This window comes from Acanthaster planci, linkage group LG01, assembly GCF_054643075.1.
Source record: "Acanthaster planci isolate LZ-2023a linkage group LG01, COTS_SCS, whole genome shotgun sequence".
NCBI lineage: Eukaryota > Metazoa > Echinodermata > Asteroidea > Valvatida > Acanthasteridae > Acanthaster > Acanthaster planci.
This window is the reverse complement of record NC_141777.1, coordinates 21,976,620-22,119,627: the sequence shown is the minus strand read 5'-3', so window position 1 is coordinate 22,119,627 and position 143,008 is coordinate 21,976,620. Positions and strand designations below refer to the sequence as shown.

At 42.5% G+C, this 143,008-nt stretch overlaps 9 protein-coding genes and 2 pseudogenes across 19 annotated transcripts in view; 6 read left to right on the top strand and 5 right to left on the bottom strand.

The window, feature by feature from the left end:
• Nucleotides 1–4,289, bottom strand: part of foxg1 (forkhead box G1) — a 4,918-nt gene extending 629 nt beyond the window's left edge. Inside the window, exon 1 of the mRNA XM_022252097.2 lies at nt 1–4,289. This exon is cut by the window's left edge and continues 629 nt beyond it. Coding sequence (XP_022107789.2) covers nt 2,389–3,723 — 1,335 coding nt within the window. The 5' untranslated portion in view covers nt 3,724–4,289 and the 3' untranslated portion in view covers nt 1–2,388.
• A 29,567-nt stretch (nt 4,290–33,856) lies between these two features.
• c19orf54 (chromosome 19 open reading frame 54) lies at nt 33,857–39,896 on the top strand. Its single transcript, XM_022252084.2, has 7 exons — nt 33,857–34,023; nt 34,942–35,354; nt 36,376–36,456; nt 37,117–37,238; nt 37,708–37,834; nt 38,210–38,280; nt 38,574–39,896. The coding sequence occupies exons 2-7, from the start codon at nt 35,074–35,076 to the stop codon at nt 38,933–38,935; spliced, it is 1,044 nt and encodes a 347-aa protein (XP_022107776.2). The 5' UTR covers nt 33,857–34,023; nt 34,942–35,073; the 3' UTR covers nt 38,936–39,896.
• pnn (pinin, desmosome associated protein) lies at nt 39,389–52,698 on the bottom strand. Its single transcript, XM_022252078.2, has 9 exons — nt 52,548–52,698; nt 50,448–50,555; nt 49,648–49,716; nt 49,101–49,179; nt 48,558–48,655; nt 47,842–47,917; nt 46,827–46,982; nt 45,473–45,611; nt 39,389–44,521 (listed from the first exon to the last, which is right to left on the bottom strand). The coding sequence occupies exons 1-9, from the start codon at nt 52,658–52,660 to the stop codon at nt 43,896–43,898; spliced, it is 1,464 nt and encodes a 487-aa protein (XP_022107770.2). The 5' UTR covers nt 52,661–52,698; the 3' UTR covers nt 39,389–43,895.
• Nucleotides 52,699–54,212: 1,514 nt separating this feature from the next.
• On the top strand, nt 54,213–59,654 carry trappc6b (trafficking protein particle complex 6B). The gene is made up of 5 exons (XM_022252086.2): nt 54,213–54,401; nt 54,990–55,169; nt 56,046–56,129; nt 56,836–56,929; nt 57,698–59,654. Exons 1-5 carry the CDS (start codon nt 54,315–54,317, stop codon nt 57,727–57,729), a joined length of 477 nt encoding a protein of 158 aa, XP_022107778.1. The 5' UTR covers nt 54,213–54,314; the 3' UTR covers nt 57,730–59,654.
• On the bottom strand, nt 58,517–74,444 carry LOC110988506 (uncharacterized; annotated as a pseudogene). The gene is made up of 9 exons (XR_015423355.1): nt 74,288–74,444; nt 69,148–69,267; nt 68,262–68,588; nt 67,777–67,968; nt 64,432–64,560; nt 62,750–62,874; nt 61,431–61,617; nt 60,409–60,951; nt 58,517–59,922 (listed from the first exon to the last, which is right to left on the bottom strand). The product of XR_015423355.1 is annotated as an uncharacterized LOC110988506 (transcript).
• On the top strand, nt 72,936–95,722 carry LOC110988504 (uncharacterized). 4 transcript variants are annotated; one of them, XM_022252077.2, is made up of 13 exons: nt 72,936–73,032; nt 76,894–77,368; nt 78,577–78,681; nt 82,864–82,929; nt 83,955–84,028; nt 84,972–85,167; nt 85,605–85,705; nt 86,672–86,850; nt 88,731–88,915; nt 89,512–89,596; nt 90,212–90,625; nt 91,778–91,836; nt 92,830–95,722. In XM_022252077.2, exons 2-13 carry the CDS (start codon nt 77,207–77,209, stop codon nt 92,965–92,967), a joined length of 1,764 nt encoding a protein of 587 aa, XP_022107769.2. In that variant the 5' UTR covers nt 72,936–73,032; nt 76,894–77,206; the 3' UTR covers nt 92,968–95,722. The 4 variants fall into 4 exon arrangements, with proteins under 4 accessions (XP_022107769.2, XP_022107767.2, XP_086985801.1 ...); XM_022252075.2 differs by having other exon boundaries at nt 82,654–82,929; XM_022252076.2 differs by lacking the exon at nt 72,936–73,032 and adding an exon at nt 76,448–76,612 and having other exon boundaries at nt 82,654–82,929.
• Nucleotides 95,723–99,683: 3,961 nt separating this feature from the next.
• On the bottom strand, nt 99,684–106,212 carry LOC110988501 (uncharacterized). Of its 2 annotated transcripts, XM_087146795.1 has the most exons (4): nt 106,067–106,207; nt 104,086–104,225; nt 102,042–103,636; nt 99,684–100,922 (listed from the first exon to the last, which is right to left on the bottom strand). In XM_087146795.1, the coding sequence occupies exons 3-4, from the start codon at nt 103,412–103,414 to the stop codon at nt 100,481–100,483; spliced, it is 1,815 nt and encodes a 604-aa protein (XP_087002921.1). In that variant the 5' UTR covers nt 103,415–103,636; nt 104,086–104,225; nt 106,067–106,207; the 3' UTR covers nt 99,684–100,480. The 2 variants fall into 2 exon arrangements, with proteins under 2 accessions (XP_087002921.1, XP_087002919.1); XM_087146793.1 differs by lacking the exon at nt 104,086–104,225 and having other exon boundaries at nt 106,067–106,212.
• A 2,125-nt stretch (nt 106,213–108,337) lies between these two features.
• Nucleotides 108,338–124,334, top strand: fsip1 (fibrous sheath interacting protein 1). 5 transcript variants are annotated; one of them, XM_087144414.1, is made up of 14 exons: nt 108,338–108,471; nt 110,598–110,663; nt 111,176–111,363; nt 112,245–112,329; nt 113,248–113,453; nt 113,951–114,104; nt 114,874–114,981; nt 115,587–115,741; nt 117,047–117,151; nt 118,069–118,227; nt 119,668–119,802; nt 119,928–120,092; nt 121,339–121,501; nt 121,826–124,334. In XM_087144414.1, exons 3-14 carry the CDS (start codon nt 111,178–111,180, stop codon nt 122,821–122,823), a joined length of 2,619 nt encoding a protein of 872 aa, XP_087000540.1. In that variant the 5' UTR covers nt 108,338–108,471; nt 110,598–110,663; nt 111,176–111,177; the 3' UTR covers nt 122,824–124,334. The 5 variants fall into 5 exon arrangements, with proteins under 5 accessions (XP_087000540.1, XP_022107762.2, XP_022107761.2 ...); XM_022252070.2 differs by having other exon boundaries at nt 110,595–110,663; nt 111,174–111,363; XM_022252069.2 differs by lacking the exon at nt 110,598–110,663 and having other exon boundaries at nt 111,174–111,363.
• Nucleotides 124,335–128,335: 4,001 nt separating this feature from the next.
• LOC147800534 (uncharacterized) lies at nt 128,336–137,066 on the top strand (annotated as a pseudogene). The gene is made up of 2 exons (XR_015427985.1): nt 128,336–129,015; nt 133,405–137,066. The product of XR_015427985.1 is annotated as an uncharacterized LOC147800534 (transcript).
• A 1,880-nt stretch (nt 137,067–138,946) lies between these two features.
• Nucleotides 138,947–141,127, bottom strand: LOC147800533 (ileal sodium/bile acid cotransporter-like). The gene is made up of 2 exons (XM_087139781.1): nt 140,994–141,127; nt 138,947–140,543 (listed from the first exon to the last, which is right to left on the bottom strand). The coding sequence occupies exon 2, from the start codon at nt 140,321–140,323 to the stop codon at nt 138,947–138,949; it is 1,377 nt and encodes a 458-aa protein (XP_086995907.1). The 5' UTR covers nt 140,324–140,543; nt 140,994–141,127.
• LOC147800532 (uncharacterized) overlaps nt 140,557–143,008 on the top strand; it is a 3,776-nt gene continuing 1,324 nt past the window's right edge. Inside the window, exons 1-3 of the mRNA XM_087147036.1 lie at nt 140,557–140,643; nt 141,360–141,524; nt 142,772–142,934. Coding sequence (XP_087003162.1) covers nt 140,557–140,643; nt 141,360–141,524; nt 142,772–142,934 — 415 coding nt within the window. The remainder of the gene's footprint in view (nt 140,644–141,359; nt 141,525–142,771; nt 142,935–143,008) is intronic.

Sequence of the window (143,008 nt, the reverse complement as noted above, 5' to 3'; positions counted from 1 at the left end):
AGTATTAATTTGTATGTAAATCCCAAATTCTGTGTGAATGTTTAAACTTCATCCGTTGGCTATTACTTGAAAATGCTTTCATTCACCTCAGAATGAGATAATTAAGCGAAACTTTTACCGCTCGACGGTACAAATGCTTCTCATTTTTGGAGGGTTGTTTAAGAAGTTCAATAGTGAAGAAACTGATCGTCAAAACGCTTCCTGAGATCCGAACCATTCGTCTAAAAGTCCTTACGGTTTCCTTTCCTCGCACCACTGTTTTCAGTTAAAATATGTAGATAACATATGAAACAAAAGTGCATCCGTGAAAAATGTTCAACCACAGCAATGACATCACTATTTAGCAATTAAAGGCTTGTGAATTAAAGGGGATTGAGGGTTGAGAGTTGTTCTCGGTGAAAAACGTCTTTAGTTTGAACTCTCGTGGAATTCTTTCCAATGTTACTTGCTAACTGCCATAGTGGTTTGACAGAGTTGAACCCCTATATCTTGTAGAGAAAGGAAGTTTACTTTTTGACTCGACTTGGTTACGGTTGTGATCATCCCTAAAGATTCTGTTTTGAAAATCGAACTTTGAGCGATGTTCTTGTTCAGAATGAAAATTCGGTTCAGTTCAGTTACCGGCGTATGCCTGACTATCCTCAAACTCTCTTTTCACGTACGTTAGGCTCTGCATAGCCTGCGATTACATGGTCTAGCGCGGACTTTCAATTGCCAAAGCGCAGGGGCAAATTCATATACATGAACATGTACCGTAATCTCCCCACGGGCATCCGTGTCGGGCAGAAAAGAAGTGGTTTACCAACTCCAGAATCACAAGTCATCTCTAAACAAAAGATCCTACCCGAACTCCGTCCGATAGAAAAGATGCGTGTCTTGGTTTAAAACAAGGCCAAATATTAGTCACAACTGGCGGAAATACAGTGTCTACAGAGAACACTCTACTGTGTGGGTTTCCCCTGGTTCACTGTTTCCAACTTTTTACGCACAGCACCGACTCCTTTTTGAGACAAAATTCAACAACGCCGAGAGCTTTAAATTCATAGAGTTTTTTTAAGTCCAAGGTACATGTACGTTCCCTAAATTGTTTTGACAAGCTTGTAAATTCTAGCCTTAAAGACAATCATGATGTCTTAGTAAAGTGGGTTTGTCGTCAGAATTGCTGACTACAGATCAAATGCCACCAGACGTTTCATTTAGTTGCGATTTTTTCTGTCAACGTGATCATAAATGGCCGTGTTAATAGGCGACTGTGATCTTTCGCATTACCGCAGAAGTACCCGCGTGCATGAGACCCTGTTAATAACACACACCGAGAGGGGTTGACCCCGAGAGCGTTGCGCCGTGCAAGACGGCCCAACATACGGCACTCCGGCAGCCAATGCCTCACCATACTCACCGCGTAATTCTCAGGGAAATCTGTCACTCTCGACAAGAGATATTATCCGCAGTTCAAGGAGCACTAAAATTTAAGTTTCGGCGGTCACTGCCGAGGGAAAAGTTGAACCAGCAAGAGTGAGACGAGGGAATCTTTACAATTTTAATGACTGTTTACATCCAGCCGAATTTGTTTGTGTTATAAATGGACCCGCATTTACCCCTTGGTCCGGGCAAGCGGGCCTAGGGAATGGTTCGTTGCACACCCAAACACGAGGCGACGATTGACAAAAAGCAATGAGCAAGCTCGAAAAAATGTCGGCGAAACCTGGCAACGAGGCAGACTTTTCATACGTTGATACAACAGAGTAACACGGTGCGCGCGTTATCATTTTAATACGTCTGTTTTTGGACAGCCAGGATATTATGTCATCCATAAAAAAACACCTCCTTAATTAAAAAACGTGGCATTTTATACGAACACATTAAGAAAGTTTTACCGTCTTACCATTATATATTACCTTATCACACAATTACAGTTTGTGATCTTTCAACCACCATCACGTCACTATTTGGTAAATCCTTCAATATCTATAGCTATTTACACAAGTAACTATTCTAAGAGGTTATAAGCTTAGCATGCTCTCTAAACAAAACAAAATCATAAATTACAACTCCATTTGAATGATTGTCATAGCTAAAACTTATTTTAAACGTGGATTCAGTAAACAATATTGCACATACTTGCCAACTTCACTTAGCTTATAACGGTTGGCGTCATGGTTTCAAATCTGAAAATAACATCAGTGTGTTATTACAAGGAACGCGATCAAACATTCTTCAGTGTTTCGACCGTTCATGCCATGGCGACCGTGTTGGACAGCGCAATCCCCAGCTTTTCACACAAGCATGCACACGGGCAGTGTCTGTGGATAATGTCTCAGCAATGAAGTCCAAAAAGCTGACATTCACTTGTCTTGTTTCAGCTGCAAATTCATCACTCTCACTCACTCATTTTCCCGATATTGGCCTAGGATGGGCGAGTGCTAGGGGAAACAGGGCGGTTGGAAAGACCGGCAAGCTCTGAAGACCATGGTACATGTCGTACGGGGAGGTAGGCATAGCCTGCGGGGAGTGGGGTACATGCGGCATGCAACAGGCAGGCCCCGCCTCGCTGTTCACGCTGGTGACACATGAGCTCAGTCCACTGCACACCAGGCCGTGTCCCGAGGGCGGCGGCGGCGAGGGCAACCCGAGATGAGCGCCCGGCCGCACGGACATGGAGTACGACGAAGAGTCGTGGCGCAGGAGGCGATCCATGGAGAAACTGTGTCCAGCAGGGACTGGCTTAGGAAGGGTTGTTCCGGCTCCGGCGCTGATCAGAGTATCGCAGTGGTGGGACGACACCGGGACGGCTAGACTCTCCGGGTGATGCATTGGTAGTCTCGCCTCGTACCGCAGCGGTGTGCCGGCGTGATGAGCGTAGGGGAGCATGTGGTTGTGTGGCCAGTACATTGAGTACGGCTTATCAGTCCGGATAGGAAGGGAGAACCCATTGGTCAAAGGTCCTACCCCCCGTTTCAGCTGGGCGATACGGTTCCTGGACGCGGCCGTGGACCTCCGCCGTAGCTTCCCCGTAGTTCCCCCGATGAAGACATCGTCGCTGGACGGGTCCAGCATCCAATAGTTCCCCTTGCCCGGGTCGTCATAATGCCTAGGCACCTTGACGAAACACTTGTTGAGGCTCAGGTTGTGCCGGATTGAGTTCTGCCAGCCTTGCTTATTCTCCCTGTAGTAAGGAAAATTGGTCATGATGTATTCGTAAATACCGTTCAGCGTCAGGCGTTTCTCCGGGCTGGACCTAATGGCCATCATTATCAGAGCGTTGTAACTGAAAGGCGGCTTTTCCCCAAATTTGTTCTTCGGCGGGGAGTTTTTCTCGCCCTCTTTCGTTTCTGTTTTTCCCTTGTTGTCGTCGTCCTTTCCATCCTTTTCCCGTGCCTCCTCCTCGTCGTCCTCTGCATTGTCTTTCATTTTCTCGGGGCTGTTTTCTCTGTCAACGCTGGGGTTCAGCTCTGCTTCACGGTCAATTTTCTCTTCCTTGACCTCTTCACTGACCGCGGGTGGCGGAGGCGTAACGGCCTGGAGTTCAGTGGGCTCTCGCTTGCCCAGCATGATGTGGTCTATGGAGAAGGGTTTCTTGGCCGATCGTATCTCCTCTGCCGTCTCAGCTCGCATCTGCATGCATTCCAACTTGACCATCATTAGAGGGTGGTTGGCGGTCCGTGTACACTCTTTGCCACTCGAATATGAACGGGAAACCTTAATCCGGGAGGAGGATGTCATGCAAGTCCTCTGACAAATTGGCCAACAACCAGTATCACCTTCGGTAAGCCATCCGTCGAGTAATGGGCTTGGCGTTCACGACCAGCGGACGAGTGGCAGTCCCGGTGTGGTATTGTTTTCTCGTTTTTCAGTATAGCAATCGGGAGAAACACCAAGCTCCACCAGAGTGCTAAGATTTAGTGTGAATTCCCCCTTCTGCCCACACTGAAAGTTGAAATTACAGTGCACGGCACAGGCTGTGTGCGCGCAAGATTACATCGCTCTCCGCATGTGTATGTGATTGTGTCACCTGCCAGTGCAACAAGAAGTTAAGTTTTCACCAACCAATGGCAGCGAGCAGAGGGGGCCCAGCGTCGGCAACGTACTGTAGACCAATCAACGCCGTAGGCTTATTTGGGTCTTTGTTGCTGCACTCCAAGCTAATCGTTCAATAAACGCAATGGTCCCGGTGAATGGGGTTTGTATATACAAGTGTTCGGGCCTGGATTAAAGCGATTGTGCCGTGGAGAGGGTTTAGCGGTTGTCAGCAGCACAGTTATATCAGAAACAAAACCAGCCCTAATGACTAAACTTCCAAGAGGTTTATGCCCTCAGCTATCAGCCAAGGCAAGGTGATGACTGTGGTTCGCACAGGGGGACACTGTTGTTGCAGTACTTAGCCAACCTTCCCATCATGGCTGACAAAACAAGGATTATCAGATGCCTTCCTTATCATTTGGTTGATCATCGGCTGCCTATTATTTACCATGATTGAAGGGAGACACAAATAAACATGATCTTGTTGTACTGTGTAGGGCAGAGGGCGTACTTTGTGCTTGCGGTAACTCCGAATTCTGTGGCGTTACCCAAGTGCTACAGTGGGTTTCTTCTAAAAATCATTCAAGGGGGGTAGGGTTATTCTAAATTTTAGATGAATATGCTCCGTGCAAGAGTGCATGAGGGCTCAAAAGCCATAATCGAACACACTGGGCTTAGTGGGATGCTTGAAGGTGCGTTGCTGGGGAATATGATCGGTTCGTCTACCAATCTTGAAACCACGACGACCCCTCGGGATTTAAGCTTGTGAGGGACGGCCCCAAAACCCCTTGTCCGATACAAGGTAAGAGGGGTTCCATCACAAACTGACGCCCCACAAGTGCGCGGTTCTTACGGGGAAATCCTCACAGCGAGTTTCTCGAGTTGACGTATATACCGCTAATCCTTCACGGTGGACCAGGCAACGGGAATAATGTGACAGAAAACAGATAAACTCTGGTCAAAGAAATCATTCTTCCCCCTTTTTCACTTTGCGCGGGCGAGTCCAGCAGGTCTTCATTATGATTAACTTGAGGTACATTTTTACATCGCAACATCGTGCATGTTGCAAGTTGCTGTCAATTTACGTAGTTGGGTGTTTTGCGGTCTTTTTTGGCGCAAATCATGGATAGCTGAATTGCATTCTTATCTGCTAGCATGATTGGAGCCTATAATCTATAAATATAGATTATTTATATAGACTATAAATGCACATGCTTTTGCTGACAAACGAGGGCGCTGTTACTGTGATGTCATTACAAGAAGAAACAGTTCATTTGGGGGATTTCTGTTCAAACTTGGAACCCGAAATTTGTTCATTGAAATATTTGTAAGAAAACTTGCAAACTGGCCCACTGCAGTGCCATGAACTGGAAAAACAACAAATCAGTAACACAAACAAAATTTACTACACCAATATATAAAAATTTAAATCCATACAAAGCTGTAGATATGAGGTTTCTCCCTTGGAATACATTATACCTTTGCTCATAAATATGCAAATTTTCATTAGTTTAAAATAGAAATTGCACCAAAACGCCCTTAAAGTGGCATAACCAGAATTGAAAACCAGGTTAAACGGGTCACAGAGGAGCATGTCCAAGATCTGCATTACAATGGTTACTTTGCATGAGCCCTTTCCATTTCACTTTGACAGTAAGCTCTATGAGGGATTCCATTTCCATGGGTTTTAACACTGGCAAAAGAAAATGCTCAGTGACGCTTACAACTTCGTTTGAGCGTATATCTTTAAAAGGTCCTGCTCCACCACTTAAAGCTGTTTTTGGCGGTGTTCTTTATTGTTGAAAGGCGCGGCAAAGGTCATTTTAAGCTATGGCTTCATGCATTCAAAAGGAAACAAGCACTTGAAGTCTTTTGTACAAGCAGTGCATTGAAACAGTAATGTACATGTATACATGTATGTAAGGGACTATTATGAGGCATATTATAAGAGCTTTAAAACATTGTGACGATGGCAATGTTAAAAGTTAGAGCATTGGAAATTTGTAGATGCAAACCTGAACAAGGGGGGTTTATAATTTTACCCGCTGGAACCCGGGGGTACCCCAATAATTCAACCCATTAATGGATTGTGTGTGAAAACGTGGGAGGACCAACAAAGAAATTCCACACTTCCAAATTTACAGAAACCAGACTGCCGTGTCTTTTTGACAAGGGGAGTCTTGGCTAAAAAGCCGGCGGTTTATTTGGCTTGAAGAAGTGAAATCCTATCGTGAAGCTTGGCCCACAATTTGCCAACTTTCACATCAACAACATGGGGCCAGTACGTGCCACCCCTCACGGTCTCTGCAATCGGTGGTTGTGTGTTTTTAGCGTTCTCTCCTCCGGTCCGTGTGATACGAGCGCTCGGCAGGAAACTGGCCCACGGAACTTGGCGTTCTCTCGCCAGTCCCTTGGTGATTTCTCGAGATGTTTCAAGAGTATTTTGTCTCCTGATCTCGAAGTCAGTCAGTCTGTCTGTCACCTCGGTGATGGGGCATTACCCCCCAAAGGGGAAGGGGACGCTGTGTTGATGGTCAGTGAACCCCGGCCATGAATAGGGTAGCTCTTTAGGTCCGAAAACAAAAGTCTTTCTGATCAACGTCACGATTTTAAAGAGAAAAGTATCGTTTGATTTGGCGGGGGAAAAGGAAGAAGAGAAGCGATGTGCATTTCATTCTTGCATTCTGGGTAGCCTAAGACCTACATACAGTGGCAAACATTCCTAATAGGGTAGAACTTGCAGTTGCGATAAACTAAATAAATGTATTCCTGTGAATTCCCCAGTTCCCGCAAAAGAAATCCTGTAAAAAAATGAAAGAATGTGGAAGGGTGCCAACAGATAAGTACCTGTAGCTTAGCAGTGTCATTTTATGTACATTTATTTCTTTCTTGAAAATAAAAAACGAATTTCAAGCATGTCCGCGTCAAATACATGTAAACGTTTACTAATCCCCAGGCTGCTTGTAAATGTATCAATGATGCCTATATCATCATTTCCACAAATGAAATGATATATACATGTGCCGTGGCCGTGGCGGCAAAAAGCGTGAGTGCCCAATGAAAAATCAACATGGCTCCCTTCTGCCTAAACTCAAAAAACAAACAGTGCGATTTGGGGTACCATGCAACATTGTTGCGCGTGCTAAACTGCAGACCAATGGGGTTCTCCAAATCTCGGTTTCGACTCCGTGGTGGTCTGCCTGCTTTTAACTCTCTGGCTCTTAAGTTTTAAGCTCAATGAAAAGTTATTTTGCCAAGCCAAATTTCACTTTGTGGTATCACCCCGCTTGGGAAAGTGTTTAAACTTCGAACACCCTATTGTCTACAAGCAGTTAATAGGTCAACCATCAAGCATGCTACAACGGTGTTGCCGTGATCTAGAAATGAGGCTGGTCATTCGCTCATACTGACGCACGTATTGACGCATAGTGCCTTGAATCAAATAGCTATTTATTTCACAAACGCAGAAAGGAACCTTGTTTATTTCCTTGACCCCTTGCGTTCAGGGCACAGGCAAAATATCTGATTCTTTATTACATGCATCATAAAACCCACTGAGACTAGAAAGTAACGAAAAGCTCAGAAAAACTGAGAGCTAATGGCCATGAAATCCGTATCCCTCTATGTTTTCAATGGGCCGCGCACGCTTCTTGCAAGCTGCCAGGGCCACTTATATGCATAGGTGCATGGTTATTAATTTATTAGTGCAAAGATCCATAGAATAGCCAACATCGACTCGTCTGCCTCATTTTTCCAGCCATCACACCGAAAATGACAATTTTATTATCTGTGCATATGTTGATATTTCCAGTAATAAACGCCTAGAGTTGGTTTGTTTTTTATACAGTGGAACCCACACTGGTTTTGTAAAAACTCGGAATATGGTCTATTATCCCCACAATGTTCATTACCAAGAAACTTTGTCACGGATTGCGTTTCACTTGTTATCGTTTTCATCTGTGTCATCGTCCCGATTAACAAGCTTGGCCATGACTTCCTTGAAAGGCAATGACGAAAATCAAGTGAAACTTTTTTAAAAATTGTACACTGAACTGATGGCATATGCAGGTAGTGATGAGCTCAGCTCGGGGGAAAAGGGGAGAACACGGAAACTCTATAACGATCTTGTTTCTGGAAATGTCAGTGCATCCGCTGCACATCATGTGACCAATAGATTGGAGTGGGCGCTCGAACGCGTTATTAAAACCCTCTCCGCCTGCCGGCCCAGGTCCTTGTGGGGCAATCGCGGAAGAGGGCCAAGGAGTTAGGTGTAAATTAGGCAGTGACTCTTGACAGATGACAGTGGGCCATTAAAGTATCTACTTACCGCCTTGACAGCTATCAGGGTTATTCGCGCGATCACGTGACGCCCTGTCGGGTCGCTGCAGGTGAGCTCGGGAAGCAGGAATAGGTGGGTTTTTTCTTTATGAGATCTATCAAAATGATTGCGAGAACGTACGGAATTGATCAACTCCGGCTCATAATTATCCTTCTCCTCAAAATGTAACATTTTCAAGATACGGAGAAATGCATAAGAATCAAACCAACCAATCCCAAGAAGACTTTGGATAGTACATGTGTAAACTAATCCGATTTGACGCCATAACTGTGGTGGCACCGCGCTCACACGCACATTCTTCAGCTTGACGCACGAAGAGGCATGTAACGCGCGCGTATCACCTGTCCACGAGCATTGTGCCACCGCAGTAATGGCTGCTTATTCTGGTGGTCGAATTACAATATAAGTATACATTTCCAAAATGTTAGTGCATGTATTGGACAATTTATGTGATGATATCACTGGTCTCTATAGACTTATTTTGGTAATAGTTGTATTTAATCCCGAAATATTCCTTGAAATATACCTGCATATCAGTGGTTTGCCAAACTAGTTACCAAAACAAGGCAGTTCATCAGCTTTTAAAAACAAGCATTCCTTGAAATTAGACATTTACACTAACTGTTATCAAAGTTCTTCTTCATTCTCTTTACATCAAATCGAGTGTGTGAGGAGTTGGTGAAATACACCATAGTGGGCCTAGCCTAACGTTTTAAGACGTGAGTGATGTTGAAAAGGGAATTGGAAAAATACGTAAACGTGGTGGATTGATTTGAGAAATCTCCTTCCTTGCCGAGGGTCCATGTCTCTACTGACAGTGATAACTTACAGAAAAGTCTCGATGAACTTGCAAGGGAAGAGCGGCAAATTTCTTTTTGGAAAGCCTAACTTTTCTGCAGTCAGCAAACAAGGAGAAGAAATTCAATCGTGCTTGAGGGGAAACTGAACTGCTGGCTAGTTGGGCGGTTTTGGGTTTCCAGACGAGAGACAGGCAAGATTTCCTATGTTTAGGGACAATCCCACCGTGTAAATGGGGGGTCAGTACGGGTGCCGGTCTCCCAGGGCTCCGTGAGTGGGCACGGCGTCCGGTTTTGGAGTTCCGAGAGGGAACGTCAAGTGCGAAACCGGAGTCCGGCAAACAAGGGGCTATCATGTCAGCAACACAGGGCATGAGGGGTCGTTGAGCGGGGCTCTCCCCTCGGCAGTCAACCGTGGCTTCATGATGCTGAGAGTGGGCAGGCGGTCGAGCAAGATTCGGGCGCCATTTGCATCTCATTTCACAATCTCCCACTCCATACTGCGGACTGCGGAGGTGTCGCATTAGAAGCATAACGCTGATGCAACCCATGCACCCTGGATAACGTGGCGCCATCTATCGATAATGACTGAAAAGGTAAGTTTGTTACAATGTTAACAGCACAGTGTAACAAATTAAAGAAGACTGGAGTCCCTGGATGATAACATTTATTCGACATCACAGCAGTCAATAGCAATTAGAACACAGTGATGAATATAGCATACTGTATTGTACGGTAAACGTGTGGGAAAATGCATTCAGTCATTCATCCACAGTCTCTCAACCACGGGACCAAAAAAGGAAAACAAACCATCGCAAGCTATGAGTTGGGGCATTCGGTATTCCTCTTTCCGCCTGCATTTGCCTCGTTTGCAAATTCGCGAGGACTTCTTTTCCAGAAGACAAAAGAAAGTGGTTTGTAATTTTCCTACCACAAACTGCTGAAGGATAAATTATAATTGCTTGACAGTTGTACCAACGTGGAATTAGAAGAGAACTTTGTTCCTCAAATTGTGTTTAAGTGTGCAAATGACGACGCTGCCGTCGTAATCCTAATAGATGAGGCACAAATACATACATATTCTTTGTTGTCTTGTGTGCAAATGTACCCAAACTTGCTTAAGTTGGCTGTTGTTTGCTGTCACAAGAGCTGCCATCGCGTCCCAGGAAAAAGAAAGAAAGCCTTGTACCGAACTATTTCTTTGATTACAGTGTCAAGTGTATCCATTTTGGTACACCTGCGGCTATTTTCACAAAATATGCGTGTTTGGGTCAGGTTTAACTCCCAAGTGTTCCAAGCACAAAGCCCAGCAAACAGTCGTTTGTAAGTGTCAACAGACACAGAAGTGAGTCCCGGCCGAACTTAGCTCCGAAAAAAACAGAGAGGCGGCGCATAGTTGTCATGTCGTGTTGGCTTAGTTTGATTTTACCCGACCACCCGTGATTTTCATTAAGACTACCGCGGGGAATTGTCTCCATACTTCTGGAGTCGAGCGTTTGCATTTTTTTCCACGGGAAGAACTCCAATTTTTTGACGGGAGGAAATGTATCACTTCCCACACGTCTATGAGATAAGGATTCGTCCATGATGCGACATAAATTTAAAAACTGGCGTGCAGTCTTAATTTTCAAAACTAAAATAATATAGATGATCAAGGCAATGATCACCGGTAGTCTGAATTCGGTGGAACAAAAGCAAACCTACAGAACGGCACAGTTTGAGTTTTTCTTGGACACAATTGAATTTGTATTGCCCATACTTTAAATTTGATAAAAACTGTGAAACTCTTTTGGTTGTGCTCATTCTTGTTTTCCTTTCAATTTCTTCAAAGACTTCCAGTTACATACGATGCAGTGACGATGCCTTTGTAGGCTGTTTCCCGACATGGCCGGAATCCCACTCAACTTCTGAAAACACCCTCTCTTAGATTTAGGCCTAAGCAGCGCTTGTTTCCCGTCACGGTTTTTGTGGGGAGTCAGGGCATGGTTTACGGCCCACAAAGGCAAGCACTGCTCGGTTTTCTTCAAACCCCAAACACTCGAGGGCGAGACGACTGTAGGATGGGTCCCGGCTCAGCTCAAGGCACGGCTGCTCTCTTGTACTGTGGTCATTTCGATACTTTGCATTGAGGGCCGAGTTGTAATCCCTTGTCAAGGCTTACGCCCCTGCAGCCGGCTGCATGGTGCATCTCTGGCTGGTCGCCCTAGGGCACTCAGTATATACCTACCTGCAGAAGGCCGTTTCGAATCCGATTGGAAGCTCTGAAGACTGGCTGAGGAGGACAATCGAAGAAAGGGCAAAGCTTTCCAAATTGGGACGTATCACGCATTGACGTACACTCATCCGGCAACACCCTCACAAAAAAATCAAAGCCCCCAACCGTAAGAATATAATCACCCGCTCGTCCAATCTCTAAATCCTCTTCTCTGTCCAACAAATTTTAATTCATGGACTTTGAAGAAACAGAAATCCTACCCTGCAGACAGGGAGCTGTAAGCCCGTCTTTCTTCGTCATTTTTTTGTCCGAGTCTGTAATCTCCCTCTGCCGATGTAAAATCTGGAAACAAGGAAGTTTAAAGAAACACCATTTCGAAGATGATTCTGCCATTGTATCTTTTGTGCTCCCGATGGGCCACAAAGACAGATTTTGTTTCTTTGGGGGACAAGAGATTACCCACCAGTTGTCATTAGTGCGGGTAACATTCTGTAAATCTGTGTTGTACCAGTCAAAAATCCCCTTTTTAAAATCCCGATGATTTGAGCTGATCTATGCGGGATGATGGCAACACAATAGCCTTTTCACGTTCTTCGGCGTCTTGGCTGTTAAATCTGATCCACGAAGGAGTTGAATTTAAACCTAAAGCGAAAATTTAAATGCGTTGGCTTATATTCTGGATTCTAGGAGGTTCGCTTTTATCCCCACCTTTGTAAATTGTTACTGCAAATGTATGCCTTTATTTTTACCGCATGACAGGTGGTTCCATTGTTGTCCTTTACTTCTCAATCTCGATTCCACCGCCGTCCCAATCAAAGAATGCGAGTTATTAGGCCTAAGGGAGAAATCCACGAAGGCTTCGATTTCAGATTCAGATAGTTCTGTGTCCTGTAATCACAAATGATTGTATTTGCAACTTTTAAAAGGGAAAAAGTCGTGTGGAAAAGCTTTAAACGATGCAACATCAAAGATCTCAATTTACAATTAAAGAAATTAGTAAATTATATTTCAATAATCGTCAGAGGACTTTGAACTGTTCGTAAATAAACTTTCATTTGTTATTTAGTATTTTGAAAGCTGCGTGAAATCTTCAACGTTCACTTTGTACTGACGGCTAGCAAAAGTTTCACCATCCATTGGTGGGGCAAAATAAGACTGTTGAGTACAGAAAGAGCGGGGACCTGTTTGTTTCACACGGATCCGTGGCGAAGCAGACGTTGATTCTGAGATCAGAATCCAACTGATGGAGAGAGCGAAATAGCCTTGGGATCACTGATCGAGATCCAGATCTTTGTGAAATAGGCCCATGATTGAATATGGTACATTACGTGCTTATCCAAGCTTGGTAGCGCAGTTCAACAGAAAAATCCAACTTCCCCGACTATATGTACCAAAAGTAAGCACGTGCCTTCATTTGGATATCGCATTAGGGTATTTCGAACCCCATGATATGATAGATCATATCTTTGGGGCAACTTAATAGCTTTAAAAGAATCCAACCAAGCTTATACATATGATCATGGCTTGAAACTAGAATTCGGAAACTAGGCAATGATCCTTGACACCATTCTCACAACGATGTTTGATTTAATTCTCTAAAATGTAAGTTTTGTAAGGGTATCAAGCTCACTTGAAATTACTCCATATTCTTATCTAGATGATAATACAAGAGATTGTTATTCAACGGCAGTTTCATCTTGGTATAGGCCTACCTCGGACTTTATCAGAGATTATGCTGCCTGTGTGTACAAAGAGGAGGAATAAAACACAGTGTGGCAGTATCGAAAACTGGTTTCTCCTGAGGCTAGTTTTGGTTAATTTCTTAACTAACTGGTTCGACATCTTCGGAGATGTTCAGTGCTCAAAATGTATGCTCAAGTTGGGAGAATAACACCCCTAAACCTGTCACACAACCCTTATCCCATAAATCATTGGCCGACTACCACTTCAAGAACACCTCCGTATATATGACGTATGGTCCCATGAAATTCTGAATCACGGCATAGACAGTGACCACAAGAAGTACCTCTTAATCAAACAGGCCATGAAAGGGCATAAGGTCAATCCAAATTTATCAGGCCAGGGCAGATAACAATTAAACTCACTTTGCCAGGCAGTAGCCATTGACTGGAAAATAAATTGTCATTATTCATTGATTCACAAAAACAAAAGAAAAACTACCCCATTCTTCTGATCTACTCCCAAAAGTACATGTACAAAAATACCAAAATTTATTTGACCACTCCACACCACCAGTGAAAACTCCACATAGGATGCTCATCCAGGATCATGTATAATCACAACAAACAAAAGTATGTACCTTCGTCAGGACAACTCCTGGGGCTTCTTTAACGTTGTGTAACTTAGACTACGCGCTACATCCAACGGAACTTGTACATTTCCCACGCTTTATCGTGCCCATTTTCTCTGGAATTTGAGCTGAGTGATACATCAAAGCAGAACTCAGTTCGCACTTTCTATTACAAACATAATACAAAATTGCTAGGGGATGAAACGTAGCAAATGGATAAGAAACCGACCAAAAATCGTACATGCGGAAAGGCGGCCTTAGAGCAGATTTTCCTTCTGTTTCTGTACTAACGGCCAGCCGTAGGTTACCTGCCGCTTGTAGGCAAAACTACGACAGTGACACAGAAAGAGTAGGCCCTATAAGGCAAGTAAGTTTTACACTTCCCCATTGAGTCGGAAATATATTCCTGGCCTTATTTGTTTAGTGGGCTGAAAAGAAGCGTGGAAAGTTCAGTTACATTATCCCAATGTATATACAGCTCCTTGATGACATCGATCATCACAACTTGCAGCAGAAGTGACAGTCGGCTACATCACGTATTATTGTTGGAAGGGAAGAGGTTAAAAAAAATCGACGTGTTGCGATCAGTATTCAACACCGTTTATTATTCGGCCGAAGAACAAACCTCTTATGCGCTTCGGCTGAGAAGTGGCGCGGCGAATCCAAGATGACAGAATGATGCCGTTTCTGGCAAAACGGTCGGGACAGGCCCGCGGGGGTGTACTCGCGGCGAAGGGTGTAATAGTGACGAATTAGCATCATTCCACTTTACCGGCGGGTCCACTCCACCGACCCCGCTGTCACTTCATCTAAATGGCCCGCCAGCCCTCTCGTCAAATTGTTTTTCACCGGCAGGTCTACTCTTTCTATCCCGCGTAAGACACCCACACTCTGCCTAGGACGGGCCACGGTGGCCTCATCGAAACCCGGGCTCTTCTCTCGCGCTTTCTCTTCATCCCCGAGGGTTTACAGAACCTAAAGTATACAACCCTCACTTCTCCCTGCGAGGAAGAGTATATTATATTAACGGTTGAGTGTTTAGTGTAACCGCTTTTATTGCTGCTGGGACGGTTTTGACACCCCGTCAGCGCTAAAATGAAATTACTGATAATTGTAGATAACGACGTTCTTGATCGCGAGAGACTTTTCGGAGGAGGGCCGGGATCAGGAGTGAGTGTTATTACAACAGCCCGTCTGTCCACTTCAATCTGCCGCCAACCGTGTCAAGTGAGAACCAAAGAGACAAGACAAATAAATGAAATGGATCGTATTTAGATGGGGCCTCTCCTTTTTTGGGTCATGCTGTCAAATGTTTTCGGAAACGCGTGCGGAACAAACCCTACAGCATCAAGCAAGGAAGACTTCTGAGTTCAGTTTCTGCAGAGAGTGAGTGGGTTTTTTACATAACGCGCCCCGTGCTTGGTTTTTATCCGTCAAGCAAACAAGTCTTATACGGAATGAACCACTACCCGCTTACATAAAAAACAAATAGTAGGTTCCGTTGCTACAACTTAAAATTTCTTGCAAGAAATGACCAGGTAAATACATGTGAAGGTAATGGAAACTTTAGACAAAACAAGCTGGTTCAGTTCATAGTTTGGTTTAATTGAAAATCGAACAAAGTCGACTGACGAGTGGGAACATCATCGGGAATAATGGAAGTCGAAGCACTGACTAGGCCTATAGCAAGGCTGCAAGACTAGCTCTATGTACATGTGAGGGGTTGCCCTTGCAGACGGATAATAAGGACGGAGAAGAACAGTGGCAGAAATACTCCAGGAGAACTTTCCTCTTGGTTGATTAAGGAGACAGTTTTAAGAACGGTCATGTCAAAGATTGAAGGCAGCACGCCAACTGCTGCCTAATCTATTTGACTGCATACGGCTGTTTGTACCGCGGGCCGCCATCTTGGCTCAATGCTGTTACAACAACCCTGGTTACGGCTGGAAATTCCTGGGGCAAGACTGACCTTGTACCCACACCGGTGATCGTCAAAGGGCACACCTGGATGTCCAAACAATCCTACCGAGGGGTTCGCCTCCACCAGGGCATCACCTCGGGTCGTTTGTATGAAACACTTGGCCACTGTTTCTTCCAGATCGCATGGCAAGGTTGTAGAAACACAGACGGCCAATAAGAAAACACGGTTGCTGCAATCTAAATACAATACCCTGAGTCCGTTCCTGAAACCAAGCCACACTGAGCTATTCGAACGGACAGTCCTTCTCCTGTCTAACTACGAAGACGCTGGGCTCTGAAGCACTCGAGAGCCTGGTTGCCTGACCTTTGATATCAGTCTTGTCAGATCTGTGAGTTTCTTTGGTTAAAAGAGGAATGTTTCGGTAATATGTGTGAAAATATCAGACGGCAATACCTACCGCAGAACTGGCTAGCAGATGGCCAGAGATTAAAAGCAGGAGGGGGTATTGGCCACTGAGATGACAACGGATAGAAGAAGTGAAATGTGTGGTCCTAATTTCTGGTGAAAAAAATCTATAATAAAAAAAAATCATTAGTAGGAAGGTCTACATTTCAATGGGATTTTGGGCGTTGTCGAATAAATTGCTTTAATCAGCCGCAATTCTGAACACGTGAGATACTTCACAGTTGCGTATCGATTACCAAGTGATTGGCCACTTTGGTACGTGTAAGGATATCAATCATAAGGAATTTGTCTGGTTTTATAACATGTATAAGTGACAGTATTTTCGACGCCATCGTCTTCAAAATTATGGCTGCTGCTGATAACGAAATTGACGTCAGCCGTGCATGACGCCCTATGGCACTACATGCAGAGAGACTCTTGTAACGAGTTTTCTTATCAACTATGTATCCATGGAAGAGATGTTGATACCATCTCCCCCGTGCTTTCTCTATGCTAATGCTGGCCTAAAGAGACTGACTTTTTCATAGACAGTCCGGATATGTTGACATGTGTGGGACAATGATAAATGCAATCGAAAACCCTTTAAGCACTGTGAAAACTGAGGGTACAGTTTTCGTACCCCAAGTTTAAGCACGCAGCTTTAGTCAATGAAATATTTTATAGACGACCAGATGGTCAGGCCACCTTCTCGTCAGATCTACGGTCGTGGGTTCGAATCCCAGTTTAGGATTATTTATTTTCCTGTTTTTTTCTCTCTTTTTTGGGGGGGAGGGGGCGATTAAATTTACTTTCTATAAGAGATTTGCTAAGTGAAACTTGATAGCAACGGGTGCTGCTGGGACTGTCTGTCAAATCCAGGTGAGCACAAAGGATTGGACACTGGCCAACCTTGAGTCCAGGGCTTAATGGCTGTCTCCTTAACTTTTCTCCCTTGTGTGGTGCCCGACCCTTTTTACATCGATGGGCAGGGGGGACTCGTACGGTGGTCGGGAACCCAGGGATCCGACCTAAGTGGATCCCTCGCGCATTGCAGGAAGTGCACCTGAAGGCTTGGTCAACAACGCAAACATATTGGTTTTTTGTGTGGTTTAATAGTTTGTTTGTACTTGAGGGCGGGTGTAATTTTGCTGCAGGTGTCTGCCCTCTCCAATAATTTATTAAAACCAAATAATCAGCATAAAACGTATGAAATGAAGGAAAAAACAAATACACTATGAAATACTTATTAAATGGATTTACCCAGGACAGATAATTCTTAATTTATACGCGAGGAATGTCCACTTAAAATGCATTTTCTTGGAAGGGAATGGCTATGCGCCCAACTGTTTGCAGTGTTCACACAATTGATTTTGTCACTTTCACCTTCGTATCAAAATACGAATGTCTTTCTGTGTAGGTGGCCATTTAAGTGTCTTGTCAAAAAGATAGAAAATTCAACCAATAACAGAGGGAAAATCAGATTCGTGAGCGAACCATGAGTCGGTTCAGATTTTTCCAACTGTGCATCGTGTACATTTGGTGATGTCAGTCATTGCTGCCTTGCGTGGGTACCATTTTGTCCGCCCACATCCAAACAAATTAATGCCATATTGCCGTTCGCCAATTCAGCCAGCCAAATGTTTAAAGTATAATTTATGACACTACTCACTTTAATTGGCATGGACATTAGCACTGCTTTAGCATGTCTTTAGGAATTATTTTCATAAAACAAAGACGGACAAGCACCAGGGCACTCTCGTTTCCATTTCACAATCGCGTAAATATTATACAAAATTAAACTCACTCCGGGTAAGTAGTTGGGCCCTTGCGCTCGGATCGTCAGCGCGCCGCTGCCGCCGTGCGGAGCGGCTGCCCACCTACCCGCTGTTCCCGCTCATCTGACAGTTCTATCACTCGCTTCTGCGGGTCCTTTGTTTATAAAACGTAGCCATAATGCGCTTAATCATGTATGCGTGCCTGTGTAATGTTTACACGAAGATTATTAACGGGTTTTCTGATGAATGAGCAGCAGAGGCTGTTTGTGAAATTTATGTGCCTTGGTAAAATTGCATGCGCGGCGAGGTAGGAATTCTATTCCATCGGGCTGAGGATGAAATCAGAAAGATGACGCACTTTTTATCTCCAAAGACATCTCTTTGGTATTATTTTGTGCGAAATCGCCATGAAAAAGAGGCTAAAAGCCACTATGGGTACGGGACAACGAGATATATACTTAAAGAATCTGCTTGGGGCATGAATCAATATTCTGTAACACTGAATTAACATGGAATTTCAAAACAAAGATTAATATCTAGAACGAGAAATGTACCCTACTTCTTCATTTGACTTAATATGAAAAATACGATGAAGAAAATGTAACGCACGTAAAATTAATTGATATGATGAGTCTACTTGTCAAGCTTCTGTAGATTTTACCTAGGGGTGTGGTATCTTTTGTTTTGTTTGTTTCTTTCTGTCTCTCTTCCTTTCTTTCTTTTCTTTTCTTTTAACTCGACACAAGTTTTATCACCTCAAAGATGTTATATTTTAGGTTCTAATCACCGAAGGTCGGACAGCTAGCGTTGGCAGGAATTTCTGTGAGTTTCTAGTTCGCATGCATTCGGACGGACAGAGCACAAGACAGCGTTCCTTTGTTCTTTATCTGGCCATGCGCCAGGTGCAACTAACTGGCCCAACTTTTTCCTTTGTTGAATATTGTCCCAACATTATTTCCATCGTTCAATAACGATTTCTATACCCAATGGGATGTGTCGGTCCCCGTGTAATGTTGGACACAGAGTCGGCACGAGGGGTTTGGGTATAGCGGGCGCAAACATCTTTGTCCAAAACCTGCAAACCGTTAATTCTCCCGGATTAATGGATTTTGCACCGTGTTTTACCCCTGGTTATAGACCGTTGCCCGAGGGGGCAGGGCCCCAAGAATACCCCCGATTGAAACGGGCAAGATCTGTTGCAGTTTCTCCCTGGTTGTGTTTTCGTTCGCTCTCAGTGTTGTTGTGGGGCCGCAGCATCGATCAGGCAGTGTGTGCTGAATGCACGGAATGCTTGACGCATTGATTTACTCCCCGAGCAATCTAGAAATTTACCCATTTTTTGACGGCAAAAGAATTTCATAATCCGCGGGCCAGGCAGGGCAGGCCCGCGGGGCACGAGCCGCTGATCCCCTGGCATCCAGGGAGAAGAACATGTAACGAGCGGGATTGTCCTACTACCATCGGCAGAAAAACAAGCAACTTGAGCCCCGAGGAATGTTTCGCCTGGAACAGTGGCAATCAGCCCCTGGAGTTGGAAGACACCCATGGCATTCTATCGACCGTCTCGCTGTGTTGTGATAGCGACAGGCAGTTTCCTGATTACTGTCTCGGAGTACCACGAGGATTGCTTCAGAGAGTTTATCACCTCAAATACTAATCCTAACTTGGACAAGTGGGCGAACGAATGTAACATTGCTCTTGTTCAAGCCGGGCAAAACATAAGAACGCCATTGCTTTGTAGTAATGAAATTTCGGCATAAAAGATCCCTTGCGGAAGCCCCTGAATCCGGCACTTCAAGTAGTAATTAAACAGAGTCAAATTAAGTGATAGTTTCAAGGTAAAAATCTAAACTTGAACTGAAATGTCACGACTGGACTAGGAGTACATTATTAAAGGAATCGTCTGGTTTGACGGCTAAGTTTCGAGCAGAAATACTTCCCTCTGCTTGGGAACATGTGATGTTCATTTTTGGCCGTTGACAACTCGTGTCAGCACGCACTAACCGGTCGGACTGTCCGTCACATGAATGTTATGCGATCAGCCAGTGATACGCACATTTCGGGCATTAATCCTCTCCAAATTGAAACCATTCAAATAAACAGACTTCGACCATCGCAGGAAAGCCAGAAAGAAGCCCTGACAGGGCCGAATTCTTGCCGTCGACACGCGTGTCCTATTTATTTGTCTTCTGGGCGTTTGATTTATTTACTTCGCTTTTGTGTACCATCTGACTTCGACGATGCATGGAGTGTGTGTTGAGTGAATAGCCACGTGTCAACCCCTTCGGAAGGTGTCACTTTCGCGCAAAATTAGACCCAAGTCATAAAAGTTATGTAGAATTTGACCATTTAGAATAGAGTGTTTTTAACTATCAATGTTTGCTTCCTTATGCGGGAACCCAGTTTCTCGGAAGTTTTTACTGTGAAGTCAATGCCACAATGCAAGAAAAAAATCTAAATTCGCCGCAGCAAAGACAGATGCTACGGCATTGAATCTGTGCATTGAACAGAAAATAGAAATGGACGGCATCAAACACTGAGCGTGGATTTCCAGCCACATATGTAAACTTATAGGCCATGCATGTAGCCTGTTGTATAATCTACCAAAATACCAGTTAATTGGGCACAGAGGGGATTCGCAATGCAAACGTGGAAAATTAACGCAGACAAGACTGCAGTCTCCGAGTTGGTGATACCTGGTTCTAGCAGAAGGCAACAAGAGGATTAGGCTAGTTTCCTCACAGGACATTGCCAAAATGATAAAATGCCATCTAAAATATGCAGTGTGCTATCAGTGCGCTACCTGTAAGTACCGAGGTGAAGATTTTCTTCAAATATACACATTGTTTCGGCTTCCATGTGTATAGTTTGCAGACATCTTTGACTCATTTTTATCCTCGCTCGGTACGCTTGAGAAGAAATCCCAGATCGCGTTGTGTTTTCCAACTGTTTTGTTCTCCATGCGTCGCTCATCGCCGTCAAGTGACACAACGTGGTGCCGAGAACGTCACGTCGTGGCAATATGTACGACTCGCCATCAAGCAAGTTTCTCCTCGTTGGAATAATTGGCATTCCTTGCTTGTTCGTGTTTACAGCTGTACTCAGGGGACGCGAAAGAAGAATTTGGACTTGCATGCAAGATACAAATGATAGACTTGATAGACACATAGTGCAGGCCCCTGCCAAAAGACAACTCATTCCAATCATGTCGTGAAGTTGTTTAATCTCAAAAGGACCTGTGACGGGCAATGAAAAAAATACCCTGCAATCCCATGTCATGGCAAACTGCAACAAAAAATGATTTTTAAATTGCATTTTACTTTAAGTATCATTTAACGATATGCTCTGATCATAAAAACGGTGTAGGCTGTCTTCACGTTGGAACCAAGCCGCTTTTTCCAACCATGAAGGCCATCTCTCCCAAGAGAGGTATGAGAAAAGATCTTTTGCAAGCTCTTCCAACTGCTCGACCTTCCTTGAAGATTGTTCAGGTTTTTACTTCTTGTCACATCATGCAAAGAATGTTGTGAAAACAGCAGGGCCACCAACTGTCCGATGTTTCCAACCTACCGCATGACTGACTGGGTGACAGATGTTGGGTCAGTGGGAGGGTGTAATGGTGGCGATAACTCGATGAATGACTGGTACTCACGGGACATTAAAAACATTGCCGGTACCGCGACGGGCTTTGCGAAATTGACTCTCACGGTCCTTGGAAAACTGTCACTCACGGACAATATAAGAATGGCACTCAAACACTTTTTTCCCGGCTGGTGCTCACAGACTTTGCAAAACTGGTACTCTCTGACTTTGCAACGTTGGAACGGACACTGGTGCCCGATCAGAACTCACGAAAGATCTTTTTATAATCTTGTCCAATGTGTGTAAAATCTCGGATTTTTCATGGTTACTGCGAAGCCTTGTTTTTGCCATTGTGGCGCCACTCTAGACAAATTAACGGCTCCACAATTAAATGATTTTTTGTTTTCGATGCCTTTCGGATACCGGGTAATCTTGGCTCGTGAAGCAGGGAGTACCCGATTGTTTTTATTATTTATTTATTATTATTATTTTTTGTTCCTGCGTTGCTTCAGTATCAAAACAGTGCGGATCCCAGAGTTTCTGAACACAGTTTTGGTTTATGGCATCCCAGAAGCACGTCTGCTGGAGCTTAGACCACTTCTGTGGTCTAAAAGGGTGTTCATTGCACATTCTTAGGACAGCGACAAGTAATATCTGAGGGGTAATGGGACTTGAGGGGTTATGGGACTCGTGCTCTGAGATCATCGGCCATGCACACAGTACAAGAAACCAGGATCATTTCTTAGATTTCGTGTGCTGATCTATATCACATTCTCTGGTGACCACTCTCCCCCTAATTACTGGTGGTGGCATGTCCACTAAGTCGCCAATATACTGTATGGCCAAAACCACATCAGAGTTACCTGGCGTAGGTTGGTCTGTTTGATATCACCAGCATCATCACCCCAACCTAAATGTAGTGCCCTTTTTGTCGGCAAATTTTTCCCCACGTCTGGATTAACAATCCTGCCGCAGTCGAGATTCCGTCCCGTGAACAGGCCCCAACTTGGACACGCGGCTCTGCTCATCTTTGCTTGTTTATTTACAATATTCCGAACCCCGTAAATCTCCTCCTGTAAATATTTCATCGGGGCTGCCAAAGATAGGCTAATTGGGACGGGAGCAAGACAGCGTGGACATAAATTACCCTGGCCGTACGGTGGATCATCTCGTCTGGCCAGCTGTACCGGCCCAAAACCCGCTAATATGTTTACAGTTACGGTGCGGGGGCCTGATTTATAGTGTTGTCATACAATGACTAAACACCTCTTTTGGGGTGTGTGTGGATATCATGTATACAACTTGGGTAATAGTGATTAAATTTCGGGGATGCAGACAGGCTTGGGTGCCGTCCGTCCAGCGCCACCCCGCCAACTTGTGACTGTATAAGGAAAGTGATGTTCAAATGTTCGCTCGCTTGCGCACACGCACGCGACGATGATGTATCGGGCGTACACAAACACATACTTCACCTTACGGGTAGGATAAATAAACCCAAATCTAGTTAGAACTTCGTCAATTTGTGAATGTAAATAGAGAAAGCTGCGTGTTTATTTGTCACGGGCAGATGATCATGTCAAATCATACCGGAAACTCGAAAGTGCAGCTGATCGGAAATTCTGAAAAGGACTCACAAAAGAGACCCTTGGAGGAAGAACCGGGGAAATTTACGACATGGACGCGCCCCCGTGCATGTACGGCTCTCTTGAGCGACATGCAAGATTTGGCTCAAATCAAGCACGTTCCATTTGGGTGCGGTGTCAAACATCTGAGTGTGTCTGGCCGATGTTTGAAATTAACGAAATAAACATGTCAAAACCGACAAATATTATTTGCAACTTTATGTAATTCAATAAACAGACACGGGCAAATAAATACCCAGAACCGGCGTGCGGAAATAAACAAACACCACCATATTAGGAAAAACACGAGTGTAAAGATCAGCGTAGAAAACACTTGGACGGAACTTAACGAAGTAAATGTAAAAGAGTGAAAAACTCACTCTCAACATGAGTGAGTCGTAATAAAACCACTCCAAAAAGTAAAAAGAAACTTTTTCAACTGAGTGAAAACCACTCTAAAAGAGTGAGATTTCCCCACTTTCCAGAAGCCATTTTGGTGAAAGCTCGAGAAACAATTTTCACTGTTAATGGCTCCTCGTTTGAAGTGATTTCTACCTTTTTGGAGTGGTTTAATAAGGGACCCACTCTTTGGATAGTGAGCCTGTTTTCCCGTTTTCACTCTTTCACATTTAGAGGGAACTGTGTCCAACAGCATGATTATACATGTGGATATATCAATGTATTGCTCTCCAATATCAGCTAACATGAAATGACATATGATTAAAATATCGCCTAAGATTCATTCAAAAGTGCAAAATATTTTTCCCATTATGATCAAAACTTCAGAATAGCGCCATTGCCAACACCCATGTATAATGTCTGTTGACATCCTTTTTGAAAACTTCTCCTGAAGGACGTTTACTGTACATTTTCATTTCTAGATATGAAATCCAGATGTAATACAAAACTCATTTTCTGTTAAAAGCTGAATCCTAGTCTTGTTCTTAATCCAATCGACTGAATTCCGTGAAGAAATGCCATAATACCACACATAAAAATGTATGTGTACTGTACGTACTTTCGATAGCAAAGAGTTTACCGAAACCTCCCATTTGACCAAAAATCTTTGTAAGAAGCACTTCATTTGTACAAAAAAATTGAACTTTTCTCTTGTGTTTCTCTTTGTCCTATCCCAACTGACCACATACTTGCCATATTTCAACAGATAATCACTGGCGCACCTACTTCTGATTTGACTCTGTCCTTTTTGTTGCAAAGGAAGATTAATAATTGAACATGTGTGGATAAAAAAGACAAAAAAACTAGTACAAGGGTCTACAAGGCTCAACGATCTGGGGGCTAACAAGTAGTAATACACAGAAGAATGTGCGGATCGATTGGCGTTGGTGCTCGGTCCATTGTTACGTTTAATCTCGACAAGCACGAAGTGTGGAGGTAGACAAAGCTGACAGATATACAATGGTTATCTACTTTCGCCAGGTATCAATTCAGATTCTTTATCCACAGCAATTGAGCCTCTGCACAAAATTAGGTGGGGTTTTCGTTGTGAATATGCAACCGTTAATTTAGTGGGCCTCCTCACCAATGTACATGTACGTACGTTGGGGAGACTTACGGTGTACACATGTTTATTCCAGGTATCCACGTAACAATTATTGTTAAAGGGCGAATTCGGCGCTTGTGGCTGTGGCTCCAAATTACGCATACGCTGGTGGAAGCCAGTCTTAAGGCTGCAGCCATTTCCCATAGAAATGTGCGTTACAACCATCCACAGCCATTAAGATTCATTCGCAGCCCAAAGGCTGCATTCGAAAGGTCGTGGCGGAGGCTAGTAATAACGCATAATAGCTGTGAAAGCCGCTGATTAACGGCTGCAGTTATTTCTTGTAGGCTTGTGCATCATTGCGGCCGTAGCCATAATTTTTGAATGCAGCATGAGGGAACAAGTGCGACGACAAACCCCATCTCTTTAATTAAATCATATAGATAAAGGCTGTCGCCAAGGTCTAACAACACTTTTAGATATAGTGCGTAAGTTAAAAAGCTGAAGCTGTGTCATTATTCATATTGACTGGCTACATGTATGGACTTTTATCATTGTGTCTGGCTCTTGTATACCAAATTACAAACGTAAAACAACTTTGGATTTTTGGTCCGGCTTTGTAAAACATACTTGCCCAATTAATGATTATGAGGTGTTTTTACTCTTTATCTGTCTTCTCAAATATAATGTTAACCTTTTTTTCTGTGTGATATTTTTAATCTTTCTATCTTTTTACCTAGCATTTTTACCTGGCTTCCAGAGATACATGCCCAATTAATGATTATTTTGTGGTCTTACTTTTTATTTACCTTTTTAAATGTTGCGTTATGTTTTTGTGGGTTTTTTTAGTGATGAATGTCTTTTGTCTTTTACTTATTGTTTGGGGCTGTTTGCCTTATAGTGATTAGGTTCACTTTTTTAGCTCCTGTCACCTTGTCTAGATTTGTGTATTTTTATATGATCCGATCTGATGATTACGAATAAAATGATAATAACTTTACATTCTGATAAAAAGAAACACACTATTTTTTGTTCCAGCCTCAGTTTGGTTACGTCGCTTTTAATGGTAGAAAAACAAGATGGCTGCCCGAATTGATTTTTACCAGTGCCAGCTTAAGTTTACTTGATTATCAAAAACAAGCACTGAAGCAAAACCTTTCTGTTCTTACTTTTTTACCGTTTAGAAATTCCAAATTGCTTGAAAGCAGCTTGGAATATTTTGTCGATTACTGTTTATTAATTTATGTGCTTGACGAGATGAGAGGACCTATGTCACCATGGTCTATTTGATCCGTTCCTGTTGAACTCTGGCGGGCTCATCGTGGCTCGTTACATGCATCTCAGAAAACGGTTAATTACTGGAAGAACTTACTCTATAGTCATATTTAATTACCAAGAAGAGACCTTCATGATGACACGACCTCCTCCTTCCAGTCACCCACTTGACTGGGTCTTTAACACAAGGACTACATCGCTACCAACAAAAGAGCGGAGGTAATTGGGCAACTATATAAAGAGATCAGTGAAATACGGTGCGGGGATAACCATTGCAACGAGGTCGACGGTTTACCTTAGTGGAAAATTGCCGCTTAAGGCGATTTCTGGGCCCACAATTGGCATTGACCGTGTGTTTGGGTTTTAGGCCTCCAAGCTTCCGCAAATCATCTTCCGTTTGAGAGGCTGGCTGGTCACTGGCACTTAATCAGGCAATTAGGATTAGTTTCTGGAGTAAATTGAGTCTTTTGTACTACAACTACTTCGTACAGAAAAATGACAGAAGTTCAAAACAGTCGAGTGGATGCGAAAAACGAAAGCATTCTTTGCAGAAGCTCTCTTTTTCTTTGAAATTTCCAGTTTGCTTTTATCTTCCGCTTTTTTTTTTCTTAATTTGGGGGTTGGGAAGTGTGAAGTGTTACTTTTTGTCTAGTGTTGCATCTTTTATAATGGCAAAATGACATTTGAAAATGGTGGTCAAGTGGCCAATAATATAAAAGGACGGTAAACACCGCGGCATGAAAGAAGCGGTGACGGAAATAGGCCCTGTGAACGAAGACACGATTTGTAGAACAGAAGAAACCGTTCAACTAAAAGTTACAGCGACAAGTGCTCGTTTGTAGATTCTCCTTCTAATTTAACTCGATTGTGGAGATTGGACCTTCGTCTATTTCGACAGTTAGCGATTGGACGGAGACTTTTTCAATCATCGCTTTTCAACAATTTGCTGTAGTTTTATTCTGCGCTTTCTCAATGAAAGCAAGGGTAGATCCATTTACCATTTGGTTCTCCGGAGCCATTTTTTAGGGGACCAACAAGAGGGGAATATCTGTCATGGCCTTTTCTGAGGTTTTTGGTACGTTTCAGGAGGAAGGGAAGGAAAACGTTGTCTTTGAAAATACCTGTCTCTCATTTTATTTTACAAAAATATTCATTTCGAGAGGTCATAGCCCCTGCTCCCCCAACCCCTACTTGGACCCGTCAAGGGATAAAAAGAATGAATACAAGATAGCTGAAGTGAAGTTGTGATCTGTGTTTTCCGAAAAATAAGCTCATGAAGTATTTATGTAATATGTAAGAATTAGTCTAGTAGGACAGAAACGAGACATTATGGGGGTGCATCTATTTTGGACTCTGCAAAACAGTCTAGTTGTTGAAATGACACTTCGGTGACACAGACAATCTTTGGAATCAGTGGGATAAAAGTAGGAGCGGAGGGGAACCCATCCTTCGTCTGTGCCACATGAACGGGTGTGCGTTAGGGGAGGGGGATCTCTGCCACAGGGCAGATCGAGCAGCTTTGTTGGACCTATTGATGACATGGCTCATTCCCGCTGTGGAAAAGACACACACTGGTAATCCCCCAAAGTGTGGGCATACACAAGGAAGGGTTAAGAAAGAGACTGTTGTGGGATGTGAACAATTACAGGGCCCGAAGAAGAAGCAAAAAGTTAGCAGGAGGGTGGAGGATGAGAGCCCTTATGATCAGCCCTTGGGCCCGGGTAGAGGATAACGGAATGTTGGTGGGGTCCCTGCTCGTTAAGCGCCGATTACTTTGTTACCACAACAAGCCCAGTTCCTTTTAAGGGCTCAGAGTTTTTATGAGGTGAAGCCTCAAAATTGCAAAATTAGTATTATAGAGACCTGAGTTGTAGACCAACGAAGAAACCATATATCAAAGAATGGAGACTCGCTACAGGGCCACCGATAGAAAAAGGCTTTTACCAAGAACTTCTTGGGTCCTTCGCTATGCCCTGCCCTGGAGCAAGTGCTTGCTAAGGGGTAGGCCCAAACAAAGGGGGTCAGCGTAGCTAAGCCGGATCACCGCCTTGTAATCCCACTTGATGCCCAGTGTGCCGGGTTCTTGTTGCGCGTCATTTGGGAGCAAATCGCCCCGTGTTTTCCAAACATGATCATTGTAGCAGGGCACTCCAGTGGGAACGGACAATCGATTCAGGCACCCGTGAAGGAGCAAACCTCCCTGTGTAAAACGTGTTCTCCCCGGCGGACAATGGTCGTATACCGTTATCCATTGAATGAGTGTGACAGCCTGAAATGTCTGCACATGGAGTGAGAAAAATTGCCAAGACTTGAGAGCTTTTTTGCTTCTCATTCTTTTGTATAAAGTTCTTTTATTTTTTTTCTCATATGACTTTCTAAATCTATAGCAAGGTCCTCATTCTAACTCGTTTGCACAGTGGCAAGAGGGAGTAAATTCACCAGGGAATTCGGTCCCGAATCCAATCTCCTTAACCAGGGGTTCAGAGCCCCACAAGAGGATTTCTTCCCTGTCTTTAGAAAACTTCAAAGCCCGTGACAAAGTCCTGGAAGATTATCACGGTGCAAAGGCTCTTATGGGCTTGTAGTACCAGCTTGCAGAAAATGACTAATTTCAGCTAATCCGTTTGTCCCTTCTTCTCCCATCTCCTTTTCTGTTCGCGTAAGAACTGGAGATAATTAAGCACCATCCTAGCCACGTAAAGCACCTTGTAATCCGGGGATTTGCCAGGCGAGAAATTAAGTCATTTTTCCCTCTTCTTGCGAGGCAGCTCTCTCGGTAGGAATAGGACGGCCATGGACCAGTCTTAAAGAGAAGGGTTGCTAACGAGAGACCATGGGGATGGGAGGCGAGAGTCGGGGACGCGAGACAGACAGACAAACAAAGGAAATGTGCTGGCGGCTCGCTTGAGGACAACTCGGCGGTGTCATCAGCAATCATTAAAATCAAATTGCCTCTCGGATTTTGGTCGAGGGATGTAATTATTTGAAGGCTTAGACGGCGTAAAAGAGATTAGGACTTGTGCTTTGAACAGATTCGTGCTGCGAAAATAATTACAAAATACTGACAAATACACAAATCCTCATCCTAACTTTAGCGAACCATCAGTAGGAATGAAGATTTCTTGAGGGGTCACATTGACAAGTTTGCAGAAAGGATTATAGTAACAGTTACAGCTATCAATGGTTCAGTTGTATTCTTACGGTCCATTTGTTTGGATTTATCTTTTAAATCTTTAGGCAGGAACGTTGATTGTAAAATAATGAAGAACTGAAAGGTATGAAAAATGATGAGGACTGACTTTACATGGAACCTTTCTCCGTGCATTATATTTGCTCCATGTTAACTAGTGTTCGTCAGTTTTTACTCTATACGTTTAGCTCACCTTCCCTTCAATGCTGATAACGATGTCGTCAAATTGTCCAGCACCATGCATAGAATATTCCTTTAAAACAGGCCCGACCGATCCCCAAACCCTACTTTCCAAACATTCACAACTTCACTCGCTGGAATTTTCTCCTTGTAATCCTGGTTGGAAAATTCCATCAACGGCTCTGGGTATTTATTTATTGTAAACAAAGCGCGGCGGCCACGTGCCCAGTATTGGCACAATAAACTTTAGTTTTGTTTGTGTAATAAAGGCGATGAAAATCAAGCCACGCTTCTGGGGGCAAAGTTTGTGGGTACTATGTTCCGAACTTGTACTGTAAGCTAACCCTCTCCACAGATTTATGAACAGAAACCCTGGAGTTATCAAGCATATAAATATAAAGGTTAACGTTCTGCGAATGTGACATTAGTTTTGTTCAAACCCATATTCAGTCATACTTGGGGAAATGTCGAGAATCAAAATTACTTGTTTTCGCCACAAATGAGGAATGTTCTGAGCATATCTGGCTATTTTGTTGGAGATCAAGGTGTTCTTTAAAAAATATTAGCAAGAAATTTTGCAATGCGCTCCCTTTTTCCCGTGAAAACCTGTCCATGTTTTTTTAATTGTCATTTTTGCCTGTTTTTATTTTTTGTAGTTCTTGAACAGTTAATACGCACATGTTAAAATGTAGCTGCAATGTATGAAAACTCTTTTACATTCCTATTTGGTTAAATGCACCGAAAAGCGCACTTTTAAAAAATTTTGAGTTGTCCATGCTTTCCCGAACAAGAGAGGGCGGGGTTGCTGTGATGTCATTCAGGGAAGACATAGTTCGTTGCATTGGTTTTTCTGTTAATTAAAAATGTGACCCAGAGTTTACTTATTGAAAACAATTTATAGGAAGGGATTGAGTGCTCTTTATGCATATAAATAACAACGAATCAGAAGAGAAATTTTGTCCAGAAATCTTCGAAAATTCAGGCCTTTCTTCTGTCAATTAAGCCAGTGTAACATGTAGGTTCTTCATTGGATGACATTACAGTTTTGCTGATGAATACAGAAATCTCATTAGCACAAAAAAACTCAGTAAAACTCCCTTTCATAGTTACACAAACCTTGAAAATAAAGTTAACTGAAAGGTTAAGGTGCATTTTGAAGGTTTGTATTAGAACAAATTGAGTGCATCTACCCTTTAAATGCCAACAAAGTACATGTATAGGTGCACTAAAGATATTAATTTGTTTTTTTCATTGATGAAGCTAAGGTTTACTTGGTCGCGAAAATGTTCAGAAAACCAGCTGAAATTTTGGGTTAATTTTCTTATTTCCTTTTGTTTATTCATCTCGTAGTAAATGAACAAGTTTCCTCTTGGTCATTTACCTCTAAAAGAAAAAAGATAAATCCAGGGGCGCAAAATTGATGGGGACTAATTGATCATGATTGCACTCACTTTGACGTCACTCATCGTTGTTTGCCTTGATCCATTGCGTATTGTGATTGGTTGAATACAAACTCCACTAAGAGATCAAATATACCAATGAAACAAAGGCTCAAAAAGCCTTCCTCTAAAAGAGACCAGAAGCCTTGGAATAAAAATTCCTGACTTGTGATATCACATCAAAATTATAGGATCATTTTAACTGTAGGAACACTTAAGTTCCCTCAGCAGGTTTCTAGGTCAAACCTTATAATTAACAAAGATTTCCTTACTACTCAAATGGGTCATTCCATGAGGTTGGGACACAATTTGTGACGGTGTCCTTGTTACATCCCAAACTTGTACCACCTGTCATGACCTGTAGAGTACACACACCTCTGTGTTCAGCCTTGCAATATGTATAACAACAATATCAATTTCATTTTTACGAAACCCCTGTAACAATTGACACCGTCACAAATTGTGACCCAACCTCATGGAATGACCCAAATAAGAACTTCTAGGATCCATTGCAAATGACATCATTCTCGTACTTACAAAAGCCGAAAAATTGTTGAATTTCTTCAAATCACAGTCTGTAATATATGTGTATGAACAAAAGCCAAACTTTCCTGTGCTTTTGTCTTAGTTAAAACCATCAGACAGGCATCATTTGCCTGTGGTCTCCTCCTAATTATACACATTTGTAGCAGGTGTAGCTCCACCACCCAACCCATCTTTCCAGTGAGGCTGTTTTCAGCTCTGAGATACCGTGTGTAAATAGATAATTTTTTATTTTTGAAATCAAACAATTAGCTGAGCTCTCCATGGTGCAGTACATGATAGTCAATCTTCTGGTGCAAACATTATTTGCAGCATGCAGGAATGTATGTCATTATTCTACGGACGGGTTAATAATTTTCGGCGAGTGGCAAGAAATATTAGTGTATAAATTAGTTGTTACACCGCCATGTTTGTTTACTCGCGAAAACCCATTCCCTTGTAATCCCCATCTCGGTAAAAAAAGAGGTCGAGGGGGAACAATTTGAGCATAATTGAAGGATTACAAGGGGATTAGGCCGGCGAAGAATGGGGAATTTATATCCAGCTCATGTGATGGGTGACTGGGGCTTATCAGCCATTGTCCAGTTAATGACGGCCAGCGTAGGTCGGACGGGAGCTGCCCTGGGGGCACCGCGACACCCAGCAGGGCCATCGCATCGCAACCGACTCGGCAACAGATGGTCGGCCCACCGTATGCCATCGCCCGCAGTGGATTGGTCCGGGAGCAAATTGAATCATAGGAGCATTTTTGTCCAGTTTTTCTTTCAACATTTATTACAAACTTTCATTTTTACTTCCCAAACGAAGAGTTTATGTAATTGTCTCGGAAGCTGAGTTCGATTGGCTCGATCGCCAGATTTCTTAAGAAAAAGTTTCCGAAGATCCCAATAGTGATTATTTCGCATTTTTAAATGTTACATGGCGACATCAGACTGTCAGATTTTGTGACACCTAGACTGCACTGCAAGTCCTCTCGATACCGAAAGGACTTGCATGACTTCGTCTCAGTGGCGTAACTAGGGCTGTTATGTCCAGGGGGCAACCGGGGGTTCACACATTGTTTTTAAAGGGGGCACCAAAAGACAGTGAGTTGCAGCAGAGGTTGTTCATGTATTTCAAATTGGGGGGGGCGGCATTTGGGGGTACGTGCCCCCGTAGTTTAGGCCACTGCTCCGTTTGTGTAATTTTGTTACCAAATCGAACTATTAAAACCTTCAATCGAAATAGGCCTACTTGTATCTCTCAAAAAGTCTCAGTCGTGAATGTGAGTGATGTTTGAAGTTTTTGCTGTCCTTTTTGAGGCCAAAATAAAACGACCAAAATACAGCTATCCCTTGAATTAGGAAATACAGTTGCAACTTTGACATGGGAAGATGGATCGTCCAAATTTTGTCTCGAACACTGTTTTGCGTTCTAAATGTGCATCGACAACAGACAAGACAATTTTCTCATTTCACATCGTGATGTTTTGGAGGGGCTTGTAGATATATGGCGGATTTATTCCTTGAACGTCAGAGTGAAGACCTTCCGATTAAGCTTTTTCTTTCAGAACGGGCATGTCAACGATTTCACGCGCCGCAGCTGCAAGGCGAGGCACTTGAGAATGACACCCATGTCGCGGCCATTGTGGTCCTGAATACCCGCCAAAATGAACCACTTACCAACTCCTGCAATAAGTACCATGTCCAGGTACAACAACCCATCCAAACCTGTGACACAGATCGATGTCCAAGTGTGCTGCTTATAATTGGTAGGTTGATCGATAAATTTACTACAAACGCTGTGAGAGCCTTATAAAGCAGCATGTGAGCAGGGGCTTGTGTAAATTGATGGCCTATGGTGGCTTATAAAGCCCTGGACAACCTGCTGCACTTTTGGAGGGACGATTTCTGGCTGTTCTTGGAAGAGAGGTGACTTGCGAGTGGGATGGCATTGAAACGCTTAATCGATACTTCGGTTGGGGTTCAGGCTGAGAATAGAAAATCTCTAAGCATAGAAAGAAAGCACACTGTAGCAGGTAATTAATGAAGGAAGAGTGTTAAGCGTGTAATTAGACAGCACTTTGAAACATCAGTCGTGCTCGTGGTGTGGAGGGTCTGACAAGAAAGGGAAAACCCTGCTGGAAGCAAGCTCCCCAGCCACCCAACCGCAGTGAACCACAGGTCACTCATAACTGAGCTACTTGGCACCTCTTCAAAACCACTTGAGAGGCACTTCACGGGATCAGGAAGCTTTGAAGGGACCGCTGGGGAACAGTTGCTCAGTTAATTCTCCGACGGTACTAGTGAACGGCATGACTCATGACCCCCCCTCCCCCAAAGAAATTATAGTAATAATAATATTCTCCTGATGATTTTTTCAAAAAATGAACAACTCTCCTTTTTTCGGCATTTGCTGCCATACATTGTTTGGCACGCACAACGAACACAAGGCGAGAGTTCCCGTCGTGACGCAATCTACGTTCAGAATTCGCATCTTGCCATGAACAGAAAAAAATCTTTTTAGCTTGTTATAGTTGAGCTCTAGAAACAAACGACACTGCGTTTGATTGGATTCTTCCATATTTATTTAAAGAGATAAAATCAGAGAAAACATGTTTTCCTTAAAAGGCGCTCCGTAATACAAAATCGGCTCCAGCGCGATAAGCATATTGAGCGCCATCAAGTGTCCCGGGGTTGTCTATAGTTGTTCATCTTTGCGAGTTTACTTTTGCTCTTCTCTTGAGGGCGCTCGTCAATATGTCAGCCTACTTGCGACTCCTTTAGTAGTAATGACATGTAAAACTAAGGGTAAACGTAATTCCTATTCGTACACTTCTAGTGATGCACTGGCTCTCACCAATCCGATCACGCCAAAGTTGCCCAGGGTAAATAAACCCTTTCTAAATTCCATATTTAGGCCTAAACGTTAATTAGGCTAGGCCTATACCTACAATTTACAAATTACAATCATCAGTGATCAGATCGATCAACTGATGTCTGATCATACTGATCATGACCATGATCTGATGATGACAATCATGGCAATGCATAGCCATGGCAATGCATAGTCAAGGCAAAAAGTGTTAGTAACATGGAGGAATAGGCCAAAAAATATGGCTACAGTATATTCCTCCACGGTCAGATGGTGATAGGAACAGTTACTGAGTTAGCACTAACAATAACTCACATTACTTAGCCTATTAGTCTACTAGTACTTAACTCAAGTAGTACCATGGAGGAATGAGAATATTCCTCCATGGTAGTAATATAAGCCTACTGAGACTGAGTAGTCATTAGTCATGGCACTAGGCCTAGTCTGCTACTAGTGTAATGTCACGCACTTGGAACAGGGAATAGCACTGCGTTCTCAAGGTGGGATATCGGGGAACTTTTGTTCACTATTGAATAGATTTTGGGTCTGCTCGTACCGAGTTAACTCGTGCCCTGGTCAAGTCGTACCCCAGTCAACTGGTACCCTTGAACACATGCGAATTGTGACCCAAACGGATTACGATTGTTTTCTTCCTTTTTACCCCAAACAGATTACGATAGTTTGCTTCCCTTCAATACCCGAATGGCCTACATGTAGTTTGTCTCCCCTTGTAAAGCGTTTACATTCAGTTCCTTAGTATGGAATGTGTGGAACACAGTTCATGTATCTACAGTGACCTCGCTTTGGGAAAAAAACAGGAAATAGAGAATGTGTGTAAAAGGTGATCACGCAAACTAGAGCGTGTATGGGGTTTCGAACCCGAACCTTGTTGTCGAAACTCTGTCTCCTTTTGTGTCTTTTTAATCTTTAGGTGACTCTCCTTAACGTAGCAGAAGTCAGACAGACATGATTGGTGTGCCACCTTGAATTGGAGAAAAGGCAGAGCGGTTTTTACCATAGCAGTGCAGTGCTGTGGAGACTTTCATCCCACTTGTTCTAAGTCATGGAAAAAAGTGGAAGGCTGCACAGCCCTGTCTCCACTGCTCGGACGTGTGATTCCACGGGCGCTTTCCAACCTCCCACCCTTGATACTCCTCCTCCTCCTCCCCCACCTCCGCAGATCCCCCCACCCCCGTGCCAGCCTCTTCCTCCCTTGGGTGGGGTTGGCTCCTCAGAGCTCGTTGGTGGTCCAGAGGAGAGCGTTGTGTGGGACGACGCAGGGAAGTCCTTGTCCCAAGCTGGGAAGGAGGAGATTGCAAAAGGGATTCAGAAGCTGCTCTCGTGGTTTGTTTCAGTTTTTGAGAATTTAGCACTTGCCATGATCAGAATTCTTACATGTAAACATGTAATGTATTAAAATCTGCAGCGAAGGGGCTGAATTATCGCTATTTTGTATGACTTGACCTTCGATTGGGAATAGGGCTGTGCCGAATAACCGAATATTCGATCGTCGAACATTCTAATAGTATTTTTCAAATTTGAATATTCAAATGCAAAATTCATGAAAAGTAAGGGAAAATCTTTTTTGTTTTAAATGAAACATTACACTATGGAGGCCTGTTTCAAGCAGATTCAAATTAAAAGCTTCACTTCTTACGATTTAAAAAGGCAATTACTCATTGAACAACTTAAAAGGAATAGAAATTTCTGACAGGGCTGTAAGTCTTGTTCATCTCTTAAATCTTGCTAATCATGGCTGGAGATACTCCTAGATGTGAGAAGCTATTATACTGATCACAATGCACAAATGTGTGGTTTGTTCATCAACAATTTGCCAGTTGGTAAGATTGAATATTGGGATATTCAAACAAATTGAAGGTCGAATATTTGAATAGTGAATTATTCAAACTGACTCTGCCCTCATTGGGAACCATTTAGGACATTTGAGAAAACCTTCCATTTTACATTCCCCTACAATATTTCAGGTTGGGAATAATGTCTAATTGCTTTTGAAGATTTTCAAAGGTATAGATAAACTTGAAGGATAATTTCTCCTCTTTGATTTTTTTCCCCACTAAAATCAAAGTAAAGTGGTAGCAGTACAATTGAATAAGCTTCCACTAATATGTTAGTGCTTGTACAGTAATGGAAAGCTGTGTCCAAATGACTTGGCTGTGGCTGGCACTAATGCATTCAGCTATGTAAAACACAAGCAAGAGGCAGCATGCATTGCCCATAGATTTATGTATTGTTTACAGTCACAGCCAAGTCCTTAAAGACTCTACCTTATTCTAACACTGCAGTTTGAGCTACTCGGCCATTTGAAGCCGTGAAAGGCCATGACTGTGCATTGATTGCTCTGCAGGGGAATGTGTAGTGAAGAGGATGACACTGTGTGGATAGCAAGCAATCGCCACACAGCGCCCATCCTCCAGCATGGCCCAGAGTAAGTAATCTGATGTAGGCCTATAACAAGGGCAGGAAAAGTGTGAGTGGCAGTGGTTTTTTAGAGTGATACAGGGGCGAGGCTCACGATAACTACCAGCCTTGACTCCAAGGGCTGGGTTCGTGTTCCTTCGCCAACCCCTGGCCGTGTAAAGTGTGAAAATGACACTGGCTGGCTATTCAGACTGAATATGCCTAAGTTTAAAGTGAATTGCTTGCATATTTCAAAAGCTACACACTTGCATTTATGTACTCTCCTGCACATCACCAATGTGTAAGTCTGTCACGTGTAAACACATCGACTGCAATCCTAATTTCAATCTCCTAAATAGTGGAATGTTTACTCTCACAAAACAGAGGTTCAGATTAAGTAAGGCATGGTGGGAACCAATCTGGCACGGCAAGGTCATAAACAATGAGTTAACATCACACATAAATTACAAGGGAGGGACTACAGAAACAAAAAATGAAGACGATTTTAATGTCACCATTCCCTGAAACAACTAAAAAAAAGAAATAGATTTAAAATAATCCCATCTTCAAAGACTCTGTGAATGGTTTCTTTGTAAGCTGTGGCATATCAGTGCACGTTTCCCATCTTGAGCCACACGTTGCTGGCATCAAGTCTGAAACCCTGACTCTGTAAATGTTCCTTTGGCAGATGTGGGATTGTAGCCCTTTGCATGGCTGTCAACATGGTGGAGCCAGTCTCAGCAGACAGGAGGCACATTGTGCAAACGGCCAAGAAGAAGGGGTACACTATTCAAGGAGAGATGTTCTCAGGTGATGAGATAGGACAGACAACATTAAGTAACTAGGCAAACAAACCCTCCAGAATTTCCTAGCAGCTGTGGAAAAATCGTGATCTGTTCATCATGACTTGTTAAGTATGTGATTAGCTTCATCAGTTTAGGGAGTTATCTGGATGTGTATGTTTTCTTTTGATACAAAAGAGAGTGCTGGGCACACCAAGAATGGCACAATGTGTTGAATGTGTTTGTCATAAAAGTAAGAAGTTTTTTCATTTAAAAAAAAATTACGTATTCTAGTGGGTCTGCAACCCTAGCTAGACGGAAGAAAAACTCTACTAGAAGAAGTAGCCTCAAACAAATTCAGAGAGTGGCTTCAAAACAGAAATGAATTAGTGAGCTGTATAAAATTACTAGCACCTCTATGATGTGAAGTCAGTTGTGCCCCATTGTTGCCGATACGTTCCCCTGCTTAATGAAAATTCACACTTCATCACTCACAGCCACAAATTTGTTGGAGCTGGGTTCCCAAGCCTGTGGTGTGTGCGGCAGAGTGCTGGCAGGAAACATGATGGACAACCGGGATGACATCATCGCGCACCTTGCCAGCGGTTGGCCTGTGCTGGTGCCGTATCCTCAATAAAAGTTTTAACCCTTAAATAGCCTGACTTTTTTACATCATCTCATAGCTGTTGGGCACTAGTTTCTATCAAAGCTAATTTACCAGTCTGAATCATGTTCTGTGGCACAATTTTACCGATATGGGTTGGAACAGTCAGTGGATTGCGATTGATTCTTGTGTCCCTGAGCAAGATCATTTGTTGTAACTGCCTTCCACTGAGACGAGTAGCTGGCCAAATTGGCCATATAGCATGGAGCCTATCTGAGCATTGGCATTGTAAGTCAGTGTTTAGTAATCATTATGATTAGTGGAGGAAAGTGTAGTCTCAATGTCACACTTTGGGCGGTCTTTTACTGTGGCTGAGATTTCCTTCAATGGCAAAGATATGACAAGGATGGCAACTGCGAGCCTTGCTGTCTGAGGGGTCACAAGGCACACTGGGCTGTCATTACAGGTAAAGTAAAGCTTGAATCCAATAGGCAGGTTTAATTTATCATGAAACTGGTCGAAGCTCTTGCCATATGATTGAAAGGCCAACAGTCACCTTTATAAAAAAGGGGGACACAAGTTGATATGCCCCTGAGTGGACATGGATTGATGGGGAGATTGAGATGGGTGTTTTGATAGATTGTCAAACAGATGGATTTAAGAGATATTTTTACATGAGGTTCTACTTTATTTCTGTAAGCATTAAGGTTGAAAGTAGGCTGCACTGCAGTTCAGTGATTATTTTGGACATTTTGGCAGGGTTTTTGCTCCAGTGCAAAAGACATGACTTGCAAGGTCTCCACACGACACAGATGTATCAGGATCTTGACATGTTAAACCTGTACCACATCAGCAGTGGTAACTCTGCTAAGGTCAACGAGCATGACATCCAAACGGTCCACGCAATCCTGCACCACGTTCCTACCTCGGATGTCTACGTTCTGGCCAGGCAGGGCAAGAGCAGACACACCCACCCCTGGAGGTACTGCACCCTGGCAGACAGCAACCGCAACCTGACAGAACTCGGCGGCAACATTGAAGCAGACATTGAGAGATACGTGATCCCAGAGGGCGGTATACAGGCAGGGCTGTGCGGCCAAGTTGTCTTGTTAAAACCATGATTAAAAACAATCTTGCCAAGATGGTGTACCATCGCAGAACGGGAAGTATGGAGAAACACAGGTTATGAGATTATTTTAAAATGTTAAACATCTAAAACTAGTTTTACATCATCAATCGTCAGTAAACAATGCAGATCCTCAACTTTAGCAATTTTAGCAAAATTCTGTTCAAAAATTCTTGTGTGTGTGTAATGAATGTGCAGTATTAATAGTCATTCTGTACATGTGAGACAGTCTGACTTGTGTGTTGGCAAAAGGCCATTTTAAGTATTCAGTAACTTTTCAGGGAATTTGTTGGATCAAAGAGGTAAATTTAAGTATGCAAATGCATGACAAAACGGGATATACATGTTTTGCCATGGAATATTTCCTGTCTTTTTAGGGGGGGGTTGGCTAAAGTGATATTTCAAGCACTTTCCATGCCACACAAATACAACACGAGACAACATCTGATGACTTTCTTTGTTAATACATCCATTTATTCGCTGGTCATTAGCTAATTTTGACCTGACAATATCTTATAAAAAATTAGACCACATGTACTCGAGAATCTGTTCAGTTTCACAGTACATGTACACACAACTTAAAAAAAAACCAAATTTGTCAACTGGTACAAAGTGATGAATACAAGTGTCACAAACTGATGGATTGTGTGCAAAAAAGACCAACTGTCTCATCTAACCAACCACTGACTGTAATTACCAGTTTCAAAAGGGAGAAATTGTCTTTGTCAGCTTAATAGATCATAAATTGTAACTATACACTAACTCGAATTTGAGATTAATTTGAAAAAAACATGTAATAAAGGGTTACATGCAACACCATACATCTCTTGGTTGGAAGTCTGAAGTCACTCATAGGTGGACAGTGGTATGCATAGTTCTGTCTAAACTTGTCTTTCCATAGGAGCATGGTTACCCCAGACCTTTTGGCCTTTATATTGTACAAGGCCTGATACACAGCGAACATGGAACAGGCCTAACACCACGTGTATGAATGGCAATTTCGGTCTCTCCGAGATCGGGATGTCCCAGTGGATTGACTGTGACTGGAAACAACATGTGCCTATGGAGGCCACTGTCTTACGGCTGTGGCTACTTCCCATAGATGTGTTCACTATTTCTGGCTGCAACTGTTAACTGTCGTTAACAGTGACTTGAAATTTATTTTGAAAGTTAAAAGGGCCTGCTATTTGGACTCTTGTACAATCTGTCTCCAAAAAGACAGTTAAAAAAAACCCATGTTGAGTTATTTTTCCAGTTGCAACATTGAAACTTAATGACATGTGGCTTCCATATCCCCATATATAGTTGCAGTATATGTACAACATTTGCATGTACATGTATTTAATACCAATTGCACCGCGCATAGTGGCAGAGGCAATCGGGCACAAGTCCATGGCAACATAGCTCTTGCATGGGTTTAATTAATCCCTTCTGCAAAACCTCAGCATAAGCTGACACCATCGTGGAATGAAACAGAGACTTTGACCAGAGTGTGATGTGAGCCTGCAATGTCCGGAATGCTAGCACGTCTACTGGTGTTGGAACCAACGCTGTTATGGTGAGCACCGGTAAAATGGCTGTATAGAGCTGTGTATCTGATACCCAAACGGATACTGCACAGGGGCTACCCACCTCTAGTTTTGTTTTCTGGTTTTAACTCCCAGAACCCTGGTAAATTCCACAACCACCTCTCTGAGAAACAAAAGCAGGACATTTCAATACTCAACAGCCGAAAATTAGAGAGAGAAAAAGTGTTTGCACGTGAAAAATAACTTCCCAGTAACATCTGGTCTACTCTACAGGCTAAAGCCAGAGGCATGCACTGCATTTAAATGCAAAGGAATGCTGCCCTGCTTAAAGCTAGGTCAGTGGAAGTTAATTTGATTGAATTTTCAGATGTGAATATGAAAATACCAAAAAACTTTCCATATTCCCTGATGACATGGGAAAATAGCAGGACTAAAAACAGTGACTGTAGATAAAACAAATACAACCAGCGTTTAATGTTGAGAATTATTTTTTTTGTGAAGACAGAAGTCAACTTCTGCTTCTGGAAGCTGCCAAAACATTGGAGTGTGGCTGTAAAAATAAGGTTGATGGGTGAGCGGAGAAGTAATTGTTTGGCCATACTAATGAGTCTTTCAATCAGCTGCCCTTAAAGTTGTTTTCATTACACCTTCAAGTCGTATAGTCCCAGTTCTGTAGGTTCCTACCTATGTGCACAAAATTCAGTTTCCACTTCAATGATTCCGGATAAAGCTCATCCCAAGCCTTGGTGCAATTTCTTTGGCAGTTGCAAATTCAAATCCCATTCTGGTCAAAATCTTTGTCCTGCCCAAGAGTGAGTGAACGTTTGTGGTTCCTTACTTGATTATTTTTAGTACAATTAAAAGGTATACAAGGGTGGCATTGCCCCCAAAATCATTCACTGAAAATAACCAAAACTTTTCAAATTTTGCTATGATCAATACAGAGCATATAGTTTTAAACATTAAGTTCGCTACAAGAAAAGTCACCAATCAACCATTTTTCAGAAAAGAAATCATAACAAGGAGTGTACATTTTTAAAAAGGTGCAATAAAACACTTGTTGAGAAAGTACATCGATAAAACTGGGCCACAATACACTTTTGCCATGACGTTTCTTGTCTCGGTGCTGTAATCCTCGATGGGGAAACAAAATTAAACATTTGACCAGGCTGAACAGTTACAGGCCAATACAAGCGTTTGGTTTTGAAAAACCAGACTATATATTCATTGGTGGAAAGCCGAGGTGTTAACCCTTAGCAATACTGTAGGCCCACTATTGGAACGTGCAGCCTTAATATCAATAATCGGTCGATCCTGATGTCACTGACATTTACAAAATCAGATGTCGTGGACATTTACAGATTTTATTTTGCGCTCACTACACTGCACAGGATTGAAGACATGCTACCTGAAAACCTGTTCCCCCCCCTGAAAATCGGACAGATCATCAATTGACACTGATCGACAAATAGACAGTTGATAGTAACACTTTACAGAAAAACTAAAGAAAGTGCAAGTTTAAAACCTTGGTTTATGAGAGAATTATAAAGTCATACTTACCATGTCACTACACTGGAGAGAGAAAAAAAATTCAGCATGGGTACAAGTTCTGTCTTTGTCACCAATGGCCCAGTGCACAATTGTCTCCTATTTCCAGTTTTCAAATATCAGCATGTGATTTTTGTTCAAGTCAGTGTCTGTAACTTTTAATTTTCATAGTCGTCCAGTGTGTATTGTGTGTATGTGTGTGTGAGAATTCGGGACATGCGACCTTTTCTCCCAGATGAGGGCATGCCAAAAACATAACTGAAATCCCAAAGTATGTTTCCGACAACTTAGCTGTATTTTCCCCAAGCTGAAAAAGGACCGTTAAAAACTGGATATAATGCAGAAAAAAACCTTGTGGTTGGACATGCTTGGAATTTGATTTTTCTTTTTTAACTTTACAGATTTGCGTCAGTAGGACTTGGTTCACAGTTGGTTTTTTTTTACTTCAGACTTGTTCTTGAAAAAAATGACTTGGAATTTGATTTTACTAGAACAACTCTGGCTTGTTAATATTAAGAAGTTTTTAGTGACGGGGAAAGTGTAACAATTACTTTCTATTTGAAAAACCAAGCCTATATGAAAAAAAAGTAATCCTACCTGTTTTCAATATGTATCAACATCTAATGATGACAAAACAGGCAGACAGATCTGTGGTGAAACCTGTATTACAAAACAGGTAACATTGTCAAACAAACTGCACTATTCACCATCAAGATACAGGCTTGAAAACAAGAATGACAGGGGACAAATTACGAAAAAAAAACAAGACTTTGGGAGTGACTTCTGACTTGACTTGTAGAGAAATGATTTGGTTTCAATTCATCTTGACTGTATGGTCTTCATTTCTTCAAGTTGTGGTTTGTGGCTGGAATCTTGAGTTGCCTCTTTGTTTCGCCCTGTTTTTTGTTTCACAACGTATGTTAGTTTGCAATCACGTCAACGAGTTGAATGAGAAAGGAAACCCTTTGGAAAATACAGGACAATTGGATGAATTGAGTCCAGGAAAACAATGGTTCAATTTATAAGCAAAAAAGACAGGAAACTTGTACACCAACTGAATCTTCCTCTGGTTTCATTCCACACAATATCATTTATGCAGCACAGTTTTTAACACAAAATGATGGCACAACACAAATCAACAAACTGGTAGCAGGACCGAAGCAACTTGACACTGAAAAAATGTCTGTTACATCCACTGAGAGTACAGGGCCTGCGGTAGTATCACATGAATTTCTTTCCCCAACAGTCCATAGCATAATGATTTAAGTGCATGATGTTGCTAGATCTAGATCACACGAGACCCAAGAAGAAAAAAAAGAAAACTGCGCAAGGGGGGGGGGGAGAAATACGATTAAGCTTTCAACAAAGAAACCATATCTTGAACTGGACTTGAGCAAGCTTTCGTAAAGCAAAATTTACCCTTGCAATACCAGATGTACAGCCATGGAGCTGTGGCAGCAACCAATCAAAATAAACTGCAAGAATAATAAAACTCCAGCATCAGTGGGCAGAAAGAGTTTGGAAACGGGTCTTGCGATTGGCCCTCCTGCTTTGAAGAGCGCGCTGAACGCTCCCAAACAGACCCTTGCTTTCATCACTGACATTCTATTCACAAACAGTTTTAAAAGTAAGATGTTTTGCAGACGTTAATTTTTTGGCACAAACGGGGGCCCAGTACAGCAAAGATCAAAAAAGCCTACAAACAGCAACACTGTCGTTTACAGAAATGCCTAACAACCCTGTGACAAGGCTTCATGTGTATGTCCGCGAGGTATGCATGTACTGATGTGCATGTAACAGACATCTAGTATTAGAATGTTGCCGGTGGAGGCAAAAATGAACAATTTGGTGAAATCGCTGAAAGCAGCATTGAAGGCATCACTGCTCCATGGGTTCATCCTCCCAGGACAACTCAGGCCTCTGGTCATCCTCTCGGTACAAAGCGCTCCGGAAGTCGTCCTCCTCCTTCCCAGCCTCCCCTTCAACCTTTTCCTTCCCTTCATCTCGGTCTGCGCCATCGTCAATATCATCCGGTGGGCAGCCGGCTCTTTCCACCGGATGGGCTTCTCCATCTGGCTCGGCCTCCCGGCCGTTTCTCTCCTGCAACTCTCCCTCCTCCTCCTCTTCCTCCATGGATGAAGCTTCTGATTCCGATCCCCGTTTCCCGACCCCATCCTTACCTGGCTCACCCTCCCCTGCTTCCCCCTCCATGCCTCTATCCTCGACCAAGTCCTTGGCTTTCCCGAGGGCTGAATCCTCCCCTTCGCTATCCCTGGCATCCGGCGGCGTCGTGGGTGCTCCCTCGCCACTGCCCCTCCGTTCTCTCTGTTTGCCGTTCTTGCGCTCCTCATGCTTACCCTTACCATGCTTCTTCTTTTTATCTTTGGTCTTACCCTTTACCTCGGCTGTCTCCTTTCCCATGGGCTCTGTCTCCTTCCCGGCAGGCTCTGACTGCAACTCTCGTATCTCCGCTTCGATCTTAGCTCGGCGCTTCTTCATCATCTCTGCAACACAATCATCATTTTTTAATAATAGAGCTAAGGATTTCTGCCAAAGCTGGACTCCAAGTATACAAAGGGATACAATTCAACTTCAGATGCCAGCCATACTACGTTCACGGACTACATCTTAAGTGAAAGAGAAATCCCATTTGCCTGTTTTCAAGGCTAAGTTACACAAAGTTATTTCTATCCAATGTTATGTGCGATTAACCCTAACCCCCTTCGGTGCACGTAAAACCATAATGAAATCGGAGGATTTGGGACTGTTTGGAATCTACATGTACATGTATGTTACAAATAACAATGAAGTAGAAAACTACATGAAAAATTGCTTCAGAAGACTAAACCACGTTGTACATGTTGAAAAGAAACACAGCAGAATTTTACCATCAGAAATGCTTGACTTTCTATGCGTGAAGTACCACAATTCCTTCTGCATAATCTGAGCATCTGATTGTTAAAGTTCAATGCAGCCTGAATGTGTGCACAATGGCTGCATTCAAGCCATACACTGCTGGAGCCTTCCATACAAGGCGAGAGATCTGTCTGGATGTCGAAGCAGATTCTCGCTTTAAATTAACGCAGCTAATGCAAACGTATGACACACATGGCTGCTGTGAGCCATGTCAATGCCCAGCCACGAGTCGCACTGATCACAATAGGATCACAAGATTAAAAGATGAGGGTGATCCTCACAGCAAGTGCCAACCACTTAAAACTCTCATGCTGGAAGACCACAACCGATGCTTGTTTCTTGCCGTGGGGGGGGGTCACAGTTGCAATCTAGCATAATTTTTTAGCCTCGCCTTGCAGCTCATGGAACGAGGTACAACGTCATGGACCTCTTCATTAAAAACATTTGGTGAGGACCAACTTGGAAATTAAGCTGTGACTCTACTGCTAACAAATAGGCCTCTGCTATTGTTTTTTCAAGTGCAGGGAAACGCCCCTTACCATTCAGCAGCTCCTTGGAGTCCAGCAGTTTTTTCTCAGTCACCAGCGAGGGCTTGGCTGGCTTGTAGAATATCGGGGGCTTGGCCTTGGTGCGGATGAAGTTGTTCAGCTTCTTGGTGTGGGCGTCCCAGGTATCTTGCTGCGTATGATGAAAGAAGACACGAATAACATGAATCACAATTGGGAACACTGGGTTGGTACATATGACGCTGTGTGAGGATTGCAGTGAGTAATTTCTTTCCTGCTCACTGCTGCTAACTTGTCCGTTTGAGTTACAGGTCCGGTGTGTGGCATACAACTTGTATCACAGACTCGTAACTCACATGTACAAGTTAAAACTCATCTTGGCAAATATAACAATTATAATGACCTATTACACACATGTACATGCATAAGCTCTATATGAATGATACATCATACCTGTAAGTAGACATACAATGTACTTACGAATTATCAATGTCATTTCAAGATGTACTTTGCATTGAGGAGATATTAATTATAATGTTGCCGGTAGTTTGAACCAAAGTACATCTTGAAATACTTGGAGGTACCCGCTGCTATATCTGACTCGGACCAGCCAGCCGACCCCGGCAAGCTCGGTGGTCGAGTGGTTAAGACATCTGCACTAGTACGCAGGAGGTCATGGGTTCGAGTCCCAAACAAGTAAGCTTGAAAAATTTTTTCACAAGCTCTCGGAATATATGAATACATGTATGAGGTAAGGGCAAAATAAATAATTGAAATTTATCGATTTTTACCTCTGAGCTGTGAAAGGACACTTTTTCTCAATGTTTCTTCATCTGCTTCACAGAGGTTGTGCATGGCAGCCATTTTGCTGGAAAGAACTTTTGTTCCACAGGGACACATATGAGTAGACCTTTTGTGCTATCCCTCCGTAACAAAGGAAGTTACCCTAAAGATGGCTGCCATGCACAACCACTATTGGTACAGTGGCTTTCCAAATTATTTGTACATCTCATATCAGACGGCAATCATTTCATTCTAGTAGTTACGTAGGAGGACTCTTGTGCAGTGCAGGGGTCCTTCAAATGTGGATTTGAACCCAACCTACATGAGGGCATAGTTTCTTTTCCCAGTCACAAATTGAGAATGTAGGTCTATAACATGCCTGACAAATGTTTCAAACTTCTCACATTTAGCTCATGACAAAAACAAGCTTTGCCAAAATAAAACCTTGCCTGACTCACTGAGTGTCCACAAACAGCCAACAGTATTAATCCTTGCCGAGCTGTGCCAAGGATCAGGAACAAACTGTTGACATGACTCAAATGCTATGAGAGAAACCGTCTATGTAATATCCATTCTCCTTCCCTTTGAGGGTTGTTTTTTTTACCTCTTTTGCGATATCAACCAGCCTCTCCAGTTTCTGCAGCTCGGCTTGCTGGTTGCGTCGCTCCGTGAAGAGGTGCACCTTCTGGGCTGCCACCGCCTTCTTCTCCTCCAACGCTTGTTCCTCCAGCTTCTTTTCAATCTCCGATCGCTTCCGCTCCTAACCACCCCAGGAAATAGACCCCCAAAAAACTTCTGCCATCAGCAATCAATTATACTAGAGAACGAATCGGTATTGTGTAAAGTGCACGTACTTGCCAATAATTAACGAGCTACTCTCCACACTTTAATTATTCATAAAAATGGAAGAGTGCTTAAGCCAAACGTTTAATATAGTCATTCAGCACAGAAGTTTATTCATTAGTTTTTGAACATGGGTTCCTTCCCTGACACCGACGTACAGTATGTTCATAACACTGTATATACAGTATTGTCCAAGAGCTCGCTATAAGAATTTCACAGGCGTGATCGAGTGGGGCTCGAACCCACAACCTCCTGCTTAATAGTGCAGAAATCTTAACCACTCTGCCATCGAGCTTGCTTGGGTCGGCTGGCCGGTCCATGTCAAATGTAGCAGCGGGTACCGCAAACTGCTTTCACAGATGTACTTTGTGTCGGGGCGTCTTCCCGACAACGAGGAGTATACAGAGTAATGAATACACGTCGGTGTCAGGGCGGAAGACAAAATTACATTTTGTTTACTTGGTTTACTTAATTAAAAAAGACACACGCAAATACTGTGACTAAAATACAAACTTCAGTTCAGTTTAAAATTACCATTAGCCATAAAAAAACAGACTGCAGTTGGCACAAAAGATTTTTACCATCTTAAAGGGTTTGAATTTTAGTGGGAGGTCATAGGTTCACATTACGCAACGGATGCCACATGTACCTCAGCGTATACGAGCTGTGCAAACGTAGACGAATGCATGCAACTACATCAGAGTCAACCCCCTAAGAGGGCACTGGTATAGCAGGATGGAACAAACAATTCAAAGGCAAAGTAGCCTGGTTGATACCTTGCTCTCCATGTCGCTGGATTCCTGCTTGAATTTCTGCAGGGTTCCCAGCAGGTGGCCAAACATACGCCGATTCCTGCACAGATGGGGAAATGTGGGCAAGCATGTAGCTCTTCAAATGACAACACAAACATGTAAGCACCGCATACTGCCGTATTACTAGCCTAACAGCATTAGCCCATGACCCGATATCTATCACCATTGTCCGTGTCCATCCATTCAAACCAGTTGGAAAGCACCAGCCTGTGGCAAAATAATTGGGGGGGGGGGGCAAATCTTGCTTTTGACTTTTCATCGTGCTTGTCTCAGGCCCTGGAACTGCTTAGGTCAATGATGTTTCGAAAATGCATCTATCTTTGGATGGATAGCTAGTCACAGTTGATCATAGTGTGATGAATGTGGTAATCTTTACTGGTAGATCATAATAAAATTCATAATTGCCTCCATGCCCTCATGTTTTTTTGTGATTGCCTTGATGACCCTAATTTGGAAAGAATTTCCAGGCAAAATTTTCCAAATTATTTCCCCAGATTTTTCCATGGGGAGAAAGTGAACCCCTCCCCCGAAAAAAGCCAATGCCCCCGAAAAGTTAAAGTTGGTTGGATTTTTTTTCCAGTCGATTTCTGTAAACCTTGATTATTACTGCGTTTGCTTGATAACTGCTGATGAAGGGTGGGTCTCTTATTTACTGAGCATCACCAACGCTTGCATCATACCTTTTTTGATCTTGGGCATCCTTGTTCTGCTCCTGGATGGACTCTTGGCGTGTTTTGACAACCTTAGGGGTAGCTACAACAGAGGACTGGATGGTGTGCTGAAACGAACACAAAACAATTGCGGGGAATGCCGTCAAATCTTGGCTGGGTTTGTCAAGTTTCTCTCTGAGCTCTTTCTTGATTTCAATGGGCTCAGCAGACAGAACTCTTTGCTCTTATCAGATTTGGTACACTTTGCAGGCTCGACGTCATGCTCTTGTTAGAGTCTGTTTGATTCAGCAGGTTGTCCAGGGCTGTTGGATTCTCTTGGATTGAACCGGCTGCAAACTTTGCTGTTGTTAAATTCAACTCGATCCAACTTTTCTGTTGTAGGATTGAAACTTTGCTAGAACCATGTCCCCGCTATTGCCAGTCAGACACTGGGCATTTAAGTGCCCATGATAGCCTTAGAGGTTCAATTGTTACACTCGGCAAAAACCGTAGAAAAGAAAGGGTTTGGTGAGGGAGAGAAAAAAAATCAGATGATGGAAGTAACCCCCCTACCTTGGGCAGATCATCATCGTCATCGTTACTCTTCCTACGTGGGCGCTTGGGCAGTGGTCCGTCCACACGGCCTCCCAGCCTGTCGGTCATGACAAACACAAAGCAGATTAGTCCAACACAGCCCTTTCAAATCTTGGCAAATGAAAACCTGGCACATTTTTAAGGGCGAGGAACGTGTAGGAAGACTGAGCCAGTGGTTTTGTGCTCAGTGGAGAACTCAAGAACCTTCAGAAAGGTTCCAATTTCAATCTTCTCAGTTGGACATGTGCAAGTCTAGTCTTTGGCTTCAAATTGAAACCACTTGGCTTCACTCTCAGGTGCAAATTATTGAAAAAAAACACCAATGAAGCTAGAACCAAGACATCAAACTCAACTAATGGAATGTTAGGGATCCTGTCCTTGCCTAATGAAATGTTTTGGAGAATCTTTCCAGCTAATGGCAGGTAAAGTTGGCATGATTTTGTTCAAGAGGGGCTCAAGGTTCCAGTGGTGGAAATTTCCAAGCAAAAAAAGGCCCCGGGGGAGTGCACATTTGTGACAAACTGACCTGCTGAATGCACTACCGGTGCTTTGCCTCCTGGTGATGGGTAAGCCCAAACGCTGAAAAGCATCTGCCCTGTGTTCCACATAGAAACATTGATCAGTGAGACCGTACCACATACAAATGACATTCAGGTTTGTTTGCGGATTCTCTTTGGGGGAGGGGTAGGTTGCAACCCCCTGCTCCGTGAAAATGAGTCAAAAGTAGCCAGAGCTACTGTCTAAGTTTCAGTCTGCATTGGAAAGAGTAAACTGCGCTCTTTATTTTGATTTATCGTTCAGCTGGGCCTCCAAATGAAAATGTTGAGAGTTACTACCGGTTAGCATGCAGCAACATTCTTCTGCATTGCATTACCTCCAAACTGACCCTATTGACTTCTGACTCCTTTTCACAAAGCAGGTTACAATTATCATCAATGGGTCCTTGAAACAGATGTTTGACTGGAATTCTTCAAGTGTACCTCCCATTTAGGTTTAATTTGAAATCTTCCTCTTATATGCAAAAGGTATGCCATGGCCTTGTACTAGTGGCGATTTCTACGTTCATGAGCAGGCCAGTGACATCAGCCAAACTTCCTAAAGGATCCAGCTTGTAAATACCCCAGGATACACAAACACATTTTTAGGCAGCACTGGTGCCATTTTCTCTTGCATTAAATTAAAGCCAAATTTGTAAGTAATTGCCATTTTGTGACAATGGCAGACCGCTACGTGCACATGTAAAACCTTGTCTCCTAATCATGCAGGTCCAGCAAATTATGTTTAGCACTGGCATGCTCCCCCTAGAAACTCCCTGCCCTAATTTACCTCTGCACTCCTCCTCCTCTGCCTCTACCCCTTCCTCTTGGCCCCTGGATCCCCAAAGACACTCTGCGTTGGTCCCTATCTCTCTCCCGTTCTCCAACAAATGGAAACCTGGGCAAAGGACAATATTGTTAAAAAAAAGAAAAAAGCTGTGAGGAAACTACGAAGCCTATAGCTCAGCCATTTATTCATTTATTGCTGAAGTCTGGAAAGAATGCAGTGCCATGTGCTTGGAATCTGTAGGAAATGTGAGATAACTCTGACCAAGTTTGCTTGCAATGACATGTCAGTTGTACATAATTATGTAGTGAAAAATATACCCAGTCTCGCCACAAGTCTCGCCGTTCAGCTTGAGCAGTGGAGTTGAGCTCTTTCTCAATTGGCCTGCACCACTCATTGACCTATATCATGATGCCTCAAACTTTGCTTCCCATCTTCAAAACTATCTCCACTCCAAAGGTGTGAATTAGTAAGAGATGGCAGGGGTCAACATTAAGCAGGCGCACTAGCGCTTTTGCGTCTGACAATCCATGATTAGAGCCTGTTAACCCGTAATAAAGCAAGAGGTCGGGTGCTGAAATTAGCACCAGGCCATTCCTGATCCTCTATGACGAGATGACACACTTTATTCCATAGAAATCATCAAAATATTTACCACGGTGAGGGTAGGTCCGACAACCTTTCCTCACGTTAAAATGCCCGTTTTTATATATTTTCCTACTTCTTATTTTCCTACATTTGCAATCTCTGAAAAGAAACTTCTGTTATTTTAACAAGATCCCTTCACGTTTCCCTATCACTGCGGTGAAAACACATGTGCAAAGCTCAATCCATTAAAGCAAAGCTGCACTGGTTCCATCTGCGCCTCACCCATGCCAAAGAACGTGTGATGGAATTGTGCCAACCAGTCTATATGTCCTGGTCGATTCGCCAACATAAGCCGTACATATACGCAACCCTACAGCTGCAGGTCAAAAAAACATCGATGTTACAAGAGGATTTCTGCACAGAACTTGGTCTCCTGTCTATGTATGTTTTCTCTGTGTTCAAAAGTTTAATTTGAGGTGATTTTGCTTGTACTGTAAGCGAGCATGTTTCCACAAAATATCCTGCTATCCCGCGATACACAGACATCATTGGCCAGTTTGCCGTCGTGATTACCTGACTAGCATTGTGTGAATTGTCCATAATTGTTGTGAATTATTTACTGCAGAAATTTTTACAAGGATTAAGACGGGTTTTTATCACTTTTTGAGACAATGTTTTGAAGCTCTCATCTCCATTTATGCCATTCAATCAGCACTGACAAATTGACCCCCAAAAATTTCCGACCTACTGACCATATACTTGAGAGGCATGTAATCGAGCAGAATTTTTTTGCCTATGACTTTACCTAAAATAGCTCCCACATTCAGTGAAACAGCTCCCAAAAACCCCTGAAATTTGAAAGGCCAGGACTGTTTTTAGCTTCTGGGCAAAAAAGCTTAAAATCGACCCCTGAGATGGTGATCCTTGCTGGCAGCTGGATCAACAGATTTTGTACAGCAGGCACCAACCAACGTGACCAATACTAGTATAGCACAAGTGCTTCATCTTGCAGATCCACCAATCACACCCAATCGACATCATTGAAGTTTTTTCAGGATGGTGGATGGATTTCAGACTCAACTGCTGAACTGTTTCTCAGCATGGAAGAAGGAGGCCCCTCTCAGTAAGGAAGCTTTAAAAATAAAAGGGTTCATACGATGAATGGACACTCTCTCTTCAATAACTTTACACTCTTTTTCAACGTATGAAAACTATTTGAAATGTTGTTAGTGTATTACAAAAGTGCCTTTTTCCCCACTGAATCCTAAGGTGGGCACATTGGACAGTTTAGCCCACGTGATGTGCGTGCAATTACGTGAGGCGCGGTCTTCAGGTCTTGTAATGTAATGAAGACTGGCGTCCAACATAGGCTAGTCAGCCTCGTCATGCAAGTAGTACAGGCCTACGACCGTGGCGACCAACAACTGAATCACCTGGGTTGCCAAATATTTTCACACATGTAAGTCAAGTACAAAATACACAATTGATTTTGTTTCTAAATGTAACAGCTTATACCTCCTTTCCCCCGGCTCTCTTCCTGTAAGTTTACGTATGTTTTCATCGACGCTTTGTAGATTTTCTTTCGCTTTGTCAAGCTTCTCCTGTAGCAACGCAGCCACGTTCGCCATGATTTTCTTTCTTTAGCAGGTTTAAAGTCGGTGCACTCAATTCATTGACGCCCTATAGACAGATATTAAACACGCTACGTGTCGTAAATGCATGACGTTGGGAATATGACCTCAGCGAAATATGGAGAGCCTAACGTAACGCAAAGTTATTCTGTGTTATTCGCATAATGATAATAACATCTAATTGTCGTAACTGAACAATAGACCTTTCAAAATTCTCTAACAGAACGGACATCAATGCCGAAGTGATATGAGGCTTCATGTTATGACACAGACCACTGACAAACGAATGTATTTTGTCTTGAGACGTCATTTCTTGTATAAATCGCTTTCACTGCGGAAAGCGACATCTCAATTGTTGTTTAGAAAATGACAAAAAGGGGCCAACATTTTAACACCCATGCAAATTGAAAAAACGAAGAATAAAAAAACGCTAGGTGAACCTGCAGGACATAACGTCAATGAAAATCGTTGGAACACCATCCAGCTTTCAGGGCTAATGGTTCTGACTTCGGCAATGGCGTAGCCACGGGGGGGGGCTGGAGGGCACATCCCCCCTCCCGCCAAATTCCCGGTCCCCCAGGTGCCCCCACTGAAAAAAAGGATGAATGGCTACTGAACCAGGCTAACAAAAAACTTGCCCCCAAAAACCACACCACTGAAAGCTGGTGCCCCCACAAGATGCTGGTGTCCCCTTTGTGCCCCTCTCAAGTGAAATCCTACTGGACTTCGGCGCATTAAGTTTGAATTTTCCGATGCTACGAACCGTAACTTCAAGGATCTGGAGTTATTCAACATACTGATGAGGCCTACGAGACTCCAATGCATAGAATTCATGGGGGTAGGGACACCTTCCCGCCTCCGGAATAAGGTGGAAAAGAAGAAAAGGGAACTTGAAAGGGGGTGAAAATCACTCAATTGTGTGAAAATACCCTGGCAATGAGGATATTGGTCAGCAATGACCCCTTCCACTAATCATGGGTTGAATGGGCGTAAATCCCGGGGGTGGGGTATATATATTTCCCCACCCCCACCCCCATTTCCAACACAGATTTACACCATTGATGAGTTGTCATGCAGTTTGCTGCTGATGAGTTCTTTAAACCCCACCCCTACCCTCCATCGGAAACGGTGCAAGCTTTGCCCTCGTACTTTCTAGCGACACTCGCGCATAAGAAAACTCCTCTTTATGTTAATAGCCTTCGTGAAAATAATTAAAGATTAACATACCGGGTTTAAGTTCAAAATTTGTATCAAAGGTTTTAAATTTGTTGGAGGGTGGCAACTGTGCTAGTGGTGCAGATAGTTTTTGTTTCGTCCCCCCCCCCCCGAAAAAAATCCGATGACGCCCATGCTCCTTTGTATCGAATATTTCGAAATGGGAAAGCTATTTTCAAACGTTCAAAGGTGACATATCCTACGTTTTACAACAAAAAATCTGATGATTGCAGCAGTATAGACCAAAGAGAAAAATGGAACTCGTTTTCCCATTTGTCCCACTTATGGCTCTACGTAAAATTTTTAAATAGCAATGCGTAATTTTAGGCGTTCCATACTCATATATTGCATTTTGCCAATCGTCAAGCCATCGGCCCTATACGAAATCAGTTCAGGAGGGCCAAATACTTTTCATTTCAAGCATTTCTTACGCCAAATGAAAATGGCAGATGACGTCTTATTTGAATTTCTACATATGGAAATCGTCTCCTACGTGGAGCAGTCGGCAAGGAAAGACGAAAAAGTAAGTTCGTTCTCTGCAGTGCTCAACTCACTCTTTAGTCATGTTAGTCATTGGTTTGCATCCATTTCGTGAAAAAAAATTGGGTCTTGAATTTTTTCAGCCAACGTGGAAAGAATTCCAGGTTGACCTATAGAGTTGAAGTGATGTCCAGATGCGGAACTCTGCCCCGTGGAGACTTCGACTGAAATATTAATTTCACAGACTACTGTCATGAGTGTACGTTTTAATTGCCCCAGATTTAAGATTAAAAAATACCGATTCTATTATGATTTATTCATTGTCTAAGCCTCTTTTCCTTCCTCCATCATGGACCGAGTAACAATGGGATCAGGTCAACTCGGACCCATTCCAACTCGGACCCATGCCAACTTAGACCCAATACTGACTCGGACCCAAGACATCTATCATCATCTCACGACCAATTTTGTATTAATTAGTATTTTCTGTGCCTTTTCTGTAGTCTGTACAAAGTCAGTGCATGTGTCCAAACTGCCATATCTGGAAGTGTCACTCAAAAATTGGTCAGACAAGAATGTGACATATTTATCCCATTTACTGCCATTTATCTACCTCCTGCTCCCCCATCAGGATCGTCTGGTAGCCAAGCTGGAGCAGATGGGCTACAGAGTTGGCCAGAGTGTGGCTGAACGCTTCACCAAGGACACCCCTAGATTCTCCAGTGAATTGGACATTATCAAATTCATCTGCAAAGACTTCTGGTCCAGTGTCTACAAGAAACAGATTGACAATCTAAGGACAAATCACCAGGTACAATTGGAAGAGAAATATGGATAATTCCATCATTAAAGATGCTACGTTTGTATGCAACTTCCAAGTTTCAATTGATAGACAAATTAACTTGTGGTGGAAAAAAAAAAATTTATTTGCTTTTATACTCGTTGTAGCCCATATTCAAGTGTTAAACACATTAAAGAAACTTTGTTTTAGCTTCACTGATTAATTAGCCACAAGCATGAGAAATGAATGTTACACATTATGACATGGCTTTTTGACCTTCGGCACATTTAAGTAGAACTCGGTGAAGGTGCTTCCTTCAGCTTTTTATACAACTGTGTTGCAGTTGGTCTGATTCCATTCTATCTAGGCATGTAATGAAAGTTAGAAAAACACTGACCCTGTATAGTCCAGCTTTGTTAATTAAAGCTGTTACAGACGTTACATTTTGTGTTACGGATGTTACATGTACATGTATGGAATATACATGTAAAGAAAACAAATTTTGAGAGTTCTTTTGCCATGATATCCCCTCGGATTCATTAAAATGAGGTGTACCCCTAAGAAGCAAAAGTGGAGAAAAAATTGTAAACCCACTATCAAAGTTTGGCAGTCATGTCACAATTAGTGTGGAATTGTCCATAGGGCCAATGTCTTTTTTCTCAAGAGTCAAAACTCTCAGAAAAGTAATGAAGAATGTTCAACATATCTAACATTCATGCGAAATTCTCAAGTCATTTCCTTTTGTTCCTGAAGCAACCAACTTGACATCAGTTCTGAAGATATCTGGCATATGTTCACACCGTGCAAATGTTGCCAGTGAAGCAATTGAGGTCACCAGTGATATTTTGGATTCATTTTTCATTGAACAAGTTGCATTCCCACTTTTGTTTGCGTCAAAATCCTCAGGGTGTCTATGTTCTTCAAGACAACAAATTTAGATTTCTTGTCCAACTGTCAGCCAGCAAGCAGTATTTGGAAGTGGCACCAAAGGTGAAGAGCACCCTTCGTTATTCAGTTTTGTTAAACAGTAAGGTAACACCTCGAGCTTCTGAAGCCTTCATATTCGTCAGTCTTTGGCATTCATTAAAGTCACCCACTTTGGGTTGTAGAATTGTCTATAAAAGCAGGATTGTAGGCTGTTGAAAAGTTCAGTGGTACCTAGAAAGTTTCAGTATAAGTTTGAACACCAAGTTGGAAGTAGGCCTGCAAGTACATATACATGTCTTGTTCAGTTACTTGATCAATTGATCAGGGTATCTATTATTTGATCACAGTTTCTTTTCTATTAATCAAAAATTACCTTGTGAATTTAGACTCCCTTTTCGAAGGCACAAGAGAATGACCTGAAATTCCCAGTACTAACATGGCTAACATCTGAACCATTCTAAATCCCCACCCTTGAAACTTTAAGGAAGAACACAAAGAAGTGCTGTTGTTGAATGGTGCAAGTGAATATTATAAATTAGAAAGATGCTTTTTAATTAGGTAAAAAAAAAAACATACTCACTGATAATTTGTTCCGGCAGATTAGGCCATTCATTCAATGGAACTAATAATCTAAAAGTGAATGATTAATTGATCAGATAAAATAATCGACCAGTTGCTGGCTGTGTTGGAAATCGAGAAGTTTAAAGATGACCAGTAGTTTCGGTAAAAGACATTGATTCGGATTTTGTCAATTTGCAATCATTCACAGTATCTAGCATTCACATGTGGCCTAGTCCGTGGAGCTCTTGCCAGTTTGGGGATGAAGTGCATCGTGACTGCCGAAGTCAGTAATATGCCAGCATGTGAGTACCTCCTTCCACGTCTCAATGGTTTTACAGTGACATATCCGGGATCCTTCCAAATTGGCATGCAGGAGTTTGGAGGATTGAGGAATGATAGTACCTTACTTGTATCGCTCTCCTTGAGACTTGATGAGAGTTACGGTTCAGGAGAATGTGCCACCGATTTGCCTGCACAGTGGAGGACTTCTTATCGGGGGGCTCAGGGTCTTTGCATGGGAGTTTGGGTCAGTATCAGTTATGCGTGGTGCTTTTCTTTTAATGTATTGAATTTTTCCATTTATACCTCCCATTGAAAACTGACTGACAAGCACAGAAGGAAGCCTTGTGCTCATTAGAATTTTCTATTGCTGTTTTGTATGTATTGTTGCATATCTCGGCTAGCTTTCTGGCCCGGCTGATTTTGTGTATCTTGTGTCTCATTTTTGTGTGTAGCCTTGGGAATCAGCTTACTGCCAACAAATTGTAGGACATGTGCAATTATTTCGTATTCACAATGCACATATTTCACAGTATAAAAACACTTGAATAAATATATTCCATTCACTTGACTGGCACAGTCTCCAAGGTACCTGGAGCAGTGTACAGGTACCACGTTTTCCGACGGAATATTTCTCTCACGCTCATTGAAAAGATACCCACCCTACCCTGCATGTATCTGTGCCAAACTAGGAGTTTGCTTTTAAAAAGGTCTCTTGAAAGTATCATTTGTTTCCATATATGTCAAGCTCTCTACCGCTGTTGGTTACTCATTTTCATTTCTCGTTGCAGGTAAATTTCAAATTATGATCCAGAGATCGTAGCTGTTCCGAAAGAGCAACAGCTCGCTGGCCTGGCTGTCATGAATATGAAAGAGTGCAGGCACACAGTGTGTACTTCATATGGTCTCAGGGGTAGTCCACACTGCGTCAGGTACTGTTCCTGAATGGAGTAAGGTGGCCTTCCATCATTTGGAGCCCAAGCTATTAGACGGCTGGAAAAATTACAAGCAACTCCCAAAATTAACTACACAGCATCAAAGTGTGTTGTTGGTGTTGTGTTTCCAAGACTTGCCACTTTGATGCACTCCTGAGGAGACTGAGGCTGTGTCCAAAATGGGCTTCCAGAGCTACGGCTAGGTCTATTGTCTGCGCGTCTCCATTTAATTCCAATGGAGCGAAGACCTAGACCTAGCTCTAGACAAGAGATTCGGATGCAGCCTGATTTGCAGCAGATGAAATCTTTCATTGGAAGCTCATATAGGTACCCCGGCTTTACCTCTTTGGGGGAGGGGATTTTTCTCCCACTTTGTGAACACTGTCATACAGAGTCAAAATTGAAAACTTTCAGTGCTAAAAAAGTGTCGTGTATTTGTCACTTTAATGTGGAAGCAGGGCCCCTGAGTTTGAACCCCAAATCCCATCCCGATCTAGCTTTACTTTTTTTTATAATGCACTGTTGTGCTTTACTTTGCTCAATGAGCAAACAAATGACCAGCATAAACAAGGCTTGTCAGATACGTTTAGGTTTAGGGATATATGTTTAACCACACGGGTTGCTTGTAGGTATTTGCAGGCAGTTCAAGAAGAGCTAGGACTTGGAGTAACAAACTAATTTGCTTACGTGGGCAGGTTACAGTTTATTGGTTTCATTGTTAGATGCCATTGAACAGTTTCCTAAGCAAAGTATGCAACATGTAAAACTAACTGTGCAGTTCTTAAGTATGCATATACATGTACATGTCTCTTGTTTCAGCCAGCATGGAGATTTTCTCAATACTGTAGTTTGCAAGAAGCACCATTGCTCAGTGAGCATTGTTTTTGCTGTCAGCAGTGATCATGCGAGAAAAATCTACTTTGATGTCCATATCTACTTTTTAAGAAATAGGTCTTCAAAGAGAGTAACACATAATAAGCCATATGAGCATTTATGTACAATGTACACACGAGCGATAAATTAAGAATACATGTAGGACAGTACATAGCCGTTGTACATAAATTCATTGTAAATATGTATAAATATAAACTCATTGTCATTGTTGATTTATAAAGAAACCATCGCTGGCTCTTAACTCTTAACTTTTCCATAACATAATTTACAACCCAACCAAAGCATACAAAGGCTTCTGGCAGTCAGTTCTGATCCATGTTTTGAACGGGCGTTGAGAAATTGTTTGGACTTCTTGGAACAAGACCAAGATGGCGTCACAAGCTGCAACATTCCGTTTATTAGTGTAGCCATGTGAAATCATGTACTGGTGACATTATTTACCGAATTCCAAATTGTGAATGAATAACCGTTCTTCGAAGTGTTGTCCTTTTTGTGTCATGAAGCAGTTGAGATTTAAGAAAGGTGAATACTGAATTGCCAGTACATTGAGAAGGGAGTGAAAATATCTGAAAGTTAGGGTGTCAGCAATTTGGAACTCCCCAAAAGGAAAAAAAATCCCATACCGGAAAAGAACTGACAGTTCATTATTAGATATTTCCCACAGATTGGCATTCCATTAATTTTCCATCCAAAGAATTACTTTTCGCTTTATTAAACGCTTAAAGAATATTGTGGACTCTCGATATAAGAACACCGTGTTTACAAAATACTGTTGGAAAGAGCATTTTCTGAGAACCCAAATTTTTGGAATGTTGGTGTTTTCTTTCTGTGTCCTTTCCTTTTGTAACATTGTAATGGTTATAATAGTTTGTCTGGTCCCGATAACCTCGTTATAAAGAGAGTTGACTGTATTAAGAAACTACTCGGGCTACTATAGTTATTTTGGTGTACAGGTATTTCAAAAAAGTGGTAATCTGGTCTATAAGATCTTTTGCCAGAGGTTTAAGGAGTCTGATATCGATGGAAATCGCCTTGAAACCAGAAAATATCAGCAACAAAGTTGTAATCCCAATTTATCCTCCATCAAAGCATATTTCTTGTAACGGACTTCTGTCATTATCGGACACGTTGACACCACACATTCAAAAGCTCCTCCTTAATGGATGTACATAGCAGATGTGGCCTGTCTGAAACGAAAATGTTTAAAAGCCCTTATTTACTTAATACATGTATACTGTGAGTTAACCTCATGTTAGAATTGCGCGGTATGAAAAGCTCATGCCACTCGTCTTGCTGTGCCCCAGTTTCAGATGTTATGCGTGGCGATAACATGATGGCCTTTTTCGTATTCTACTGGCAAGAATCCAACAACAAAGTACATGTACAAAATAATGTTTACGCCTTGTAAAAAAGTAATGGAACTCTGGACAATTTCTTTCTTAAGATGTTTAAAATGTAGGCAGGTACATTTCGGTATCTGTTAACTGTTGAAATTACTACTATGTGTCAATGAAACTTTCGGATTTCCTTTGTGTACATGTGCATGGAAGATATGAACTGCTTCAAAACAGATACATATGCATGTAAGTGGTAGTTTGGTGTGAGATGGCAAGCCAAAAATGCAGTACAAAAATGTGAAACGCAAAGATGTGGATGTCAGTGAAAACGTTTACCGTGATCACCGAGAGCGGTCCGAAGAAGCCCGCAAACTCCAGGGAGGCTGTCCGCCGTCCATTCGCGAGTTGGCTGGTGAAGACTCCTAGGCCTGTGTTGCGACCTCAGTAGGTGACTATGACAGTGGTGTTAAGATGCACAGTTCTTCATCAAGGTGCCTACCTGCATTCGGTAGATCTGAAAGAGAACAGAAGGGGCGCGCTCGCAATATGCACTGGGTATGGCAGCGCGCGCTTACATTTTCCTAGGCGCCGCGTGTGACTACATGCGAAACAAGACTATCAACAGGACAGCAACAATATGGTCAACAACAAGCAATTAACTTGCACAAGACCTGTTGTTCCTTCCGTGTATGGGTTGCGAACTCCCCAGCACTCCAAGGCGCCGATGTTGAAGCGCGCCCGCCCCGACGTCTCTCCGATGTCGCCGATGTGTATAGCCGTCACGGGCAACTGGGCCTCGTCTGGCAGGGACCCCCTCGTCGAAGCGTAGCATGTTCTCCACTTTCCGGTCACAGTTGCATCTTCCTCCTCCGACACAAGCTGTTGGGGAAAAGAAAGGGAAACTCCAACTCTAACATAAACTGGCAAGGCGGCTCAAAAACACTTTGCTGTTAAGCGAGTATTCGTTGTTTTTTCTCGACAGCAGGATACATTTGTACGCCACTTGCAACGGGGCTCTGTCTTACAGTGTTCACAACAGACAATGAGCATTTATAATGACTTTATAAAAACTTTGTAAGTCGTTTTAGTTGTCGAACAACTTGACTACATCAGCTTACAATGTTAACACAATCGTAACATCATCAAATTGTGATATTTGTTGTGATAGCATCATAGAAGACGACGTAAAAAAAGGAAGTCTTGTTTGTTACACTGAAATGGTCGACCTGAGTCTCTTTGCAAGGGGGAACGGTAAAAGACAATGGGAATCACATGTATTTCACAATGACGCAAAATAAAGTAGACTGTCCTTTCCCAAAGGGAAGGTTGAGTACTAAACCTTTACGTAACATGAGTACCATTGTTAATGCTGCACTTGCACCCTTTCCAGTCACTTGGCGCCCCGCCCCAGTTGGGCATTTTTTCATTGTCACGCGACGTCAACCACGTGACCTGTTGGTCCCCTCTCCAAATGGCCGCCAGCCGGCATTTATACCAGATGTGCTGACGGCAAATCGTGGATGTATTGATCAAGGCAACCACATGCTGACAGAAGAATAAATCATGTGTTTTAGGATAAACCGTCATTAAAAGTCGGGACATGTATGATGTAATATAAATTCAAAAGGTTTAACTTTTCCATAATAACCAAAATAAAACAGTACATGCCCGAAATATTAATTTTTCTTGATTTGCAATACAATTTTCGTCCATGAAGTGATGCAGCCCGGCCGTCGTCTTCAACACTGTAAAACGCTGAGCAAATTGTTTGCCTATCGCGGGATTTACCCGTGTGAATCGCTTAACTGAATGTTGGGCAAATAGATTACCCAACCGCGATGATTCGTGTCATTTGACCTCATTTTCCCAGTGGTTCATCGCACAACCACTTTTTACCCAGTATGTTTATTTTCTTACTCAACAGTAAAGCGATTCACCCCATACCAGTAAAAAGAGCGCCTTGGAATTAACTGTCTAAACGGTTCCCTATGCGGATGTGTTTAGTGCAGATCTGATGAGACGGTTCCCTGTACGAACGTGTTTAGTGCAGATCTGATAAGGTGGTTCCCTATGCGAACGCGTTTAGTGCAGATCTGATAAGGTAGTTCCCTATATACGGACGTGTTTAATGCAGATCTGATGAGACAGTTCCCTATATACGGACATGTTTAGTGCAGATCTGATGAGGTAGTTCCCTATATACGGACATGTTTAGTGCAGATCTGATGAGGTAGTTCCCTATATACGGACATGTTTAGTGCAGATCTGATGAGGTAGTTCCCTATATACGGACATGTTTAGTGCAGATCTGATGAGGCGGTTCCCTATATACGGACATGTTTAGTGCAGATCTGAATAGACAGTTCCCTATATACGGACGTGTTTAGTGCAAATGGGATGAGACGGTTCCCTATATACGGACGTGTTTAGTGCAGATCTGATGAGGTAGTTCCCTATATACGGACATGTTTAGTGCAGATCTGATGAGGTAGTTCCCTATATACGGACATGCTTAGTGCAGATCTGATGAGGCGGTTCCCTATATACTGACATGTTTAGTGCAGATCTGAATAGACGGTTCGCTATATACGGACGTGTTTAGTGCAAATGGGATGAGACAGTTCCCTATATACGGACGTGTTTAGTGCAAATCTGACGAGAATCCATAAGGCCTTACTGATATTGACGGAGCGTCATATGACATTTTCCTGCTGTATGCCCCGGGAGCCTCGTAATCTCTTCCGTCAGATCCAGAGACAAAGATGTTATCATGATCATCTTCGTGATGTATAATAGTAACAGCTTTGGAATTCACAAATGAAACAATGGAACTGTTATTTTTCATTTATACGTGGATATGTACTTCATTTATTATTGCAACGAAGCTACATCCTTGAACTGACATCCCTCCCGATGTTCTGTTCATTTGGTGATTCCTTCGGTTGCTTTCCTATTTTAGAAAAATTCCCAAAATGGTTACTTAAAAAGGTATTTTCTGTTCATTTTCCTTCTGTTTCAAGAAGTATACGGTTGGCCAGCGGTCCAGGAGGAGCTGATGAAAACTAGGCCTACATGAGTTTCAGGCAGTCACATGATATGAACCCTCCCCCCCATCATAATGCTTTGCGCCTGTCACCACCTCTATACAGGTGTTTTTGCTTGTTGGTGTTATTAAAGGGGGCCTTCGTTGATTATTTGTTGGGTTGGTTGTTGCTTTGTTTTGTTTTGTTCATTTTAGGTGTTTTTTTTTCTTGTTAGTTTTTCCCATGGCGCACGGTATGGAGGACGAAAAGTGGCCATCTGCTTTTCTGCTATCAGAAAAGCAGATTTTACGTCTTTGTAACATGTAATATCTAACATGTTTTCTACTTGTCTGCTACCTCAAAAGCGGATTGATCATTTTATTGTAATGCATTTTTCCACTTTTCTACTTTTCTGCTACTACAAACGTAGTTTTACTTTTCCTCTTTTTGATGGCGGCCGAAATGTCTGCTTTTTACCTGTCAAACAAGCAGGAAAGAGGATTGAACGTTTTGACGACAACCGTGAATTCAACTTTTCCGCTGTTTTGATACCGGAAAAGCAAATTTTACATAGGGGGCCGAAAAGTGGCCATCTGCTCAGTGAATGGGGTCATGAACCGGTAGGTTACGACCATTTCCGTTCTGGGGGAGTGAATACGTATACAAACCAATACTTAACTATGCTTTCTGGGGACCAATCCCATACGGCAGTGTCAGTGTCCCTGTGAGGCCACGAAAACAGCGTCTCAAAGGAAATACAGTTTTACAACTACCATCCAATAGACACACAAGCTTGCTTGGGCCAGGGAAAACATGTGAATCTTTCATCATAAAAGATAGGGTGGACTGTAATTATTGGTTTATACGTCTTCAATATCCAAGAAAAGAAATGGTCATAATCTGAGGTTCACGACCCCGTTCACGGCCCTTGGAAGGCAGAAAAGCAGAAGGCAATCTAAAATTGCTCCTCTGGTATGAAAAATTCACGATTGTTATCAAAACGTTCGATCCTCATTTCTGCCTGTTCGAAAGGAGAAAAGCAAATGGCTGCTTTTTGGCCACCAGTAGATGAAGAAACAGTAAAATCTGCTTTTCTTGAAGCAGAAAAGTAGAAAAATAGAAAAATGTATAACCAAACAATGTTTGTTCTGCTTTTTGGGTAGTAGAAAAGTCGAAATTGCATGTTACCAGAACATAAAATCTGCTTTTCTGCCATTCTGATAGCAGAAAAGCAGATGGCCACTTTTCGTCCTCCGTACAGACGGTCCGTTTTTCAGGGGCTGTCATGTGCCAACATATTTGCATACCACACCGTCGAAGGCCTGGACCTACTTACCCTTGTCGTCACTGAATGTACACCACACCATGAAGTGTGAAAGCGGGCCATCCCCATCGGGGTCGATTCGGTAGTAGTCGTTCGTTCGTCGTCCGTCCAGACGTAGCTCCTCGCAGTTTCTGAATAAACCTGTGAAATCAGCGTCGAACAAGACTCATGGGAATTGGTAAATACTGAACAACAAAGCATGCATGCCTGCTAAAAATAGCTCTTTTTTACATGTGACAGTAAAGTTTGACGAAATTAAACAAACTTGTCACTAGACTGTCCTTCAGACGACCAGTTTGTTTCTGAATGACAAGGTTCAATTTAAGCGAGACGAAATCGAACGCTCGTCGCCGTGAATGCGTAGTCATGGCTGAAATTCGATTGAGTAAGAGTTGGGATTGTGTGAAAGACCAAATTAAACATTGGAAATGGGTCGTTCTTTAAATTTGGGGCCCAGTTTTCTCGCCCCTGTTAAGTTTGGTGTATGATTATTTAATGTTATTTAAGAACTAATTTCCAAGATCGAATAAGCACTGCAAATGACCTGCTGAACAAAAAGAAATGTGTGAAATTGATTTCAGTGAAAAATCCCTTGTCAGAGTATACATGTTACAAGGACGGAAAATGTCGCACATTGGATAGAATGGTCTAAGTGGATTTTGCCAGCTGAATTCAGATATGCAAATCTGTGAATTTGAATGGCAAATGTTTTAAGATAGCGAGAAAAACAAAACAGTATTTTTCCGAGTGTGGATACTTCGTTTTCATTCCATTTAAAATACCATTGGCAGTTATTAGGTCCTGTGCCATCCAAAAACCAAAATGTCCTGTCGCGTGCCGTCGTCAGTTTGAAACTAAGAACTAAATTAATTGGTTCATGGCCCCGTAAGCGGAAGCAAGATCATGACAGGATCATAATACTTGGTATAATGGCAACTTGTTTGCAGAACATGCTTGGTTTCCCCTTTAAGGAATTAATGTCTACGAAATTGGACAAATATATACTAGAGTGCCGTGTGCGGATGATATTTTTTGTTGAGCTATCCTATGAAGTGATATTTCTGTAGGCCCTATATCCCGTCAGCCGAAGACAAATTCAATACAAAATATGTAAATTTGGGACCCTATTTGCTCGTTTCGTCTCGTTGTTGTTGACGGATCGGAATTTTCCCACGCATGCCCGCTGACTCTTCGGTCTATATCTGCATCAAGACGGATTTACTAACGTGCCAAGCCTGATTAATGGCGGACTTACCGTACACTGGCGATATGGTCAGAAGATGCAAGAAAAGGAAAACCTTGAAAGTGAATTCTGCGTCGGTACCCATTTCCAAATCAAACACCGTCATGAGCTATCGACTGTACATTTTATGTTTTGTTGATTCGCAGTTCGACACGAGGAACAAGATTAATGTACACAGGCCCAACTGACACGCTGTCGCTCAGCTCGGCTCACTTATCTCCTTTCTTCCGTAGCGGCTAGTCCGTTCCTTCTTAGAAGATTGTAATAAGCCACTCGGACATTTTATTACAAAATCGTTTCATTCATCATCCTCAAACTCCACTGACAGACATCAAACACCTTTCTAAGTAAATCGTTCAATTATCTCATCAACATTATCTTTTCGACACAGCCGTTTAATTAGATTTTTGAAAGACGAGAGGAGCGAGACACTTGAGAGCAGAATGACACACACGATGATGGAAAACCGGAATGTTGACCTCGTGCATATTGCATTCACGCTCGACCCGAATCAAAAGCCATTCATTGTTCATGCGCTCATTGCACTGTTACGGCGAGTACCACTTTACTTACTGGTCGATTCCAGCACGGTATAATGGAATTGGAAGGGCTTCATGGACAGTGCGTTCGATAAAGTACTTCAGCCGGAGTGATGTTTTTATCATTTTATCAACCAAGACTAAAACCCTCTGGAAAGTTACTAAGTAGGTAACATGACTTTAAAATGTTATAAAAAGTACAGAGAATTGACTATTGAGGAGAGATGCACGAGAAACCCACGTAAGTGTTAACAAGGACTTTGAGTGATTTTAGGGCTCGTGCACTCGGCTTTGGCGTTGACCTAGTGTCTTTTCAGATCACGTTAATGATCAGCGTGTATTGGGGAAGTGTCACGATACCTTAATTGTCACTTAGTTAAAGTACAACCACGACCACTAACAAAATAATTATGCTACATTTTCACATCGCCTTGAAGTTCTGTTACCACATACGCCATCTTCGTGACATTGATGAGCTGGAAAACAACCTGGAAATTCTAACGGTCTTTGCTCAGTTCTTTAATGTTGTGGAATTGTCCAACTGCTGACTTTTAAATTAAGCTCATTTATTGTGGCAGTTTGTTTCTGATGACAAATTTGTCGAAACAACTGTTGTTGTTTTTTTTTTACGGACGACGACTCTGATGGTTCTGCAAGAGTTTACCGGTGGCCTTCATTGGCACAAGATTGGCACGTTCCTGCTAATAGCTTCTGTGTGATGATGCGTTCGATTAGCTTCCCTGAATACACCAGTGTTACACCTACGGTTACACGAATCTGAGGAAAAAGGTCAAGTCCCCGCCACGGTGCCATCATGTCCATGCACAAACAGTCCACCCGTGACGTCATTACACTCGGGCAGCCTCCAGAGACCTGCTCGCCAACCGGGGTAGTGGTGGCTGACACCAGGGCAGGCACGAAGATCACGTGATGGCTAAACGAACGCACCCATAAAAACTAACTAAAGGCCTGTTCCTACTTTGTGAACATTAACGAGAATTTGTGAGGGCAGGGTCCGAAAGCTGAGCACATTTTAACTTCAGCGAATTTCGCTGCAAATCTTTCTTGACGTCAAATTCGCTTCGTTTTCACGTTTGCCCAGCGCAGTACGAACCAGCCGTTAAGGGAGTAATAATATGGGCGATTCACATGTGCGCCTCGAAGAGTTTGCAACGCGTTGGCCAATCGCGACATCGGATGTAGACTCGATGTAGACTCGATGCAGTTCTGAAAGGGTCGACAAATTTCGCGCATTGTGATTGGCCAACTCGTTGCAAACTCTTTGAGGCACACTATTGCGAATCGCCCGTATTGCTTCGTCCAATATCTGGCACAGCGAAGGTTGGCAGAGATAGTTGTCATCGAAAAGGGGTCAAAATGCCATTTAAATACCTCCTGTTTTATAACATTTCTACTCCAGCATAAAGGCTGGTTGATTACCACTGGCAATGTTGAAGCGAAGCGAGTTTGACATCAAGAAAGATTTGCAGCAAACTTTCGCTTGAGTTGAAATAATCATGTGCAAGTTTTGCAAATTCGCAAATATTTGAACTGGCCTATACTCGTCGGACCTACCCGGTACGCCTCGGCAGCGAAGAGGCCCGACCCAGACCTGCGCACGTTCATCTGGGCTGCCAACGTCTCCTACCCGGACCTCCGTCACGGGTAACTTGGACATGTCAGTCAGCGGTCCCTCGTCCCACCTCCACGTTGGTCCGTACCCCGGATTGTCGTTGTCGCAATTGCACTTCAACCCATTCTCACAACCTGTAGGGCGACACAAATTTTGTTTGCCAAATCTTGCCATGTATTATACGGAATCTGGTTAGTTCTAAACGGACATGAAATTCCGAATTGGACAAAATGAAAAAAATAATTATTGCCAAGCGACTTTGCTGGTTGACTGTGGGTCCTTTTGGTTTGCATAATATGCTGACTTGCCTGATAATGTCTCGGCAAGCATGTCACCGTTTCGCTTCTCCAAAGTTAAATTACAATAGAAACAATCTGCCATTATGACCCGTGCCCAACGTGCATGCCAGTCGAAATGAAACACTCACCGTTGTTCACATAACATCCGCATCCTTCAAATCTACTCGGCGCCCCACCCCAGTTGGACATTTTCTCCCTGTCACGTGACACCCACCACGTCATCTGAGTCCCAAGTTCGTTCCAGAGTTCGGTTCTCCTGCACTTGAACGACAGCATTTGAGAGCACTGATCGGACGCGTTCGTCAGTGCCACAATTTGGGGAAGGGAGGCTGAAGTGTAGTTGATGATTTTCCGGTAGGCGCCCGGGTCCTCGTAGTTGGGAGTGTCGCCTCCGCCACCTGTCAGGCTCACTTCAAAGCCCATGACGTCTTCGTCGTGGCGCACAACAGTAGAACCTATCACCAGCACGCAAATGATAAACTACTCAAAAACAAATAGCCCGCTTTTGTTAAGAGGTTTGTGATTCGTACTTTTCGATGTTTATTATTATTGACAAGCTGTAAACTTTCAAGAGACCGCAAACTGCGGGTAATTCAAATTTGATTTCTCGCCTGATGAAATTGAGGTGTGTTTTTCACCTGCAGACAATAATGTAGCCGGGTTTTGGACAAAATAACACAGGTGTTGGTAAAAAATGGAACTTAGATACATTTTAGTTCATGCTGAAATATGATAATTTTGGCACTTTTTATACATCAAGGCAAACTATGGTATTTTGCAGTTTTATATAAAAACTACGAAATGCGCGTGGGTTTAGAATCATGTAAAAAATCACTTGTGTGTTTTAAGCTTTAATAATTAGACTATAGTCTAAGCTCTATTCTTTGACAGTGTGGTACATATAACTTGACAGATTTTAATTCAAATTATTGCCTCGTTTATTCGAAATCTCAACATCCGTTTAAGTTGTCGATATTCTCCTTCTACTTTAGTCTGGAGTCACAACTCACTCACCCGTTTCCATTTCGCACTCCACGTCAAAACTGTCGAGTCCTCCAGGCCCGTCTGGATCAACCTGGTACACACCGTCATCTTCGTAGCCTGCTAGTCTCCACTCGTGGCAACTTCTGTACGCTGTGTAAGCAGAGATTATAGAAGAAATTGTGACGAAGGTATACAAATTAATCCTTTATTTAAAAAAAGAACAGGAGAGATCATAACAGCTCATCGATGTCTTCGCAAAAAAATGGTGGTTGAAATGAAAAAACACAGGCTCCTGATAAGGAGTCGCACAGGCTAGCGAGGTATCCATAAAGATCGCATTAATTGCCTTAAAACTCAAGCAAAACTCTCTCCTCAGGAGCCAAATTTGGGGGAAATTTGAGTTTTAATCACCATACCGAAAGTTTGAAAAATCGCCGAATCAATACCGTAAACTCGAGTCCACAGTCCGATGAAAAGAAACAACCAGACACACATTTTGTCCGTCATTCCGTGAGCATGTTTTGAATCATGTTCGATGTATGATGTTAGTTCTTATATCCCGTTGCAGAAGAGTATGCGTCGATACTCCCAACAAATTGCTCCCCCAAACTGAGAGCTTCCCTTTCAGGGTAGTAATATTTATTTGGCAGACAGCTCACCAAGACTCGTTTTCCCATGCTGTCGTGCTTTGATAGCTATTCAAATTTGCACGGCACATGGCGGCAAGTGTTGACGCCCAAACTGTTGCATTCTTCTTTCACGTTTCTACTCCGGGCACGAGGGTCCCCCTACTCTGTATACGCCCGCCACCTTAAACATGATCCAACATGGCAGTGGAAAGAAAATGACACTTCTGTTTGTCCAACTCGTGGCGAAACGTGTCGGCAACCAATTGACCGTGCGCCATTTCTTGTCAGCGTACAAACAAAACAAAATATACGCAATTAATCTGTATTTGGGGAGTAAATAAAAAACTTCGGGCAACGCGAAAGGCGCACGCTTAATTACGTGCATATTCCATTTTAATTTCAACTATGTTTTTCCTTCGGCCGTTTGTTTGCTTGTTTCTCCCCTACTCCCATGTGTTATTAAAATTGCTTTCAATGTAGTTCATGTATAGAAACGGCGTTGCCATGCAACCCCAGAATAGACGGTCTTAACACTTCCACGCTCTGAGCTGCGACTTTAAAGTGTGGCTGCAACGAAAACACAGTATACTGTGTTCTGCAACTATATACTGCTTTTTAATGTATGTAACCTATTTTCACCGTTAATGAGGTAAATGCATTGAAAAATCCATTTTCAAATATAAAATTATCCATGCTTTCCTGGACAACTGAGGGCGCTGCTCTTATGACGTCAGCCAGGAAAGATATAGCTCATTGCACAGCTTTTCCAGTTCAAATCGTAAACCAAAATGTACTCAATTAAAACCTTTTTTGGAAGGTTTGATTGCTCTCTTACTGCTTTGTACTTGTGCAACGAGGGATCACCAGGGAGAGAAAGTTTAGCCCGGTAAAGTCTTCGAAATAGTAGGCCTTTTGTCTACAAACCAATATCAAATCACGGCTTGCTTCCAATAGGATGAAATCAGTTTTGTTCGCGAATATGGAAATGCTCATTAGCACATGAACCAAAAAGGAAGTAAACAACTGTTTAAAACAGTAAAAAAAAAATTGTAAAATGAATTTAACATAGACACATGTATCTCTATTGCATTCACAATTCCATTTCAGTCATCTTATCCAAAGCCGAAACGATCTAAAGCAGTGCATCGCTTTCAGGGGACGAAAGGGGATGACCCATGCAAATTCCACTTATTATGGGGGCACTGGTCGGCGCATGCACCAGACAGTAAACGATGTCCAGCAAAATACACCGGGGTAATTTATATTCTTTACTAAAGAAATCGTGACAGAATCCACGCCGAATAAATTGGACCTTGTTGTGGTCAACAATTTTCTAGTTACACTATGGGCTTTCACTTGTAACTGGACGTCCTGATTGCTTAAAAAGTGATTCCACGCGAGCTTGGCCCACTCCATGGCATCCAAGTGCATGTAAGTGGTCCAAGTGCCCCCTGAACCCTGCTTGACACCTTTCCTTTTTAGAAATCTTGAGCGGTGTCACATAACTTCGTTTTGTCTTAAAATGCACCCAAGCAAGGCATCGTACCTCACTCGATAGAGTCCGAAGACACAGACGAAAACAAGAGTTCTTGAACTGAAGTTCTTACCACTTCAGTCACTGTACCCAACAAAGTTAGGCCTGTTACGCAGTGGTGTATCCAAGTCTTGGATCGGGGGAGGCAAAAAGGATAATTTGTAATAGCATATATACGATTCTTTTCGTCCGTAGAAGAATTCCCCACCTCAAAGAAAAGTGTTAGTACCGTATCTAACATGCTGGTGCTTTCACTTGTCTCCAAGGGAACTTTTTCTTCCCGTAATCTTGGATATGCCACCGCTGTTAAGTCGGATGGCTCCGGTGCCCGTCTTAGAAACCCCTCTGACCTGACGACGCCCATCTTTGAGCGTACCTTCGCTCCGAATTCTCCGCGATTCTTTATCGTCTGAAAAAAAGTAGAAAATATCACAACTACACTGACTGGTGAATGCTGGTTCACCCTGTAGCTACAGTGTGTCAGTACCTGATGACTTGAAGAAGGGCTGCACGCTAGCGCTGGGTGGATCTGCATGCAGGATCGTCGCTATTGCCCCGCCGCGCTTCCATCCTGCAGCAAACCTCGGCGTCATTTTCAAAACGATCTTCCACAGCCGCGAATCATGGCAGCCCGAGTCCCCTGTTATTAATAAACGTCACGTAGATATATGTCGGAACAAGAAGTTCTTGCCATGCAGGCACACTCGCAGTTGCACTGAGAAATGTCGATGCTCTTCCGCCTTTTCCAGCACTTAAGTTCTCAGAGACACCGGTAAAGCTCATTGCTCCCCCCCCCCTTTACAGTCTTTTCTTCATCCATTATGAGAGCTAATTCAAGCCTGTTTGATCTGTATGGCCCAAACTGTCACAGTCATGATCAGGATTGTTTTGGTCCAGCACGGTCAATTTCAGCCAGAGTCGCATGCTATGACTTCATAAATAATCTTTTTTCTCTCAGAACTGGTTGCTAGTCGGAACGGAACCTCAGAGCAAACTTTTTTCTCATTGCTTTACTTCTATCCCCTTAAAACTATCGTTAAATTGCATATGAAAACAGATGCCCCCATTTTGTTGATTACTGAGTGGCATATTGCCCGCCCCTTTGTATCATAGGCTTACAACACAGCTTTCTTCTCCACTTGTAGATTTTATTAGACAACGCCAAGATCGTATACACCTGTTGAAAACGAACTCGCGCTAAGTATTGCTGAGGGAATATTCTGTAAGCCCATTATATGAGGCCTGTACGTGAACTGCTTAGTGTAAGCTATTTCCTACTCTGTGGTGAAATTGTCTATCTTCGAAATATCAAGCTTTGAGGGGAGGGAAACCTGACTTGACGCATGTGCCACATAATGTGCCTGGTGCATGGTAACTAGCGTCTACATAAAAAAAGTTATGCAGTTTCCTTGGACGACACTGCTCAGGTCTACTTTTTCGTTTCAACCAACCAACATTCTTTGTCATCGTTGGCCTACAAATTCGTGGCGGAACAAAACTGCAAGCCCAACAGCAGGCCTACTGGGAAAAGGTCAACTTTCACGGCGAGCAGACGACAAAAGTAATTCTTTGCCAAACTATCACATGATACGGTTTCTCCAATCAGCACAAGTGTTATGAAGTAGTTTGGTCGTTCTTGTTGCTATGACGTCACATATCGCTAGTCGCCATGTAGATTGCTCTCGTGTTCACTTGAGATGCACGTTCAGTCTAGTCACCAAAGTTGGAGTTTGATCGCAGAGAGAAGTTTTAGTAAGTATTAAATAAACCAGTTCCGCGAAGTCAGAGCTACTGCTGTAGTTTTTATGTTCGCTTTTATTATGAGACAAACAGGAATTTCGATTTTTCTAGGGTTTTAGATATTGTTAGGTCAGTTTGGCGTCAGTGGCCTGTGCCTGCGAGGGTGCATTAAACTATGTAAACGTGCATAGGCCCTAGTTGATGATACGTTGAGCCACTATCAATCAGAATGATCAGGCCTAGGCCTATATCATATGTAGTTATTGTTGAATCTGGATACATGGGATAGGGCCGCGCAGTTAACATTTTTTAACTGCTGCGCAAAGAAAAGTCTATCATTTATCATGGAGGAATTTTTTATTCCTCCATGCATTTACTACTAGTACTAGGCTAGATAAAGTCAGTCTAAGATGACGAAGGCTACAACAACTTCAAGTAACGCCTAGGCCTAGCACTTAGCAGTACATTTTATAACCTCATGTATGCCTAACATGAGGCCTACATAGCCTAGCTCAGGTTGGACGCCAGTCTTTGCATTACATGATGTACATGTAGGCCTAGTTGAAGTTTTAAACTTCTGTAGCCTACACTCACTAATGACAGTCAGACAGTTATGACAATGTACAGTTCCATACGTCATGTGTACATGTACGCCTATGTACGATATATCAAGTCATTATAGAAGACATAAGTACTAGGCCGAAAATTTAAATATGGACCAAATTCAGTGTGACAGTAAGCCTACTGTTTTATCATTCCTTCATGGTTGATATGCGTCAGTGTCATCATGGATTCATGATGCCACACTGGTTGGTTGGCCTGTCCTGCTGCCATTGCTGTACCTAAGCCTACATGTACATCAATCTGTATTTTGTTACAAATCGCAGACATGACTTCCCTAACACAGTCACCCACAGCTGTAATTGGAAGGCAAGGTGATTAGCCATGTTGGCTGATGGCAGAGATGCCAACAGATCATGCTGCAAGATCGACCAATTATGAAGCAGTTGATCAATATGCCAATTTCCCGTTCCATCGCCATGTTGATTTTAGCTCCCCTGCACGATGAAAAAAGCTAGAGGGGAAATTGTCTACAACAGTGACAGTTGCGAGTATCCATTCGCCAAATGTTACACAATGTTGTTGTCGTGAATTTGTTCCTCTCTGTTAAATTATCTGAGCATACGCACATCAAATGTGGAAAACGCTCATTGTGCCTACCATCGTAACAATGCCCAGCATTTGTACATGTACATAGGTCACATACCATTTTGACTATAGCCATTGCTGCCGTAGGTCAAAGTCATGCCCCTGCTCAAGTAGGTCTACTTTGTTGAACTCGGCAAACATTGGCAAAGGAGTTTGGATGTAATGCTGCGGTCTGCCGTTCATGTCAACAAACTCTAGAACAAGTGAAAAGGCAAAATTTTTTGGTACCTGTAGGCCTACTTTGTGCTTCGGCAGTGCTTCACTCCTTCAGGTCAAAGTGTATGTTTGCTGGAAATCCTATCCAGACTGATGATGTATGGGACAAAATTGACAAAACACTGTAACTACAATGTATACTTCTATGTATGACCATAACATTGCCCAGTTCACAAAATTACAAATTCCAAGTTCTGTTTGGAGAGACCAAATTTCCGCTGGCTACATTGTTGGTCAATATCTGACCATCAGTTTGATGATTTCAATAACCTTTGTTGCGTAAGCATGCTTAATTGTCCATTCATGCCATTTTAATAAGACCCCTCCCCCCAAAAATGATAATGATGTATTTAATTCCCCAAGTTGTGTGGAATTGGAAGGATGTCACATTTTTAAACTCAGTAAAGATAGGGGCCTATCATCATTGACATTTCTTTCGAATTCTGTAACATTCAAGTTGGGGCCAGTAGGCCTACAATATACATACAGTGTGAGATGTACGTGTACATCTCAGTCAATAATGCCCTCTTAATAACTAATGAATCATTTAAAGAATATGTCCATTTTATTTATATGCCTGCCATTTGTTTTGTTACAAACACAGGTGCTGTCTACAGACCATTGCATTCTGTTTTTGAAAGAAGATAAATTTGCAGACTAGGGCCTTGTTTCCCCATTGAAACTGAGCATTGCTTTTCTGTACATAATAAATGTACCTGTAGCTTCAACAACAGGGCCATCTACATAGTTTTGACAGATTTTCAGGTTCATTAACAAATATTCCATCTTGTTAGAAACTGAGTTTCGGTTTCATTATTTGAGACAATTTCTGGCTCATCATAGACATACATGTACTCAGTTTACAGACCTTGAGTCATTTAAAATAAGCATGTCATTGTAAAATACACGTACTTCCTATGTGTACTTCATTGTCATTGCTTAAAAAATAAAAGACTTAGAGGGAGTCAGGTTGGCAAGGTACATGTAGTTGTTTCCTCGCCTTCCACCTCTGTGGTCCTGGGTTCGATTCCCGGCCCAGTCCACATGTGGATTGGGTTTTCAATCCCTACCTGACTCCATGTGTTTTACCCAGAATATTCCTCAGGGGTTTTCCTCCCACCTCTAAAACTGCTTCTTACTGTCTCCCTTTACTGATGTTGGTGAATGTGAGTCATTCGGCGGCTGCCCCAGGCACCCTTGTATGCCATCAGCTCAACCATGTTTAAATGTATTCATTGTTCCCCGCTTAATGTCTTCATTGTACAGCGCATTTGAACGTATTTATTTGAAATTTGCGCTTTATAAATGAATAAATTAATATTAATTATTATTATAAAGTAAAATATAAAGTCTCTCCGCTTTTATAAAATGAAGTTCCTTCTCCATCCCCTTTCCAATCCAATTCTTAAACACACACAAACATGTACATAGTTTAATTTAAGAAATCTCAATCTATTCTGTAGTTTAAAATGCTGTCCGTGTATTGTTACATCTGGGGGTCCATAAAAGTAGGGGTCAAGTGATGTATTAGCATAATTGAAAACTTGAACAAAGGGACTGATGGCATGCATTCAGAGCAAAACAAAGCCAACAATCTGTTTGTATTTTCCTATTCGCACCATAAATGTAAACAGCCTTATTGAACTTTGGCCCACGCTTAGATAGTGCCTGAAAAACCTCTGACGATTGAACACTTAAACTCTACACGTTCATATCACACATGTATAGTGCATGCCTGTACACCAGAAGAATTGGTCCAGAGTTTCAAATATCAACGGAAGCTAAGTTATAGCGGGGGGGGGTGATTTCTGCTGTTCATTTTCAGAGTTGGTCTCTTTACAAATTTTGGTACAAGTTGTTGTGTAATGTCACAAAAGGCAGTGCATAGTTTAGATTGAAATAGATTGTGAGTGCTTGTAGAGTACATGTACATGTATAGAATTTCGAATGGACTTTGAAACTCACTGTGCATGAGTTACTGGTGTCAGTATTACAGTGTTATTCACTATGGAGCTGTCCTACAGTGTACATCATGTATATTGTTGGTGTTGATTTCAAGTCCTTGAGTCTTACACATGGAAGTGGCTGGCATCAAGAGTTCATTTTAGGACAACTTTTGTGAGAGTGTTGGGAAAATGGGCCTCTATAGATGCATTTATCCATTTAGGTATTCCCGTCCTGCACTTCGTTTGCTTGGCCTCACCCGTTGCCCAGCAACGATGAATTTAGAAACGGAGTAAAACAAAGTGTTGAGTCAAAACGGATCTCAGGGGGGAAAAAAAGACACTTGATAAATTGCATGTTTCCTGTGGACACTGGCAGTACTCATTGAAATTCTCTGAGGAGTACCTGTTTCCTGTTTGCCCTTTAGAAGTCCCGCTGTATTTCAACCGGCGTAATTGGTTTTGCTGCGCTTCTCACCCTTTTTTTTTCTCTGTTTTCTCTCAGAAACGGGAAGAGACGATGCTCTGACAGGATGCGCCAGCCAGCACTCTCCTCCTGAAGGAAGCAATCCTTGTTGGCAATCCATTTAAGTGTCGGGTGACGTCGTGTACAAAGGGGGTAAATTACATCATTAACCAGGGACAGTGAGGGAGCTGACCATGGATGTGAAATAGCAGAGTTCCAGGAGCGTGACCCCAGTAGTTATGGCTATGTTCCATTAGGAGATCATCAATGCCTCGTTTAGGCCTGCACACTAAGGTTTGAAAGCACACTCAGTCTTGAGAGATGCCTGACACTGCATACTGATCAGAGGCCTATGAACAACACTTCTGGCCGGACAGCGCCCAAGATGAAGAGTGTTCAGCTGAGTGCCGACTTGCCACCAGCCGACTCCCACATCATGCTAACCTATAACAGTCTGCCAGCCAGGCCACACCGGGCCATGCCCAGGAACAAGACAGGGATTTATTTGGGCAGCGTAAGTCATTTTTTTATTTTGCCCTTTTCATTTATTTAGTCAGTAGTAGTAAAAATGTTCATACATTCATAGTCGAATATGAAGACACGTTCAAGTACCTTTTTTTTTACTGGTGCCAAGTTAAGAGTGTTGCATTGGGGATTTGGACATATCTGGACATCGGTGAAATTTTGTGCATTTTCAGAACACTAAGGCCTGTTCACTGAAGGTAATCCACCAAAACATTTTGTGTGGGAGTTCACTGACCCTATAATTTGTAACACATGCACATGTCCATGTGTCACACTGCACTACATCCATTTGTTTGGAAAAACAGTTTGAAATATATGAAATTGGTCATTTTCTAATAGAGTTCATTTAGCAACAATTTCATTTGTATTAATAAATACAAATTCAGTAAAAACAAACAGTACACTCTGCCTGCATGTACATGTAAGTGTCTTTTAAGAAAATTTGAACTCTGGCAAGATGCCTTCAGTTACGCAGTGGAGGATTAAAAAATGTCCTCAATGGTCTCATGTACCCTACATAGGTAATATAATACACATGTACCAGTTATCACATAAAACTTTGTACAATAAGTACCATGTGTACATGTAAGCACAAGCTACAGCATTTGGCATGTGAGTAAACATCATCAGGGCAACTGTACTGAAATCCCTGTGGTACTTGACTTACGTGTACATGTACCACAGTGTAAAGCTAATGTCAATATGTTGGGGCAAAATGTGAACACACATGGTGAGGGAATGCTTCAGTTAACTTTACACCTTATTGTGAGTAAGGCATATGGAACACTCTTTTCTTCACAAGTCACTGTGGGATCTTATTTGCAATTTACACCCAGCCAGAGCAGACATGTGCAACAGTATGCACATAAGATTGCTTATTCTATTGCATGGTTAAAAATTATTGAACGTACACTGTACGGGTAAGTAAAATTTATAATTTTGCTAACTATGCTTGTTCTATTGCAACGTTAAATTATTGAATGTACATGTAAGTAAAGGACTTGAAAAACTTCCTGATGGTGAAACACGAGGACTATTTTCCTTCAGAGTTGTTACTGTATACATGTAGTTGGTACATGTACATGTACTTCATTTAAATTAGTTATTGAATTTATAGTTCACTTCATTTGTTTGACAGTTTGCAGCTTTTATTTATCTTTGTAATTTGTGTTACATTTGATGTATTTTGATTGATAGGATGTACCTCCAAATTCCCCACGTATGTACCACACTGTCCCCCCTTTGGCCAGGCCACGGGGAACATTATTCAGGCCACGCACACCCACTGACAAAAGGAGACGGGTGAGTCTGAAAACTATGGTACCCATTTTGCACATTCTTATTTGAGTTGGAACTTTACAGAAGGATCATAATTTCACATATGCCTTTGCTTCAGGCCATTCACTGTGAAGTTGCAGTATTGTTCCAGGAGAACTATAAAAAATCACAGTTAGATTGTATCAATCATGGAGGAAGGAAAACAGATGGAGATATGTATACGTATACTTGGGACTAGAGTATTTTCATTAGTAGTAATTAAATGACCAATAGCACTTGAACTTTTTCTCTCTCTTCTATATCTTTGATAATATTTGTGGGTACAAAATAAGTCAGTAATTTGGATTTAAGTCATGTGATGAAATGTAGCAGTTACTGTTCCAACAGCATCAAAAACAAGAAAAGCATACACCTGATCATCTCAGAAAGAATGACAAGCTGCGCATGTATACAGTAGGCCTACATGTGCTTTGCAGGCTTGAGCCTCAGATGCTCAGTTATATCTCAGATATGGAACGCCAAAAGAGGCAAGAACTTGGAGGCAACACATTGATCGTTCTTCAACATCGATCAATCGTTCCCCTACATCGATCGATCGTTGCCCTGCATCCATCAATCGCTATTCTACATCGATCGATCGTTCCCTACATTGATCGATCGTTCCCCTACATCGATCGATCGATCTTTTTTGATCGATGAAGAAAGAGCGATGAAGAAAGATCGATGAAGAAAGACCAATGAAGCTACATCGATGCCAACGTTACGTACATGTAGTCTCTTCAAGCACCCAATAACCTGTAAGCATAGCCCACCAGCACACAAGGCCATCCCTGTTCATTACCCGTAAGTCTGGTCCCCAGCCAATTGAGTTGCGTGTTTATATCTAGTTTCCTTGTCATGAAACCGCTGAGAATATTTTCTATTTTTCCCTGGATAGGATGCCAGTTCATTGTGGGTCGCTCCCTAGCCACTATGGGCACCAATTCTTACTCCTAATGACTCAAATATTATTTTCCACACTAATAGCATTTCGGCAGAACTATTCTGTCAGAATGCTACTCAAAAATCAACCCTCATGAAGCTCAGTGCCAAAGGAAATTAAACCAGCTCTCAAGACCACCTGTGTTCATTACGCATCGGTCTGGTCTTAGCCAATAAATTGAGTTGTCAGGTGGTTGTTTATGTCAGCTTTAAACCAGGACAAGAATATCATTTCTATTTCCCCTGGATAGGATGCCAGTTGCTATGGGTCGTTCCTTAGCAACTGTGGGAAAACATATTTACTCCAGGTGGATACGAATTTTATTTTCCACTCTGATAACATGCTGGCGAAACCGGCAGAACCGGCTGAACCAGTGGAACTATTCTGTCATTCATCTAGCTTAGCTACATGTATGCACTTCCATAACACTGATGAGCACACTATTCCCCTTTGAATTTAAAATATCTTGATCTAATTTGTCAACTTGTTTCAATACGACCCGTTCCTATTTTCATTCCTGATCCCCTGATACCCAAGCTAACACCGATGAGACTAAAGACTATCGCCCGGAAGTTTAGAGAAAACATAGGATTTAATAATTCAGAGCATTTGAACTACAACTGCGATACAATCTCTGGACATCATCGTTTGACTGATGAGTAAGAGAGGATTAAAATGGACATACTAAGAAACTTCAGAAGTTTTGTAACCTGGTATTATTACAAATGAAATAAAGAGGAAAACGTGAACATTTCTTTGGTAGTCTGTAAGCATTAACTAAGATTAAGATGAACTTCTGCCAGATAATGTCAATGAGGCCTTTGAGATTTTCTTACATCGTGTATGACAAAAATTTTCCACAGTGTGAGCTCCAAAGTCTTGAAGTCAAAACCACCTTGGAGAACGGAAGGAATCTATAACCATAACTCAATCAGCAAAAATCTGCATAAAAATATCTTCAGAATCCTACAGTTCATAATAAATCTGCCCACATAAAGTTTAAAAACAAATTAAAATGTGTTATAAGAATGGCAAAGAAAAATTACTTAGGTGAACAATGAAGACAGACATAATGTTAAAGGTACATGCATGGTAGCTTATTAATTCGTTACTCGGTAAAACGAATGTTAAACAAAATCCGTCCTATTATACGCAAAATGATGCTAAAATTGATTTTTACATTGATATTGCTAACGCTTTCAATGATTATTTCATTAACATTGGGAAGAAAATAGCAAGTAAACTTCCCCAATCAAGCAGTTCATTTGAACACTTTCTTGATGAAAGATGTGCACCTTCTTCATTTTTCACTCCTGTTACCGAAGCAGATGTAGCACTTATTATTTCCAAACCTACCTTATTAGTTTGAATAATGAAAATCAGATCATTTATTCATCCCAATCCACTTCCACTCTTTAAAGGTCTGGTCTGAACATGTAGCACATCTGTTTTTAACTGTTGTCTATCCTCCCAGTGTATCAAGCTGTGTTGTCTCATGTCTCCTGTCTTATGTTTCTTGTCCAGTCTGAACCATCGTTTGTGTAAATAGGGAAAGCCAAAAGCCTATGCTTCTTTTTTCCCTACATGTTGGTAAGAATTTAGATTATCTACAATAATATTATCAAACTTAATACACCAGTTCCCATTATTTGTTTAAGAAATTTCACTATGCATGTATGATTTTGATGTACGTGGGATTCCTAAAAAACTATATAATTATAGTAAAATTTCTTTTGGTACTGAGCTTCTTGAGGGTTGACTTTTGAGTAGCATTCTGACAGAATAGTTCTGCCGGAATGCTATTAGTGTGGAAAATAAAATTCGAGTCATTAGGAGTAAAATGGGTGCCCATAGTGGCTAGGGAACAACCCATAATGAACTAGCATCCCATCCAGGGCAAAACAGAAAATATTCTTAGTGGTTTCATGACAAGGAAACTAGATATAAATACCCATCTGACAACTCAATTGACTCGGGACCAGACTTATGGGTACTGAACACCGATGGCCTTGTGTGCTGGTGGGCTATGGTTACTGGGTACATGTGTTATTTGGTGCTGGAAGAGGTTACGTAACGTCGATCGATGTAGCTTCATTGGTCTTTCTTCATCGATCAAACGAGATCGATCGATCGATGTAGGGAAACGATCGATCGATGTAAAAGAACGATCGATCGATGTAAAAGAATGATTGATCGATGTAGGGGAACGATCGATTGATGTAGGGGAACGATCGATCGATGTTGAAGAACGATCGATGTGATGCCTCCAAGTTCTTGCCTCTTTGGTGTTCCATACTCAGAGGAGGTCTTGCATTGATTAGATTTTGTCTAGGACACTGTACCTGTGTGATTAGAGGGGGACCTTCAAATTCTTTGGGTCAGAGGATTTCTGTTGTTCAGATTCCTTAAGGCAATGCCAGTGCTTCAGTTTGACATTATTTGTAGTTGAATGAGGGGACAGTATTGACGTAAAGTTAAAGGACAGCATCCACAGGGTGCAGTATGTGTAGAAGTCAGGTATCCTATTGAGATACTGTCAGATATGCTGTTGGAGGTCTTCCTTTTGTTCAGGGTCCTTCTGGCAATGCTAGTGCTTCAGTTTGATGTACATGTATTTAGATGCAAATCATACATACACATACAGGTACATGAACATCCCCTGTGTAGTGTCCAGTGTGTGTGGGAGTTTATGCCTGAGGATATTTGACTCCTGATTAGCCAGTAAAGAAGGCCAACTATATTAGATTTGCTGTGGGTGCAAATTTGTTGACGAATGAAAAAGTACATGTGTGTGCGTCATTACTGGCGATGTTGTTATGCAGCTGCACATACACATGTAGATGGCCAGTGCAGGGTAAATATAAGTGGAGGTGTGTCTGTGCATAGTCTGTGTGCTCATTTAAGTCAGACGTTCATCTTCATGAAGTGTTGCCCCAGCTGATGTTTCTTCCAAGTATAGGTGTGGAGGGGTTGTCTGTATTTAGTGTAGTCCTGTGATTATTAAACAACGACAGGCTTACACAGAACCAGGCCAGGCAGGCTTAGAGCAGGGCGACAGGCAGGGTTTACCGCAGGTTAGCATCAGGCCGGTGCAGTTGACTGACGATCCCGATTGTCTCTCCACTCCCCTCCTCTACCTCTACAAACACCCCTGTCCCGCCCCCATGGCCCTGCCTTATGCTCCTCCCATGATCCTCCGCCTTCCCATCCTCCGCCCCAAGCAGCAGCAGCGAGTGGAGGCGCTCCGGGTTAGGGAGGAGCCACGAGGATTCCATCCCCAGCCAGTGAGGGTAAGTCACCTCAGGTTTCCATCCAGCGTTTTTGTTCAGAAGGGGGATCCATAAGCAAATTTCCAGGGGGGAGATGGAAGATCACTTGTATTTTTTTTCAGGGGGGTCCAATAAATTTTTAAAATACTTCTTACAGCCTGTTACGGCCTGGGAAGGGGGGGGAGTTAATGAAATGGTCCCAAACAATTGAGTTTCTCTCATACTTAACGGTTAAAAATACCACTTTGAGGGGGGCGTACATGTAGCCCCTATTTGCACCTTCTCCTCTCATTTGACAGGGGATAGGGAGTGGCATTTCCATTTGTTAAATGTGTCTTATTGCCCAGGTCATTTTTTTGCTTGGTAGGAGAAGGAATGCTATCGAAGACATGTTGACAATTTCAGAGAATGCCAGTGGTGCCCAGAAATATTTCACGCTTGACATTTTGGAAAAAAAATTGTCTCCATTAAACTTTGAAAGGTAGCCACAAATTAACCCCAGCTGTCCAGTTGCACCTTTAGCAGATAGAATTAATGAACCAATTTGTTCTCATTGATTAGAAAATACATCTGAAGTTAATTAAACAAAACTACATTCAAAGGCATTGGGACAGTAACAAATCACTCCTGACAATGAGACAAAAGATTAAAAAGATGAGTGTTGTGATGTGTTTGGAAAGTGGCGGTTCCAGAATCTGAGTGAGAGTATTTCAACTAAAATGTTTCTTTGCATGCACTAAAGTATACTACATCATTGTTGAATGTCCAATCATTAGGAGGGATGTGCATGTACACGTAGATGCTACTGTAGTTACAGGATTTCAGGCTGTACATTTCAAATGAAGTCGGCAGCTTGCACATAATTAGGCTTAATCACAATCAGATTTCCTGAAAACCTTCTTTTTTCAACCTCTGCTCCTTGTATGTGTGCTGTAAAGACATACATGTAATTATAGCTTTTGTCCACCTCGCCCCCCCCTTTTTGAGTTCAGGGGCATATGACTTAACCTTGTACGTTACATTTTCAACGTTTGTATGTGATGCAGAAAGCCAAACCCAAAGTCAAGCAAGATGACTCTCAGTCACTGACGCCAAACAATGACCAGGCGCCAGTTCTAAGGTATGGGAAAAGGGCAGTGGATTTGCTCTGGACTTTGTTTAACACATTATTTATAAATGATATCCTTCTGAAGACGTTCCCCTTAATCTTGTTGATTGTACATGTAGCTTGGGGTTGATATTTGCACTAAACTCAGGGTTCTCGCAGCCTGGAAAAGTTATGGAAATTTGTTTTCGTTTTCCAGGCCTGGAAAAGTCATGGAATTTTGTAAAAATAACTCAAGTCACAGAAAAGTCATAGAATTTAATTGTTTTGTACATTTAGTGCAGGAACCCTGTAAGCTTCATTTATGTGTAGATGTGCTTGTTTTTTACACACCATTCAAACTTTTTAGAAATTTTTGAATTTTTGAATTTTTTCCCCCTCAAATTTCAGAGGAGTGCTGTTTGACAGAGCCCCTAGTCCAGTTCCACCCCAATCTGTATACAAAAAAATCACCAAAATCCAAATTTTTGGGCCTCTGAAGATACTGCCACCACATTTGGTGAAACATAGCATGCTTCATGTATATTTTCTCTGAGTTGTCAATCAGAATTGGAAAGATCTAAATAAATCTAGACCTAAAGATATAAGAAATGAATATCTTACTACCCCTGGCATGAAAGGTTACTAATGAAAACCTGAGCCCATTTGAAAAAGCCTATAACATAATATAGTAGCCATCTGCGATTGAGATGTTGAGGCGCTGGTTGATATTCAGTCCTACACATGAGCCAGTTTTAGGCCTCAAATGATGGTGCCTTATGATCTTGACATCAACGCATGCAAAAGGACATTATGCTGATATAGATACTGAGGGCTCATCTATATGTACATGTAGATTTACATCCAACAAGATTCTGTTGGAAGCCTTTAATTTAAAGTCCCTGTGCGGCTGTGCTTGCTTTTGACTCATTTCGTAAGGTTAGGTCACATTAACTACATAATGCAATTTAATACACAGGAAGTCGGCCAGGAATTTTGTAGCCGCAGCCAACAGCGGTGTGACCCACCTTGAAGACCTGGGGCTGGAGGAACTGAGCTTGCGCTCGGTCAGCACAGGCCGAGAGTCCAGCATTCCACCGTCCATTGTCGAGGACATCCAGAACACCAACAGGAGAATGGTGGGGCTGGAGGAATGCTACAGTAAAATTTGCAAGGTAGGAATGCATGCATTTCTTGGATTTGAGCTCTTGCATTTCCTCAAAATTGTTCAAAAACAAGAGGTGATGCACAGCCAGACTTGTAACAGCCAGACTTGTAACAAGCATTAATTGTAACGTAGTGGCTTGAATCGAGTCATTGTAACACCAACTCAAGTTGAGTCATTGGGAGAAAAAGTTGAGTCGGGCCAAGTAGTTAGCTCAAGTCAAGTTTTCTGATCCGGCACTTGACTCGAGTCAAGTCATTTGCTTGCAGTGACTCCAGTCGAGTCATTTACCTGTCACGGCTGAAGTCGAGTCTTGGCAACCCCTCACAGCACCAGTGTCCTCATGATTGTTACTAAACCAAGCCATAAAAGAATGACTGTCTTGTGGAATGAGTGCAGCTTGTTCTTCCTCGGGTGCACTTCATGTACTTATTTTGTTTTACCCAGGGCAATCTGTCAAGTTTGCAGAGTCTCCTTCCTGCCAGGAAAGCAGCGGGGGCAACGACAGGCATTAGAACAAAGACAGTGGCAACACCACTGACAATCAGGTAGAGTATGAACCCATCTCAATCTTAATCAGTAAAGGATCTGCTGATTGTCGGTGATAAACTACTCTGACTAGGGACTCCTTTCTTGCTTCTTGTTTTTTTTTTCTCATTTGGGTATGAAGAATAAAGTAGCTCTGCTTGAAGAAGGGTTACCATTGGAACCGTGCTGTACTCATTTCAGTTTGTCAGTCCAAATAGGCTCAATCAATTTACTGCTTGAAAATGTTTCAGTTTACAGTAGCTCACCTATGATATGTATGTCTGCCTTTTTTTTGGGGGGGGGTTACCTATATGTTACTGAGGCATTTATCTTCTGAGTGTCAATTTCTTCCCCTTACTAGTACTTACTCTGTGCAATCGATACAGCCTCTGTTAATTTCCCCAAGTGTTATTCCCACGACCTTCTTGGTCCATTCCTGGTTGTTCTTCTCTCTGTGTGTAAAACCTAATAGGTCTCTCAATTGTGTAATTGAGTTCTCATCAAGGGAGACTGAATTTCCTTGAGGCCATAGCCAGGCATTTTTCGTTCTTGATTGGTTCGTGTTTCATGATTGTCCATGTCAGTGAGACTGGTTCAGGCACTGTTAATGAAAAAACAGTGTTATTCTTTGTTAAATTTAGTGTTCCAGAAAAGGTTAAACTTACAGATTGAGATGGTTGATTTCGAGATTTAAATATGCTCTATCTTCAGCAAAAACTTCCTCCTTTTTTTTTTCCACACCCAGCTATTAATTACTTCCATGAATGGGGCAGTGCAGTAAAAAGTGAAAAATAGCACAATTTATGAGATTTTCTGACCAGGTTATCAACCTTCAGTTTCATTTTGTACATGAATGTTAAAAGAATGTTTTTATTATCCAGGAAAAACTTAAACTCTTGTGATTTTCTCTGGTTTTTCCTTTTCAAGAAGTTCAAGTTCACGTCTGCTGTCAGTGTCTCTAACAAGGTTTTTGGTTTATTGACCAGGAGTTTTCGAAATCCGCGGAGTCCCCACTCCGTGGTGCAGTACAGTGACCTGAGGCACAAGTCAAAAGGCACAGGGGCAGCTAAGCCCCCTGTGCCTGCCCCTTACTACTACAGCAGCAAAGGCTTGCCCAACACCACCGATGACGGCGGCAGTAAAGTCAGGCTGACCCGCTTGCCTGGTAAGTACAAGAAGACATTCACCCCAACCGCCTCAAAGTCTCCAGTATCAAGTGGATTTTCTCATGCTCCTGGAGGGGGGAGAGGGAAAGATGTTTTTGACATGATTCACTTGCCTGACAAGTATAAAAGGAAATTAACCCGAATAGTCCAAAATCCCTTCATACGAGACAAGTTTTGCACACACTCTCGGGGGTTAGTATTAAGGATGTTTTTTTAAAAAGGCCCTGTGCTGAAATGATTTTTGTACCAGCTAGACAGATTTTTTAACAATAGCCATAGGGTTATGTTGCAGCGATTTGTTTAATTTGAAAAATGCATAGTGCAATATTAAAGTAGAATTTGTTTGCTGGAATTTTGTTGTGGGTTGTCCTGATTTTGATCAAGAGGCTGTTTGCAAGAGATGTGATTTAACTTAAGATTCTCCTCATAAGCTTTTCAGAAGAGATCTTTTTCTTTTCTGAATATCCTTAAACATGCTTTAATAAATTAGACTAAAGGACTGCTTTTATAGTGGAACTACTGTTTTCTCTCTTCTATTTGTTTTTTGGCTGAAACATATCAAAGCTTCCTTTTTTTCTTTCGACCAAAAGTCGGCTTTTTGTCCGTCTCTGTATCTGACCGAAAGGGGGCAGGTAAGACAGAATCTCCAAGCACCAATGCACAGAATTTGATGTGAAGTGTCTTTCCAATACACACAAGTCAGTGTTTTTAGCCCAGCCGTTCCGATCAAAACTTTGGGCATCCATGAAATGAAGATTGTTATTGGTTTTGAAAATGGTCCCTGGCCAAGTTGAGCCATTCATGAGAAATGTTTTGGAGACTTTATTCATGGAACTGGGAAGAGCAGTTTTTCTTCGACCAAAGAACTTTAATTGGGGGGGGGGCCAAGAGTCAAAGTTCAGATGGGCAAGGACAAAAACCAAAGAAAAAATTTTTTTTGCATAGTTGCCACTGGTGAACGAGTGCAGCCAGCTGGTTGCTTATGGTTTGAGGTTCAAAGGGTTAAAGGTCAAGGCCATTGTTTTGGGAGGACACGTGTAGATCAAGCTTCCAGAAGACTGAGGGGTTTGGGTGGCTTTGCTGTTGTATCTGAGAGAACACACCTCTGTACACATTTGTTTGATGAATGCAAATTCACCACACTCACTCGTCAAAATACTGCACTGAGTATATTCCGTAAACTGCCTGGGCGCTATTACTGTCCTTTAGTGTATGCATACAAGTTTGTTACAGGATATAAAACACAGTAAGGAGGGCAATCATATAAGCAGTGCTTCCCTAGTTAGTATAAGTATCTGTAAAAGTTTCAATGTCCAAAAACATTTTCTGCTGTGAATAAGCATGCAGGCTGCAGTTTGGTTGAAATAGCAGAGCACTTTACATTCTTACAAAGTTAGTAATTTCTGTTGCAGTCAAACATGGACGAAACAGTTACCTTACTTTTTGACGTTTAAAATGGACACTAATTTATTTTTGTTTTTAGACCGAGCATTGATTTTTGTTTTTAAACTGACTCGCTCTCTAGTCTCAATCCAGTTATGGCCTCCATACTGATACACATGAAGAATGGTAATTCTAAAGACATGCAAACAATGCAAAGACCATCACCGAGACACTGCTAACGTGAAGTTAACTATACCGACCCCCTTTACTGTGCTTTGTGCCTCAGGCATTTTAAGGGGTACGCATGCCTCACATACTGTACATGTACATGTACATCCCATTTATAATCATAGATCACATGGAAGTAGTACATGATGGTTTCCGTTTTCAACACAAATTACTCGTTTTTAGCTGTTCCATTTCATTGCAGTTGCTATCATTGGGAATTTCCCTCCTAATTTTATTTTCTTTTTTTAAAATTTTTCCCATCCTATAGCTTCCAGCCGAAGCACAGAGAGGGTTCTAGCTGCCCCAGGGGTCGGGACAATCAGTCAGTCTGCATTGAGCCGGCGGACAGCCAGTCTTCCCTCGGACCCACCCCCAGGCATCGAAGGAATCCCTCCACCTAGCCTAAACAGTAACGCCAAGTTCATGGACTCAGAGGACCACTATGCGCATAAGGCAGGCTATTCGTGTCTAACAAATCATTCCCTAGTTTTGTTGCACTGAGTGTAAAACTCATAGGTTTAAGTACAATTGTTTGGGTTTTCAGTGATGCAAGTACATTTGTATCCATTTCGTAGCAAATAACATGGCATGGCAAAGAGTGTCCTTTTACCCTAATTAATTGATAAGATGAATACATGTCTAACTGTAGAATAATGTGAATGACACCAACCATTGTAACCATTCTTGTAAGGCCGAAATGCCACTTGCCTCAGGGAATGAGTTGGATTTGCTTGCTTTTATAAGTCGAACAGGCAGAACTCATTACCGCACATGCCGGATTTGGAATTATTTGCCAATCAGACATCAAGAAAATGAGGAACCTCAGAGCTCATTCCTGCCAATGAAATTCATGCTAGTAGTTGCTGCTACATGTAATCCCCTTACCACTGGAGCCAGTACCTAGTCTAGAGCATACTTCCCCAAAGCAAAACTTGATGTATTTTTATAAAATTATTCTTGTTTTGTTTCAAGAGCGTCAGTATCTTCACGAGACTTTGACAGAGCAATGATGGCAAAAAAAACAACAAATACTCTATTCCTGCCCACAGGACGGCTTCAGAGTACCGAGCGGTACCCCTGCAGTCTCTGCCACGGACCTTCACAAGATGGGCAGTTCATCGAGTCTCAGTGATGGTGAGTCTGAGTCTGTACTTTAGAAGAGTTAGAAGTCTGTTATGTTGAAGTACAGTTGAAATGTTGGCCCCAGTGTTGCTGTGCCAAAAATACCAGTACATGAATGGTGAATTTCATGGCAGACCCGTACCTCAAGGAAACATTATTTTTAAACACAAAGTTGCATCATTTTTCTTTAGAGGCTGTACTAATGCTGTGAAATAATGCCCTCTTTGATTCTGTGGAGAGATAGCAAGAAGTGTACCCAACACTTACCATCAGCACTTCCATGTGAATTAATCTAACCCTGACTCGTCACACGTTTTCAAACCTATTATGGGAAAGGCTGAGCTTCCCAGAAAATAGCTTTCAGCTACAAAGCTGTTATTGGTGAAATTGGACCACAGAAGCATTACAGATCTCTCAGAGTCTGATGAAACATCACCCTTTACGAGCTTTGCAGGCTTTCTGTGTTAATTACGTGAGAATTCAAAATTCAAAAAGCTAGAATTACATGCATTAACCTGTTTGTGGCAAAGGGTCACATATATTATACTACAGTTGAAAATTGGCATGCACAAAGTCTGCCATACTTACATGTGACGAATTTATTTTCCATGTTTTAACAAACGCAAGGACGCAAAAACTCCTCACCCCAAAACCCCCGGCATCCCGTCAGCTCCGAGGCGCAGCCAACTGTGGCACCACCAGCCAGCCCTGCCAGCACCCGTAAGTTTGACCCATCGACCGCCAGCAACAAAAACAACTCCCACAGCATTCCCACGGGCCTGACCAACGGCCACGGGTCAGCTAGTGAGTCTGCTAGCGACCTTGACGAGCCAAGGCCTGACCCTTTCAGCGCCAGGAGCGAGGAGGGGTCCAGCCGGAGCAGCACCCTTACCCAGGGGGATGCCCCAGGGGATACCCAGGGGGACACCCAGAGGGGCAGGTTGTCCCTGTCTTCCGTTACCATTGTGGTATCAGTTGAGAATGACAGTGGGGAGAGTCATGTGGTTGATCTAGAGGAGACAGTGGAAACGGAATATGAAGGTGGGTGTGATGTTACTGTGCTGTTTTTACGTACATGTACACATGTATATGTACTGCTTGACTGCTTGAGGGACCCATATCATAGTGTACATGTACCGGTACCACAACTTCAAATGGGCCTTTTAAATGATCATGTACCTGTATTTAACTAGGGCATTGCCCATGTCATAGTGTACCACAACTTCAAATGGGCCTTTTAAATGATCGTGTATTTAACTAGGGTATTGCCCACAACAGTCCAGTATATCATCTCAACAAATATACATGTAAGCCCTCTCAAAGCAAAAGCTGGCAATGTCACTTTAAATTACTTATTTCTTGAAGAAAAATGTGTACATGTAGGTATTGATATATTCCAAAATCTAAACTGTGGCACTTTTAGACTGCGAATTGCAACAAATTTCATATTCCTTATTATGATGCATGCAACCTGATCCCTGTTTTGTAATGATGTGCCTAATGGTCAAGCCAAACAGCTTTGCAGACTGGTTTGAAGCACTGTGAAATATGTGACTTTATTTATGCATTTCATGCTGTTGATGGGCACACATCATTTCTTGTAAAGACTGTCATCTACCAAAGTGTGATAATAATGAAAAGGCTTGTCTTATACATGTATTCAAAATGAAAAATATTTGCAAGATCTCCAGTCTCCTGAGGTCAACAGGGTGCCCTTTTGTACCTAAACTTCCGGTGTTCTTGAGAGAGTCACATGGGTGTTCCTTTACATTACCTTCTATCCAACAACCGTGCTTCTCCATTCCTACACATTTTTGTGCAGTCTTCAGCTCGAGTCTTATAGCAACCTTGCTGCTTAGCTAACAACCTACAGGTACACTGCAGGCCCGAATGTTCATTGCCATGCAAGCTCGCAATCCAGAGTTTAAATAAAGCGATCTGCAACACGGCTCTTTGCCAAAAGATTGCTTGGTGAGGGAGAAATCCAAGGGCTGCCAAGTAAGCTTTTAGACCCTCCAGAGCACTTTTGGACCCCCTGGAGCCAAAAGGTGTGAGCACATTCCAGATTCAGCCCAGCAAACTCGTCCTCGTATCCCATTGCACAAAATAGCTTGGTGTTTGACATCTCTCGTTCCTCTGTTTCTCCCTTCACGCCTCGCCCCCCCCCTTGCCATTGCTGCGGCCTCCAAACAGGTGATAGCCAAGCTGGGACATCCAACGAGGACTCTGAGCAGCTGATTCACGAGTGGCAGGTGAGTCCCTGACTGGATCAGTTGGCTGTGGCTAGGAGTAATATGCATCTGTGGGAAGTGGCTTGCAGCCACTAGCTCATGGCTACCATGGATACCTATGACATCAAAGTGGCTTAAATTCGTTGGTTTCACCAAGAAGTGATGTTTAGGATAGTTTTGGTGCACCACAAAGTGAAGTACAATCCATAGACTTTGTGCACACGATACATGTATGTCAGTGCGTGGTGCGGCAACTATCTACGATATGTCACTTCGTGGTGCAATGGACAAATTGTTCACTGCCAGATGTAGTAATCATCTCCAGCAGCCTCCTCCGGGTACATTTTCCAGCACTTCAGTTGCTTCATACATTCCAGACAAGGGCTTGGGGAAAAAAAGCCTGGTTGAAGTTCCGTCACAAACGTTCCTGCAAATGAGTATAATTGGGTTGCCTATGCCCTTAGTTACAATTGACCGATTGCTAGCCAGAAAAAAAGCATTCGTGGGAGTAGTGGTTCACTGGTGACCGAGCCTAAAATGGGCCCTTTTTTGCAAGGGGCTGGGCCATTTGCAGTCTGATGCGGCCGTCTAAAGCCTGGTTTCCATATGGTTGTTTGTAACGCAGACGGTCTGCAAGACGTTAAGACGCACACATTCATGGAAGACACGGGGTGCAACGTCATTCCACCCAAAAAAATTAAACAAATTGGTGGCTTTTGCCCAAAATGCCTTAATTCAGTGACAATATTTTCTCTTGAAGCCAAAAGATACTCTGATGTAATTTGTTAATGGTCAGCTATTTTGTTGATGATTGGGGCTGCATATGCTAGTAGTTAGGAGAAAATGGACAAAATGAGTGGTACTAAGCGAAAGAAACATCGTTGTACGCCTATCGTGCCAGTGTATGTGCTTGTATACGTGGTTGTATGACTAGCAGTATATGAGTAGAAAGCACAAACAGCTCGTTGATAGTTAGAGTTCACCCTCTCTTTCTCCCCTCCCCATACTCACCAGGAGGCTTCGGAGAAGAAGCATGCCGAGCTACAGAGGCTTCTGGAGGAACACCAGGAGATTGTCTCCCACATTGAGGAGCTGGAGAAGATGACAGAGCAGGCAGGAGGCAGCAGCCGTGAGGCTGAGCAGGAGGGGTAAGCCATCGGCCTCCCCTCACCAGACTCGGTCATCGCTACCAATCAGAAGAGTAGGACACTTTACCAGAGATTATTTCATATGCCCTTATTTTATCACTTAGCCATACAATTAACACAAAACCCTTGAGATGTGATTTTTTTTCTGATCATATTCCAAATCTTTATGCTTTCTTGGTGACAAACTGGATGAAATTTAAACATGGCTTTACAGTTGAGTGACTTTGTTCTCACTTGGATCATCAACCCTGGTTGTAATTTCTGGACATGAGGACCCTCTGCACAGGAATATCCTCAGCAGAGACAGAGATGTCAGACATGTGATTATCATTGCCGCTGAGCACACCCTGTACCTCAACACACTGGGGGCTTGTGCACATTCCAATGAAATTTGTTCTGCACGCTATGCACGATACCGATTCGTGCACAGCAAAGGGTGAAAGCACTCTTACATGTACAAGTTCTGGCACTGGACAGTTCTCCACCATTCAACTTTACTTGTCCAAACCAAATGGGAGACACTGCACATGACGGCTCATCTTACTGTGACCGTCAACAGACTAGCTAGTGATATTTGAACACTATTGAGTCTAATTTTGGGATCCTACCGGAGTGTTAAAATGAGGGCATGTGAACTACAAGCAGTTGTCAACGACAATCTTGAATTCTTAAACTGCATGTTTATCTTCCTGGAAAGGAATTAATCAGTATTTTTGTACCTGATATGCTTTTGTTTACTCAATGTTTAATGGCCAGATTTTTCTCTGAACAGTTGTGGCTGCACCTTACCTCAGAAAATCCTAACAAATGCTGTGAACAAATAATTGATTTGTCCTGTGTGGCCTAAAGAGGTGAACCTGCATTAGCAAAGCACCCTGAAAATGTTTCTGCATTCTGTTGAGACTTCACCGAGAGTGCCAGTGATTTATAGGATGTAGGAGAACCAGTGTAATGTTACCGCTGTATTACTTCGCTGTGTGTTATTATGATGTAACTTCATGTGACTGGCCATGTGTGTTTCTGCTTCTTTAATAAGAATATTTATTACGCTTGTTAGTCTTGAACGCAGTCTGGTTTGCCTTTGTTATTAAATTGCTTGCTTAAAGCTGCGATTGAGACTTTTCTTTTTTTCACATTGATCGTTTTTAATCATTCAAGTGGGAATTTGTCATTTTATCAATAAAGGCTGAAATAGAACATGTAGATATTCGAGAAAGAGTTCAAACATTTGTTCAGGGAGGTCAGTTCATTCGCTCTGTGGTTTACCACTGTTGTTTTTAATTTTGTTAAGGTTGTTTCTTTTTCATTTCTTGGTAAAATTTGTTAACATGCTTTTGGGTCAACCTTACCAGTAACTGTATTCCTAAAAGTCCAGTATTGTACATGTTTAAAATCATTTCATGATAATTCAGTGATAAATTTGAAAAGATACCTATTTAGCCCAGAGTGGTATTCAGGGCTGACCTTATGTTCATGTTGGGGGGGTTTAAATAGAAGCTTCCAAAGTACAGTATTTCATTTGGATACGTTTGGCTTGTTATAGCGGTAAACCAAAGTTGTAACATAGCTAATGTGCTGATTTTTGTTATCCCGAATTGTGGAGTTCATTTGAGCTGTCTTAAAATCGGTTGCTGAGGATACTTTACAATCAGGAGGGTGCCTCTTGTGAAATAAACTGCTTTGTTTAGATCACGCATCCTGTATTTTTCCCCGTGAAATGTGAAGTAAGTTCTGTGAATGTTCATCTCGGACAACTCACTTTCTTAATTGCTGTGACTTTTTGTCATTTTTGTGATGAGAGGTGATGCTCATTTGTTTCCTCTCCTACTGTCAGATGCCTCATGATTCACGTGCTTGTTCACGTGGCTTGTCTGTTTTTAAATGTGAGAAGAAAATCCGTCCAGAACTGTCACCGGTTATGACATTGCAAAGGGAATGTGATATCTGTGCGTCATTGTGTGTCTTTGTAAATATTTTTACTGCCATATGTCTTATCAGAGTTGTAGGGGGAAGTTGCCATTCAAAAGCTGTCCATAAATACATTGGGAAAAGTGATCATTGGGTGTCTTGTGAATTGACGATATAAATATAACTGCCTCAACGTTTTGTTTTGTGTTAGTTTTGTTGTTGTTGTTGTTGTTTTGTTTTGGGGGGGGTCTTTTTTTCTGTCAGGGGTAATTTTAGGTTACTTCCCAATCACCATCACCAGAAAATTACCTCACAATTTGAAGTAAATTGTTTTTTTGATCTATTAGAAATCAATACAAAGGAATTCACAAAGGCAACATAATAAATTTGATTAATGCATGTCCTCCAAAGGGAAACCCTGTAACACTGGCATCATCTTCGAACTTTTAACTCGTAAGGATTTTTTCAACAAGCCCTTTTCCGTACTGAGATGGGGAACACTGTACGTTTTTAGGATCGACTGAGTCTGTGTTAATTAAGAACTTGGATTTCAAGTCAAATTTAGCTTTTGTAAATGTCACGAATACACTTCACTTGGCGAAAAGTAAATCTTGCCTTTTTGATAATGAAATTTTAAACTTAATGATATAATCTATGCATTGATATTTTGCAATTGAAAAGGAGCCTTTGGTTTTGTTCCATTTTTGGACCAAGACAATTATATTCAGTGCAGGGAAGAAAATGATATTGGAAATCAGTACGCTTGGTGTTCGTGCCTATAGCTCTGTCTATTGTTAATACTTAAATGTATACCGCACTTGAAAAATTAAAACGTGGTCGTCACCTTTCAATTTTTTTGGAGCCACAACGCTGTTTTTGTGTTTGTTGGTTTGTCTCGCCTTGTGTTCTGCGACCCTGCCAATTGACTTTCCCCCTCTCGCTGGTCTACCGGGCCGACCATGAAGTTGAAGTCAGAAGATTAAAACATTCATATGGAGGTACTGTTATGTGTCCGTGTCGATTTCAGTGTACATGTAATTGGTGCGAATTATGGGAATACGTGTTGTCACACAACCCTTGAGAGATCGAGAACTAATAATGGTGGGAAGTGACTCCCTGGTGATGCCCCTCACCCATCCCCACTCTGTCTGAAAGTTCAGAGGAAAAAACGAGAGCTTTGTGTTTAATATTGTGGCCAATGAACACCTTACCCCATGTGTTCCTGGAAATATGGGATGGATGGAAAACGTTTCTTTAAAGTGGATTTTTTAAACAATACTGACCGACTTGGCAAGAGTTTGTATTCCCTTTCCACTGCCGAGAAAGAAACCTCAGTGAAAGCAATATGTTATATGCGGGATTTTTGCACGTATAGATTCCGATATTGTATGTAAAATAAGTAATACAGGTTTCTGAAGGAAATTTTTGAATGTCCTATGCATTTGAAGCGTCAGTGATGGATCCCAGTTTTATATAAAGCGCTGATGTCTAACACAAACGTATCAAGAGCTGGAATGGCTCAGCGGTTACGTTATTCATGAACGCAACTGTGGGCCTTAGCGTGGTCAATCGTGGGTTCGAATCCCAGTGGTGTCGTTTTTGTTTTGAAACGTGCTCCGAATGCCAATAACTATAAAGCAGTAAAATGTTTGTCTAATATTACCAACAGTACCTTAGCCCACGGGGTAAGCTCTTCTGCTGGGACTGTCCGCGAAGTCCAGGTGAGCGCCTTAGTACAGGTTCGAGACGTATGGCCGACTCGGCGGCCAGGGCTTAGGGGCTTGTCTCGTTTCCTCCCTTGTATGGTCGCTCAAACCCTTTTTGGGGTTAAATGGATGGGCAGGGAGGAAGTGCGGTGGGCCGGGACCCCGAGACCCAGAAGAGTCCTATATGGAAGCCGGTAACTGCGATTCGTAGCGAATTTCAGGAGTCCGTGCGCCTGAATGCTTGGTCAACACCGCATAACTTTTAATTTTTTTTAATCTAATTTTTATTTAATTGCGTTATTTATCATTTTCATTATAAAGATTTATTTAATTTTTTATTTTACAAATGTATTTTTTATTTTAAAAGTACAAGACGAACTCGACACCCAGACGAACAACACCCTAGCACTCTCCGAAATTGCATTGGTTAGCATTAGATGCCGAGGTTTGCATGAAATCAGGCATTATTTCCACAGACGGTCTCAGCCTGAATGGGGCAGACTTACGGACGCAGCGGCAAGTTTTTCTAAGCACTATATTGGTTTTGTGTCCAAAATGTATGAAAGCAGGATTCGAGAAATCAATGAGCCATAAAATGGCTACTACGAGATTGCCAAACGATAGTTGACGCGGTCAAGAGAACATACTTTCACATTAAAAGCAGTTTGGTAAAAAGTGCGAATCAAGAGCCAAATTTTGGGGGCTCAGCAAAAAAAAAGACGTTTCTTTTTGTAACCTTTTATGAATTTTCCGAGGCTAAATATGTCGTGAGTTTTACAAGCTTTAGAAGGATGAACAAGAGATTTGAATATATTTGTTGTCACTATTTTTCAAAAAAAAGAGGTTTTTTCGCTGGCAGGGGCACGGCCCCATGGACCCTCCCCTGGATCTGCCAGTGAACAATACGAGCTGGGGACACCTGTGCACTCTGTAGTGGGACCTTCAGACGATTCTGCGGGTCAGAGATTCCCCCTACTATATCGCCTTCCCATCTGTAATCACTGCTCCTGATTACCGATAATATTGGGCAGAGAAAGGGGAGCCGAAATATCGGTCAATCCATTTTACCCTGTTTAAAGTTCAACAAGTCTCGGAACCGATAGGGCTATCGCCTCTGTGCCGCATGATAGTCATGATGGGAGACACGTCCCTGGTGTGGTTGTAAATCCCATACTACAGGCAGATTGAACATAATTGCTTTTAAACAGTTTCTTAAAATATATTTAATGAGCTCGCGCGCAGAAATACAACGATTTGGCGGAATGCACCCTTAATATTTTGTGATCCCACGGGATATTTACGATAAGACAGACCATAATCAGGAGGGATCATAGAAATATTGCTATAAATCCCGAATTTGGGACTGATGGTTTCCAGTTCGGGGTATTTCTTTCACAAAAAGCCCCAATCGCGGGCCTATTAATTTTTGTGGATAGACACGGGCGGCTACATTCAGAAATGAGCGCTTAGTTTTACTGCTATTTTGGGGGTATCTTCCGTGGAAGGCGAATTAAAATTTTTTTGAGTGTCTAACCCCCGTGAAATTGAAACGAAAAGTGATCTTCTGGCCATAATCTTGAATTTCAGTGAAAAACGGAGGCCAACCTCTTCACGAGAGTCAACAGGCGGCGCTATTTCGGTCCGATTTTGCACTGTTTTCTATGGGCGCGTATTTGGTGTAGTGCAACCTCAACCAGAATTCAAATTTAAGCCAAGACAATGTAGCTGTTCCTATTAGTCAAGGTCCCATCACGTGGCCGTTCTGCGGTTGTTAAAGTACTGCCTCACAGGAGGCACACTATATCAATAGCTAGTCTTCTCACTTATATAATGAGCCTACCCGCTTCCACTCGCCCCCTACACATGGATTTATCCTTGGTCGTATACGGGTAACAAGACTGCTTAAGATTGTGCTGTGTTTTGGCTTTGGCAGTGCTTACGGTTTCCATTTTGGGAGACTCATTCCAACGACGCGTCTTCTTTTATAGCTTCAATCCACAAACCATTCCTCCGTGAATCTACCCCTCAAGTAATTTGAATTTCGGCATGGAGGTAAAAAAAACCAAGCGATAAAAGCCTTAAGGCGGAAAACAGCAGGTTGTTTTCGGCCACACCTTACTCCCGTTCTCCCGTGCCTAAAATTCCTGTAAAAATTAAGAACTGCTCGTTCTAGGATGGGTAACCAATTAGAACCTGACAACGAACAACTGTTTATTGAAGTCGGTTTGCCAAGATAGCTACTTTCTGCTGGTAATTATTTTACACCATCATCTGAGTGGGATGGATTTATATATAGCAGGTTGGTTCAAAACAAATCAACCAACAAACAGACGGGGAAGCGTAGCCTTCACCTGGCCTTTCCCATCTCGCTATCTTGCTACCCTGATTCGGCGAAGTGCTATTTTGACTTGTTTTGGGGGCTGAAATTTAAGGTTACATTTGTTGCTTGATTTTTTTTTACAACTTGTATTCCATCTTTAACCAATAAAGCCTTTTGTCATTGCAACCTAGTGGTGTTATCGGAATTATCGAGAATTAAATTGATAAAGTATAGAATGTTGACAAGACGGATTGCCAACGATCACCAATCCTAGCAATAGTAGATTACCCAAGCAAACAGTTATTTTATTGCGGTCTGTACAGGGCCATTTAATCAATATAAACGAACATTTTACGACCACCTCTATAGGAAAACAATTTATGCAGTGAAATTTTACAGTTTGCTCCCGTTTAAACGGTAGCATTGGGAATATGGGCATGATATTTTTGCGTTAGATTTGCGACTGCGTCGACTTTTACTATATTAAATCAACGCATAAACTAAAAAGATGCAAACAAACAAATTTCTATTGTACAGCCATGCAATATATAGAGGAGGCTATAACATTTCACGTGATTATTTAAAGATAATCGGCAATGTTCAGTGAGCTGCGTGAATAAGGCGCACATATGAAGAATAAAACAGTAGCAAGTCTCGTCCAAGAATTAATGTTGAAACCTTGGTCTCCAGGCTTTTACGTCAAATAGATGGTGGTCAAGTAACAAAAAGATCAAAACGGTCAAAACATCGCTTTTCCCTATCTCTTTTACTTCCACTTTTTACACTTTTTACACTTAAAATAAAACAAACGCTTAGTGATGAGAAAATGTCTCTGTTAAAGACAGATTAATACTGATAAAATATAGAAACTGAAAAAAATGGTACTGAAGACTTCATTCCTTATACGAAAGTAGTTCTGCGTGCATATTTTGTGAGAAGTATATTTGAACAATGGACATAACCCAAACATAATGTCTTTAATTACAAGTTATTTTGTTTTGTTGACAAAATAGCTTAAACAGCTTAAATAGCTTAGTAATACTAGTTCTCCAATCATATTTTAAGAGTTTTAAAGGTACATATGGTAAATGCTACTTGGATAAAAATGACAGTTCTTACAATTACTAATTGTACGTTTACTGGGACAACGAAGTGATCTAAATTAGCTGGGAAAGAGAAGTTACATCTAATCAACAAAATCATTCCTAGAAGCCAACGATAAACGCTTGAACAATGCACTTGGCTTTATACCCGCGTATAAGCTTACATGTACATGCATTGCCATATGCGCGTGTCCCCAAAATATGACAAAACATACCGATTCTTTATAGCTACAACAAAATTACGTGTATGCCCAAGTAAGACGCCTTTGCTCCGTCCGACAGCAAATTGTATCACCATTAATTCGGAGTTTAGGAACATGCTTTCTGGGTGTCTTGCGAGCTATTCGGCGTCGTTTTGGTCAGAGGAACTAACAAGAAACGGAGAGGGATTCTTTTCCCTGTTGGTGATTTTTACTGCGAAATCCGGCATGTACATTATGTACATGTAAAGCAGTGACCGTGGAAAGATCAAAACGCTCTTTAAACTACGGTTTCTGGGCCACCGACATTGATTGGTGGCTTTTCAATCACCACCAGGTCATACGAGGGCACGGAACCTTTTCTCTGCCCGATCTCCCCGTTGCTGACGGTCGGCTCCTCGCTCTCTTCCCCCTCTTCCTCGCTCGACGACCTCTCGGCCATCTCCACGGGGTGGTAGTCGTATTTGTCGGTCACGTCGCGCAGCTCTTTGGCCCGCTTCTCCATGCGTCTGCGGCGGCGGTTGATGGGGATGGAGGCCGCTATCATACCGATGCCGATGCTGATCGCCGAGATGGCCACGATCATGGGCATGCGGGCCATGATGTCGGCTTCCGGCTGGTCGAAGGACAGCTTCAGCATGGAGATGGCGATGAGGTTGTTCTGTACCCCGGTCTCCACGCTGACTGTCACAGCCGTCTCGTTGGGGAATCGTGCCAAGATTCTGCAGATAACAAAAAATACCAACTACATTTAAAACCATGTATTAATTGTGGCTCGACTCTGGGTGTAGAAAATAACACAGCAGCAAAGGACCTTTTTTGAAACTAAAGAAATCGTATTCCATCCAATGATTTCTGTATGTGAATAATCAATATTCCAGCATCGCATGGAAAGGTCGTTGGATGAGGAAGACTACGACCCCCCCCCCCGCTTTAGCGGGAGGACTTTTCAAAACTGTTGACACTTGCGGCCGTGTTTCATTACTCTGTAGTTTCAAATTTTTCAGGGCGCTTTGATCTCAGAAATTCATGTTCTCTTGACTTATTTCCAAATCTGTCCAGTGGCCTTGCTTCATGATGGAAGCATCAAGAAACGTATTCATTGACACTAGATATAATTTACACACACTATAAAAAGGATCAGTCAAATCTGACTAGAATTCAGTAAAATTTGACTGACTCTCCAGGGTCAGCTGGGTGCAACTGGAAATTAGTCAATCTGACTAGATTTTTTTCAGTCAGTTCATTGATGTTTCAAAAGGAATCGATTGGGAATCTTGTCAGAAAGCACGATTTACCTCAGCGTAGGTGTTTGACTGAATCCGTAGTCAATTTGAACAACTAGGATCATTAGTGAACATTTTGACTAGGTTGTTTTAAGAGTGCAGTTTTATGATGCATGATCATAATTGAAGCCTGTATCATTAATTAAAGTAATGCCAGAGGATGCCTACAGACTGATCACACACCTGGTAAAAGCGAATATTATCCTAACACCAATTCATTGATGGAATGTTTCTAGTATCAACGAAAACAACTGCATTTCAAATGGAAAATCACTTTGCAAGCCAGTCCTCCCCAGCTGTTGCTTTCGACAGTACCTCATACAAACCATGCATGCAGATCGATCAAAATGAATAATTTTAGAAGGAGAGTAATTCAACACTTAAATGTTACTTAATCGAATCAATATCTCGACCGAAACAGTATGGCTTCATTAAAGCCTTTAAGTACTAAATAATTACTGGTAAATTGGCAGTTTAAGTTGGAAATTTTTTTTCGATGCTGCCTCGCCAATATGATAGGGTATGTAACCTTGGTGTCTCTCTTTAGAAACTCACTTGGACAGAAGGAAGCCGATTATAAATCCACAGGTTGGATGAAGGAAACCACCCACAAGAACCAGCGGTGGGGAGAAGACAATGTAGGTATTGGAGTACAGACCCACGCCCAACGTGAGCAGCACCAGGGTGAGAGAGAGTATGTTGAGGGATTTGATGACATACTGAGCTATCTTGGGAAGTTTCGCCCGGATCAGCATCCCTAGGAGTAAGGGCACCGTGAGGAAGGAGATCTGCATGATGATATTGGTGATGGGTAGGTTGATGCCCGACTCCTCGGATCCCTCCGCCCTGTAGAAGCGGCTGTAGATGAAGAGGTTGAGGGGCAGCATGCCGAGAGCCAGGCAGGTGGACAGGAACGTCATGGTGACGCTCATGATCAGGTCAGCATCCAATAGCAGGGTGATCATGTTGCTGAGCCCGCCGCCGGGACAGGAGCCCACCGTGATCAGCCCCATGGCCGTCAGCGGGTCGAACTGGAAGAGCTTAGAGATGGACAGCGCTACCAGCGGCATACAGATGAACTGACAGACTGGGCCCACGAACACCGGGATCGGGCGCCGCAGCTTGCCTTTGATGAGGTCCGTGTCCAGCTTGCAGCCCATGCCGCAGGTGGCGATCAGGACCAGGGGCAGGAGCATGTAGTCGAACATGGCGTCGATGACTCGCGGGACTCGCTTCGTTTTCACCATCAGCGTGAGAATCCCCACATCGCCCTCGGGGTTGCTCGGGTCCAACAACAAAATTTGGAGCATGGTGATGCCGAGTCGGACGCCGCGGAGTGTGACCGTTACTGTGGTGTTATCGTCTCCTGCTGTCGTCGTCAGGAGCATGGTGTCGTTGCTGACCACCCTGAACATGTTCTCGTCGCTGGTCTTCAGATGCATGACGCGGGGAAATGTCAGACCGGAGTAGACGATCGTTAGATTCTTGTCTTCCCCCTCGTGAATGTACATCGGAGATTCGTCAAACGTCATGGTGAAATTCACGTTGTCGGATGCCTCAGGCTTTGCCATGACGACGATGACAGTACAGCGAGCGCCCTTAGCCGGTGGCACACTGGTCGTCACTGCGCCGTTTACCCCCTCGTTTCCCATCGACACTACCGTCGTAGCAGACGAAACTCCGGCTGGAGAATCAGTGTCTTTGTCCCTCTTACCAGTTTCATCTTTCTTTGTGACAGATTCTTGGGTTCCTTTCGAAATGCCTGCCTCGGCTTTCGTTGACTGGGGCGCTTTCGAGGCATCAGGCGCTTGGGTAACCTGCCGCCTGTTTCTCCCCACATCGCCAGATCCTGTGCCGGTGGCATCCGACGCGACCACGACCAGAACCAGCAGGAAAACACCGATGATTTTCATGCACCCACCCGCCATGCTGGGTAAAAAAGTTACTGCTGAGGCTCGGCTTTGCTGCGGAGTGTAGGACAGGGCCTGGGCCGAGATGCCAAACAGGTGGAGAAAGTAATTGATGGGACGGGTGAAAGTGGTGACAAAATATCAGGGTTCCTGGTTGGTTTGATCAGCGCATAATCACGAAGGAATTAGACTCGCCAAGGACAAACTGCACGACACCTGCAATCTGTTACCATCAAACACCTGCAAATGCAGAATGAGCAAGAAAGTTATCTTCAAGAAATCTTTCCTTATATTTTTTGTCCTTAACGGGAGTAGCATTTTCCACAGTGACAATTACAGGGTGAAAATGGAAGAAGTGCAAACGCCATTAAAACCTCTTGAAACATGAAACGAGATTGCAATTAGACATGGAGGGGTGAATTGCAGTTGTAGAATCAATATTAATGTCATTTTATAGTGATGGTGGCAGTTAAATACGGATACATTTCAAACTTGTTATATATAATTTCATATTTTGCAAATTGAAATGAATGAAGTAAGCGCTGGTATGGCAAAAATGCACTCCTCCTGCATATCTTTATCCTTGTAAAAAAAAGGAAACTTCCTGTTGTCAAGAAAACAATGGGATGTAACTAGATGCAGGAATAGTGCTGCCCCACGTAAAGTGAACTGGTGTTGATTGGAGAGACCTTCAAGCTGTGAGGCCACTTTTCAAGGAATCGGTGGTAACGCGAGCCAAGGTGTAATTGCTCGACATTAGTCCGTGCTCTTTGGGTCCAAGCCCCTTGGTGGAAAAAACACTCAGTGGTGGCAGTGCTGATGTTGATGTCTGTGAAAAAACCAAGGACGAGTGTTTCTGATTTGCTTGTTCTTGGGCGTTTCTTCCTGTCCAATTCGATTACAGTTGAAATATCTGAAATGTTTGCAATATTTTATTCTTTGGTATAAAATGTGGGGTTGAAACATTGAATCAGCTATTTCTTACATTTCAAACAAATTGCGAGGATTCATTATCGAGACCGTGATGCCAAGGCAAAGACACTTTGATGTTCTCTTGAAAAAAACTTGAAGATCAACGGACTTCTTCTTTGTTCAACAAAAAGTTTATATTTCACGAAGAACACTCGGAAAAGGTGGCTGTTTTTGTTCTTCGCGTTACGATTGATAAAATATGTTTAACATTAGAAATTCAGAGCGAAATGCAACCAAAAGAGTAAGGTGTTACGACACAAGGATGTTAGTGATTTGCCGTATACGGAGGAAAGCTTTTATGAAGGATACTGCATCGAATGTCTCAGGCAGGGGGTCAACAGGTGTTCTTCGATGGTATATTACCAGCTATAGCGCGCTGAGAACCTTGAGTACCAGACCCGTACATAAAAGGTGAATTTATGGTCTAAGCACTCGTGTTTTAATAGTGCGGGAAATTCGCTCAAGAAAAGGAAACAATTTGAGGTACAGTTTGCTGTTATAGGCCGAAACTGTCTTGATTACTTTGTTTCTGGTTGCCAAGGTTGATGGTGGGAAAAAAGCGCTGTATACAAAATCTAACTTTTTCAAACTTCGATTTTTACAACTTTCTTTTCAGATCGGTCAGTGATATATAGAGGCATTTATACATGAAATGTGGATTTTCAAACTATTTGTTGTGGTGTGCCCAGCATCATTTACACAGCAAGTAAATGGACGTACAGATCTTTTTGGTAAGAGGCGGGGGGGGGGAACACTGCTGTGTCTAGACACGGGACACATAGTCTGATTGTCTGTTCTATCGCTCGGAGGGTGAGGGCCGTTGACGGGGAGGTTTTTCGACGAGCCTTCCTCTCATTAAGCTCGGCACCCCACCGTGTTCATGCCTCAGTGACATGACTGGGGTTCTCCTCCACATCGGCCACGAACGAAAGGGATGAAAAAATCTCAAGAATTCCCGAGCGTTTTCAAAAAGCAAGGTCCCATTACTTCCAAGAAATCAGTGGATTTCGGTAATTCTGCGCACAGTATGGGGATTTTCTGTTGAGAAACAAGTGACAAGTTTGGAATCTACGATTTTCAAAACGGTCGTTTACTGTCCAGAATTCTTTTCTTAAAACTGATTGGTTCATTTTCCCACCAACGCATTTCAGCTCAGCATGCTTATTTGTGGTACAAATCTTACATGGAGGTGTGTGAAATGAAAGCAGGGACGTTACACATTAGAAAAAGGCTAACGGGTGACACTGACAGCGTTGAAGGCTTATGACCATGACAATTTTAGACCAAGAGTAGGCCTACAGCCACGCATTTCACTGTTTTCGTGTAGGCTTACCAAGCCCTTAATCACTTTGGAAACATTCCAATTGAGCTTTTGTACAATATTTCTGAATGTAAATTTGCTACACTGTGTGCTACTGCTTCATGAGTGATTTGTGTTCTTGTTGTCTGATTGGAAAGTCCATAAGATAGGCCTTTACAAGATAACAGAAAATGGGCAACCCAGTTTGGAGATTTGATTTACGGTGCCGAAAAAAAGTTCAGCCTGTTCAACGGAAACCGTTTGAAGCATGTTCTTTTATCAACACGTTTGAGTGGTTAAAAATGTTCGTCGACGTTGCAAGAGGAATTGGTTTAAAGGAATTGTTGTGAAGTGGACTAGGTACTTAGATGACCAATAAAAACTGCCAATAACCTTACCGACGCTGTTACAGCCCCATGCCACACAGCTGCGCTTAACGGACGATGTACACTCCACCTTGGTAGTCTCCTGAATGGTCCCATTATCTTTGTTTCGTGTACCTTTTTTCAGAAGGGTTATCGTTTTTATCTCTTACAGCCTAACCTTAAAGCCACAGCCTCTATAAGTCCCCCGCGTTTGCCATAATCCACATAATCTTTGTGTACTGTTTATGCTTCAGATTGAAATTAGGCCTCCGACCCCTTGCTCCGTCAACGGCGTGGCAAAACATCTAGGCTATCCGCACAATCAATGTGTTTTTTTTCTGTAATCTAATTTTCCCCGAAATGTTTGACAAGGATATTCTTTCTGGGAATGTTTCATGTTAAAGAATTCTTATTTCACTTCTTCAGTGAAAAATTATTTGCCGCGGTCATAATCCCAAACGACATTCAACGAAATTGCTTTTTATAATACAAATCATTATTACTTTGAAAGACAAGTAAGACGGCTGATGTGGATGTGCATATCTCTGGTCACAAACTGCTGGTCATAGATAAGGCGAAATCCAGTGCTAGGGGTGATATTTCAAAATGATTTGAAGCGGGAGGAACAAATCGATGCTATGAATCGTAAGGCAAGTAGAAAACTGTTTATGTTGAGAAGACTAAAAGAAGCCGGGTTAGATATTGAAGAAATCATCATATGACATACATCTGACATACAAACCAAAATATGGATCGTACAAATGCATAACAAATAGGTTTAGGAGAAGCCCGATTCCTCATCTTACAAACCTATAGGCCTAATGAACAATATAACACGAGTCAGAAAGCTGGATTTTGTCATCTCCTTTTTAGTGAATGACGATATCCCTTCTCTCGAATCTTGCCTTTTTTTATTTCTTTTTCCCCTCTCCATTCAGGTTTTAAGTGGTCAGTTGTTACTCTATGTTTTTTATATAATATGTGTAACTACTTTGATTCAAGCAGTGCAAGTTTTAGATGTTTAATGTTTATTTGATGTATCACTGGTATGAAAATTGTAAAAGATGTCGCAATTTTGCTGCGATGATGTCTTTTGTTAATAACCATTTAAACCATGTAACAGCTGGTGCAGTGTTCCTATTTCAGTTCAGCTTCATTCATTAAGAGTTAGATGCAATTAATTCTTACATTTGAAGTGAATAAAAATCGTAACTATCAACTTTATTTTGAATTAAATGCTCTTTTAAACCCGTACTCTAACGTTATACTCACGAGAGTGAGTAACTATTTCCTTTTTTTCGAGCAGTCATTAAAGAGAGTCATATTTAGAATAGTCCTTCTGTACATTCAAATTAATCGGAAGCCTGATGAAGAGATTAATCAAAAATCCAGTTTAACGCGACAGCCCATTCTCATCAGCAGAGACAGGGAAAATGTAAGCTGGAGCTATTATTGACGGGCTTTTAGAAGGTATTTAGATTCGATTTTGAAAGGTTATTTTTCTTCTAACATGTGCAAGCTATGTTTCAGTCTTAACATAAAAAATTATAGCACTCTAATCGACTTCTAAACAATGATGTACCCAGGGTAGGCAGGGTGCGCGGTCCTGGGCAAGTTGCCCCTCCCCCAAATAGGTTGCCATCGATAAGGGACTGAAAACGCCAACACGTTAAAAATGACTCTCTCCATCTTCCTTGAGATGATATTTTCTTCTTTTTTTAATGTTAAGATTATGGCAGCATCCAACATTGAAACTGTTATGTTTGTTGTTTCAGATTTGTACTGTCTGTAGGTGAGTTGTAGACAAAAAGTGCATAATATATATGCTTTGTATACTTGTCTGCATGAAGACAATAGGGTCTGTTCTTTTGACGTCACAGTCGTGTTTTTCCTACAAGTGGCTGCTAAAACTATGACCGGCAATCCGTACAAAGTACAAGAATAAATCAGAAAGTGTTTAAAATCCCACGCAGCTATCAGAACTCCGGATAATACACTTAAAATACTAAATCATAAAATGAAAATGCTTCCATATTTTAAATCAGTGGGAAATAGGCAATCACCGGTTTGAAAGAATCGGAGGCGAAATCTAAACCAACCAAAAGGTGTTATTTTTGCAACTTGTAGGAAATTAGAGTGGTTTATATTCAGAAATATCACCTTTTGTCTATAACCGCAATCACTACCTGTTTTCATTTTTACAACCCCCCCCCCCTTTGACCCCGCCTGTGGCGCGCGTGCTGTGTCAATATCTCGCGCTCTCGCGTTGGAGTACGAGTATCCCATGATGCTCCACACAATGCAGAGGAACGAACATGGCGGCGCGTTGTCGTTGTCTAGGAACCATGCCTGAGGAGGAAGCGACTTGAGTTGGAGTATTATCGGAGTAACTTTAATTGACGCAGCATTCTTGGTATTGTTTTCTCCTTGCTTTAATGGTAAGAGGCAAGTTCATGTCAATTGTCGTGATGTTAATAAGGGTCCTAACTTAATTAGGCCTAGGCCCGCGAGCTATGTTTTTATTGCGTAGCCATTCCCATTAGCCTCAGATGTAATATATCATATAACAGTGGCTGTATTTCTTCTCCGTCATCGCATCACATGCCCTTGTGCATCAGGTGCATGGTGTGTCTTCCTTCCTAGCCTCCAGACATGCCAGACCATGCATGGTGCATGTCATGTCTTTTTCTACCTCCATGATTGACATTGTGCGAACCGAAGGTGAATCTGTCAGGTTTCGTAAGATTCATTTTGGAGGGAACCGGCAGCTGCAGATGGTTTGTGCATTGTTTGGATCATGTTGTGAGTTAGCATTTTGTAAATTTCAATCTTTTTTGATTGTGACTACGATCACATCCTATTATGAAATATTTACATTTTGTGGATGATCCGACTGACTGTCCTATGTTTGTTAAACATGTATTACCACCCCTCTAGTGTATTAGTATGGTCCCAGCTGCCCTAGGGGCAACATGGCTGCTGATTTCACTTTCGGCAAAATTAAATCGGCAATTTTCCTAGAGTTTAACCAGTTGATGTTAAGCCAAAATATCCTTTCGAACACTTTTTACTATGGAATACAGCTTCTTTTGTTTTTTAACGTGTTTTGGAGGTGTTGAGGCTGTGTTGACGACCCGTTGTGTTGACGCTAATTAGTATGACCGCTTTTTATAGGCCTAGGCTGTAACGTTTCCACTTTTGTCGTGATTCCATAACTTTAAGCTAGCCCCACTGGTGTAGCATGGACTCTCGCTATGGTAGCGAGAGTCCGTGCCACACTAGTGGGGCTAACTTTAAGCATGATAAGAGGTGTTTTTGTGTGACCCAGCCATTTGACAGTCCTTGAGTGTTTTCCTAAAACTAAATTAGGCTGTAGCCTTCCAGCACAGCAGTGAACATGCCCAGTGAAGTGAGTGTTTTGTAATTGTTGGCCTACTGCAGTAATTCTGTTCTAGGCCTATAGACCTACATTGTCACTGTGAACATGAATTTGTATTTAGGCCTTTGGGGTAGCATGGACATCCGGGATTCTTGCAAAATGACAGGTACTGCGCCGGTGAAAACAGCGACCTTGGCGACGTACGCATGCATCAGTCAGTCCGAGGATCAGGTTATGCCCTCTCTTTTCTTTGCTCAATACGTACGCACGCTCGTTGCAGTTGCTTTCACCCGCGCAATGTGATTGCTACCCATAAATTTGTGAAACTCCCAGGTATCCGCGCTGCTCCATAGGCTGCCTAAGGCTAGGCCCAAACGTTATGAGGCCTTGGCCCTAATTCAGACTTCTGTCAGATCTTAGTGCAATTGCAGACTTTTCTCTCTTGAAATAAGTTCTCGAAGAGCCATGAATCATGAGAAAAGTGACATATCCTACAATTAGTGTACATTCTGATTTGAATCAAAGGATAGCATTTCAACTTCTGTTTGGAAAAGAATTACCTTATCATGGATGGAAGATCACGAAACCCCATCATGTTATGTTAATTGCAAACCCCACATCAGTTGGGATATTCAACGTTCATAATGCTGTGAGACAATGCCAGCTGTATTTAAAAATACATATGCAAAATATGTGACTGACTCCACAAAAATGGGTATTATGGGACATTCTTTTTAAACTGAGTTACATACTCATTTGAATTGGTTACATTATAGCTTTAATTTAGTGTAGGTTTGAACCCTGTGGCAGTTTGCAATCTGGAGATACATGTAGTCTGTACTGATTTTTGTATCATATCACATTAGGCCATGAGGAAGAACTTCCCGGATTTCTGTCTAGACAAGTTTGAAAATCCATGAGGCTTTTTTCATTATTCATTATTCATTAGTTGGTGAGCAAACTGCACATCGATAGGGAGTACGCGTCCATGCAAAGGGAACCAACCTTGAAAGTAGACTACCTCTCAGTCCGTATTGCCTCATCCCATTTGTATGTGGGCACACTACAAAGTCCAGTTTACTTTGCAGCCATTTTTTAACCATTCCCGACGGAAAAGAACAACAGTTTTTCTGAAATAATAACTTTTTGGAAAATAATGAACTTGTTTGGTGGCTGTTTCAGCAGTATGCGGGCGGTGGACGGAAATCTGGGATATTCATTCTCACGGCCTTAACAGAAGTGCTTTCACAGGTAAAGCCCTTAAACACAGGAAGTGAAAAAAGAAATCAGCAAAGAAGGAAGTCTCTTGAATGTCCATAGCAACAGCGAGGCTCTTTGTATAAATTACGAAAGTATTGATATAATATTAGCCAATAAACCAAGAAGTAAAACTGATATCACCCTTTTCCGAATAGAAAGCCCTTTATGCATGAAATAGCACAGCATTCCTGGAAGCCCTTTTTGCAGAGCAGGTCACTTTCTTGTGTTTCTACTTAGACCTACCAGTTTTGTGACCTCCAGGCCTAGCAGACCATCCTGTTGTCGAAGCTATTTAGCTCAGATTAAGAATGTAACCACTAAAATTTTTACTCAAGCCTTCAAAATTATTTGAATAATTCTTCTTTCAGCTGTTCAGTTCCATTTAGTTGAGTTGGTAAGAATCTATAGTGGTCTTTTTTTTTAAAAAAATTATCCAATCTGAATCCGTTCACTCATTTGGGAAATTTTTACACATGACTGCAAACATTTTGTATCTCGCAGAGCAATGGATATCACCAGAGGTAGTCTAGCTGAGATATCCCGGCCAGCCAGCAACCATCGCAGTCATCACCGGCCGGGGAGTCGTGTCTCACTGGGAACCCCATCATCTGCTGGTAGCACTAGGCAAGGGGTTGACACAAGCAACTCCCTAGAGATCCTACCTCCTGAGTCCCCAGTTGTCAATCAACAGGTAAGCAGCATTATTAACCAACACCACTGTTGTAAAAAGCATACGTTCTTAGGGTCCCGATCTCTTGAATTCTTTCCTATACTGTTACAACAAGGTATCAGTTATAAAATAGCAATTTGGCTTGTCCTCGCAACCTTAATACAATTGGAGTTTGTACAAACAAGGAGAAACAATACTTTTCCTGTCTATTTCTTTTCTGGCTTTCTGCCCCCCCCCACAGATGGACTGGGTTGAGAAATCATTGTTTCCCATGCTTGGAGCATTTCCAAACTCAAGAGACTGTAAATGTTTGAGTACATGTAGTTGTCTTGGGCCAAGTCCCATCAGCAACCACTTGCCAAGCACTGGTTGATTTACTCGGTATCCAAGATTTATTTTACGCAAAAAATTGAGTGAATGAAATTGACCGCTGACTTGTGCATCAAACTCGGCCTTTGGTGTCCAACCAGACCACAATGTTGAGCCTCACAGTTTTTCAGTCATAAGGCCAAGTACATAAATAAAGCTGTTTCTCATCTCCAGGGGCTTCCTTTTCCCCATCCTGTTTTCTTTTTCTATCAGTGTGCATTAATTGCAGAGATTTTGTATGGGTTTCTGACATTGGTGTGTCATTTCTCATGCTAACTTGATTTTACCATAGAGGTACTCAGGCACGTGGCCTTTATAAACCCACATCAGTTAATAACCTGCCTTTTGAGAAGCAACTGACAAAGTGATGTCTAGTGTTACAGTGTACTTGTTGCCTATTGCCTTCAAATCATTGAACCATTCATGAACAATTATGTTCATAAAAGGCATTAGCTCCAGAACCATCATGTGGACCCACACTCACACGTACTCCTTAAAGCTTGTGTCCTGGATGCTGTTTCCATCTCACACAGGAGTTTGACCTGGAGGTCGTTGAGCTGTTTTCCTCGGACTCCGACAGCGAATGCAACGTGGGCAGCCAGTCAGACGACGGCAAAGGTAATGCAACATGAATGACTTCAACTGACCCTTGGCTTGAAAAGAAAATAAGGAAAGCGATGACTGTGACCCAGTGCCACACTCTGCCATGGTGCTCAATCGGCCCCGCTGCCGCCATTTGAAAGTGCGGCATCATCAGTACAGGTTACAGGGGCCTATTGGAGACGAGATTCATCCAGCGTTTGATTATCACAGTTCACCCAATAACAGTGGAACAGAGAATGATATGGTGACAGTTGAATGCCATAGCCACTAAGTGTTCATGCAAAGATGCTACATGGGTTTGTGCACATTCAGATGAAAATTTAGTCATCCTTTTTTAAACTGTACATAAGCAAGTCCATTTGAATACTTGATACATGTACGTTCCCTGTTCCATTCCTTTTGGTCAATAGCAGGTTGCCCAACAAAGAACAAACTGTGTCCAAATTACTTGGCTATGGATTGTAGTGAGACATAAGTCTATGTGAGGCAGCTGCAGCCGCTAGCCCAGTGGCGTCCATGGACTCATGCATTATTTCCAGCCACATATGGATGTGGCTCATCTACTAATTCTGTTGCTAGAACTGTCATGGTCAGGGGTGTGCATTGCCTTTGGGTTTCTCAAGCTTACTAATAGGACATGACACAATCTGTATTTACATGTTATTACTTTGCCTTTATTGAAAAGAGTACATTGTAACCTCTGGCCAACACTCTTCCTACTCCAAAACTTTGACCTGGATCAGCCCATGTGTGGAGAAAGCTTGAGCAATAGTTGTTGATGTATCAGTGTTTGAGTGGTTGATTTGTGTCTTGCCAGCATTTTTTCGTACTATTTGATATCCCTCGTTTTTTCTTCAATATCTATTGTCATTAGGGATTAAAAAGAAACAGCCTTACAGATCAATCAGAATGTGCTTCCTTCCTTGTCAATAGAAGATGGGGGTGCACAGCAGCCAAACAGCAACGGTCACAACAACAACGATAGATCCAAGGAGGGTCATCAGAGAAGTAGCAACAGTGGAGCTGACAAATCGCCGACCGGACCTGATCCCCTGGACAGCATCCCGGATCCCAAGATTCGAGAGGCCATGAGGAAGATGCAGCAACTGGACCGCATCCTGGCCAAGAAGGTGCTCAAGGTATAGCCAGTTTGTCTCAAACATTTTCTGTTTAACCCTAAAAGAGCTGGTCTTTTTCCGACAATCTCACAGCTCTCACTGAAAATCTGTAAACTCGACAGCGTTTTCTCATGACATCCCATGACTGAATGACATCAACGGTCACAGTGTCCTTCCTTGACATGCCACATACATGTACACAGTCAGTTTTAAGTGTTTATCAGTGAATTAGGTTCGAATACAGCTAATAGATTATGGCTGCTAAGTCACATGGCCTAGAGTGGGTTTTAAATATCGACAAATGCGGCATCCCACTGTAACAAAGTGTTTCATGAGATTTACCAAAAATAAACCTGATGTAGGTACCATACTCGGACTACTGATGTGCTGGGTACTGTACCTAAAATTGGCTTTATTTTAGGAGCTGACTGTTTCACAGAATGTGTATATCAGAGACGATTCCTAGCCTGGACCCTTTGGCAATAGAGTTGCATCACCAATATTTGTGTCTCTCCTAGGAGAAAGAGGTGAAACGCCAGCGGCTGCAGGCCCATCGTGACATGGAGCGAGAGCTGCAGGGCCTCAAGCCAGAGGGTAGGGATGAACAGCGGGAGGTGTCAGACAACACCAGCCGCTTCTTGGCACTGGTGCCTCCAGCCAGCCACAGTGAAGGTCAGCAAGACCAGCCCCGAGCCCATCCCCGACATATTCTCCCCCTCTCCTCTCATCAGCGTTGTCGTCCAGCTCATCGCAAGTCTCTCAGTCATGAGCTGAGTCACATGCTATTCAGATGGGCTATGACAGAAGCATTCCTCTGTCCTCGTCCACCCCTATGACTGTTTATTACGACCCCAGTAACAAGTACCCAATTACTCACAACTGGTCTTGGAAAAAGGCATTGTGCAAAGGGGCCTTGTGAAAGGACTTGGGATGGACTGGACCCCAACACTGCCACCCCTTCCTCGTTGTTAAGTCCATCAGGGCAAGTACCCATTGCCATGCAGAGGAGAAGTACCTTTGTGGTCATGAAACTTTCCAGCCCTTTAACCCTGGTGATTTCTATATGATTTTGGCTCAAGTCATTAAAAAGCAATCTGGTTAACATCAAGAAAGCATTCCAGTTTGATTTTATTCCAGTTGTATGATGAAATGTTTCGAAACCAGACTGAACGTCGGTACACACTTGCCACAAAAGGGAACACAAATGCCGCTTTGTGACATCAGATGCAGTGTTTGCGCTGTGAATTCACAAAAGTTGAATGCGTATCAACTCAAGCAAATTTGGCTGCAGATGTTTTGTGACGTCGGTTCGCTTCACAATCACCTGTTGTGTGGAACAGCCTTCAGGATAGCTTTTATCATATTTACCGTTAGGGGAGTGGGCAAGACTAGGGTTTTGACATTGATTTTGGCATGACATCATTTTCATTTGGGTCTCCAGGGATTTCTCTGGACCAGGAGCCAGTGGATCCAGTATTCCAGACCCAGCCAGCTGAAGGGGATACACCCATCACTGGGGTCGTGGCTGATGGTGCCCCGAGAAACAAAGGTATTTTGACTATGATGGATCGAATTAGGTGAGGGCATCATGCAGTGATTCAGTCCTAGAGTCACTGCTACAGTTTGCAAAATAGGCTCCCAATTTCAACCGTGCTTCAAAAGCATTGTTGTACATGTCCCTGATTGTTTTAATTTGTAAAGATGAACCGAGAAATTGACTGGAGTGTAATTTGGACATGTGACCTCTTTAAACACCGTCCTGGTGCTCTACCAACTGAGCTCTCCAGCCCAGTGTAGGCTAGTCTTCCCATTTGTCAATATGCTTGTTCAGGGGTGCTTGTCTGAAGCCATGAAACCTAAAACACCACATAGCCGGGGATCACGTCCCAAATACACGATGCAACCTGGGAAGTGGTGAACAGGGATCTCTCAGGGGGATATGGCTCTTTGAATATTATTCATCAAAGAACTGTATGGGGGAACTGACTAGGTGCTTACGTATTCCCAGTGTAAAAAAGGTCGTTACTCCCTTTTGGAGTAAGAAGAACTTCCCAAGAATTCCGAGTGACAACCTTATCCATATTACCAGTGGAACTAGGAAAGTGCCGACTCACCTGCCCAAGTTTTTTTTTTTGGGTTCTGCATTTCCACCAGATTCTAAACTTCAAGCAGGAAACAGCACTGACAGAAGTAGTCAAGTAGCGGGTGAGGGCAAGACGAAGCGTGGGGGTAGGCAAAGGTCAAAGGCCAAAGGTCCAGATGACACGTTGCCAGGAGGGGGCAATGACTTCATCCAGAGGAACATAGATGTAAGTTTCTTGTGTTGGGCCCTGGTTACCTCCAAACTCTGTCTGGGGTTACATACCTGCTAAAAGTAATTTTCTTTACGACATCACCTACTAAGTGTATTGCTTTCTAATCCTGGCCTATTCTTTGAAACAAAGGTCAACCCTTGTTTGTGGAAAATTTGCTGCACCTCTGCACAAAACGTTTATCACAAGTGACTGCGTTGCAGTACCATCTGCTCATAAGTTGGTTACTGAAGTCAAGATTGACTCCACTAAGAGGAAAGTTGTAGGTTCATAACAACCTTCTATGTAATTAGGTGAAGTGGAGAGAGCTACATGTAAATGGTGAACTGTTTGTGGTCCTTGAAGAGCTGAGATGTTGGCTATGAACAATGTTTGATAGAAAAGAAGGATCACTTTGTCGGTTTTTTGGAACTATAACGTCAGCACCATTTGTTTGCCATGCAGGGGTTATTAAGCAGGTGGGTCATTCTATAAATTTGGGGTCCAAAGTGTGGCATTTTTCTGTCCCTGTTACCTCTGACATGTATACCATCTGACAAGTTTGACAAGGGATGTATCACTGAAACTGATTTCAAACTATTTTTAATTGTTCGGGAGGAAATTTGCAGTACTTATTCAGTTTTCAAATTAAACAGTGAGTTCTAAACATGAAAAATCAAATGCCAGACATTACAGGAACGGAGAAAAAATGACCCCAAATTTGTAGAATGACCCAGCATTTAAATCTACCAGCTTTCCAACTGCTGATAGACCTTATTTCATGGGGAGTCATTTTTCAAAAATCCTGTTCCCTGAATCTATCATTCGGTGCAATGTGTTCAATGGCATGGTGCCAGATTTCTGGGGGGTTCCAAACCTCGCTTCCAGACACAGCGTAAAACATTTCGATATCATTTATCACAAATTTATTGGAAACAAAAATCGGCATGAATTTGTATGCACTTCCATTTCATCGCTGTTATTTTTAGTCTCAGGCTCCCAAAATGAAAGATTTTACCTCACTTTCAATTCAAGATGGCTGACATATGATTACAGTCTACTGCATACGCATACTGAGTGATCATTTATACATTGCCAAAAATGGCAGTGTTTACATTTTGCTGTTTTCCGTATACAAAATCAAAAGGTGCTTCTAACAGAGGGAACTGTGACTTTAACATGCAAAAGTGCTTGATAACTGTTTTACATAAATGTAAATGGTGTTTGTAACCATTACAAATTTTGCAGGGCAGCGTTTGCAAGAGCAAGACCTAGCGTTTATGCACACTATTTTGATTTGGTCGTTCATTTTCATGTCCACAGTTGGCTAGCGATGCAGGGAATGTTATCGCCATGACAGACGACGAGAAGAAACGTCTGGAGGAGTTGCTGCAAGACGTCGAGATGCTGGTGGATGAGGAGGAGAAAGTTAGTGTGTGTCAACTTAGCAAATCCTCAATTACCTACCAGAGAAATGTAAAATGTTCTGTGCCATGTTTTTACAGAATAGTGCATTGTGATCACGTGGAGATGACTTCTTGTGTAAAAAAGCACACGAGAAACCTGTTCATTACTGAAAATCTTGATATATATGATATTATAAAGTCGTACTTTTGGTGTAGTGTAATGGTCACAGTGTGGCAGACAGGTCGAAGCAAGCTGGATGTAAATCCAGGCAGTATGCATGCACTTACTGTCAGTGGGCACGTCATCTGTAGGAATGACATTGTCAGTTATAGCCAGTACTTAGCTGAACTGGTGTGAACAAAGCCAGAGAATAGTGACAGGTGGACAGTAGGTGCTTTAGTTTTTAAGTGGAAAAGATATCAAAGACAGCATGTTTTTACTGTATTTTTGTAGAAATGAAACTTTATAGACAGAAGTACTCAAGCGCATGGGTGCATGTCCCAGAATTTTTTGGTTTTCAAACCCTCGCTTGTAAAAAAGAGATTGTAATCATGCTGGTTGGGGACCACGCGGACATGACTCAGAGCCACGTGGTGCGTCAAAACTTTTCTAAATTGGCTGTAATTCTCTGAACAAATTCCCATGGTTTCTTGGCAGTGTCATGAATGTTAGGGCTTGTATAAATTGCTTTTTCGTAAATTCCCAGCATGCATTACAAGTCAAAAATAGTTTCTCAATTTTTCTTTGTATTTGTATGCATAGGTACCTCAACTTTTGCACTGTTGAAAAAGTAGCTGATGTGCACGACACTGTATGTGTTGTGCCTAAAAATAGAAGGGGGGCACCTAAAAATAGAAAGGGGTTATCCTAGCCATTACATCATACTCAAAGAGGAAACCAGCCTATGTACTTTCGTTGTTGTCATTTCTTAACTCCAGGCGGACAGCACCCATGGCATGAATGCCTTGCAGCTGTCAGCTGGAGTGGGCTACATCCCTGATGCCGACGAGCAGCAAGCTCTCCTGGACATCGACGCCAAGCTCAAGGCTCTGCTCCCTGCTGAGGACTTTGAACACATCAGCACTACCCCGTCGCAGGTAATCCCAAGCTGACGAAAATCGCTTTGATACTTTCTGTTTGACTGAATGCTTTTTATGTCAAAGTGCTGAGAGGAAGCTCACTCACTTCACAAACCCAGAGGCCCAGTTTAAACACTTTAAGACCATGGATGCATTGACCCGGCTGTCCATGTACACAGATATGGCTGATGGGTAAAAACCAAAGATCGTATAGCGCCGCGAAGCGCAAGATAGTGAACTTCACTGTAAATACACGTTAAACCTTGTAATCGCGTGGGTGCCATTTGAGCAAGCAATACGCCTGCGCAATGCACATTAATGCACAGACACAGGCGCCGCGGCAGGCACGTGCACCTGGTGAGCCTGCGCCTAAGCATTACTGTAAACTGCGCGGGCGTATTGCTTGCTCAAATGGCACCCATGGTAATTACACCTTTTGGGCAGAGTTATCCATCTTGCGCCTTTGGTGCTATACGATCTTTGGTAAAAACATCAAGAGCATGTCAACTCGCCGGTGGCTGAAGTTTAAACATGCTGATCCCCATTTATTTTGTACACACACACAAATTCTGTGGAGGTGGACCGTGTGTTAAACTCTAACCACTGGCCACTGTGCAGGGCGTGTTGCTGTAGCAAACATCTCTCCTTTGGAGGTGCCCTGGAGTGTTTAAAAATACGAGGTTGATATAAGAAATACCATACAAAAATACTGTTCATATGACTCCGGTGAATCAGTGTTTGTGCTGTTTGGTACTTTGGCTGTATATCCAAAGTTGGCTGCCATATCGTGTTGTCTTTAGAATTAAAAAAATCAGCCCCAAATACTGCCATTTTCAAGTGAGATCATTTGCTTAAACTGCTTGTCAAAAATCAGTTTATGTAGATGCCCAAATGCCATGCATGGAATAACTGGGGTTGGGCTCGGATTTCTGGAAATACTCAGCTGAGAAGATGTCGTTGGTCATATATTCCACTTAGCTGCTCCATGAAATTGATTAGATTGGGTGTACTGTGCGGTGACACTGGTAGCTGCGTTTTGCTGACATGACCTTCAAACTGTCCAGGCTCACAGCTAAGCACCTGAGCAATTTCCTCCAGGAGAACGAAAAATGCAGTCAACAAAAATTGTGAAAGAAGTGCAGCATTGTTTTGCTATTGTGAATGACTGGAGTGCATCCTATGTTGGCAGTGGCTGAGGATGGACTGTCTGTGCCCATTTCTTTAGCAGTGAGCAAAATAGTGTCGTAGTATCCCTCAGAACCCACCGACCAATCAGAGGGCTTACACAGCATTCAAACATTCAGGACACATGGGAGAAAGAATCACCATGACATCTGGACACCAGATACATGTCAGGAGCTGCGTATTGCCCTGGGTGTATAGAGATCCCGTCACCAGTCTACATGTTTTCATTTTCCTTCCAATCAACAATTTTCAGTGTGGTTTCTGTTGTTGTAGGGGAGAGGCAGCTACTATAGAGATGAACCCGGTGAGAAGATCCTTAAAGACACTAAAGATGAGAGGACACAGCAGGAGCGACTGAAGAGGATTGAGGTTGAGCTGGAATACCTTGAGAACCGTGTGGAGAGAGAGGTAGGCCTGCTTGCATCGTTACTGTAGCGTACATGGTGTAGCATGTTTTGCCCATGCAGAGGAGAACACCCTCGTGGATAGGGATGTCTTGAGATGATGTCTCCCTTGCTTTGCTTCCACTCCAGATCTATAAGTCCCCGCGTCTGTCTCAAGAGAACCTGTCCGAGCTGTTGGAGCAGTGCTCGGAGCTGAGTTCCAGGGCTGCCACGGAAACCGACTCCATCCTCCAAGCATCGCCTCGGTCTGGTCACGTCTACTCTTCAGCGGATGAAGATAGTTATAAGGCCCAGGTAATGGCCCCTCACAATCTAAAATACAACGCCATGTTTAACACATTGTATTGGATACAAGTAATTGCCAAATCTGCACCAACATCGTATATGTTTGTAGCTTTAAAGTCAAGATGTTGCCACAGTAATTTTAGTCCACATGTGAAGCATGCATATTACTTAACAAACTACCAGCGGGTGAGGTCATAGCCTGTTGTCATGAGCGTCTTTGACCAAACCATATTGCTTCATGCTAAATAACTCAATGTTGGGAAAAGGTAGGATAGGCTGCCACCTGCATGAACACTAATTATCCACACAGAGTTATGTCCCAGACCACCCCAAATCAAGGATTTCCACCATCTTGGTGTTTGAAACAAGATAGCAGCTTCTCTGTCAGAAAAATTTATTTTTTTCTCCTAAAATTAGTAATGAAGGTGAAGGCCCAAAATGCAAGTTAATAAAGCTGGTCGTTGCAACTGGCAGTGAATCCAATTGCGTACGAATCTTTTTTCAAATACTGTGAATTGATAACTTCAATCATAGACTTAACCAAGTCAGGATCCTCTGTGACATTGTCTGCATTATACTTTGGATATGGAGACTGCGTCTTTTTGTGTCCACTTATAACCGAGAGGTCAGAAATCCCAACTTGACGAATCTGCTAACTTTTTTGTACACGGCGAATGGGCTCATCTACCAAAACTGGTAGCAGCCAATCAAATTGCCAGACTTGTTTTTACATTGTTCATACCTGCAGTGTAATGCCAAGTCTACGAGGCTGACTACTTTAATTGGTGGAATTTCAAGTTTTACCTCTTTTGATTGGTGGAAATTCCGTATACATTATGCAAGACATGTCGTTCATATGCAATAATGAATAACTACACATCACAGACGGGGGTCTGATTGGCTCATCCGTCGAGTCAGACTTACTGTAATGTTTGACATACGTAAACGATGTACAATAAAGGCTATCAAATGAGGATGCCTTTACGAGAGTTATTCGAGCTGCCGAGTGCAACGACCATATCATTGTGTACAGACTAGTGAAGGGTTGGCTGGGGAAGAGCAGTGTAAGTCCGACTTGATTCAAGTCTACTTCAATCAAGGCTGCAGTCACCTTGACTAATGGCTGTTAAGACCTCTTTCATTGAAGCGGCTATTCCATGGACTATATTAACAAAAAAGCATGGATCTTATCAAGTTATTTCCAATTGTCTAATCACTGGTCTAACTCTAATCACTGTGTACATGAAACCCTCAGGAGGCAACGCCAAGACTTCCAGAGGATGTCTTGCAGAAGCTGCTAGCTGATGCAAGGGAGTCTTGCCTCTCGGAAAGCAGACTGAGCTTGCTCACACCTGTCAGCTCACTGGACACTGAGCAGATGCTGACATCCCGATCGGAGAGTAGCGATTCACAGTCTTGTAAGTCATGTCCTCAATGAGGTTCCACTTGGCTGTCTAGAGTAGTTGGACTTTAAGTGCCAATTTATGAAATAAGTCGTAGCCAAACTATTAGAGCTTTTGTCAACAATTCAAGATCTTGATACCGGTTCAGATACTCTTGAATTTTAGCTCTGCAGTACAATGAAAAAATGAGGGTAACTCGCCAAATATTCCCCCATAAGCCCTGATCTTGCAGAATGCACCAGTGAATCTTGGCTGTGTGGGAGCAAGCTTAGATATCTACTTTAAAATATTTCCGAAGACTTTTGGCAGTCTCAGTTCTTGTCTATTTGATGTCAACAGTTGCAGTGGTCTCCCAAAGCACCATCAAAGAGTTGTTGAGGAACCCGAGAGCAACGTCCACTGTTGCGTCGACCACCGGAATGATCATGGACATTGCAAGGAGGGGCCAGGACGGACCAGCAGAGGACGATTTCAGGACACTGCGCGATGCAACATCTGGCCAGGGGTCAGTTAGAGGAGGGACGGTCAATGGTCACAGTGGCCCGCAGGATTCAGCCCAGGATCTGAGCCCAACTGTATTCAGCCGAACTTCGACCCAGCACAACACAGCGGCCAATCAGAATCTATCCCTGGATGGTCAGGACACACCTCCATCACCTCGACATTCACAGCAGTCACCCCAGCCTCACAGGTCCAACACGGGCTCCAACCAGGGTGCAGAGTCAGCTGTTAAGACCAGCCTGTCACTGAGAAGCTTCTCAAACAGCACCGACTTCCCTGCCGTCTCGGCTTCCCTCAAGTCGCCCGAGCCTCCACCCTCCAGGATTCGGAGCAGGAACGGTGCTCCCAGCAGACCCAGAACATCCACCGGATCGCCGAAGCCATCTGCCTCTGCCAAGGACACTTTTTCCTCTTCTGTGGGGCATAAGCCCCAGCTCTCTGTAGCTTCAGAGGCTTTGGACTCCTTGCCACAGCCTCCCTTATCAAGACAAATAGCGAGGAGCAGCAGAACCAAAGCGGCCAAACCACTTGCCGGGTCAAGCCTAGATTCCAGAGGAACTCCGGACTCACTGGCCGGACACACCGATTCCAGAGCCTCCACCAACACCCTGGTGTCCTCGTCTGACTTTGAGTATGAGGACAACGAGGAAATAGCCCAGCAGCTTTTGTCCCATTCCCCCGGCAGTGGGAACACAGGGCAGAGGTCCAAGGAGGACTCGCCTGGCCTGGGATCAAGCCTGGTATCCAGAACTATTGAGCAGAGTGTTGCAAGGAGCATTGCAAGATTTGAAAAGAAAGGAACTGAGGAAGAAAGATTTAGTCCACCCTTGGTGTGAAGTCTTCCTGGATCAGTGATTTTGTGACTGAGATCTACTGTCTCGTTTCAGAGAGGTGACTGCTTTTGTCTTTCCAGTTATCATTGACCTGTTCAACACGTTGACTGCCGCGCATAATTTCAAAGGGGCGTTCCATTTGCCAAGCATTGGACGCACGTGGGCATATTTAACAGGTACCTTTCAGGTGTCTGTTTGAACATGAGCATTATACAGATGTTTACGCCCTCCACACTGCCAACAGCATATTTGTCTTGTTCTTCAGTGATGCCAGTGTATTCAAATTTACATTACAATAGCCTCTCATTTCCTATGAGTGTATTCATGGTGGTGGAATCTGGTACACCTGCGAATATGTGTGTACTCGTAGCTGGTAGTCAGTGTGTCAAGACTGCAATAAGACTGCATTGTTCAGTGCAACTCAAAGCATACAGCAAACTTCATGTGTATTGAATCAAGTCACACAATAGTTTAACAATGGTTGTCACATTTTTTCCGCTTCAGTGTCAGGTTGAAATTGTGTAGGGCTTGGTGGGAGCTATTGGCACAAAACCAAAACTAGTCGGTCAAATCGGCTCAGCTAAAAAGCTGCCTCCAAAATTCACCACTCTTTTGGTTTTCCTTGCCAATTTTATTAAAAACTCATGCCATTCAGTGTATGGCCATGTAGATGCATTTTAGATTGAGTGCTTCTTTACATCACCATTACAACATCCAAAACTGTCATTTAATTTCATGTTCCGAACAGTAATTTGTTAGATGAGTGGATTAGGCTTCAAATAGTCCCTTCGTCCATTTAAATTCATCGGAGGCCTTGGGAAGGTTCTTGATCCATATATCAAAGTGGATTTTCTTGGAAAGAAAAACAGAAAGCACTTACAAATAACTGTGCAAACTTTGTTTTCATGCTTAAACAATTAAAGCCGTTGGTTACTTATGGCAGGTGCTTCCTGATTTCTATTTGCATGCATATGAATGACTTTAGAGTGAGTTTTCCAGGAAAGTAAAAGACAAAAAAGTAGAGAAATGCACTAGAATACAAACTGTTTTCATATTCACACAATCGAAGTGCCTTAGTTTTCTTTCTCCATTCAACTTTTCATGTGGAATCGTCAGTGTTGCATAGTTCCTGTACACCGTCACAAGAAATGTTGAGGCAGCCTTGTACAAGCGACTCTGTTGTGATAAAAAGACTTAGTTTGTACATGTATTAAGACTATGGAGTAGGGATATCATTAACCCTATTCCTCCAGGTTTAAAGAGCAAATTTCACAATGAAAGAAATATATGGAATGCCTTACATAAGGGGTATCACATCTAAATTGAACACTTAAAGTTTAAAAAAAATATAAAATATGTAAGCAAGAAAAAACAAAGAGACTTTGCGCTTCAGTAAATCTTATGCAGACCACCAATTTCTGTAAGATGGAGGGTTAATTTGGAGTAGGTTAAAATATTTGAATCCAAATTAGTTAAAAAGAATGACTAAAACGTACACTTGTTTGGATGAAAAAGAGAGTTGATGTGATAGAAGTATGGAAGAAACCCCAGTATGAACGAAAGAAAAATATGGGTATGGATTTTAAACCTGTTATGATGAACGGGAACTCTTTTTTTGAAATTGGTCGGCGAAACCTACAATAATGTCAAATTAATCAAGCACATAAGCCGTGTGTGTGTTTCTGATAAAAGGTTTTCTTTAAAAATATACATTGAATAATATTAACCAGTATACCCCATTTTATAAAGGAGAGTACTCTTCGTGTCTTTTCACATACTTACAACCAATTTGGCTGAATTGAAACTGTTCTGACATTTTGTCCATGAGTTCATTTATTTTTTTTGGATAACGATTAGATGCAAAATACTTTGTGGGACTGTCCCCCCCCCAAAAAAATGTAGGCCTACTACATGTACATTCGTTCCTGTTGATATCATTATTGTATGCATGTGTATATAATTGTATATCTATTGCTTCAATATAAGTGTTTGATATTTACCGTAAATAAAGATTTTCTTCCTCCACACTTCTGACATTACAGAGGCGCGGTTACTTTTGACAATATCTTCTAGCACTGCCTTTGCTGCAGCTCCCTATTGACATCTCCAAGGTTTCCTCTCCGGATTTAAGTTTGTGCCCCCCCCCTTTTGGGTTGCCGTTTGAATTCTGTGACCTTGATCGTAAACGAGCCATGTTTTTTTCTTTTTTAATTATTATTAGGTTAACACCTCACCAACAGGTTTTTCATCTCGATTGGCCGAGAATGACATTCGCTGTTTTAGCTATTTGGCCTTTTACGGCCAAACTAACTACACGTAGCAACCAAAGGACTTTATCCGTAGCAACCAAGGAACGCATGACCACCGGCATTGCGTGAAAATGCAGACTGCATTACGTCGGGTGCCCGGCAGAAGGGCGTAAGCGCACTTACGCCCTTTCGCCGGGAAGAATGATCATGGCAGAAAAATGTTCCCGGCAAAAGGGCGTAAGAAACACACTTTCTCTGTTTAGTAAAAACGGATATAATTTACTACAAAATCAACCTGGGCTGTACACAAAGCAACCTTTGAACAACTTAGTAAAGGATTTGGGCATTTTTTTACTTTTTGCCAAGAAATCTTCATTTTCCATTAAAATACAATAGTTGCACACTTTCGTCCTTTTGACGGAAAAAGTTTTTTTGCAGTGATCATGCTTCCCGGCAAAAGGGTCTAAGTGCTTACGCCCTTCTGCCGAGCACATGTTGTTTATGGGTCACGCGTATTCTGAAGTGCCAGTCCTGCAGAAGTGGGTTCTAACATTTCGTGAAGCGGTACATTTTGGCAAAAATGTTGGTATAAAATTCTACAGAAATGTCTTATTCAAATAGCTTGGGTGTCACGAGGGGGAAAGGGGATGGTTGCTCCCCAGGGAAAAAGATAAAATGGGGGAAACCAACCAACCAACCAAAAAAAAAAAGATTAGACTGGGATGAAAAGAACGAAAATCATCACTTTGCTTGGAACAACCCTCAAAATTGCCCATTGTTAATTAATTGCTAAGCATCTTTTAGCTGATTACTGCTTTGCCCGCCCAGGACATTTCCCCTCAGATTTTTCCCTGTTTTTTTCCCCTCAAGTCCAGGAAAGAATTTGGGCTTCGCCCATGTAAATCAGACGTACCTTTCTTTAATTTATCATATTAATCAGTTATCCTTTACATTAAGCAGAATCCGTGGATTTCTAAGTAAATGTTGACTACTTTTTCTCGTGTAGTAAAGCTATCCACCTTCTTTTTTTCCTTGGGCTTGCCCCCGGAAAATAGAATGCTTCATAGACTATGAGAGGATAGTGTTACTCCCGTGCACGAAGGCAAAATAGCGGACAAGGGCTATTCAGTAAGGGTCACATTTTTCACTTCAAGAATTTTTCTTCAGTAAAGTTTTGTCATTGAACTTGTTCCAAATGGCTGGCCAGTTCGTGACTACGTGAAAGATCAAGGAAATCTTTGAACTGTGGACGTGCTTGGAACAGATCGCAGCCACGTGCTTGCAAACACTTTTCCGTGTTCAGAGCACAACATGCATGGAAGATGAAGTGATGAAGGCTTTATTAATTTTGTTCATTATGCCAGCATTTTTATATACAAGATTACGAGCATAACAGCATGAAAGTTTGCAGGGTCGGAGGACAGAAGGAAAAAAATAAGAAATAAAGCTCTAAAGTTCCACGTTTTCCCCTACAATTAACTTAATATCTAGTGTCGGACTAGAAAATATGAATTTAGTCCATTGTTTTTTCAAACACTAAAAACACCGTCGGGAATAAAATCCTCAGTGGATAATCCCGGCGCCCCCATATCGCACACTATCTCACAATGAATTGTAACCCTACCGAGATTTGTGTGTGTCGGGGGTGCTTGGGGACAAGGTGTTAAAACGTTCACTGTACATGCTATCTGGGAAGGTTGAAAGGCGGGGCGTTTTAGTCTTTAAAAGAGAAAGCAAATGTATTTTCACCAGATTAGATTTTGTCACTTCCCGGATCCCGTAACTTCGAGCATTAAAGACGACACGAATTGACCTCGATCCCGCAGCCATTTTTTTCAAGATCACTTCCACTTCCCTGATACCTGGATGCTGCTTCGCAATAATAAACTGCACAGAGTTGCCACTTGGGTCGGTCCTTGGTGATAATCTGCCCTGAGCAGGAGCACCCCTTCATCAGTTGAAAAAAAGGTCATTTTGGTCGGGAGTGCTCAATTTGTTGGTAGCGATGCGACTGCAACGCTTACGTTGCATAGTCATTCGCGAACCAGCGATGCGCAGTTACCACTAAGGGAGCCTCCGTTGCTAGGAAAATTGAGCTCTCCCTTGGTCTAGCTCGGAGCCCAGCAAAAGTTTGAAGGGGTTCACTATCGTGTTCGTGTAACGTCACTTCAGTTTAAACCAAGCCAACTACTGCACACAGAGCCATATGCATGCTTTGATCGCCGTTTACATGGAACCATGGAACCGGAAGTTAACGCGCAGCTTCAGCCTGCAAATCGTGGCGCATCCCCATTTGTGACCAAGTCACTTACGAATCGGGTTGTGATAGTTTTTAAGATTGGAATTCCCCTGCGGATATCAGGCTTCGTGCCCGACTTCCCGCTGCGCGTGACACTACTTTTAGCAGGGCTGCGTGAAAGGAGGATATTCAACCACGAGTGCCGGGTTTCACTTGATGCACATCGTCCACTCAAACAGAACAAAAGCGAAACAAAAACTTGGTTTCACAAGCTTAGAAAAACAAACCGCTTTTTCAGCATTGCTACAATGTTGATGCTTTGTCATTGTGAAAGTTCTGTTTGCATTATATGGTCTTGTTGAATGGAAAGAAGGTCACTAATTCACGTAGTGAGAAACCATGCTCAGCAGGGATGTCCATATTTCTTTCAAACACTCCCAAAACCAACCGATCGTCTGAAAAAGTCATTTTAGCAAGAGGTGCCTTTTTTAGATTTCTTTTAGGTTTATTACATTTTTCTGCCATATTAAGCCTTCATAATTATCTCAACCTAAAGAGGATACTTGAAATCCCTTCTTGAGTCGCTGAAATAGGTACATAAAGTGGAAATGGGTCCTTGAGCCAAACCTAAATTGTTTGAAATTTTCCCCAACGTCCGTGGGTAAATGTCCGACCCTTACCTCCCAGAATTGCCAAAAAGTCCCTTTCACCCAATACTTCACAGAACACCTCTAAATTGACGCCACTTTTGCACTTGATAATTCCTTGTTGCTAAGGGATTCAACGGTACTCAGCTCCATTAACAGGTGTTAACAGTTGCAATGTTGAATGTAAGCCTACGGAATAACTTGATGACACTTGAAATACGACCCCATCGATCAGATGACAAAGGATATACTTCGGGTGCTGTATAAAACCATAACTTGGATATCACACTATATATGTACATGTAATATGCCGGACAGCAGGACTCATCATTATGCATGGACGGAGAACTGACCTGGCTAGGCTTCGTTTAACACTTTTAGTCTCCACTGCAGTCGCTTCGCGGGGATTCCAAGAATCCGAGTCGGTATACGGTATTGCATCAAAGTGATGGTTCATGTGCTGTGTCAGTGCATGCCATTTCGACAGACACTTAATGCCTAAAATGAAAACAAAATCGAGACAAGAGGATAAACCCGAGATCCTCCGATAAAAAGCTGCACCGTAGAGCTTTCAACTTTCATTGTGAGCCAAAGATGGCTGGCAGTGACGCAGTGTACAAATCAAGCGCCAGCACGGAAGAAACACCCTTAGTGTCTTCTTCGAGACCGATGAGCCAAAATGGATATCCTGGGAAGCTTCAACCCTGGCCGCGCCCACTGGTGGTAGCCCTGTGCATGTTGGGCCTCTGGCGACCCGGGGCCCTCCAGCGCGCCTCTGGCCAAGGGGGAAAGTGCGGCCGACGGCCACTACCCCGTGTCTACTCCCACCAGCCAAGCAGCGCGCGTTCGGTAGACTGCATCGGGAATACCAACGATATGTCGAGCGCAGTACACAGCGGCGAGGGACCGGCTGAGGTTAGTGGGAACGATGAAGCTGAGCAGGTCTGGTTGAGCAGGGGTCAGCTGAGCTGGAGTCAGAGCGTTGGAAATGAGGAGTGCTACCTGGATGGCACGCAGTGTGATATATGTAACAACTATTATGGTGCATTTCATACTTCAGGTTAGTAGGCCTACTAAGCATGCATCTCGACCAGTGGCGTATATTCCGGTTTTGAGTCCGGAGGGGTCACATGAATTTCTCTGAAACTTCATGTATTATCCAACCTTTTACCAACCGTAAAAGGAGCGTGTAAGGCCTGTTTCTACAGTGTTTCTTCCTTTCATATCCTAACATAAATATAAACAGTAACATGTGTCCACTGAAGGTGGTCACTTTGCGCGCCCCTACGCACCTTCCCACTGCACTGAATAAGCCACTGATCTTGACTTCAGCAGTTTCTTGCTGATAATGCGCAGATTGACCCCGCACGAGATTAATAAATAAATAAATAAATAATTGGGCCTTAGGGGTTTTTGGCAAGGTTTTCTAGAAGACAACTGTGTGAATATTTTTTAACCATAAACGTCTCCAAAAACTTGGAATAACTAAATATTCTTGGTAATTTTACTTCAAACTGTTCCTAGTCCATTAAAGAATTACCATACTGCAAAAAAACTCGGGTGTAAAATATAACACCCCAGTGTTATCAGAGGACTATACCAACACTTTTCACTGGTGTTAAAAATTTTGGTGTTATTTGGTGTTACTTTTAACACCTTCCAGTGTATTGTTACACTTGTAGATGCGCAAAGTAACACCAGTTGTGTTAAAGTATGGTGCGGTCATCTGATAACACCAAAGAGTGTTCAAGTTGATTTTAACACCAGAGGTTATTGTTATTGCGTAACTTTACCATCTCCCTGTGGTTTCCCGTTGGTTTCCACATAGTACGTAGGCGTTGTGAGAGCAGAGAAATCCCCCGATTTTAAAAGGGGAGGTAGATTCACCTCAACCCTTTTGTTTTCTTTCTCTCTTAATTTAAGGGCATGAATTTACTAAGGAGGCCGACATTTTTTCATGCAGCGAGGAAGTTTCAGTACTTCCTCTCACCAGATTTTGTTGACTGAACCTCTCAAAAGAGAGAGATTGTATCCTGTCATTCTATTAGGAAAGGTGACCAGACAACGTAGAACTAAAACCACACAAAATGAAATAAGGTAAAATCTTTACTTATTTTAACTCACCAAAATGAATATCGCGAGGTCAAAACTGGGAAAACGATTAAGTTTGTAAACAATAACGCAAACTAGGAATGCGATAACTTAGCAAACATTGAACTACTGTAGCCTACAGCAAATGGCATGCCAGAAAGCTAAGGGGATGTTGTAAAACAAATTCTCCTTTCCCATATGGTATACATATCTGTAGACTTGAAATCAAGTCGGTAATTGTCCGGGTGTAGTCCACCTTCCTCGCGATGCGTACGCGGTGCTTTTTTACACGCGGGAGCGATTACTACAACCTCACTCCCCAATATGTGTGTACGGCGGTGCTTGGAAGCCCTTTTGTGCACAGCATATGAGGCCTGCTACCCGGTATCAAAATTGGAGGGAGCACTCTGATTGGATAAGAATCCCAATGATATGAATATTCACTTTAGGGCAGTTCGATTGGTTAATTGAACGTTTATTCGAAACAACCACAGTCCCATTCACTAAAGGGGGTGTTTACATTATTCTACAAAGATTATTTATCACAAAAGCATCGGTTTTTTTTCCAGAAAAGATACCAACACATTTGTTCTTGAATAGTTATGTCTACTTATTGATGCAAGATATGAAAGAAACTGGCACTAATCAAATATAGACATCGCTATAGTGTAATTCGACCAGCAGAATTAGCAGCCATTACTGCGGTGGCACAACGCAAGTGAACAGGTGGTACACGCACGTTACATGCCTCTTCGACCAATAGGGTGTCGTGATTTGCCAAATGCACGCGCGCGTCAAGCTGAAGAATGTGCGTGTGAGTTAGGCGGGCACCAAAACCTGTTGCTGAACAGTCCATGACCGCGCGTCGTATATGGGTAGAGTCAGCGCGGCACGCTGGATAGCAGGCAACTGTGAACAGACTCAGCACGAATTGTGAAAAAGATGCAGCATGTTGATTTCAATTATAACTTATCTGTAATGTATAGTACAAAACGACTAGTATAATTCTAAAAATCAACTTTGCGTCTTCTGGTCATCCATCAAAAAGTCTGATAAACCGATGGAGTCTTTCACCAAGATAAGAATACAAATTCCAGCAACGTATGTTCGGATTTTCCCGCCCTTTTAGGCGCTCCACGCACCCCCTTTTTGTAAGATATGCTATTTGTAAGATATGCTACTCCACCCTTTCCTGTAAATCCTGGATCCACCACGAGCTTCATTTTTTTTTTTTTTTAGTTTGACCAGTGCCTGACTTTGTCTCACAGCAGTTTCTTTCCCACAGGAAACGACCTCAAAAGTAAAAGTATAATGTGTTTTTTTTTTCATGGCACATCAAAATTCAGTTTCATTTCAGTGGGATGTTACACTGTTTGTAAAAGATCGCCTGAAGCTACAAAAAAATTATGTATCTCTTATTTCCACTTCCTATTTCGATTTCGAAACCCACTCTGTTGGGTGTGTTTAGTGTAAAAGCCGGTGAAATTATTGTGGAAGGGGACACGTTTACCATTAAAGAGCGGGATGAAGACAACCGAACTGGCAGACTAATTTACGGGTCTGACTTTCTTCCAAATCCTACAAAATGTTTTGATCCCCATCGGTTTCATTAGTGTCAATTCTAATTTGGTCAGAGAGAAATTAACCGGCGCTGGATATATGTTCTATAACTATATCGCTCTAAAAATATCCACACATCACGAATCTCGGTTACGAGGGGGTACCAGCAGAACCAATGATCCCTGACCAAGAAGCCACATTTTCAAAATTAAGTTTTTAAAACATTTTGACAGACCTTTTAAGATTCCATGCACAAAAATACACACTGGTGTTTGTCAGAGTCGCTTTTCGAGATCAGTATACTTGTAGATCGCTTTTGGTATTTGGAATTTATGGCCCCGCTTGTTGTCTACGTTGGTTTTATATGTTGCTTTCTCTTTGAAAAGGTCATAAAATAAATCCTAGAATCAAATTCTTAAAAAATTACCAAGGTCTCCAAAACCAAAGAGAAGCTTTATTATTACACCAGGTCTGACTCACTCACAACACAGACACGCTTTCCGCGAAGGTCAGCTAAATCTGGTCAGCTGAAATATGGTCAGCTGCCAACATTAAACAACCAAACAGCAGCCTTTTGTAGACATCAGCTTAAGATGACGTCACAGTTACCAAAGTCGACTCTTATTGGCTAATATGTAGGGTTGCATAAATTTGCATGCTCACATAAACATTATCAGATGTTGTTTCCGAGTCACGGGTCTCCGTAGAAAAACATACACGGCAGACTAAACAGTTACTATGACAGATGCAATCCCGAAATAACATTACGTTAACAGTACCCTCGATTTGCCAGGAAAAACAAAGAAAATGTTAAATGCTTAAATTAAATAATTTACACTTTTTAATGAGATTAACCGAAACGAATGCTAATCATATATTTAAGAGCTGTATAGTTGTAAGGATATTCGGTTCCCAAGGTCTTTACCGTGAATTTTTACAGCAGTACTTGAAAATTTACCAATGGTAAGAAAAAACTGAATTTAGATTTTGGGTTTTTAACGGCGATTCAGTGAATTTACATGTTTACGTGTTAACTGTGGTGACATGGAAAAAATCTCAATGTTGTTTTGATTTGTGCATAAAAACTGCTAGAATTGTTATAATGTTGATAATCGGGGATCTTGCTATTATAAATTTCCTCTCCTTTGATAATTCATCATTAGTTAACTATGGCAATAAACCATGACTAAAAGAACCCTTTCTCAAATACGTTTACAACCAAAGAATTGGGGGTGCACCAAAGTTAAACAAAACCCAATGAATTGAACGTTCTTATCTAAGATAGCGGCTTCCATATTCAAGAGGGCGCCTTCCATGTCCAGTGTGTCGGGGTGACTAGGCTCAGAATGATCTGAAAGTGTATCGTCGTGACTGTAAAAGTTAATTGCATGGAATATAATCTCTCCTTTTTTCAATCGTGTCCGACTCTGCTGGATTTTGATTCATGCAATCAGTGAATTGGATCCATGATAAAGTGACCACGCACATATACCAGACAGCTTTGTTTTTTGTCAACAGTTGCACTTACCCAAGTTGAGAAACCGCTCAGAAATAACTTTCGTGTGCATGTGTAATACCGGCAATTCGCAATAGTGTGCCTCCAAGAGTTTGTAACGCGTTGGCCAATCACAACGCGCATAATTTGTCGACTCTTTCCAAACGCGCATTGAGTCGACAAATATTTCGCACATTGTGATTAGCCAACGGATTGTAAACTCTTGGAGGCGCACTATTGTGAAACGCCCGTATCGCTAAATCGGCATCAGTATAAAAAAGTGCTGAATTTTTCATTATGCAGATGGAAAGATCAAGACTCTTCTCTGCAATGGAGTGATGTTACTTTACCTTTTTAACCTTGACTGGCCTCATGACCTACGACTTTGCCATCTACATCATAGAGTTCTGGGGCAGAAAGCAAAACGTCTTGTTCCTGGTCTCCTACTTCACCTACCTTTTCCAGGTACTCGTGGTCCCGATGTTTGGTCTGCTGACCCGCTTCATGGCCTGGGCTCAACTTCTGGTTGCCGAATGCACCTGGGTCGCCCTGCACAACGACTTCGTCTTCCAACGCTCGCAGTTTCTGCGGGCGGGAACGGGCGCCGCCTCCTTCCTTAGTCTTGGCGTCTTCCTGGTCTGGCCAACCTTTAACGGCGTATTGAGGATCGTCTACGACGACGTGTACCGACCGGTCTGGAACGCCCACGCCTTCATGAGCCGCTGGACCGCCTTGGCCTCTTACGCCGTCTACGGCTCGTTCTGTTATCTCGTCTACGCCCAAAGGAGATCGTTCCAGAATGAGTTCCGGGTGGTGGCACACTTTGTAGCTAGCAACGCGCTCAGGGGAGACGCGGGGGTGGATGTGTCCAAAGACCGACTGTCTAGCACCTATCACCAGTATCGCCTCGTGAGAGACTTCGTGGGCACCTGGATGGCTTTTACTATGGCTGTGGCGACCTGGGGGCTGACCGCCCACCTAACCTGGAACTATATCATCTTCACCTACTGCAATTCCAATCAAGTGGCTGGGCTGCTCGTGCTCAACTTGCTCATCTGGTCGCAGAAGATCATGTTCTTCGTTCTGCCCTCCCTGGCAGTCGGTGGGATCAACATGGATTACATGTGGAGGGAGTTCCGCTTCATCATGGCCAACCACAGTCGGCGTCGCTACAGCGCTTTCTGGCACGCGATCAGGAAGCACCTGTCGAGCATCAACCTCCTCGGGCATGGCCTCAGCGCCACCCTCGTTTTCTCAGCCTTGGGTCTATACTTGGGCCTGGAGCTTGGTAACAGTGCACAGAATGTGGCCTTCTGGAACGGCCCTGGAGAGTTCCACATGTTCAACATCAGTATGTTCTGCGATTTTAAGCATAATTAATTTTTTTTAACCCTAAAAGTGTAAGGTATGGGACTGGGTCGGGGGGGGGTTCTGCCCCCAAGAACTTGGTTGTCCTTGCTTAGTTTTTTTGAAACTTGGTATCCATATAAAGACACTCTTTATCATTTCAGAATGCGAAGTTAGACCTCTGACGCATGGTTTTGTTGTTGAGCTCATTTGAAGTTCAAGAGTACACGCGTGCCAGCCCGCGTGCATTGAGCACCGCAGTGAAAAAAGCTGAAAGTGAAAAAAAAGTTCGACTGTCGCAAACTTCTTGTCAAAACGACCAAAAAAAGATACTCTAAAACACCTAAAGGCTCAGTCCCTAACAGAAAAAAAACTGCGGCAATATGGACAAAATGTCTTGGACGGAGGGGGCAGACTCCCCCTGCTCTTTTAGGCTTATTGGGTTTCCAGCAGACTTTACACACTCGGGGCTAGAAGCCCCGGTCGGCAGGTCCCTTAAAAATAACCGAATTCTAAAACTTAAGAACATTTCCTGAGCTATATTTCCATAAAATGATTTTATTTTCAACTACGTACGTTGTTCTGTGTCTTTGAGCTTATTGTAAATCTCTCAGAGGGTCTATGCTAGTTTTCATACAATTATCCACCTTTTGATATTGACCTTTAGGTTCCAGCTAGTTAACCATAATTATAGACCTTTTCACTAATAAATTCATAATTGTGGGCGCATGCCCACAAATGGCCTTCGTAGCAAGGAGTATGAGCGGGCCATTGAAAATGTACACCAGTGCGACTTTGATGATCATTTTCTCTCAGGTCTTCTGGCATTGTTCGTTTTTTTGTTTCTTCAGAAAATCCCATTAAATCATTTTTGCTATTAGTTCCTAATCTAAGGCGGATTTTAGTGCTCTGTAGAAAGACGTTATAATCGTGACTTTTCCCTGAGCGCACGAGACTGCCGTTTCTCAGCCGCCGCTTCCACAATTACTAGTAACAAGGTCTTTTGCATGTAATTTTGTTTCAATAATCATATGGTTCAACCCGTAACTAACATGTAGTTTTTGTAACTTTTAATTATAATTTTAATTGTAGTTTTATATAACTGTTATGAATGTGTAATCATTATTTTTGCTACTTTGATATGTACAGCGCTATTAAATATTGTTAATAGAAATGGCGCTTAAGAAATGAAATAAATGTTAAATGTTACTAGTATAGACTACATTATTAGTGTTCTAATTTGGATTGTAAAATATGCAAAATGGGGGGGGTGACCAGAACCACTCAACTAGTTTTCCCCTAGCGGCCTTATTATGTAAAGCAACCTGAACGAAATTTTCATCTCTGGATGTCACTGTCCTGTGATAAATTTTCTATGGCTGTTATCTTCCCATTATGTTGATGCCCTCGTTTTGATTTTGGAATGTCCTCCTCTTCAGATAAAATACATCTCATGTTGGGATCTCAACAACCAGCGCCGCACCTCTGCTCTCTGGCACGTTGGCACCAATAGTGTTGCATTCGAGTCCATCAAGAGTCCTTTCACAAGTCCCTTCACAAGGCCAGTCATAAGTGACACGGTAAACAATGACAAAAAATGCTTTTGTCACAGTTCATTTGAAAAGCTTTTGAATTGTGATGGACTTGCAGGGACTTGTAATTGACTCAAATACAACACTGCCTCTGAGCAAGCACGTTGGGCCAACACCGAAACAGCAGCGCAACCAGTACCCCCTACGCGGTGTGCACTGCCCGGTACCAACCAGAGACCCTATACGCTTTTACGCGCATTTAGACGAAAAATCTGATGTACTGTGCTCCAAAGGTGCTCCAAAGCAGACATATGGGAACCAGTGCTGGACTAGGTGCATCTACTAAATTTAAGTGAATAGTATTCTTACGAAAGAATGCCCCTTCTTTCTTGTCCTTGCATGTATGTTTTTAATTCTGTCATCATCTCCCATGCCTGAGCACCACTGAGACACTGAGAAGTATAGCAGCAGTTTTGAGGTTTTGTTGGATAATATAGTTATAAACACGTCTTCGTAAATTAAGGAATACACGTATTTCTTGAGTACTCTATAACTAAAATATCAATGTTTTTATTACATGTGTTATTTTTTAACTAATAAACTTAACCGAATAGAGTTTTGTCATAAAATAAATAAAATAAATTAAATAGACTTTGTCATATAAATAAAATAAGGATACATATGTATCTGATTGGCATGAAATGGTAATTGCAAAGTCTTAGCTTTCTTAGTTTTGGGTGAATGTTTCATTTTGAATTGCGTGTAGAAAGAAACAATCAGTCCGTGAACATTTCGCTCATTATGAGATGTTAGAAACACACATTTCACGTTATGTTTCCATGTCTGTCTACAACAGAACATAGGGCTTTTCCACATTTCTAAGGTTTTTAGAAAAAATGCACTAGCCCCACTTGCAGGTGCTACACAGAATGAAAAGTCACAAAAACCTATGGGATTTGGAGAAAATGTAAAAAGCAGGAAAAATTAACAGGATGGCGTCATCATTACGTCACAACACGGGATTCATACTTTATGAACTTCTACCTAATATCCATAGTTTTACATGGATTAGACTTTAATGAGGAAATAAGCAATTTGAATAAACGTCAAATATAAAAAAAAACCAAAATATTCAAATGATCATGTCGTCATGACTTCAAATCACTTACATGTGATGTATATGATCGGGAGTTTAGGTTCGTCCTAAGGAGGGCATTACTGTACGTTGAGAAATATGAGAATATGTAAATCCAAATTCGATGACATCGTCATGACTTCATGAAGGTTTCCAAGCAACCCTTACGCCTACTTGAACTATCTAAGGTCTTGTCCAAAGAATTTTGGAGAAAAAGTTGCTTTGTTTTGGAGATATGTCCAACAGAATGTTAAAATGAAGAAATGAACAATTCATTGAAAATCATGCGATGAAATCATCATCTTGGTTTGCATGTCAAGTCTCAATCCAGTCACAAAAACGAATGGTTCTGGAGATATCAACCTGCAAAGAATGCCACTCTGTGGGCATGCCACGAGACAAGTGATGGTGTATGATGCAATTCTTCAAGAGCAATCTTTGCTATGAGTTCTTTGTTCTTTTCCCTATCTCTTTTACTTCCACTTTTTACACTTTTTACACTTGATAAAACAAACGCTTAGTGATGAAAAAATGTCTCTGTTAAAGACAGGTTAATACTGATAAAATATAGAAACTGAAAAAGAATGGTACTGAAGACTTCATTCCTTATACGAAGTAGTTCTGCGTTCACATTTTGTGAGAAGTATATTTGAACAATGGACATTACCCAAACATAATGTCTTTAATTACAAGTCATTTTGTTTTGTTGACAAAATAGCTTAAACAGCTTAAATAGCTTAATAATACTTGATACTTTTTGAAATGCAGTAAGTTCTCCAATCATATTTTAAGAGTTTTAAAGGTACATATGGTAAATGCTACTTGGATAAAAATGACAGTTTTTACAATTACTAATTATACGTTTTCTGGGACAACGAAGTGATCTAAATTAGCTTGGGAAGAGAAGTTACAGCTACTCAACAAAATCATTCCTAGAAGCCAATGATAAACGCTTAAATAATGCACTTGGCTTTATACCCGCGTATAAGCTTACATGCATTGCCATATGCGCGTGTCCGCAAAATATGACAAAACATACCGATTCTTTATAGCTACAACAAAATTACGTGTATGCCCAAGTAAGACGCCTTTGCTCCGTCCGACAGCAAATTGTATCACCATTAATTCGGAGTTTAGGAACATGCTTTCTGGGTGTCTTGCGAGCTATTCGGCGTCGTTTTGGTCAAAGGAACTGACAAGAAACGCAGAGGGATTCTTTTCCCTGTTGGTGATTTTTACTGCGAAATCCGGCATGTACATTATGTACATGTAAAGCAGTGACCGTGGAAAGATCAAAACACTCTTTAAACTACGGTTTCTGGGCCACCGACATTGATTGGTGGCTTTTCAATCACCACCAGGTCATACGAGGGCACGGAATCTTTTCTCTGCCCGATCTCCCCGTTGCTGACGGTCGGCTCCTCGCTCTCTTCCCCCTCTTCCTCGCTCGACGACCTCTCGGCCATCTCCACGGGCCATCTCCTAACACCAATTTCATTTATGGAATGTTTCTAGTATCAACGAAAACAACTGCATTTCAAAGGGAAAATCACTTTGCAAGCCAGTCCTCCCCAGCTGTTGCTTTCGACAGTACCTCATACAAACCATGCATGCAGATTGATCAAAACGAATAATTTTAGAAGGAGAGTAATTTTAACACTTAAATGTTACTTAATCGAATCGATATCTCGACCGAAACAGTATGGCTTCATTAAAGCCTTCAAGTACTAAATAATTACTGGTAAATTGGCAGTTTAAGTTGTAAATTTCTTTTCGATGCTGCCTCGCCAATATGATAGGGTATGTAACCTTAGTGTCTCTCTTTAAAAACTCACTTGGACAGAAGGAAGCCGATTATAAATCCACAGGTTGGATGAAGGAAACCACCCACAAGAACCAGCGGTGGGGAGAAGACAATGTAGGTATTGGAGTACAGACCCACGCCCAACGTGAGCAGCACCAGGGTGAAAGAGAGTATGTTGAGGGATTTGATGACATATTGAGCTATCTTGGGAAGTTTCGCCCGGATCAGCATCCCTAGGAGTAAGGGCACTGTGAGGAAGGAGATCTGCATGATGATATTGGTGATGGGTAGGTTGATGCCCGACTCCTCGGATCCCTCCGCCCTGTAGAAGCGGCTGTAGATGAAGAGGTTGAGGGGCAGCATGCCGAGAGCCAGGCAGGTGGACAGGAACGTCATGGTGACGCTCATGATCAGGTCAGCATCCAACAGCAGGGTGATCATGTTGCTGAGCCCGCCGCCGGGACAGGAGCCCACCGTGATCAGCCCCATGGCCGTCAGCGGGTCGAACTGGAAGAGCTTGGAGATGGACAGCGCTACCAGCGGCATACAGATGAACTGACAGACTGGGCCCACGAACACCGGGATCGGGCGCCGCAGCTTGCCTTTGATTTGGTCCGTGTCCAGCTTGCAGCCCATGCCGCAGGTGGCGATCAGGACCAGGGGCAGGAGCATGTAGTCGAACATGGCGTCGATGACCCGCGGGACTCGCTTTGTTTTCACCATCAGCGTGAGAATCCCCACATCGCCCTCGGGGTTGCTCGGGTCCAACAACAAAATTTGGAGCATGGTGATGCCGAGTCGGACGCCGCGGAGTGTGACCGTTACTGTGGTGTTGTCGTCTCCTGCTGTCGTCGTCAGGAGCAGGGTGTCGTTGCTGACCACCCTGAACATGTTCTCGTCGCTGGTCTTCAGATGCATAACGCGGGGAAATGTCAGACCGGAGTAGACGATCGTTACATTCTTGTCTTCCCCCTCGTGAATGTACATCGGGGATTCGTCAAACGTCATGGTGAAATTCACGTTGTCGGATGCCTCAGGCTTTGCCATGACGACGATGACAGTACAGCGAGCGCCCTTAGCCGGTGGCACACTGGTCGTCACCGCGCCGTTTACCCCCTCATTTCCCATCGACACTACCGTCGTAGCAGGCGAAACTCCGGCTGGAGAATCAGTGTCGTTGTCCCTCTTACCAGTTTCATCTTTCTTTGTGACATATTCTTGGGTTCCTTTCGAAATGCCTGCCTCGGCTTTCGTTGACTGGGGCGCTTTCGAGGCATCAGGCGCTTGGGTAACCTGCCGCCTGTTTCTCCCCACATCGCCAGATCCTGTGCCGGTGGCATCCAATGCAACCACAGCCAGAACCAGCAGGAAAACACCGATGATTTTCACGCACCCACCCGTCATGCTGGGTAAAAAAGTTACTGCTGAGGCTCGGCCTTGCTGCGGAGTGTAGGACAGGGCTTGGGCCGAGATGCCAAACAGGTGGAGAAAGTAATTGATGGGACGGGTGAAAGTGGTGACAAATATCAGGGTTCCTGGCTGGTTTGATCAGCGCATAATCACGAAGGATTAGACTCGCCAAGAACAAACTGCACGACACCTGCAATCTGTTACCATCAAACACCTGCAAATGTAGAATGAGCAAGAAAGTGATCTTCAAGAAACCTTTCCCTATATTTTGCATCCTTAACGGGAGCAGCATTTTCCACAGTGACAATTACAGGGTAAAAATTGGAAGAAGTGCAAACGCTATTAAAACCTCTTGAAACGTTAAACGAGATTGCAATTAGACATGGAGGGGTGAATTGCAGTTGTAGAATCAATATTCATGCCATTTTATAGTTATGGTGGCAGTTAAATACGGATACATTTCAAACTTGTTATATACAATTTCATATTTTGCAAATTGAAATTAATGAAGTAAGCGCTGGTATGGCAAAAATGCATTCCTCCTGTATATCTTTATCCTTGTAAAAAAAAGGAAACTTCCTGTTGTCAAGAAAACAATGGGATGTAACTAGATGCAGGAGTAGTGCTGCCCCACGTAAAGTGAAATGGTGTTGATTGGAGAGACCTTCAAGCTGTGAAGCCACTTTTCAAGGAATCGGTGGTAACGCGAGCCAAGGTGTAATTGCTTGACATTAGTCCGTGCTCTTTGGGTCCAAGCCCCTTGGTGGAAAAAACACTCAGTGGTGGCAGTGCTGATGTTGATGTCTGTGAAAAAACCAAGGACGAGTGTTTCTGATTTGCTTGTTCTTGGACGTGTCTTCCTGTCCATTTCGATTACAGTTGAAATATCTGACATGTTTGCAATATTTTATTCTTTGGTATAAATTTAGGGTTGAAACATTGAATCAGCTATTTCTTACATTTCAAACAAATTGCAAGGATTCATTATCGAGACCGTGACGCCAACGCCCTTGCTTTGCTTCCACTCCAGATCTATAAGTCCCCGCGTCTGTCTCAAGAGAACCTGTCCGAGCTGTTGGAGCAGTGCTCGGAGCTGAGTTCCAGGGCTGCCACGGAAACCGACTCCATCCTCCAAGCATCGCCTCGGTCTGGTCACGTCTACTCTTCAGCGGATGAAGATAGTTACAAGGCCCAGGTAATGGCCCCTCACAATCTAAAATACAACGCCATGTTTAACACATTGTATTGGATAAAAGTAATTGCCAAATCTGCACCAACATCGTATATGTTTGTAGCTTTAAAGTCAAAATGTTGCCACAGTAATTTTAGTCCACATGTGAAGCATGCATATTACTTAACAAACTACCAGCGGGTGAGGTCATAGCCTGTTGTCATGAGCGTCTTTGACCAAACCATATTGCTTCATGCTAAATGACTCAATGTTGGGAAAAGGTAGGATAGGCTGCCACCTGCATGAACACTAATTATCCATACAGAGTTATGTCCCAGACCACCCCAAATCAAGGATTTCCACCATCTTGGTGTTTGAAACAAGATAGCAGCTTCTCTGTCAGAAAAATTTATTTTTTTCTCCTAAAATTAGTAATGAATGTGAAGGCCCAAAATGCAAGTTAATAAAGCTGGTCATTGCAACTGGCAGTGAATCCAATTGCGTACGAATCTTTTTTCAAATACTGTGAATTGATAACTTCAATCATAGACTTAACCAAGTCAGGATCCTCTGTGACATTGTCTGCGTTATACTTTGGATATGGAGACTGCGTCTTTTTGTGTCCACTTATAACCGAGAGGTCAGAAATCCCAACTTGACGAATCTGCTAACTTTTTTGTACACGGCGAATGGGCTCATCTACCAAAACTGGTAGCAGCCAATCAAATTGCCAGACTTGTTTTTACATTGTTCATACCTGCAGTGTAATGTCAAGTCTACGTGGCTGACTACTTTAATTGGTGGAATTCCAAGTTTGACCTCTTTTGATTGGTGGAAATTCCGTATACATTATGCAAGACATGTCGTTCATATGCAATAATGAATAACTACACATCACAGACAGGGGGTCTGATTGGCTCATCCGTCGAGTCAGACTTACTGTAATGTTTGACATACGTAAACGATGTACAATAAAGGCTATCAAATGAGGATGCCTTTACGAGAGTTATTCGAGCTGCCCAGTGCAACGACCATATCATTGTGTACAGACTAGTGAAGGGTTGGCTGGGGAAGAGCAGTGTAAGTCCGACTTGATTCAAGTCTACTTCAATCAAGGCTGCAGTCACCTTGACTAATGGCTGTTAAGACCTCTTTCATTGAAGCGGCTATTCCATGGACTATATTAACAAAAAAGCATGGATATTATCAAGTTATTTCCAATTGTCTAATCACTGGTGTAACTCTAATCACTGTGTACATGAAACCCTCAGGAGGCAACGCCAAGACTTCCAGAGGATGTCTTGCAGAAGCTGCTAGCTGATGCAAGGGAGTCTTGCCTCTCGGAAAGCAGACTGAGCTTGCTCACACCTGTCAGCTCACTGGACACTGAGCAGATGCTGACATCCCGATCGGAGGGCAGCGATTCACAGTCTTGTAAGTCATGTCCTCAATGAGGTTCCACTTGGCTGTCTAGAGTAGTTGGACTTTAAGTGCCAATTTTATGAAAT

Coding starts and splice junctions, on each gene's coding strand:
- c19orf54 (XM_022252084.2), top strand. CDS start 35,074: ATGGAAAAAAGTGGAAGGCTGCACAGCCCTGTCTCCACTGCTCGGACG. Junction 36,457..37,116: donor ATCCTCCAGCATGGCCCAGA/GTAAGTAATCTG, acceptor TTCCTTTGGCAG/ATGTGGGATTGTAGCCCTTT. Junction 37,239..37,707: donor TCAAGGAGAGATGTTCTCAG/GTGATGAGATAG, acceptor CATCACTCACAG/CCACAAATTTGTTGGAGCTG.
- LOC110988501 (XM_087146793.1), bottom strand. CDS start 103,414: ATGGCGGGTGGGTGCATGAAAATCATCGGTGTTTTCCTGCTGGTTCTG. Junction 100,923..102,041: donor ATCGGCTTCCTTCTGTCCAA/GTGAGTTTCTAA, acceptor TGTTATCTGCAG/AATCTTGGCACGATTCCCCA.
- LOC147800533 (XM_087139781.1), bottom strand. CDS start 140,323: ATGACGGGTGGGTGCGTGAAAATCATCGGTGTTTTCCTGCTGGTTCTG.
- pnn (XM_022252078.2), bottom strand. CDS start 52,660: ATGGCGAACGTGGCTGCGTTGCTACAGGAGAAGCTTGACAAAGCGAAA. Junction 50,556..52,547: donor AGAGAGCCGGGGGAAAGGAG/GTATAAGCTGTT, acceptor TCCTTTGCCCAG/GTTTCCATTTGTTGGAGAAC. Junction 48,656..49,100: donor ACGATGATGATCTGCCCAAG/GTAGGGGGGTTA, acceptor TGTTCGTTTCAG/CACACCATCCAGTCCTCTGT.
- fsip1 (XM_087144400.1), top strand. Junction 118,228..119,667: donor TCAGCACTACCCCGTCGCAG/GTAATCCCAAGC, acceptor CTGTTGTTGTAG/GGGAGAGGCAGCTACTATAG. Junction 120,093..121,338: donor AAGATAGTTATAAGGCCCAG/GTAATGGCCCCT, acceptor TGAAACCCTCAG/GAGGCAACGCCAAGACTTCC.
- trappc6b (XM_022252086.2), top strand. CDS start 54,315: ATGAAAATGGCAGATGACGTCTTATTTGAATTTCTACATATGGAAATC. Junction 54,402..54,989: donor CGGCAAGGAAAGACGAAAAA/GTAAGTTCGTTC, acceptor CTCCCCCATCAG/GATCGTCTGGTAGCCAAGCT. Junction 56,130..56,835: donor ATTTGGAAGTGGCACCAAAG/GTGAAGAGCACC, acceptor AATCATTCACAG/TATCTAGCATTCACATGTGG.
- LOC110988504 (XM_022252075.2), top strand. CDS start 77,207: ATGAACAACACTTCTGGCCGGACAGCGCCCAAGATGAAGAGTGTTCAG. Junction 84,029..84,971: donor GACCAGGCGCCAGTTCTAAG/GTATGGGAAAAG, acceptor TTTAATACACAG/GAAGTCGGCCAGGAATTTTG. Junction 88,916..89,511: donor AGGACCACTATGCGCATAAG/GCAGGCTATTCG, acceptor TCCTGCCCACAG/GACGGCTTCAGAGTACCGAG.